General features: G+C 42.7%; 3 protein-coding genes and 4 pseudogenes across 4 annotated transcripts; 5 read left to right on the top strand and 2 right to left on the bottom strand.

Moving 5' to 3' along the window:
* Positions 1-8551: 8551 nt before the first annotated feature.
* On the top strand, positions 8552-12778 carry LOC138080388 (GTPase IMAP family member 4-like; annotated as a pseudogene).
* Positions 12779-35526: 22748 nt separating this feature from the next.
* On the bottom strand, positions 35527-40041 carry LOC138080130 (GTPase IMAP family member 6-like). Its single transcript, XM_068973081.1, is given in 3 exon segments — positions 35527-37004; positions 37006-37633; positions 39957-40041. Coding segments are annotated over 3 exon segments (879 nt in total). The 3' UTR covers positions 35527-36838.
* Positions 40042-40260: 219 nt separating this feature from the next.
* Positions 40261-51923, top strand: LOC138079770 (GTPase IMAP family member 7-like; annotated as a pseudogene).
* A 23798-nt stretch (positions 51924-75721) lies between these two features.
* On the bottom strand, positions 75722-91788 carry LOC138079769 (GTPase IMAP family member 8-like). The gene is given in 4 exon segments (XM_068972452.1): positions 75722-76590; positions 78714-78783; positions 90893-90999; positions 91002-91788. Coding segments are annotated over 4 exon segments (1833 nt in total).
* Positions 91789-105958: 14170 nt separating this feature from the next.
* LOC138079927 (GTPase IMAP family member 4-like) lies at positions 105959-112864 on the top strand. 2 transcript variants are annotated; one of them, XM_068972720.1, is made up of 4 exons: positions 105959-105993; positions 107480-107581; positions 108892-108945; positions 111549-112864. In XM_068972720.1, the coding sequence occupies exons 3-4, from the start codon at positions 108906-108908 to the stop codon at positions 112466-112468; spliced, it is 960 nt and encodes a 319-aa protein (XP_068828821.1). In that variant the 5' UTR covers positions 105959-105993; positions 107480-107581; positions 108892-108905; the 3' UTR covers positions 112469-112864. The 2 variants fall into 2 exon arrangements, with proteins under 2 accessions (XP_068828821.1, XP_068828819.1); XM_068972718.1 differs by lacking the exon at positions 105959-105993 and adding an exon at positions 106757-106855.
* Positions 112865-132730: 19866 nt separating this feature from the next.
* LOC138079656 (ASNSD1 upstream open reading frame protein-like) lies at positions 132731-132966 on the top strand (annotated as a pseudogene).
* A 74-nt stretch (positions 132967-133040) lies between these two features.
* On the top strand, positions 133041-134186 carry LOC138079768 (asparagine synthetase domain-containing protein 1-like; annotated as a pseudogene).
* Positions 134187-144179: the final 9993 nt, after the last annotated feature.

Genomic DNA, 144179 nt, shown 5'->3' with positions numbered 1-144179 from the left:
TCAGAGAAATGCTAGTAAACTGTACATTATTTTCTTCACTTTGCTTTTTTTTTTTTCTTAATGATATACTCTGGAGATGTCTCCATACTCGATATAGAGATATACATCATTCCTTTTTACAATTGGCTAGTACTTCACTGGGTGAATATACTTTAGTTAATTCCATCAGGTCCCTAATGATGGGCATATGATAAGTTTTCGGTGTTCTGAGGTTTCAAATAGTGGTGTAGTTAACAGCCTTCTGCATAATTTTCTTCTTTTTTTTTTTTGGTCAGTGTACCTTTGGGATAAATCCTAAAATTGTGATTGATAATCAAAGGGTAAATGCATATGCACTGTTGCAACTTCTTGCTAACGTCTTTGTTTCTTTTAGAATGTTTTTCTCTTCCCAATAGTATTGCAGCAGAGGACCTATTTTCCCTAAACCTTTTATTTTTAAATATTTATTTATCTATTTGCCTGCTTAGTTGCAGCATGTGGAAACTTTGTTGCCTCATGTGGGATCTGTACTTGGAACACACGGGCACTCTGGTTGTGGTAGGGTAAGTTCCTCCATGGCATGTGAGATCTTAGTTCCCCAACCAGGGGTAGAACCTGCATCCCCAGCATTGTAAGGTGGATTCTTAACCACTGGGCCATGAGGGAGTCCCTCCCCTACACTGTTTACCAATAGATTGTGTCATCAAACTTTCAAACCTGTACATTAGAAATGATATCATAGTATAACATTAATTAATTTTGTGGTTTTCTATGTTATGATATATTTTTTGCTATTATGAGTGAATGTTATTATCTTTTTCAATATTAAAGATATATTTACATTTTTTCTTGAACTTGTTCATTCATATCTCTTACCCCATTTTCTATTGAGTTATGGGTCTTTTGTTTCTCTACTTTCAGATATTGTTTGTTTTCTAAAATATTTTTATTGAAGTATAGTCACCACCCTTATGGCAGAAAGTGAAGAGGAACTAAAAAGCCTCTTGATGAAAGTGAAAGTGGAGAGTGAAAAAGTTGGCTTAAAGCTCAACATTCAGAAAACTAAGATCATGGCATCTGGTCCCATCACTTCATGAGAAATAGATGGGGAAACAGTGGAAACAGTGTCAGACTTTATTTTTTTTTGGGGGGGGGTTCCAAAATCACTGCAGATGGTGACTGCAGCCATGAAATTAAAAGACGCTTACTCCTTGGAAGAAAAGTTATGACCAACCTAGGTAGTATATTGAAAAGCAGAGATATTACTTTGCCAAAAATGGTCTGTCTAGTTAAGGCTATGGTTTTTCCAGTGTTCATGTATGCATGTGAGAGTTGGACTGTGAAGAAAGCTGAGCAACAAAGAACTGATGCTTTTGAACTGTGGTGTTAGAGAAGACTCTTGCGAGTCCCTTGGACTGCAAGGAGATCCAAACAGTCCATTCTGAAGGAGATTAGCCCTGGGATTTCTTTGGAAGGAATGATGCTAAAGCTGAAGCTCCAGTACTTTGGCCACCCCATGCAAAGAGTTGACTCATTGGAAAAGACTCTGATGCTGGGAGGGATAGGGGGCAGGAGGAGAAGGGGATGACAGAGAATGAGATGGCTGGATGGCATCACGGACTCGATGGACGTGAGTCTGAGTGAACTCCGGGAGTTGATGATGGACAGGGAGGCCTGGCATGCTGCATTCATGGGGTCACAAAGAGTCGGACAGGACTGAGTGACTGAACTGAACTGAACTGACAGTCTATTTACTATAATTGCACCAAAGTGATTCAGTTATATAGATAGACAGATCGATAGATATTCTGATCCTTTTCCATTATAGGTTATTATAATTTTTTAGTTATAGCCCCTTTTATTATACAGTAAATCCTTGTTGCTTATGTATTTTATATACAGTGGTTCAGTTCAGTTCACTCACTCAGTCATGTCCAACTCTTTGAGACGCCATGAATCGCAGCATGCCAGGCCTCCCTGTTCATCACCAACTCCCGGAGTTCATTCAAACACCTGTCCATTGAGACGGTGATGCCATCCAGCCATCTCTTTCTCTGTCATCCCCTTCTCCTCCTGCCCCCAATCCCTCCCAGCATCAGAGTCTTTTCCAATGAGTCAGCTCTTCGCATGAGATGGCCAAAGTACTGGAGTTTCAGCTTTAGCATCATTCCATCCAAGGAAAACCCAGGACTGGTCTCCTTTAGGATGGACTGTTTGGATCTCCTTGCAGTCCAAGGTACTCTCAAGAGTCTTCTCCAACACCACACTTCAAAAGCATCAATTCTTCAGCACTCAGCTTTCTTCACAGTCCAACTCTCACATCCATATATGACTACTGGAAAAACCATAGCCTTGACTAGACGGACCTTTGTTGGCAAAGTAATGTCTCTGCTTTTGAATATGCTATCAAGGTTGGTCATAACTTTCCTTCCAAGGAGTAAGCATCTTTTAATTTCATGACTGCAGTCACCATCTGCAGTGATTTGGGAGCCCCCAAAATAAAGTCTGACACTGTTTCCACTGTTTCCCCATCTATTTCTCATGAAGTGATGGGACCGGATGCCATGATCTTAAGTTTTCTGAATGCTGAGCTTTAAGCCAACTTTTTCACTCTCCTCTTTCAATTTCATCAAGAAGCTTTTTAGTTCCTCTTCCCTTTCTGCCATAAGGGTGGTGTCATCTGCATATCTGAGGTTATTGATATTTCTCCCAGCAATTTTGATTGCAGCTTGTGTTTCTTCCAGCCCAGTGTTTCTCATGATGTACTCTGCCTAGAAGTTAAATAAGCAGGGTGACAATATACAGCCTTGACGTACTCCTTTTCCTATTTGGAACCAGTCTGTTGTTCCACAACAGTTCTTACTGTTGCTTCCTGACCTGTATATAGGTTTCTCAAGAGGCAGCTCAGGTGGTCTGGTATACCCAACTCTTTCAGAATTTCCCACAGTTTATTGTGATCCACACAGTCAAAGTATGTATCCATAAATCTGATAGTCCTAATTTATCCCTTTTCTATGACTCTCCTATTTGGTAATAATGTTTGTTTTCTGTGTCAGTGAGTCTGTTCCTGTTTTGTAGATAAGGTCGTTTATTTTATTAGATTTCACATATAAACTGTACCATATAATATTTTTTTTCCTGTCTAACTTACTTCACCTAATATGAAAGCATCTCATTTTATCCATGTTGCTGCAAATGGCAATATTTCATTCTCTTTTATGGCTGAGTAATATCCCATTGTATATACAAACCACCATTCTTTACACATTCATCTGTAGATGGACAATTTGGTTGTTTCCATGTCTGGGCTATTGTAAATAGTGCTACTCTGAACATAAGGCTGCAAGTATCTTTTCAAATTAGAGTTTTATCTGGATAACATGCCCAGGAGTTGGATTGCTGAATCATATGGCAACTCTATTTCTAGTTTCTTGAGGGTCTTTCATACTGTTGTTCATGAAGGCTTTACCAATTTATGTTTCCACCAACAGTGGAGAAGGGTCCCCTTTTCTCCACACTCTCTCCAACATTGATTATTTGTAAACTTTTTGATAATGGCAATTCTGACAGCTGTGAGGTGATACATCAATGTAGTTTTAATTGCATTTCTTGAGTAGTTAGTGATGCTGAGCATCTTTTCATGTGCTTATCAACCATCTGTATAGATATTATTTGTATAAAAGGTAAATTGCCCCTCTTTTATATAAGCAGGAATAATTTTTCCCCTAGTTTGACATTTATGTTTTGTGTATGGTGGGCTTTACCCCCATAATATCTGTTTGGTTTTTATGTAATCAAATTTAGGAGTCTCTTTTCTTACTCTATTCCAAATATTATAAATATTTTACCTATAACTAGGTTACAAAGATTTACCCAAGTTTCTTCTATTATTTATATGGATTAACTCTTTATAGTTAAATTTCTAACCTACTTGGAATGTGGAAGGCATGAAGAAAATGGATGTAGTTTTATTTTTTCTATATGATTATCTCAATATTGCTTATTTAGTCCCTCTTTCTTCACATTGATGTGAGACACTACCTTAATGAATATAAATGTAGCATAATGTAAATGATTTGAATATAAATGAATATAGTGTGATCAATTTTGCCTATATGTGAATTTTCTGTTTTTGTTTCACTATCTCTCTATCCATGCACCAACATCATACTGCTCTAACTATAGAAACTTTTGTATTTTACTATCTGGTAAAGCTAATTTTGCCTCTTTTTTCTTTTTTCTTTTCTTTTTTGCTTCGTTGCAAGAGAAATTTATAATTATTGATAAACTGGATGTTATAAGGCATGAGACTCTTGGAACAAGTCCAGAGGGAACGGTTCATGTTCTTGAGAACAAGATATGATCCGTGGGTCAGAAAACCGACCCCAGACGGTTTCCCAACTGGCGTCTCAGAGTCACATGTTTTTCGTGTCTGGTGGAAAATCTATAGATAAGAATATTAGTCCTAGTTACTGATTTGTTATTGATTACTGTTTCCTAATTACTCCACGGTTAATGATCATCTTGTTCTTTGGCCCTGAAGGCCACATGAGTTACAGTTTAACTCCCCGCACATTCCTTCATTTATGGCTGAAAGTCTAATAAAGCTGGCTTGGGTTCAGTTTCGGCACCTTCACCTTGCAGCAGTCTTGGTCCCCTGATCCTCGCTTTTCTCTGAATGGGTAACAATGGGGCAAACTCCTTCTAAGCACAGTGACTACATGCAAGTGTTGAAAACTTAGTTACAAAGTTTGGGGGTTGAGATATCTCACACCTCTTTTAAAGAATTGTTTTCTGCCATTGAAAAATATTGCTAGTGGCTAGATCCAGATAAAGGGACTTTGAGGCATGAGGAATGGCAAGAAGTTACGTGTTGCCTGCGCCTTCCCTCCAAAGTGGCGAAGAGATTCCTATGCCTACGGCCAGTAGGGAATCTTATTAACACAGCTTTAGGACCCCTGCAATCCGAAACCTCGGATTCTGGGGGTTCTGGAGAACAAATTCAAGAACAGATGGAGGAAATGAATTTATATGAAAACAATAGGTGATGAGGAAGAGAAACAATCAATAAAAATGAAAAACAAGAGCCAAAAGGATGATGGAAGTCAAGAACAGATCTTTCTCACTCGACCAACTGCACCCTTGGTCGAGCCCCCTCCTTTCAATCCTGAAAGCCCTTGGGATGATGGAGTTGCTTTTAAACCACAGATACCTGTGCCTAATAAAACGACGCCTGTACAAAAGGGAGTTCTATGGTAGAGTTGCAGGGCATGAAGACCCTGTTTCTTCCTGTGACTGTAACTCAAATCCCACCAGATCCTCAATTCTCCCGAGGAGGAATGCACTATGATTATAATGCCATACCTTTTAAAACCATAGAGGGAGACGAAACATGCATGTACCCAATATGGAACTAACCCACCTTATAGCATGGGACTAGCTCAGGGACTTTCACAAGCTCAACGGTTAATTCCTTGTGATTGGGAAATGATAGCCAGAACCTGGTATCCACCTCAGAATTTTTACAGTTTAGGACCTGGTGGCAGGATGAGGCAAATCAACAAACTCACAGAAATGTGACAGCCAACCCGCCAGCTGATATAACACTTGATCAATTGACGGGTAGCGGGGCACATTTTGGCATTCAAGCTCAGTAACAATTTGATCATCAATTACTCACTCAAGTGAGAATGATATGTTTAAAAGCCTGGGAGAGAATAAATCCTCCCGGACAAGCCTCGATTTCATTTACCCAAATTAAACAATCAAATGGGGAAACTTATGTAGGTTTCTTTGCCTGGCTATGGCAAAATTTAAATAACACAGTTTCACGATCTGGGTTGAGAGGTTTGAGGATGCAAGTTCCTGCTTATGACAGTGCTACCTCACAGTGTAAAAAGGTGATTCGGCCTCTCAGAGCTCAGGGTGCTCCTCTAGAAGAATATCTTAAACTTTGCCAGGATAGTGGGTCAGAACCATATAAAATGCAACCTCTGGCTCAAGCATTGTCTAAAAGCTAGTAAAAAGACTTTTACCTTTCGGTGAGACGTCACCAATGTGGAAAACTAGGACACATTGAAATAGGCTGTAAAGGAAGAAGAAGGTAGTCAGCTGACAAATTATACTATTGGCTCTGATGCCGCTCCTATTTGTATTGGTCTTGGAAGTATACGTCTTAAAACAGGATATCAGAAATGGCCGTCAGTTGTCAAGGAATCAAATGAGGATAAGACTGCCCTCTATCTGTTAACTGGTCTTACGTTTTTAGAAAAAGAGGAACCTTCCAGCATGATGAAACCACCTGACCTTCCTGGTTGTGTTGCTGAATTTAGCCATGGTATTGAAAATTGGTTAAGATGGGAGTTATGTAAAGGATCAGAAGGTCACTTACTATTAAATGTTGCAGAAGGCCCCATTTTCAACTGGGGACCCCGAGGAACCCCTAAACTTATAGACTCTAAAGTGTGTTTCCCACAGGTATAGCATGACAAGGCAATTAGTACTTATGGTAGTCAACCCCTCGTATGGCATGGGGTGGGGGTAGCTCCTCTGTGCCTCGTTTAGATCATTATCCTGTTCATGATGACACACGGAAAATGCCCATGGCATTGAAAGAACCAATCGCTTGGAAGGGACGATATACTGACTATGTTTTAAGCGACCGAAAAGCTACCTTTAATTTTACAAAGAAACTCTACCCACACTATTCAGACTTGTGTAAGAATTCCTTTGGTTTTCATGATCGGAACAGCAAAATATGACCCCAATTTGGGATTAGCAACATGTATTCACTGTTCATTTTATACATAGGTAAATAATTCCATTCCTCTTGATGAAAGTTGGCAGAGTATTTACGTTCTTAAAACCAGAATGATTCCAGTTGAATGGGTTCCAGTTGATTCACAACAACCTTGGCAAGAAAGCCCTACATCATATGTTATTGAAGCAATACTGAAAAATCTTAAACGTGTTAAACGCTTTCGGGCGTTGTTCATTGCTGCCATCTTAGGCATGATCGCTATTGCCACTACAGCAGCTGTGGCCAGAATGGCTCTTCATAAATCTATACAAACAGTTCATTTTGTACAAGAATGGCATACAGATGCCGATGTCTTTGGACCACTCCAGAAAAAAACTGATGGAAAGGTGGCCTCCCAAGTGGCCGACCTTCAACAATCTGTTATTTTATGAGGAGATCCATTAGTCAGTTTACACAAACGGGTGAGACCAAGATGTGATTGGAACTGTACTTCCTTTTGTATAACGGCTTTCAGATATAAGGAGACACAATTCAATTGGGATAAAGTTAAATGACACCTATTGAACCCAGGTAATATTTCTGTAGATTTTCATGATCTACAACAAGATATACTGAAAGGTTTTAATAAACATCTTGATGTAATTTCTGGATCAGACTTTCTTGATACTGTTGCTGATCATCTTTCTTCTCTTAATCCCTTAAAACAGATCAAGACATTTGGGTACAGAATTGCTCTGGTTGTGGGAGTGCTATTAATTTTGCGTTTGTGCTTCTCTATAGTCTGGAGAAGAACGGTCAAGAGACAACGAAGCCAACAACAGCAACTAGCATTTCTCACCATTTCTCATCACGTGCAAAATCAGAAAGGGCACGATGTAGGAGCCAGGGAGAGTGAAAGAAAAGCAGGCCCTGAAAAGGGCCGCAAGAGAAATTTATAATTATTGATAAACTGGATGCTATAAGGCATGAGACTCTTGGAACAAGTCCAGAGGGAACGGTTCTTGTTCTTGAAAACAGGAGGGAGGTGGGCAGGTGTTCAAGTGGGAGTGAACATGGGGTACCTATGACTTATTCATGTTAATGTTTGATAGAAACCAATAGAATACTGTGAAGTAATTATCCTTGAAGTATAAATTTTATAAAAGCATCTGACTCTTGAGGAGAGGAATGATTGAATATGCAGTATCATTTGGGAGCCTACTACATTGCAATGAAATGATAGTGGTTTGGATTCACATGGAGATGGGGAGAAATGGATAATTTTTCATTTGGGAAACTAAAATCTATAGTATTTAGTAATGGACTGAGAACAAGTGAGGCAGAAGTGTTTTAGAGATGACCCCAAGATTCTCCATGAGCCATTTCATGATGTCGTTTACTGAAATGAGAAGCAGGCTGGGAATGGTTGTCAGGGTTTCATTTTGTCCAAATCAGTTTGAGATGCCCACAAAATAGCCAGTTGGAGAATTTGAGTGGGATAGAACAGGTTGGAACTCTGAGAATGGTCCAGGCTGCAGACTACATATAAATGGCATTCAAAGCAATAATTCACTGAATAGAGGCGGGAAGGGCACCCAGAACCAGTGCCAAGGAATCACTTGAAGCACTTACATCTGTGTAAAGAAAACTGACAGTCTGAAAATGAGACTGAGAGCAGAATTAAGAACTATTGAGAAAGAGAGGAGAGATCAGGTAGCAAGTTTATGAAGAAAGGGAAAGTGTTGTTTACAGGAGGACAATGTTTCCAGTTTATTCTGCATGTCCCCGTAATAACATAGTTCTGTCTCTTTATTCTCAGGAATCCAAACCACAATGGCTGCCCAGTACCACAGCAAACCCAGGACCAGCCACAGTGAGAGGCTGCTTGGGGAGGGCAGCCAGGCTTGGGGGGAGGCCTGGGACTCTCCTGCCCTGTCATCCAGCCAACCTGTACAAGAGCAAAACATCTTCAACCACATTTCTCAGTTTTCCTTCATTTGCTCTGCTCTCTCCTTCTCTCCAGCCTCTCTGCATCCTCCTTGTGATACAGTTTAACAGCTAGCAGGAGGAGAGTTCCAATATCCTGACTGCTCCCAGGCTTGATGAGGTTTCTTCTTTGCTACTTCCTAACATGTGGTTCAGAGAAGACAATGGCAACCCACTCCAGTACTCTTGCCTGGAAAATCCCATGGACGGAGGAGCCTGGTAGGCTGCAGCCCATGGGGTCGCGAAGAGTCAGACACGACTAAGCAACTTCACGTTCACTTCTCATTTTCATGCATTGGAGAAGGAAATGGCAACCCACTCCAGTGTTCTTGCCTGGAGAATCTCAGGGACGGTGAAGCCTGGTGGGCTGCCATCTATAGGGTCGCACAGAGTCAGCCACAACTGAAGCAACTTAGCAGCAGCAGCAGCAACAACATGTGGGCACACCGGATCAGGGGTTGTGGCCTCCCAGGTGGTTTCTCTGCCTGTCTTTTCAGCCCGAGAGGACTGGAAAGGAGGAACATGGGGGTGATCAATGCCTCATTCAGGCCCCTAATTTCCCTGCTCCCAGTGCCGTCACTCTAAGCAATACACTCAACAGATTGATCACTCCGTTTCCCATATAACCCTCCCTCTACCCCTTTATCCTAGGAATAGATTCTATCATTTGAGCTTTTGCTGGTTTAGCAAAACACCCCACAATTTAGGAACCTAAAACAGCAACCATTTAGGTGGCTCTTAATTTTGAGGGTCACTCACTTGGGCCGTGCTTGGGTCTGGACCAACCTGGCTAATCTCAGCCAGACTGACTCATGTGTGGGTGCTCGGCTGGTGGTTCAGGATGCAACACAATAATCTTGGATAGCCTCACAGACGTGTCTAGTGGTCAGCAAGCTCTGGGTCGACCAGGCAGACAGAGATAAGAGGGCCTTGTGTCCCTCAAGTAGGCTAGTCCAGGGCAGGTGTAGGGTTCCAAAAATCAGAAAGAGAAGGCAAAGCACAATGTGTCAGTCCTTTTGGATTCTCTGCTTAACCAAGTTTTCATGACCCTATGATCCAAAGCAAGTCACATGGCCCAGTCAGACTGAAGGGTTGGAGAAACAGACCCAGCATCTTGATGAGAGGAGCTGAGAATCCACCTTCCCAAGAGACACGAGTGCAGAGATGGACTCCTTCACGTCTATGGCTGCCATCTTCAGAGGTTGCCATCCATTCGTTATCAGCATTGGCCAATAGTTGCAGTGTTGGCACTGGCCTTGGTGCCTTTTTACTGCTGGGCCATGAATTTCCTACAGCCTGTCTCTAAAGCCAACCAATGCCCTGGGATCTCCTTAGGTTGGAGCTTCTATTGTGAGGCCAACTATTAAGAATACTCTGAATTCTTATGTATATTTTTTCTTAGATAAATCTTAGCCATCCCATATCCAGTATTTGTAGCACTGGGAAATTTATTTCTTTTATCCTGGGATTCTAGTTCTCAAATGAGGAAAACTCTGCCTCAGGGATTCAGGGATCAGCAAACACTTCACCAGAAAGTGTGTGGGAGATGGAGGATAACTACAGATTTTATGGAAATCATAGGAGGGGTTTCTGCAAGTTCGAGGTTCTGTTCGATTGACATTTTTTTAAAGATTAGCCCACCTCACAGAATAGACTGAAAGGGACAAAGTGGAAGTGGAGACACCTGTTAGGAGACTGTTGAGGCAGGGGTGGTGATGGAATCTGGACTGGAATGATGATCTTCAAAACAGAGACAGGTGAACAGATTTGGAACCAAGAGAATATGCTGATGGGTTGGGTCTGGAAAGTGGGGAAAGAGGGGAGTCAAGGGCGACTCCTAGCTTTCTAGTCTGAGGACCTGGGTGAATGGTGATGGCTCTGAAAATAACCTGGAGTTGGTAACAGTGTCTATGATGTTGTACGTGGGATAATGTAGGCATTGTTTCAAAGCAGAAATGGGTAGATATAACATAGGATTCCTCATGCAGGAATCAGACCCTTAAGCTCAAGGGTCACCCAGCAAGGTCTGCCTTCTCAGAAAACAGGCTTACACTTGTGATTGTCAATTGCCTTCCCTCTGGTCCTGGGTCTATGCTTGACAAATCCAGAGGACTTTGACTTTATAGACACATTACAGAGATATGCAGAGACTTGTGGACTACCAGCACAGAAAGAGCTGGTAGATGATTTGATGTTTAAATTCAGGTTTCAATTGCTGTGCTCTACTGCTCTAATATTAACTTTCAGCTTTCCTAGGAAGTTGAATATGCATAGTCAATTTTGTGTTACCTCCTATCTTATGAAGAACAGCTACTGGTAGCAACCTAGCGTCCTCTTCTGAATCACATTGTTTCCTCCTCTATGAGCTGTTTGCTTCCACAAGGTCAGAGTAAAAAGCTGAAAGGGATCCTGAAAAATATCTGTTGTTATTGTTGTTCAGTTGCTAAGTCATGCCCATGGAGTGCAGCTTGCCAGGTTCCTCTGTCCTCCACTCTCTCCTGGAGTTTGTGCAAATTCATGCCCATTGAAGAATTGATGCTTTTGACCTGTGGTGTTGGAGAAGACTCTTGAGAGTCCCTTGGACTGCAAGGAGATCCAACCAGTCCATTCTGAAGATCAGCCCTGGGATTTCTTTGGAAGGAATGATGCTAAACCTGAAACTCCAGTACTTTGGCCAACTCATGTGAAGAGTTGACTCATTGGAAAAGACTCATGCTGGGAGGGATTGGGGGCAGGAGGAGAAGGGGACGACAGAGGATGAGATGGCTGGATGGCATCACTGACTCAATGGATGTGAGTCTGAATGAACTCCAGGAGTTGGTGATGGACAGGGAAGCCTGACATGCTGCGATTCATGGCGTCACAAAGAGTCGGACATGACTGAGCAACTGAACTGAACTGAACTGATGTTGTGATTCTGTCTAGCCATTTTATCCTCTGCCACCCCCTTCTTTTGCCTTCAACCTTTCCCAGCATCAGAATCTTCTCCAGTGAGTCTGCTCTTTGCATCAAGGTGGCCAAAGTATTGGAGCTTCAGCCTCAGCATCAGTCCTTCCAATGAATACTCAGGGTTGAATACTTATTCAGTGGGTGGGAGCATTGCAGGGAAGACAGCTGAAGTTCATTCTAACACCGGGTCTTCTGTTTCCTGATGTTCCAGGGCTTGCAAACCCCGGAGATTCCCAGCTGAGACTTGTCTTAGTGGGTAAGACTGGGGCAGGAAAAAGCGCAACAGGAAACAGCTTCCTCAGAGAGAAAGTGTTTCTGTCTAGCTTTTCGGCTGTATCCATCACCAAGCACTGTAACAAAGGAAGCAGCACTTGGAAGGGGAGAGATGTTGTCATCGTGGACTCACCTGGCCTCTTTGACATGAAGGTCTCAGATGCTGAGACTCGCAAGGAGATTACCCGCTGCATGGTGCTGACCTCCCCGGGGCTTCACGCTCTGCTCCTGGTCATCCCACTCGTCCGTTACATGCCCAAAGACCAGAAAGCCACAGAGAAGATCCTGACAATGTTTGGAGAGAGAGCTAAGGAACACATGATTGCCTTATTCAAAGATGACTTAGCCGGCATGGATTTCCATGATTACTTAAAGCATGCTGCTACAACCATCCGAGAGCTGATTCGTGAGTTCAGAGATTGCTACTGTGTTGTCAACAACAAGGCCACAGGAGCTGAGCAGGAAAACCAGAGGGAGCAGCTGCTGGCCCTGGCCCAGGATGTGGTGAACAAGTGCAAGGGGAGATACTACACAAATAGCCAGTATCAGAAGACCGAGGAGGAGATTCAGGAACAAACCCAAGCGTTACAAGAAAATTACAGAGAAGAGCTCGAAAGAGCAAAAGCTCAAATAAAACAGGAGTTCAGAGAGGAAATCAGAAAGCTGAAGGATAAACTAGAATAGCAAGAGCAGAAGGCGGAAATGGAAAGGCGATTGGCAGAAATGGAGGCTCACCGGGTTTCAAGGCAGCAAACAGCCAGGGATGATGTTTTGAGTCAGAATAAGATACTTGAAATCATCTTCATCTTGTTAGAGTCTGCTTCCTTTGTCTTCTCTCTGTTTAAGGATTAAACGTCATGAGAATCTGTCTATATTCCCTGCATATTTTGGGGTGGTCCTGCCCCATGTAACTCAGAGCATTCTCCTTTTTCTCTGAGACTCTCAGGGCTAAGGAGAGTAAGTTCACTATTGATAATTGGTATATGTTTGATTGATTTAACAGGGAAGGGATAAATTCTCAACTTGTGAAACTCGAAAGCAGAAAGTATTAGGGAGCAGAAAGATGCTCCCTAATTTGTGAATTCTTTCTCAGAGACACCAAGACAGGGAATGCAGGAGACCAAAGAAGATGACCCCGAGCTTTCTCTCTTTATCCCTAGAAAAGATTTCCCCTCTAGATTCTTTCTAGATTGGTGGGTGATCTTCCCCTACAGGTTTTTCTCACTTATTTTGTCTGTAGATGGCTCTGATCATCTTACCCTTATAGTTTATTAGAAAGATCAATTCTTTCCATTAGTTAAGCTTACAGGAGATACTGATAGAAATCTTTCTAGATGAATGGAAATTTGTTCACTTATAATTTTACTGAAGGCCTCAAATTGTTTCTTATCAACTGACCATTACGAACAAAGAGTTCTGTGACAAATAGATCTTTCAGAACTCAACTACCTGAAATGCCAAAAGGCACAAAAGATATTCAACAGATAAGAGAATAATGCTTGGTGAATTCAGATGTATCTGTAGGAAATCTTTGACCAGTAACAACGTTTGCTGAATAACCAGTTCTCTCTCTCCTTTTCCTGTGAAACTAACAGCTGCCCCATGCAGATGAATTGTTTGTTTATTGTTATTTTAATAAAACTTTTCTGTTTTCTCATATTTGTGCAAATTGGAATCTGTTATCCCCCGCCCCCCCCCCGCCCCCCCAGCTTGGAAAGCACCACTACTCCTTCTAAGAACACAGGGATGAATTTCAGTTTTTTGAAAAAGTTCAAGATGATTTTGGCGTAGACTTGGTCCACCGTCTATACATCTCCCATCCCCTTTTTCCCCCGGAAGGTTTGAGCCACATTCTCAACCCCTCTGTCAGTCAAAGTCTACATTCTTTTTTGATTCATCATTATGTACTGGTAGAAATTATGTGTAACTGAGGTTTCTGAGACCTTTGTGGCTTTCCTGCTGCAAAAATTCTTTAAAATCTATGGATGAAAATAGAGACATCCCTGTCCATTTTCTCCTCTTTTAATGGGTCCTCTTCACCTAGTAATGTGTAGGCTTTCCCCAAGCACATTCCCATGTTCTTCCAACATGGTCTGGAGGTCACATGTGACCTATGCCAACTCTCCTTGCTTGGTCATCTTAAAATCATCTTCTCCAGGCCCTAACCCATTCTGTCCGAAAGAGGATATATGTTTTGCTCTGATTTTCCCCCAAAACACAGGACTGTACCTTTAACACAGCTGCTATCTATTTATAGCTGACTCACGTGGTTCAGATGGTAAAGCGTCTGCCTGCAATGCGGGAGACCCGGGTTTGATTCCTGGGTCAGGAAGATCCCCTGGAGAAGGAAATGACAATCCACTCCAGCACTCTTGCCTGAGAAATCCCATGGACGGAGAAGCCTGATAGGCTACAGTCCATGGGGTCGCAAAAAAGTGAAAGTGAATTCGTCCAGTCGTGTCCAACTCTTTGCGACCCCATGGACTGTAGCCTACCACACTCCTCTGTCTGTGGGATTTTCCAGGCAAGAGTACTGGAATGGGATGCCATTTCCTTCCCCAGAGGATCTTCTTGACCCAGGGATCGAACCCAGGACTCCCACATTGTAGGCAGACACTTTACCATCTGAGCCACCAGGGAAGTTAGCAAAGGCTCAAGAATATGAGAAGCACCTGGCAAAGAAGCACAGGACTCCAGCAGAGGTGATCACTCTGAGCAGACAGATTCGGTTTCACTCTGCAGAATGTGGGAGAACTTGGTCTCTATGGTTTTCATCATCAGCGTCTCAGTCAAAATTCTTAGGTATGAATTTAACATGCTATTGTATTACAATTTATTGTATTACAATAGATACAATACTGCATTATTAATAATATAATATTATAATGTAAATTATAATAATTGTAAATTAATTATATAATATTGTATTTATTGTGTTACAACTTGTGTTGCATTGTATTACAACACAAGCAAATATTCAACCAAAGAACCACATATACCCTTCAAAGAAAATTAAATTCATGCTTGAGATGAAAAAAGAAAAAGAAACAAGCTAGCTGCAGTGGTAATTTTCAGTATAAATACATTCAATTATTCTTATTCTTGCATCCTAGGTTAATGCTGTAGATGAGACAAAGAAAATCATTCTGCTATTTATTTCCCATCTCATTACTTTAATCATTTCATGAAAATAATCTAAACATGGGTACATGAATACTTGGTTTGTTATAAGAATGTGCAGTTTAAAAGTCCCTGAGACACATCCAAGAATGGATTGGCATGTATTCAATGTAATTATTCACCATACTTTGGCACTGGCTCTCTTTGGGACTGGAATGAAAACTGACCTTTCCCAATCCTGTGGCGATTGCTGAGTTTTCCAGATTTGCTGGCCCACTGAGTGCAGCACTTTAACACCATCATCTTTCAGGATTTTAAAGAGTTCAGCTGGAATTCCATCCCCTTCACTAGCTTTACTAATTACCAGGGACTTGGCTCCCTTCCCTGATACTTAAAGAATGTGACTTTTAAAAAAGATATGCATGATATATATATAGACATATATAATATATATATAATAATATTTACAGTTTTCCATGCTGGGTTTACAAAAAGCAGAGAAACCAGATATCAAATGGCCAACCTCCGTTGGATCATAGAGAAAGCAAGGGAATTCAAGAAAAACATCTAATTCTGCTTCATTGACTATGGTGAAGCCTTTGACTGTGTGGATCATAACAAACTGTGATCTTCAAGAGATGGGAATATCAGATGTCCTCACCTGTCTCCTGAGAAATCTGTTTGTGGGTCAAGAAGCAGCAGTTAGAACCTTGCATGGAATAATAGACTGGTTCAAAATTGGAAAAGGAGTACAACAAGGCTGTATATTGTCACCTTGTTTACTTAACTTATATGCAGAGTATATCATGAGAAATACCAGGCTGGATGAAGCTGGAATCAAGACTGCCAGGAAAATATCAATCACCTCAGGTACGCAGATGATGCCACCCTTTTGCCAGAAATCAAAGCAGAACTAAAGAGCCTCTTGATGAGGGTAAAAGAGGAGAGTGAAAAAGCTGGCTTAAAATTCAACATTCAAAAACAAAGGTCATGGCATGTGGTTCCATCACTTCATTGCAAGCAGAAAGGGAAAAAGTAGAAACAGTGACAGATTTTCTTTTCTTGGGCTCCAAAATTACTGTGGATGATCACTGCAGCCATGAAATTAGAAGATGCTTGCTCCATGGAAGGAAAGGTATGACAAATCTAGACAGTGTATTAAACAGCAAAGATATTGCTTTGCCAACAAAGGTCTGTATACTGAAAGCTATGGGTTTTCCAGTAATCATGTGTGGATGTGAGAGTTGGACTATAAAGAAGGCTGATCACTGAAGAATTAATGCTTTTGAGCTGTGGTGCTAGAGAAGACTCTTGAGAGACCCTTGGGCTACACAGAGATCACATCAATCAAACCTAAAGGAAAACAGCCTGAATATTCTTTGGAAGGACTGATGCTGAAGCTGAAGGCCAATAATTTGGTCACCTGTTGTGAAGATCTGACTCATTAGAAAAGACCCTGATGCTGGGAAAGTTTGAAGGCAGGAGGAGAAGGGAACAACAAAGAATGAGATGGTTGAATGGCATCACTCACTCAATGGACATGAGTTTGAGCAAGCTCTAGGAGAAGGTGAAGGACAGGGAAGCCTGGCATGCTGCAGTCCATGGGGTGGCAAAGAGTCGGACATGATTGAGTGACTGAACAACTAAATACACACACACACACACACACACACACACACACACACATACACATATGTGCTTAGTTGCTCAGTCATGTCTGACTCCTTGGGACCCTATAGCCCATCAGCTCCTCTGTCCATGAAGATTTTTCTGGCAAGAATACTAGAGTGGGTGGCCATGGCCCTCTCCAATATATACAAACACACATATATAAATGTAAATATAATAATATGTATATTATTAATGCTGCAAAAGAGTCTCTCTCTCAAGTGTCTGGTTTTTTGTTTTCTTTTGTTTCACCAATTTACTGATGCTCTGTAGTAAGTCATTTCCAGAATATAAAGAAGTCATTCAACCTGGTCAGCTCAGTTCAGTTGCTCAGTCATCTCCAACTATTTGCAATCTCATGGACTGCAGCATGTCAAGTTTCCCTGTTCATCACCAACCTCTGAAGTTTGCCCAAACTCATGTCCATAGAGTCTGTAATGCCATCCAACCATCTCATCCTCTGTCATCTTCTTCTTCATCTGCCTTCAACCTTTCCCAGCAACAGGGTCTTTTCCAATGAGTCAGTTCTTCGCTGACTCAGGTGGCCAAGGTATTCGAGTTTCAGCTTTAGCATCAGGTGTTCCAATGAATATTCAGGACTGATTTCCTTTAGGTTGGACTCGTTGGATCTCCTTGCAGTCCAAGAGACTCTCAAGAGACTTCTCCAACACCACAGTTCAAAAACATCAATTCTTCAGCACTCAGCTTTCTTTACAGTCCAACTCTCACATCCATACATGACTACTTGAAAAACCAAAGCTTTCACTAGATGGACATTTGTCGGCAAAGTAATGTCTCTGCTTTTTAATATGCCATCCAGGTTGGTCATAACTTTTCTTCCAAGGAGCAAGCATCTCTTAATTTCATGGCTACAGTCACCATCTGCAATGATTTTGGAGCCCCAAAATAAAGTCTGTCACTGTTTCCATTGTTTCCCCATCTATTTGCCTGAACTGATGGGACTGGATGTGATGATCTTAGTTTTCTGAATGGTAAGTTTAGGCCAACTTTTTCACTCTCCTCTTTCACTTTCATCAAGAGGCTCTTTAGTTCTTCACTTTGGGCCATAAATGTGGTGTCATCTGCATATCTGAAGTTATTGATATTTCTCCCATCAATCTTGATTCCAGCCTGTGCTTCATCCAGCCCAGAATTTCTCATGATGTACTCTGCATAGAAGTTAAATAAGCGCAGTGACAGTATACATCCTTGAGGTACTTCTTTTCCTATTTGGAACCAGTCTATTGTTCCATGTCCAGTTCTAGATTTCAAGAGGCAGGTTAGGTGGTCTGGCATTCCCATTTCTTGGAGAATTTTCCACAGTTTGTTCTGATCCACACAATCAAAGACTTTGGTGTAGTCAATAGGGTAGAAGTAGATGTTTTTCTGGAACCCTCTTGCTCTTTTGATGATCTGATGAATGTTGGCAATTTGATCTCTTGTTCCTCTGCCTTTTCTAAAGCTAGCTTGAACATCTGGAGGTTCACAGTTCGCATACTGTTGAAGCCTCACTTGGAGGATTTTGAGCATTACTTTACTAGCGTGTGAGATGAGTGCAATTGTCCAGTACTGTGAACATTCTTTGGCATCACCTCTCTTTGGGATTGGGATGAAAATTGACTTTTTCCATCCTGTGACCACTGCTGAGTTTTCCAAATTTGCTGACATATTGAGTGCAGCACTTTCAAAGCATCATCTTTTAGGATATGAAATAGCTCAACTGAAATCCCATCACCTCCAAAGCAAAAACACATAATTGTGGATGTGACTGGTGATGGAAGTAAAGTCCGATGCTGTAAAGAGCAATATTTCATAGGAACGTGGAATGTTAGATCCATGAATCAAGAAATATTAGAAGTGGTCAAACAGGAGATTGCAACAGAGAACATCGACATTTTAGGAATCACTGAACCAAAATGGCCTGGAATGGGTGAATTTAACTCAGATGACCATTATAACTACTAATGTGGACAAGAATCCCTAGAAGAAATGGAGTAGCCATCATAGCCAAAAAAAAAAAAAAAAAAGAGTCCAAAATGCAGTACTTGGATGCCATCTCAAAAATGACAGAATGATCTGTTTGTTTCCTTAACAAACCATTCAACATCACAGTAATCCAAGTCTATGCTCCGACCAGTAACACTGAAGAAGCTGAAGTTGAATGGTTCTATGAAGACCTCCAAGACCTTCTAGAATTAACACCCCAGAAAGATGTCATTTTCATTATAGGGGACTGGAATGCAAAAGTAGTAAGTCAAAAGATACTTGGAGTAACAGGCAAATTTGGCCTTAGAATACAAAATGAAGCAGGTAAAGGCTAACAGAGTTGTTCCAAGAGTACACACTGGTCATAGCAAACACCCTCTTCCAACAACACAAGAGAAGACTCTACACATGGACGTCATCAAATGGTCAATCCTGAAATCAGATTGATTATATTCTTTGCAGCCAAAGATGGAGAAACTTTATACAGTCAGCAAAAACAAGACTGGGAGCTGACTGTGGCTCAGATCATGAACTCCTTATTGGCAAATTCAGGCTTAAATTGAAGAAAGTAGGGAAAACCACTAGAGACCATTCAGGCAGGTAAATAAGTTCTTTAAGTCCCAGGATGCCAGTTAGTAGAACAAGAACTGTAGAACTGGAAGCTCTCTAGAGAAGATGTCCAACCCCCTCATTTTGCAGCTCAAGTGGCAGAGGCTTAAAGCAGTCATGACTTGCACAAGCACGGTTGGTTCTGCCCCTCTTACTTTAACCTCTGGCAAGTCCTTAACCACATCTGGATTTCTGATCCCTCCTCTGTAAAATGAACTTATGATCATCACAGCTAACAACTTCCAGCTGCTTGCTGTGTGCCCAACACTGTCCTGAATACTTTAAGTGCCTTTACTAATTCTCCCAACTTTCCAGAAATTATTTATGAGCATTTACCTTCTAATATATAGAGGGGAATATCAAAACATAGAAAGCTTAAATAACTTGCCCAAGATAAGACAATTAGGAAATTTTGCAAAGCTGATCTAGTAACCCAGGAAGAACTGCCTCCCAAATCTTCAAATTCCAATTCTTAAAGTTCTTCTAAGAAAACAGGTTGTGCTCTTGAGCATCACGGAGAAGAGGAGCCCATGTGACATATCCTGAGAGCAGTAGTGCCAATTGCCTCCCAGGGTAGAAGGCAGACAGATTAATACTATGCACTGTGATTAGTACAGTAGAAGAATGAAGCTTATTCCTTCTCTCAAGAGTTTTGGAAGTTTGTGCCTGTTCATCTATTTATTGACATTGATTGGTTGTTTGCACGGGCTGGTAGGTTTTATACCAGACACTGAGAATCTAGAGATAAGGAAAACAAACTCCCTTTTGAGACTGATGTCATTCTCTTAGCATAATGATTTGGGGAATCATTCAAGTTGTATGTGCCAAGAGCTTGTTCTCCTTTATTGCTGAGTAGTATTCCATCTTACGGATGTATCCCAGCTTCTCACTTCTCCTTCATTTATGATGTAGAAGGTGCTATGGTCCGGGTGTGGAATGGAAAAGAATTTCCAGACATGAGAAAGAATGAGAGGGAAATAGTTTATTAGAGTGGGAGACACTGTTAGAACAGCAGGCCAGCTCGAGGGAGAACTGATGTTAAACAGAGGTCCTTAGTTTGCTTTTATACCCAGAGTGCAAGGGGTGGAATAGGGGTCTTGTGGGTCATTTGCTGATTGGATGAGTCAGGTATACTGGGTGGGGGGGAAGAGTAAGGCAAATGTCTTCTCCCCATGGGGTAGGAGGGGAGACAGGTTTTGGGGACTGCTGTCCCAAAATCCATTAATAGTTACAACACAGGGGAGGGAAGGATGATAAGGGTCTGGTTTTTCTGTTCCTGCATTCCAAGACCCGCCTTGGTTTTATCTGCTCTGTTGTCCTTGGGTCACCACAGAAGGCTCAGTTTCTCTGTACACCAGTGCTGAGTCAAATCTTGGAGACAGAGTTTTGGGTAGAAAAGGAGCGTTTCATTGCTTTGCCAGGCAAAAGGGGACACAGCAGGCTCATGCCCTCAAAGCCCTCTATCCCCACTTGGGGAAGACAGTGAGAAGTTTTACTGTCCAAAGAGGGCATAATCAGCTCTTGGACAATCTTCTGATGGGTTGCAGGTGAGGTTAGCAGGAGTCAGCATCATCAACCTTCAGGTCCAATGGTCTAGGGTCTACACGCTGTGGGCAGCATACCATGGTTAATCGTTAACTTCTGCCACCAGGAGGGGTTTCAGTATCTGTAAACAAGCACAAAGGCTTATTGTGTGTATCGTTTGATGGGGAAGCAAGACCTAACCCCAATGCTCCTCTTGACTATTTCTCTGGTTTCCCAATTCCTTCCTTCCCTAATTAACAGCCGCTTGAATCTGCCCTTTGGAGCTCAAGGAAGGTCATGGAGGCTGAGTGAAGGCTGTTTCCTGTCATCAGAGAAAGAGGGGACACAAAGGCCTTGGGCCCAGGAGCCCCAGAGGGCCAGGCATGCCTCCATGTATTCTTATGCCCCTAATTGATTGCTTTTTGTTTGCTAAAACCTCCATTATAGTGTTGAATAGTAGTGGGTGGGAATGCTTGCTTTCTTCCTGGAAATATCTTCATTTGTGCACGCATGCATGTCCACTCAATTGAGACAGACTCTTTGAAACCCTATGGACTGCAGCCCACCAGGCTCCTCTGTCCATGGAATTTTCCAGGCAAGCACATTTTTGTGGGTTGTCATTTTCTACTCCAAAGGATCTTCCCGACCAAGGGATTGAACCCACCCTGAGTGTTTCCCAATTAGGCAAGTAAGATAGCAGCTGAACTACAGCAGGGTATTTCAAGTGTGTGTGTGTGTGTGTGTGTGTGTGTGTGGTGTGAGAGCCGGCCGACGCGCTCCGCGCGGCCGAGAGGAGCTACCCCATCTCCGAGGTCAGGGGGGGCCGGGAGGAGACACCCCGTGTCCGAGGTCAGGGGCGGTGACCCTGAGAAGTCACCACGAGCCTGACGCTAGGGGCGGCAGCTGGGAGGAGCCACCCACGCCCGAGCCAGGGCCAGCGGCCAGGAGGAGCAACCTGAAGAGCGGTGGCTGCACAGGTGCAGGAGGGCCTAGAGGAGCTATCCCATGTTGAAGGTCAGGAATGGTGGCGGTGGGGAGATACCCCTCATCCAAGGTAAGGAGCAGCAGCTGTGCTTTGCTGGAGCGGCCGTGAAGAGATACCCCACGCCCAAGGTAAGAGAAACCCAAATAAGATGGTAGATGTTGCAAGAGAGTATCAGAGGGCAGACACACGGAAACCATAATCACAGAAAACTAGTCAATCTAATCACACTAGGACCACAGCCTTGTCTAACTCAAGGAAACCAAACCATGCCTGCGGGGCAAACCAAGACCGGGTGGTCATGGTGGAGAGGTCTGACAGAACGTGGTCCACTGGAGAAAGGAATGGCAAGCCACTTCAGTATTCTTGCCTTGAGAACCCCATGAATAGTATGAAAAGGCAAAATGATAGAATACTGAAAGAGGAACTCCCCAGGTCAGTAGGTGCCCAATATGCTACTGGAGATCAGTGGAGAAATAACTCCAGAAAGAATGAAGGGATGGAGCCAAAGCAAAAACAACACCCAATTATGGATGTGACTGGTGATAGAAGCAAGATCCAATGCTGTAAAGAGCAATATTGCATAGGAACCTGGAATGTCAGGTCCATGAATCAAGCCAAACTGGAAGTGGTCAAACAAGAGATGGCAAGGGTGAACGTCGACATTCTAGGAATCAGCAAACTAACATGGACTGGAATGGGTGAATTTAACTCAGATGACCATTACCTCTACTACTGCGGGCAGGAATCCCTCAGAAGAAATGGAGTAGCCATCATGGTCAACAAAAGAGTCCGAGATGCAGTACTTGGATGCAATCTCAAAAATGACAGAATGATCTCTGTTCATCTCCAAGGCAAACGATTCAGTACCACAGTTATCCAAGTCTATGCCCCAACCAGTAACGCTGAAGAAGCTGAAGTTGAATGGTTTTATGAAGACCTACAAGACATTGTAGAACTAACACCCAAAAAAGATGTCCTTTTCATTATAGGGGACTGGAATGCTAAAGTAGGAAGTCAAGAAACACCTGGAGTAACGGGCAAATTTGGCCTTGGGATGTGGAATGAAGCAGAGCAAAGACTAATAGAGTTTTGCCAAGAAAATGCACTGGTCATAGCAAACACCCTCTTCCAACAACACAAGAGAAGACTCTACACATGGACATCACCAGATGGTCAACACCAAAACCAGATTATCTTCTATGCAGCCAAAGATGGAGAAGCTCTATACAGTCAACAAAAACAAGACCAGGAGCTGACTGTGGCTCAGATCATGAACTCCTTATTGCTAAATTCAGACTTAAATTGAAGAAAGTAGGGAAAACTGATAGACCATTCAGGTATGACCTAAATCAAATCCCTTATGATTTTACAGTGGAAGTGAGAAATAGATTTAAGTGCCTAGATCTGAAAGAGCGCCTGATGAACTATGGAATGAGGTTCGTGACATTGTACAGGAGACAGGAATCAAGACCATCCCCATGGAAAAGAAATGCAAAAAAGCAAAATGGCTGTCTGGGGAGGCCTTACAAATAGCTGTGAAAAGAAGAGAGGCGAAAAGCAAAGGAGAAAAAGAAAGATATAAACATCTGAATGCAGAGTTCCACAGAATAGCAAGAAGAGATAAGAAAGCCTTCTTCAGCGATCAATGAAAAGAAATAGAGGAAAAGAACAGAATGGGAAAGACTAGAGATCTCCTCAAGAAAATTAGAGATACCAAGGGAAATTTCATGCAAAGATGGGCTCGATAAAGGACAGCAATGGTATGGACCTGACAGAAGCAGAAGATATTAAGAAGAGGTGGCAAGAATACATGGAAGACCTGTACAAAAAAGATCTTCACGACCCAGATAATCATGATGATGTGATCACTCATCTAGAGCCAGACATCTTGGAATGTGAAGTCAAGTGGACCTTAGCAAGCATCACTACGAACAAAGCTAATGGAGGTGATGGAATTCCAGTGAGCGGTTTCAAATCCTGAAAGATGATGCTGTGAAAGTGCTGCACTCAATATGCCAGCCAATTTGGAAAACTCAGCAGTGGCCACAGGACTGGAAAAGGTCAGTTTTCATTCCAGTCCCAAAGAAAGGCAATGCCAAAGAATGCTCAAACTACTGCACAATTGCACTCATCTCACATGCTAGTAAAGTAATGCTCAAAATTCCCCAAGCCAGGCTTCAGCAATACGTGAACCGTGAACTCCCTGATGTTCAAGCTGGTTTTAGAAAAGGCAGAGGAACCAGAGGCCAAATTGCCAACATCCACTGGATCATGGAGAAAGCAAGAGAGTTCCAGAAAAATATCTATTTGTGCTTTATTGACTATGCCAAAGCCTTTGACTGTGTGGATCACAATAAACTGTGGAAAATTCTGAAAAGATGGGAATACCAGACCACCTAACCTGCCTCTTGAGAAATCTGTATGCCAGTCAGGAAGCAACAGTTAGAACTGGACATGGAACAACAGACTGGTTCCAAATAGGAAAAGGAGTATGTCAAGGCTGTTCACTATCACCCTGCTTATTTAACTTCTATGCAGAGTACATCATGTGAAATGTCAGGTTGGATGAAGCATAAGCTGGAATCAAGATTGCCAGGAGAAAAATCAATAACCTCAGATATGCAGATGACACCACCCTTATGGCAGAGAGTGAAGAGGAGCTGAAAAGCCTCTTGATGAAATTGAAAGAGGAGAGTGAAAAAGTTGGCTTAAAGCTCAACATTCAGAAAACGAAGATCATGGCATCCGGTCCCATCACTTCATGGGAAATAGATGGGGAAACAGTAGAAACAGTGTCAGAATTTATTTTTGGGGGGTCCAAAATCACTGCAGATGGTGACTGCAGCCTTGAAATTAAAAGACACTTACTCCTTGGAAGAAAAGTTTTGACCAACCTAGATAGTATATTCAAAAGCAGAGACATTACTTTGCAGACTAAGGTCCGTCTAGTCAAGGCTATGGTTTTTCCTGTGGTCATGTATGGATGTGAGAGTTGGACTGTGATGAAGGCTGAGCACCAAAGAATTTATGCTTTTGAACTGTGGTGTTGGAGAAGACTCTTGAGAGTCCCTTGGCCTGCAAGGAGATCCAACCAGTCCATTCTGAAGGAGATCAACACTGGGATTTCTTTGGGAGGAATGATGCTGAAGCTGAAACTCCAGTACCTTGGCCACCTCATGCGAAGAGTGGACTCATTGGAAAAGACTCTGATGCTGGGAGGGATTCAGGGCAGGAGAAGAAGGGTATGACCGAGGATGAGATGCCTGGATGGCATCACTGACTCGATGGACGTGAGTCTGAGTGAACTCCGGGAGATGGTGATGAACAGGGAGTCCTGGCCTGCTGCTATTCATGGGGTGGCAAAGAGTCGGACACGACTGAGCGACTGAATGAATGAATGTGGTGTGTAATCGTATTAAGCAAGTATACCCCAATCACTATTTTCTTGGGGGTTTTATCTTGAATGGCTATTAAATTTTATTAAGAACTTAAAAAATCATCCATCAAAATAGTTGAATGAATGACATTAACAGATTTCCCAATATTCAACCAACCTCTTTGTTTTCTATCCCTCTTGGTCATGAAGTATCACATTCTTAATGGTAGTGTTGGCACCTATTTGCGAGTACATAAAGTTTTGTCTTTTGTACTTGTTCAGTTCAGTTCAGTCACTCAGTCGTATCCGACTCTTTGCGACCCCATGAATTGCAGCACGCCAGGCCTCCCTGTCCATCACCAACTCCCAGAGTTTACTCACACTCACATCCATTGAGTCGGTGATACCATCCAGCCATCTCATCCTCTGTCGTCCCCTTCTCGTCCTGCCCTAATGAGTCAACTCTTCGCATGAGGTGGCCAAAGTACTGGAGTTTCAGCTTTAGCATCACTCCTTCCAATGAACACCCAGGACTGATCTCCTTTAGAATGGACTAGTTGGATCTCCTTGCAGTCCAACGGACTCTCAAGAGTCTTCTCCAATACCACAGTTCAAAACCATCAATTCTTCAGTGCTCAGCTTTCTTCACAGTCTAACTCTCACATCACTACATGACTACTGGAAAAACCATAGTCTTGACTAGACCGACCTTTGTTGGCAAAGTAATGTCTCTGCTTTTCAATATGCTATCTAGGTTGATCATAACTTTGCACTTGTACTTGCTTTTAATTTACCTTACTTCACTTTTTCCAGTTTTTTTTTTTTAGTGAAATTTATTTTCCTTCTTTTGAAAGTGAAAGTGAAAGTAGCTCACTCATATCCAACTGTTTCCAACCCCATGGACTGTATAGCCATGGAATTCTCCAGGCCAGAATACTGAAGTGAGTAGCCTTTCCCTTCTCCAGGGCATCTTCCCAACCCCGGGATTGAACCCAGGTCTCCCAACATTGCATGCAGATTCTTTACCAGCTGAGCCACTTTCTTTCACTTTTATTGAAAAAGATTTTGGCATAATGCATTTTACTCTGGTCACTACTTTCAATGAAGCCTACAGCTTCTGATATTTAATGTTTTCATTATTATGATCTTTAAGAAACTCTAAAGACTCAGTTTGTGTTTTTGTTTTCAACCAGAGTTGTTTAATACAATGCGCCATTTCAGTTTCCAGACGGAAGCACATTTTCCCAGAAGTAATTTCTGGTTTTATGTCATTATGATCAGAAAATAAAGAAGAACTAAAGAGCCTCTTGATGAAAAGTGAAAGAGGAAAGTAAAAAGGTTGGCTTAAAACTTAACCTCCTAAAAACTAAGACCATGGCAACCAGTCCCATCACTTCATGGCAAATAGGTGGGGAAACAGTGACAGACATTATTTTTAGGGGCTTCAAAATCACTGCAGATGGTGACTGCAGCCATGAAATTAAGAGACACTTGGTCCTTGGAAGAAAGGTTATGATCAACCTAGACAGTGTATTAAAAAGCAGAGACATTACTTTGCCAACAAAGGTCCGTCTAATCAAAGCTATGGTTTTTCCAGTAGTCATGTATGGATGTGAGATTTGGACTATAAAGAAAGCTGAGTGCCAAAGAATTGAGGCTTTTGAACTGTGGTGTTGGAGAAGACTCTTGAGAGTCTCTTCAATTACAAGGAGATCAAACCAGTCAGTCCTAAAGAAAATCAGTCCTGAATATTCATTGGAAGGACTGGTGCTGAAGCTGAAATGCCAATACTTTGGCCACTTGATGCAAAGAATTGACTCGTTTGAAAGACCCTGATGGTGGGAAAAATTGAAGGCAGGAGGAGAAGGGGATGACAGAGGATGAGATGGTTGGATGACATCATCAACTCGATGGACATGAGTTTGAGCAAACTTCAGGAGTTGGTGATGGACAGGGAAGCCTGGCATGCTACAGTCCATGGAGTCGCAAAGAGCTGGACACGACTGAGCAACTGAACTGAAATGAATTTTTGTTAAGCTTTGTATTGTTGATATAGGATTTGTGAGAAAAGATAATGATATGAGAAAATGTTGTTTATATTTAATTCCTCTTGAGGTAATAGTTACCTTTACAGACTTAAAGTTTTGAACAAGTGTACGGAAATGAGTCCTCTGAGACTATAAGTCAGTCACGCCCTACAGAACAATTTCGAATCCACTGGAAATGCCATCTGTGCCAAAATTAAACATGTACTACATTTAGGGAATAGAGAGAAAAGGTATATGTTTACATTGTCTAAAATTTCATAATCTTTCCTAGGTCTTATCCATTATTTCCAGAGAAAACTCAGAATTAAATGTCTGCTCTCATGTAAAAACCAGCCCAATCTGATGTGTTAAATAGCCCCATTAGGGACTTCCCTGGTGGTCCAGTTGATAAGACTTTGCCTTCCAATGCAGGTGGTGCTGGTTTGATCCCTAGCTGTGACCTAAAGATCCCACATGACTTGCAGCCAAAAAAATCAAAACATAAATGAAAAATGATACTGTAACAAATTCAGTAAAGACTTAGGGGGGAAAAAAAGAAAGAATCTCTTTAGATAGTGTTCAGTCTGCATGTAGGTGACTCAGACACTTTCTGCAACCATTGTATTTATTTCCTCCCATGGACTTTGGATGCCTTACAGGACACTGGTTTGTGGAGAAAGATGGCGTTCTCCAGGCTTCCCAGGTGGTGCCGGTGTTAAAGAATCTGCCTGTCAATGCAGGAGACACAGATTCGATCCCTGGGTTGGGAAGATCCCCTGAAGAAGGAAATGGAAACCCACTCTAGTATTCTTACCTGGAAAATTCCATGGACGGAGGGCTACAGTCCACAGAGTCACAAAGAGTCGGACACAACTGAGCACGCACACATGCCATACATATGAGGTCTCCAGCCTCAGCCTCTGTCTCCCCTACTTGCTGGGTGATGTCTCATGTCTGTCAAGCCGCTGAAGGCCGGCTATCCCCAACAAGAAAGTTGACAAGCTGGTGTAAAGGCACCAAGTGAGTTGATTTCTGATCCAGGAAGTGCCCTTTCAGGGGCTCCTCAACTGACTTGACCACAGCTTCGGATGGTCTACGTTCTCTGTGGCTGGTCAGGCAGTGGCTCTCATTCAGCCCTGGAATACCAGCTAGAGGGTGATATTTCACGTGGTTGCAGGAAATACAACTTCACCAAAGTAGCTTAACAAAGGTTTCAATTTTAATACAAGGAGTTTACGGCTGGTACTCCAGAGCTGATGCAACTATCCAAAGAACTTGATTTTTTTCTTCCACCAGTTCTGGTATCTTTTTTCCCCAGAGTAGCAAGATGGCCGCTTCAGCTTCTGCCTCATGTCAGAACTGCAGGCAGAAAGAACAGACACAAGAAGGAAGACAGGATGGCACTTCTATTGCAAAAGCAAAGCCAACCCACAGGGCTTCTTCTACCACCTCTTGATCATATGTTTACCTCGCCTACAAGAAACAATTCATACTGAGTACAATTCAGTATTTCACACGGTTCCATTGCTGTGGTAAGCAAAACTGTAGTTTTGTTAGTAAGGAGGAGGAGACAAATGCTAGTGAGCTGATGTCCAGCTGCACCTGCCATATGAGCTGGGGTGAATTTGCTGCACACTTCTCGCTCTAGAGAGACCTCATTTTCAACAGTATGGTGAATTCTTTAGACAATTCCCAACCAAACTTTTCTACAGTTCTAAACTCTTGCTCATTCTACACATGAACCAAGGAAAGGACAAGAAAATAGAACCTCAGTGCTCGAGTCTGGTTCCAAAAAAGAACAGAGTCTTGTCACACAAGTGTATGTTCCTTGATTCTTTGTCTTATCACAACAATGATTTGGAGTGACGGACATTAAAGCCCCCTTGGCATGTCACAGCTCTCAGGTCTTGGATAGACTGTGTTATAGCTCTCAGGTCTCCAATGGACCATGTTCTAGCTCTTAGACAAATCAGTGTTACAGCTCAGTGTTACAGCTCTATTTTATTTAGAAGATAGCAGGAAAATCCATCTTTGAGCAGTGAGGGCACATCGATCTAAAGACACAAGCAGAAGAGTGCCCCAACACGTGGGAGAGAGAGAGAGAGCTAGCTTTGGCTCCTCTATTTATATGTTTATCTCTCCCTGGGCCTGTCCTATGTAAATTGGGCCAGCCAGGAGTGTTGTTTGTTTTACCTGAGGTCCTCACTCCAGTCCTCTGACCTTCTTTTGTTCCATTTTCACAGGCTTTTCCCTTCCTTGTCTTGTAGCCACCGCCATTTTGGACTCCTTTTCCCTGTTCTACCTACCTAACAGTCTTATAAGATATTAAATATCCTACAGATAAACTTTGGAATAAACTACAAAGAACAAATACTAGAAAGTACTGGGGAGCCACCAAAGCAGATAGAAATGGAAAGTATTTCCATCCTTGAAACAAGGACCAGATAAAGTGACATCCATGTTTGAAAGGATTTTTTCCAGAGGGCACTCCCCAGACCAAAATGCAAGAAGTGACCAGAACTTCGCTATCTAATATACCTCTTGTTTCCTGAACCTGGAGAGAAAATTTTAGGACCATATGTGATTGCTTTATTCTTCTGCCTTCTTGTTTCCCTTCCCCTAGGAGAGGAAAGACTGTTCTCAACTCTAATTAGCTGGACTACTACTGTGTAAAATGTTATTGTCTAGTGACTAAATCTTTTTCTGAAAATTGGAGAAGTGATAGGATATGGACAATCCATTGGTTGACAAGGCTGTCATCTTTTGAAAAAAATCTATTAATATTTTTTAAAATATTGGAATCTGACTATTCAGATTTTCCCATATTTTGTGAAGCATTAGCTTGCATCAGAGTCACCTGGAAGACTTGTTAACATACAAAGTTACTGAGTGAGTAGACCTGAGAATTTGCACTCCTAACAGTTCCCTGGCATTGCCAATGTGGCTGGTCCTAGACAGTGATTTGACAGTGATTACACTGGAGCAAATATCCTGTGTTTGACAAAGAAAAGGATAGTGGCTTCAAATTTTTCAAGGCATTTCTTCTGCTCCAAGTATTACCAGCTAGATCCAGGGTGCCAAAGACCCTTCTCCTTCCAGGATTCTGAAGGAAAAGTATACACACAAACAATTGAATCTAATAAAGCAAACCATCATATTGTTAACAGTATGCTAGGACTCCCTAGTAAAGATGAAGTGGAGACATAACAGGGACCAGAAACCACAGTTAGGAGTCCTCCTTCTCCTGGAAATGGAAGAGAGCCCCGTCCAGTTCAGTTCTGTCACTCAGTCATGTCCAGCTCTTTGCAACCCCATGATCTTTGCAGCACACCAGGCATCCCTGTCCATCACCAATATCCAGAGTTTGCTCAAACTCATGTCCATTAGGTCCGTGATGCCATCCAACCATCTCATCTTCTGTCATCCCCTTCTCCTCCTGCCTTCAATCTTTCCCAGCTTCAGGCTCTTTTCCAATGAGTCAGTTCTTCACATCAGGTGGCCAAAATGTTGGAGTTTCAGCTTCAGGATCAGCCCTTCCAATGAACACCTAGGACTGATCTCCTTTAGGATGGACTGGTTGGATCTCCTTGCAGTCCAAGGGGCTCTCAAGAGTCTTCTCCAACACCATAGTTCAAAAGCATCAATTCTTTGGTGCTCAGCTTTCTTCATGGGCCAACTCTCACATCCATACATGACCACAGGAAAAACCATAGCTTTGACTAGATGGACCTTTGTTGGCAAAGTAATGTTTCTCCTTTTCAATATCCTATCTAGGTTGGTCATAACTTTTCTTCCAAGAAGTAAGCGTCTTTTAATTTCATGGCTGCAGTCACCATCTGCAGTAATTTTGGAGCCCCCAAAAATAAAGTCTGTCACTGTTTCCACTGTTTCCCCATCTATTTGCCTTGAAGTTATGGGACCAGATGCCATGATCTTAGTTTTCTGAGTGTTGAGCTTTAAGCCAACTTTTTCACTCTCCTCTTTCACTTTCATCAAGAGGCTCTTAAGTTCTTCACTTTCTGCCTTAAGGTTGGTGTCATCTGCATATCTGAGGTTATTGATATTTCCCCCAGCAATCTTGAAGCAACAGTTAGAACTGGACATAGAACTACAGACTGGTTCCAAATTGGGAAAGGAGTACGTCAAGGCTACCTATTTAACCTATATGCAGAGTACATCATGCGAAATGCTGGGAACTAAGCACAAGCTAAAAGAAGAGCTCATTGATGCAATCAGGCAAGAACTGAGCAAGTCAAATACTGCATAGAGAAGCAAACTAAGGAGAGATTGGACTTTCATCTGGGGAAAGAAGAAAAAAAAGAACCTACAAAGAACTACTCTTAACAACAACAAGACCCTTACATTTTGTGAGCTGTAAGAAGAAAATAGAGAGAGACATGCAGTTGGAAGGAGGGGAAAAGCAACATACTTTGAAACCCTTCAAACATTACTACTCTGGGGATAAACTATTTCCCTCCCAGTTTGCTGCTTTTTTCTGACTTTTAAAACAGGATGGAGGATAGCCTTATAGGAGTTCATGTATCAGTTATGCAGAAAATATTAAACCCATCAGGCAAGATCACCATACATTGAAAATATTTTCATGTCAAGAGAAAATCACACATTTCCACCCATTGCTAAAATAAGGAGGGGAAAGGCTTTAAAAAATAAAGACATACTCAAAGTGTTATGTCGATTGTATCTAAAGTCACAATTCTCATTAGGTCTAAAGAAAAAGAATTGCAATTTTTTAAACTTTAAGTCCATTAATCTTTGGTATTATTTTAAAAGTCTTTTCTCCTCTGGGCAATTATTTGGTAGAAGGTTTTTCACGTTTAGTATACATTAGAATTTTTAGTTTTTTCTTTAAACATTTACAAGAAAACTTTCCATAACCAAAGTAATAATATTGTCATCATCTCTCCAATTGAATTTTTTTTTAATCCAATAATCCAAGCTGTTTTATAGCTGGCCAAAGTTGCACGTCCTGAGTCTGTTAAAGGTGTCCAGAGTGTTTTTTGTTGTCCATTCAATTCTGGCTTCCATTACTAGTTTTGTCAAGTCTGTTTTTGATGGCTAAGAGGAAACATTTTATCAAACCCTGTATGTATTTACTGAAAAGATCTCTAACACCTTTTTTGTTTCTTTTTTCTTGGTTTCACTGCACTGCAGCCCACTGCAATTACCATTCATCCTGAATGTTGTAAAACATCTTCCAGGCTTTTTCTCTCTTTTGTTCCAGTTTTAGTACCTGCTTTGTCATCTCCATTCATTCTGCATCAATATCATGCCTTCATTTTGAAGCTTAAATTTTCTCCATGCTTACTTTTAACTAAAACCTAATCTGAATCCATTATAAGTAAAATAATCACCAGGATTGAAATTTAATAACTAACTAAATGTAGCTCTGTATCACTGTCATCCATGCTGTCTAGACAAAGTATTCATAAAAGTACCACAACACTCATTAGGAAGATTGTTCAAAGGGAATCAGTCTTCGGACAGCGACTAAATCAGTGATGATGTGCTTATGTTCTGACACTAGAAACAATAAATGTTCCCAAGGTTTACATTGCAATACAACAATAATATGTGATAAAACAGTTAGAGTGAAGTGTATTTCTACCCAAACAACAGAACTGTGTTTCATAGTAAAATATTTTACAGTGCTTCAGTGTTTAAATTTAAATTAAAAACAAATTATCATGAAATAAAAGTTCAGTTTTCCAGGTATAGCTATATTTAAAAATGCTCAATAACCACATATGGTTAGTGTCTACCATATTGCATAGTGCAACTTTGAGAATATACTCAAATATTTGGAAATTAAATACATTCTCCATGAGTGAAAAGAGATATCACAAAGAAAATGCAAAATATAAACTGAGTGATAGTGAAAAGAGAACACACAAAACATTAGGAGATGCAGATAAACATGTGTTGAGGGAAGCTTTATAACTTTCTACCTTCATGTTAGAAAAAAAGAATTTTTAGTAGTTTACCAGATATTCTCCATAGCATGTTGTAGAGACTCGGGATATTACTATGCTCTTCTTAAAGATCCTGGGTTTGCTCCAGCAGGCACTGAAATTACTGGCCCATGCCTTTGAACTTAACTTTGGAAGGCTTAATATCGTTCAGTTCAGCTCAGTTCAGTTCAGTTCAGTTCAGTTCAGCTCAGTTCAGTTGCTCAGTCTTTGTGACCCCATGAATCGCAGCACGCCAGGCCTCCCTGTCCATCACCAACTCCGGAGTCTACTGAAACTCACATCCATTAAGTTGGTGATGCCATCCAGCCATCTCATCCTCTGTCATCCCCTTCTCATCCTGCCCCCAATCCCTCCCAGCATCAGGGTCTTTTCCAATGAGTCAACTCCTCTCATGAGGTGGCCAAAGTATTGGAATTTCAGCTCTAGCATCACTCCTTCCACTGATCCCCTTTAGGATGGACTGGTTGGACCCCCTTGCAGTCCAAGGGAATCTCAAGAGTCTTCGTTAGCAAGGAGCTGTTCCAGTTTTGCTCTTTCAGGGCAGGCCCCTTAGTCCTGAGGTGATCTTTACTCCCACTAGTATTTCAGTGGAATACTTGTGGACTAGAATCTAAAATTCTGTCTTTGCTGTTAAGGGCAACTCTGAAATCTCTGACCAGCTTATTCATCCTTCTAAGTTATTTCCCCTGGACCCTTTAGAGATCACAATTCCTGGGTCATCCAAAGATTTGAAGGGAGTTTTTATGCAGAATTTCTCATGCTCCCACCCATGCCCTCTGTGGGCATCTCCATCAATATCTACCCTCTCTGGCTGCTCCCAAACTCCATCCTCTTACTCTCAGGTCCCTGTGAATTTCTGCTTGAGTGACATCCTTGGATCAGCAGGTTGGAGACGTGCTCTCAGGGGGAAGCACATACATGTGATGGCCACGTGGCCCCTGAGTGAAGTGTCAAGTTCCCCATAGCCTCTCCCTGTACTTGGTCACTCTCAGTGTCTTCCAACAGTTGTTTAAAAACTCTCATTATTTTGAATTTTCTACAGAATGTATGAAAGTTATTACAGGAGAATTCAGAGCTGGAACACTTCCCTGAGATTTTTAGCCACTGCTTTGACCCACCAAGGAGGAAGCAGCCCGTGGACTCAACTGGTCACTTTGGACTCTCCAGATCTCTCTCTGTCATGCTTTGTTCCAGCGTAGGGGTTTTTTTGAGAATAATGAATTCCAAAGGTCACTATTTTCACAGCTTTGGCCAAGACAAACCCCTCTCCTCCCCCTACCCATGACCTCATCCACAAAAGCTCTCTTTCTGGTACACAGACCATGGGATTTCCAGAATAAACTGACAATGCCTTCCCTGTTCTCTGATGCTCAAGAAGTGATGGTGTGAAGCAACAACTCCCCTTCCTTTTGAAATGTCATGGGAGGGATTTTCCTTGATTTTTAGAAATAAAGGAGAGAAAACCCCATATTCTGTAAAATTTTAAGCAATTCCTTTAGAATTTTTAATGAATGATGTGACTTGCCATTTGCCGTTTAGTGACTTGACGTTTGTGAGTGACAGTGCCTGTCATTTGGTCAATACTTGTATTTTCTAGGAAGAGATCAATTAAGCCAACAGGGTTAAAATGAAAGTACCTTAGTTAAGGATATTTATCTTCTTATCTTAAAGGAAATGTGAATGATTTTACCTGTTAATTCAGTGGCTATGAAGTAATGGGTCTATTCACTTAGAAACCAAATGAGCTTACTTCACTTATCCTTGAAGCATTTACAGAGTCTCCCAGTTATTTTTTTTAATGTTTCAGATTTTTTGATGAGACTTTAAATTTGTTTTCACATTGTGTAAATTTAAGGTGTGCTGAGTGTTACTTTGGTAGACTGGTGTATCATAGTACAGTTGCCATTTTAACAATGGTTAGCACATCACATACTTATACCACAATATTATTGTCTACATTCAGTATACTGTACTTTAGACCTCTATGGTTTTTCAGTGCTTGTGACAAGTCTGTGCCTAAAACACCATCAATCTTATCCCCTGTGCCCCCACTTCTTGGTAACCACTATTCTCTTCCTTTTTTAAACAGGTTTGACTTTTTCGATTCCACATATTACACAGTACTTGTCCTTCTCTGTCTGACTTATCTTGCTTCCAATTCTCCCAAATTCAATACATAAACATAAGACAACTACAACTGGAATACCAACAATGTTCTTTTTAGAAAATTCAACAAGTAATTTTAATTTTCACACAGACGAAGAAATGCCTGAAAATAACAAAGGAAATACAAAAAAGGTGACTGGGGAGGAAATCGGGGGTGGAGGGGAGAGTTCACATTACAATCAAAGCCACAGGAATCAAGTCAATACTTTATTCATATGGGAGTTGAGAAGATGGAAGACAAGAAAAGAGGCAAAAATTCTCACAGAAATCATAGGGAATGTGAAAATTTACCATATGATAACTGCTGTTTCAGTTCAGCAGGAGATAGATCACCTACTTAGTAAATGGTTTGGCACAAAGGCTACTTTAAGCATATTCCGATATGTCTCTGTTGTGACTTGAGACCCTTTTAGCTAAAGACCTGTCCCAGCTTTCTCAGGGGTCCTCTGGGTGAGGACGAGATGACACCCCGAGGTGCAGGACTCTCCGAGGCCCATAGGCTGCTCCCGAGGACATTCACATGGTCTCCTGCTTCTTTCTTTGCAGCTTCCCTTTCTTCCTTCCTCCCTCCATTCTACACCCCCAAACACCTGGCTGGGGAACCCGCCTACAGTCCCAGATGCCCCTTGCTTTCCCCCTTCTCTCAGGAGAAGGGAAGGGGTTGCAGGTCAGGCAGAGGCGGGGCTGGAAGTCTCTTCTACTCTCATGCAGAAGGGTGGGCATCATGGGGGTGGGCATCATGGGGTGCAGTGCCAGGTGTGTGACCTCCCTTGTCCAAGCCTCCCGGGGAAGAGCTCCTCCACTGTCCAAGTCCACTTGGACCTCCAGGGCGGGTCTGTGTCCTGCAGCCAGGTCTAGGCCCCATTTACTGAGTAGACCTGGCCCCAGGATACCCCTGCCCTGCTCTGCTCCTTCCCATGGGGCTCCTTTGCTGCGGGTCGTGGCCTCTTTCAAAAGTGAATCAAGAGCAGCTTCTTGACGCCCTCCCCTGTTTCTATTTGCCTTCTCCTCCCCAGCCCAGAGCCAGTCCTGCCCCACATGGCGCTGGGCCTTAAAAGCCATCATGTCTGCCCTCTTAATGGGCAAGGACACAACTCTCCGAAAGACGCAGAGTTGCCTGGTCGACATTCCATGCTGATCTGCTGCATCAAGTTTTAAGCCAAGACTCCAGTGGCTGGGATGTTGCCAGGGTTCCACAGCAGAAGGGAGCACAGGCCCTCCTCAGGAGGCTTGGCTTCTCTTAGAGTTCTGTTGAGAGGGACTGCCAGAGACAAGTGAGGATGGGCTGGGGGTGCAGAGCAGGAGGCCCTCTGTGTTCTGGAAGGTGTGATGACCGACCTGAGAACTCAGGAGCCCAGCCACCTCCTCTCACCTGACCAGAGGCTGCCCTGGACACAGCGGGGGCCAGGGACCCCTGGGATGGAGTGGGCAAGTGAGGGGCCTGGGAGCCGGACTCCAGGCCTAGGAAGACAGGCCGGAAGCCGCGGAGGCCTGCACCTCAGATGGGTGCGCTTGCTCAGGCTCCTTCAGGATATGGCGCAGGCCCCGCAGCCAGGCCTGGTCCCCGCGCCCTTCCTTGGCGCCCAGCCACTGGAGGCCTCAACTCTCATGGGGTGCTCGCACAGAGGTGAGGGGCAGCCGGGGGGCTGTAGGCGCAGCCGTCATTCTCCCACAGGACCAATTCGACGTGCCGCATGAGCTCCCTCAGCTGGGCCTCCTGCTCGGCTGTGTCCCCCTTGTTGTTAAAGCCACAGTGTCGCCTTGAGCAGACCACGTCCAGCTTGGCCAGCGCCTGGTTGTCGGTCTCCTGCAGGTACCTTTCCAAGGAGCCACCATCCAGGTCTTCGTTCCGCGTGAACACCAGGACGGTGTGGGCCAGGATGCCCTCCCCAAACACCTCCTGGAGGCACCCAGCCACCCGCTGGTCCTCTTCAGTGAAGCGGCCGAGCTGAGTCACCAGGAGCACCGCGTGCAGCCCTGGCCAGGAACGGGCGCCAGCCTCGCCAATGCCCTGAGCAGTACCCCACGGCGCCGCCCAGCGGGACAGGATGTCGGGGGTGTCGATGACCTGCAGCTCCCTCCCCGCCCACGCGCGGTGCCCCTGCTGGAAGGCCTGGGTCACCGGACGAGCACTGAGCTTGGACTCGAACACTCTCCTCCCGAGGATGCTGTTTCCCGTGGCGCTTTTCCCGCTCCCAGATTTTCCCACCAGGATGAGCCTCAGCGTCTGTGGGGTCCCTTCATCCCCCCGCAGCCCTGGAAGCATCAAGAGAAGGTGGGGGGGCCAAGGTTAGAGCCCCTCCCCCGCTTTAGCCTCCCCAGGGGCAGACGGTCCGGGTGTGGGCAGGACAAAGGAAGCCCAGCGTCTGCATGTGAGATATGCCCTAGGTTCACATGCTTTCCTTCCTTTTCTCCTTTTTTCACTTTTGGGGAAAACATAACATAAATAACATATAATGTACTGTTTGAACCCTCTTTATGTGTAGCCTTTGGTACATTCACATTGCTGGGCAGTCATCACTTGGGCATCTCAAGATCTTTCCATCTTTCTGAATGACACCCTGTCCCCAGTAAACACTCACTCTCCATCCTGCCTCCCCCAACACACGACGTCCACTGCTCTTTCTGTCTCCATGTGTTTGACTGTTCTAAGGACCTCACATTACTTGGATCAGCAATTTTTGCCCTACTGTGTCTGGCTTATTCACTTTGCATAATGTGTACAAGGTTCATCCATGTTGGAGCAAGTGTCAGAATTGCCTTCCTTTTTAAGGCTGAATAATATTCCACTGTAGGTGTAGGTGTATATATGAATGTAGGTGTATATGTGAATCCATATTCAGATATAAATGGAGTTGGGGGACTGTTTCCACTTTTTGCTATTGTGAATAATGCTACTATGCACCTCAGTGAACATATATTCACAATCTGTTTAAACTCTATGGGGTATATTCCCCAGAAGTGGAATTGTGGGATCATATGGTAGAATGCCACGTTTCATGCTTCTGTTTTGAAACTTCTTCTCGGGCCACCTATTCCCACCAAGTGGGATCATCCCCTCATGAACTGGGAGCCTGAGCTTCTCGAGCACCTCTGGTTGGAGACCCTTTCCAGGAAGAGGGTGAAGTTGGAAGCACAAGCCTCTGTGTCTGTCCTCTCCCTGCCATGATCAAACACACCACATTACCTTCAATTTTCCCAACAAGGAGTGTTGTGAGGGTGGGGACCTTTCAGCCAGACTCCCAGCTCCACAGCACAACTCACACTGGGGTCACAGTCCTAAGCTCCACCGTTGAAGTTTGGGCTGGACACCCTTACCCAGGAGAATATCAGAACCATCAGCTGCGAGTAGATGTTTCATGCCCATCTAATACTGAGGACCCCAAGTCCAGATTTTAGAAATGACTGTGGCTGGAAGGCATGAAGGGAGTTCCCTTCTCCTGGCCTTGCAGGTCCCAGGACCCACAGCACATAGAGAAGCATGAAACCCTAACTGATTCCCAGTCTGTTCCCAGCGAAGACATTGCTGTGTCTCAGTGCAGAGCCCTCAGCCTCTTAAGGCCAGGACTGGCACCATCTTCTTACAGCTCTGCCCAGCAGGGGTGTGTTTCTCCTGCCTTTCTGCCTTGGTGGGCTGACCCACCCACCAACTCCGACTGGAAGATATGGGCTCCCTCCAGCTTCTGCAGGTGACCTGAGTGAATGCCTGGGAGTTCCACAGAAGCAGGGAAGGGCAATGTCCATCTGTACTCAAATGCAAAGCTGGAGGAAGACAGTGGTTTCCCATCTGGGCAAGCCTGAAGACCCTGATGCCACATCTTTGGACTTAAAAGCCAAATACATTGAGAACAGAAGAGGAATTTTAAAGTAATACTGAACCCCAATTGCTGCAAAAAGGATAAATCAGGCGTGAACACTGGGATTGTGGCTTTCTTATCCAGCTTAATATTATGGGTTTCTCCCAGCGTTTCAGGCCACTGAAGTTAGTCTAATAAAAACATAGGTACATGGAACTCCATAATAAATTGCCAATCAATTCCTTTATCCAGAAAAGTAATGGATTTCCAGCTTTCCTAAATTCCTAAGTTCTGTCTCCCCAGGTTAGATGTCAAGTTGAACCCATGAAAGTGAAGCCCCTGACTCTGATGAAACAGCTTTTGGGGAGAGGGATCCCCTTGGGAAGACAGAGCCCAGACCTGTGGGCCCTTGATTGCATCCTATGTGTTCACTAGTGCTTTGCAGCCCCCATGGTCCTGAGAGTCTCACAGTGAGCCAGCGTGACACCCACCAGGGGCCTGGGGCAAGTAGTCTGTCACACCCACAAACACATCCTTCCTGACACTCAGTGAAGGGGCAGTGGCTGTGGTCTGTCACCCCCTTTGACCCACGGCACCATCAGGGGCCCTCCCCTCTGGCTGGGTGGGGTAAAGGAAGGCCCAACCCAAACGCCCAATGATGGCCACCCTGGTGGGCGAATCTCTGACAGCGGGGACTCCGGCTGCCCCCCCAGCACACCACCTGCCCTTCAGGCCCCAGCCCCACCTCTCTCAAGTTCATGTCTGCTAGAAAGTTGTTTTACCTCCTGACCCGTCTGGAGAAGGATCCTGGGATGCACCTTCTTCAGGTTCCTCCAGGAGAGGGATTTCGAATTCTTCTTCCTCCATCTAGCAAAAACTCATCATGTGTCTTACTGATGTTTCCTCCAAGCTTTCAGGGGCTCCTGACTTTTGCCTTTCTCTTGCCCATGGAAGCTGTTTGTATCGGTTTGTAAGCATGGGACGGGGTGAGGGGGCATCTGAGACACCCGCTACTTCCTTTAGGGACCCTGTTTCCCCCTTCCTTCCCCTGCACATGGTCTCCACTTGGGTGGGGTGGATTCTGTGATGGGGAGAAATGACCAGAGACGCATCCTGACAGACACTGTCCTGGGAGCAGTGGCCAGTGTGCTGGGTGGATGTGAGGAGGACATTGCTGGAGGGGCTGGTGAGGGGCTCATGGGGCCAGGACGATCTGTGGGGGAAGCCTGGCAGTGAGGGCCACAGAGGCTGAGTGCTGGGTGGTGAGGAGGGCGGCAGACAAGCACAGGCTTCCTCTCCCTGTGGGGTCCATTCCTGCCAGGAGCCTCGGGTCCTCGGCACTCAGCTCCAGGCCACCGACTCAGGTGGTCGTGCTGCCGGGGCCTCTGTGTCCCTGGAGATGTGGATGCTGAGTCCAAACTACACATTCCTGAGATCTTGTCCCCCTGGAAGTTTCCAGGACATTGCACAATATTTTCTAGAGCAATTCCCAGTCCTCTTTGCCAAGGAGGGCATTGTCGCCCACCAGGAACTCCTGTCATCCACTCTCAAGCCCAGAGAGCTGTCTGCCCAGCCCCCGGCCGCCTCACCCCAGACCCTGCCCGACGGGGCATCACCACACGTGGGCCACGTGCCAGTGTTTGTCTCCAACATGGAGCAGATCTGCCACCTTGTGAGCTTTCACAGGAGAAAAGTGAGACTCACAGAGTGTCCTGCCCAAGGTTAAGCGGGGAGTGCCAGGCAGAGCCCAAAGGCTACAAGGTCCCCCTGATTCCCCTGGCTCCTCCCATTGCTCCTGAAACAGGCACACACACAGACACTCTCACAAACACACACTCACAAACATACAAACAAAAGATACACACAAACACAACACATACACTACTTTCACACATACACGTAAAAAAGTACAAACATAGCACACACGTACAACACATGAACACTCATTTACTCACAAACATATGAACATACATACACAGCACACAAACACAAACATAAGACACAGAGACCACTCACACACACCTATTCACAACAACCCATACACAGAAATACAACACACACCATTGATGCATATGCTCACAAACATACAAACACACGTATAAACATACATATGACACAAACATAACACACATGGAAAACACACATATATTCATCTATACACAAATTGACACACACCATTCACATACACACAAACATAACACACACATATACATACACATGTACACACAAACACACTATGCACAGCACCCCTGCAACACGTTCTCAAGCACAATACACACACACACAGACTCACACACACTCACAAACATACAAACAAAAGATACACACAAACACAACACATACACTACTTACACACATACACATACAAAAGTACAAACATAGCACACACATACAAAAGTACAAACATAGCACACACATACAACACACATGAACACACATTTACTCACAAACATATGAACATACATACATGGCACACAAACACAAACATACGACACAGAGACCACTCACATACATATATTCACAACATAGACATACAAATATACACACACACAACATTCCACTCACACACAAAAACATACAAACAAACATATAAACATACATGCAACACATGCAAACATAACACACACGGAAAACACACATATACTCATTCATACACAAATAGACACACACAAAACACATATATCACACCAACATAACACACACACGTATACACACAAACACACTATGCACCACACCCCCACAACACACTCTCAAGCACAACACACACACACACAGACTCACACACAGGCAGGGTCACCACGGCCTTGGACTTACCGCCATGGTGTCTGTGGGGCAGGAGGAATGCCCATGTCTTGCGTCTCCTGGGGCCGTGTGCTCTCCTGAACTCTCTGTGTCTCCTTTGAGAGTTAACAAACTGCAGGCTGAATGGAGGAGATCAGAGACAGTGCCCCAGACGTACCCACACATAGAGGACATGGCGGATAGTTTTTCAGTATTACGTGATCCGGAAGCTCAGCTCCAGAACTGCCCTTGAGAGTTCAGCTGTCAGCTGTGAGAAGAGGGAAGAGGGAGTGGGCGGAGCCCTCCGGCCAGGCCCACCCCCGCCCCCCACGCAGAAAGCTCTGCCGCCTGTGCTTGTCTGTGGCCCTGGTGGCAACCCCCTGCAGTGTTCTCACCTGGAAAACCCCATGGACAGAGGAGCCTGGCAGGCTGCAGTCCATGCGGGCGCAGAGAGTGGGATACGACAGAGTGACTTCACTGGTAACGTCAACAGGGGAAACAGGAACACGAACGTTATTACTTTGATCCTGCATTAGGACAAGTGGAACTCAGAGGCTTAAACCAAAGCAGCAGATCTCTCGGAAAATGTTTAACACTGAATTCAGTGTTAAATATCTTACATCAAGTTTCCAGGAATGAAATGTAGTCTTCTTTTTCCTGAAGAGTTAGATTTTCGAGGGGGTTATTTTTCCCATTTCAGAGAAACTACTGGATTATGCTTCCTCAGTTTTATTTATTGATTTGTCAACTTCAGCAACATCGATCCTTTCTGAGATTTGTTGTTGTTCCTACTCACCTTTTAGTCGTCCTCTAACTGTTGAATCTTCTCGTGTTTGAGATTTTCATTTGTTGTGAAAGGCTTTCCTATTAATAAGACATTTACTTTTGAATTATATCTTTTCCTACCTCTTTGCTTCTAACTCATTTATGGGTCCTGAAATGATTACACTTTTTATCTTCACTTTGTTTCTCTGAGCCTGCATTTTCTTCTCATTCTTCCTTCTAACATCTTCTCTTGGGAATTTTGTTTTTGAGTTTGTATTCTTATTATAGTGTTTCATAGTCTAAAGCACATGAGGAAATATTCTTTACATTGGGTTACGTTCTCTTATGATTTGATTCCATTTTTATGTATCATATTCATTTATGTGTAGAGAAATAGTGCAGAAACATTTTTGTTTAACTTCTTCCTTTTTCATTTTTTAAGTGGTGTTTGCTCAGCTGATGCATTGGGTTTGTTTTTTTTTTTTAATTTGCTTTGATAACTTTCTGTTTTCTGCTGCTGCTACTGCTAAGTCACTTCAGTCGTGTCCGACTCTATGCGACCCCAGAGACGGCAGCCCACCAGGCTCCCCCGTCCCTGGGATTCTCCAGGCAAGAACACTGGAGTAGGTTGCCATTTCCTTCTCCAATGCATGGACGTGAAAAATGAAAGTGAAGTCGCTCAGTCATGTCAGACTCCCAGCAACCCTATGGACTGCAGCCTACCAGGCTCCTCCCTCCATGGGATTTGCCAGGCAAGAGTACTGGAGTGGGTTGCCATTGCCTTCTCCTTCTGTTTTCTAATAATATAATATTGTGATCTGTTCCCCCTCTCAGTCCAATGGTCCTATACTCATTGCTATAACTACCACATTACTCATAGTTTTAATTTTTTAACTTTATTTTATTATGATAAGAACACTTAAGATGAGATCTAACCATAAAACAGTCTGGAGGCATCTCAAAAAATGAAAAACAGAGGTACTAAATGATCCTGCAATTTTACTTCTGGGCATTGATTCAAAAAATTGAAATCAGAATCTTAAAGAAACACTAGCATTTCTACATTTATTAGAGCACTATTCCCAATATTCAAGAGGTGGAAACAGCCTGAATATCCATCAACAGATGAGTGGATTAAAAGAAAAGCATACAGTGGAATATTATTCAACCTTAAAAAAGAAAAATCATACCATATGAGACAATACAAGTAAAATATGAGAACAGTATACTAAATGAAACAAGGCAGTCATAGAAAGACAGATACTGTGTGATTCCATTTATATACAAAATAGTCAAAGTCATAGAATCAGTGAGTGGAATGGTGGTTGCTAGAGGCTGGAACATAGGTAATATACACTTACTCTTTCATTAGGTGGGGCTGAGCTTGTCTTCATAGTGTACTTTTTAGCCAGTGTATGTTGTGATAATATTACCTGGAAACCTGTTGTTTTCCTTCAGTACAGGTTAGTGACTCCAAGGCAGACCTTCAGAACTGGAAAGCCATTTGGACAGCATTCCATTAAACCTACTCTAATTCTCTTTATTCACTGAAAAGAGAACCACATACCAGAGAACTGGTGACTCTGCAAGGCTCAAAGAGGTTGACAAGAAAAGATGAGAACCTTGCCTACGGACTTCTCATCTAGATTCCCACACTTCACTAGAAGGTGGCTGCAAATATTTTAAGATGCATATCTAAAAAAGAAAGACTATATTCTAAAAAATATAACCACAATATCAAAGGTAGTATAAATTTTTAATTTTATCACATATCCTTTCATTAGATTTCATGGATTATCTCATAATTTATTTATAGTTTACTTTGTTTGCAGCAGGATGCAAAAAAAAAAAAAAAGTCCAGTAAAATGATCCAAGTTCATTTTATGCATTTCCTGCCTCAGATTTTAAATCAGTCATTTCTCCAAGAGACCCTGGATTATTTGCGCAGAAACTGATCCTGAAGACTATAATCTGGGCTGGTCTAATTAGCTCCTCCAAGGCATTCTTCTTTTCTGTTACACTATTTTTGATCTCGAACATTTATTTTTGATTCTTAGGATTTCATGTCTCTGCTTACATGGCCCATCTATTCTTACATTAGAGCCCTAAGACATTCATCTTAGTTGTTTTAAATTCCTGGTCTAATCATTCCAAGATCCCTGGGTAGACAAATAAATCTTGCCTGCCATTTCAATAAGTAATGAATGTTGCCCATTATCAAGTCATCAACATTTCAGCCCCAGACAGTGTACCCTGAGGGGAATTCAGATTGGAGAAAAACAGGATACTGGCCCTAAATAGCTAAGATGCATATCAAAGGAATGGTTTCAATGAGCCCAGACTCTTGCATCTTCCCATATGTAGAAAAGGACTATAATCATTAATTTGAGTGTCTGGCTTTTTGTGATTAGAAGCAATCTTTTGATGCTTGACCATACATTTTGTTTTCTTTTTTGTTTTCAATGAAGGTTCCTATATATCCTGTCTCCTCCACTACCTCTTTGGAACAGTTCCTCAGAGCCATTTGAGAGAGTGTCTCCCAAGCTATAGTCTTCAGTACTTCCTCAAATACAATATCATTCTCAACTTTTAGGTTGTGAATTTTTGTTCAGTTGACACCTGCCATGTCTAGTACTGATGCTTGGTCTGTCTTTCCAAATTATATTTTTTGCTCTTTAGTATGTCTGCTCGTTTTTCTCATCAGCTGGACACGATGACCTGGGTAAACAAAACTGCTGCTGTAAAGAAGCCTTTAGTACTGTGGTGCTGGGGTGAGGGAGGGGACATAGTCTATTGTCTATGAGCACATCACAGTTCTAGTGAGCCTTTGCCTCTGGACTGTGAGCCTCACAAGCGTTTTTCTCCCCCACCCCAGTTTCGAGCATTTGAGTGGACTGGAGGTGGCTATTTCCCTTTTCCTATATGAATGGCTTAGAACTGACTGTAGTAGTATATTTCTCTTTCTCTAAGTGAGTTAGGCTTTTATGATAAAACCCGAGCAGGTCAGGCTCTGGTTAACTGCTTTCCTCTGAGGGCAGGCCTTGTTGAGAAGAACAAGATGCTTTGCCCCATTTCAAAATGATTTCTTTTCCCCTCCCCTGCAGGGAGAAGGCAATGGCAACCCACTCCAGTACTCTCACCTGGAAAATCCCATGGAGGGAGGAGCCTGGTAGGCTGCAGTCCATGGGGTCGCTAAGAGTCAGACGTGACTGAGCGACTTCACTTTCACTTTCCACTTTCATGCATTGGAGAAGGAAATGGCAACCCACTCCAATGTTCTTGCCTGGAGAATTTCAGGGACAGGGGAGCCTGATGGGCTGCCGTCTGTGGGGTCGCATAGAGTCGGACACAACTGAAGCGACTTAGCAGCAGCAGCAGCAGCAGGAAGCACTAGGGGATTTTTTGGATATTTACTATCAAAACCTGGTGGGGCTCCCAGAAGTAAAACTCACAAAAGTGTGGGTCGTTCAACGACAGGATCCTCCTGGAATTTTAACTCCACACTGACCATCGAGCAAATGGTCAGTCCCAGTCTTGCTGCCCCAGCACTGGTGCCCACGCTGAGTCTCTGCTCTCCTGAGCCATGGCTCCCTGTATTTCCCTGTCTGTTCTCTTGTCTTGGGGACAGCACCTTGCCCTGTCTCCTCAAAGCAACCTCTGAAGTGTTCGAGAAAAGTTGATTTTTCAGTCCATTCAACTTTCACTTATTCTTAGGATGGAGTAGTGACTTCCAAGCTTCTGACATGTAACCAGAAACTTAAAGTCAGATTTATCAATTGGATTCCATATTGTATCTGTATTTTGGGCTCACTTTAGAAATGTTTTCCTCACTCTCGTGTTTTGAAAGAATTTGTTTGCTTTCTTCCAATAGCATATCGTTTTTAACAAATACTTGATGAATTTGGGATACTTCTTACATTGATATGAGGAATGAATCCAATTTTATACTTTTTCAAATGGTTATTCAATTATTTTAATACTTCTCATTACAATGTCCATCTTCTCTCCATTGATATGGAATGTTGCCTTTATTATATACTAAATTTCCCTATGCAAATGAGCATTTGTAGAGATTTTTCTGTTGTTTTTTTTTCCCCCCTACTGGCCTATTTGTGCACCAATTCTCTAAGAGGCTTTATGATGTTATTTACTATCCGGCCTCCCCTTTTTTCTTTTTCTAATTCTCATTCCTATAATCACTTTCTTTTCTATTTGCATTGATGGATATCGCAAATACCATTGGAAAGTGAGGTGGAATGATTATAGTTTTAGTGAGAAAGTATTTCTCCATTGAGTAAGTTGCTGGCTTTTGGGATGAGTAGAGAAATAGATAAGAAAGTATGTGTCAATTCATATTTTATGAAATGTTTTTACTATAAAAGGCTATCTTAATATCAGTGATTTTCCTCTTATTGAACCTGCGTCCCTCACTCTAGTGTTCCAGAGAAAATCCCATGCAGTTATGATGTAGCCCTTTTTAAAATGTCAGATTCTGAGGATGTCCCTGGTAGTCCACCCTACCAATGTACAGGCCCCAGATTCATTTTGGTGAGGGAACTATATCTCACATATCACAATTAAGAGTTCAATTGCAACAACTAAAGATCCTACAAGCTGCATTTAAAAAAGATGTCACAATGAAGATTGAAGATCCATGTGCTGGTGTGGCCAAATAGATAAATAAATATTTAAAATAATTTTTTAAATGTCAGATTCTGTTTTCATTAATACATGATTAGGATTTTGTATTGATATTCATACATGAGATTCAACTGTAGCTTTCTGTTTGATAAAATCTTTGTCAACTTTGTGGCTCAAAGTTACATTTACTTCTTAGAATTTTAAGGTTTACTTTATTTTCCTATATTCTGGAATAATTTAAGAAAAATTGGGATTCTCAGGAATCAAGTGCCCATGATTGCTAACGGTTTCATGGAATTCTCCTGTGAAACCATGTGAGAGCTGATGCTGTCTTGTGAGGAGCTTTTCCACTACTTTCTCTATTCTTCCTTCCAGGAATCCTGTTCTACTTCAGTGTTATGTCTCTGTTGTGTTTTTCACTTGCTAAGTTGTGTCCAACTCTTTGTGACCCTATGAACTGCAGCCTGCCAGGCTTCCTTGTCCTTCACTATCTCCCAGAGTTTGTTCAAACTCATGTCCACTGAGCTGGTGATGCCACCAACCATCTCATCCTCTGTCACCACCTTCTTGCCCTCAATCTTTCCCAGTATCAGGGTCTTTTCCAGTGAGTTGGCTCTTCACAAAGTACTAGTCCAAAGTACTAGAGCATCAGCTTCAGCATCAGTGGCCAAAGTATTGGAGCTTCAGCTTCAGTATTAGTCCTTCCAGTGAATATTCAGAGTTGATTTCCTTTAGGATTGACTGGTTAAATCTCCATGCTGGCCAAGGGACTCTCAAGTCTTCCCCATCACCACAGTTCAAAAGCATCAATTCTTCAGTGCTCAGCCTTATTTATGGTCCAACTCTCACATCCATACATGACTACTGGAAAAACCACAGCTTTGACTATATAGACTTTTGTCAGCAAGGTGATGTTTCTGCTTTTTAATATGCTGTCTAGGTGTGTCATAGCTTTTCTTTCAAGGAGCAAGTGTCTTTTAATTTTGTGGCTTCAGTCAATATCCACAGTGATTTTGGAGTCCACCAAAATAAAATCTGGCACTGTTTCCACTTTTTCCCCATCTATTTGCCATGAAGTGATGGGACCAGATGCCATGATCTTAGTTTTCTGAATGTTGAGCTTTAAGACAACTTTTTCACTCTCCTCTTTCACCCTCATCAAGAGGCTCTTTAGTTCATCTTCACTTTCTGCCATTAAAGTGGCATCATCTGCATACCTGAGGTTGTTGGTGTTTCTGTCAGAAATCTTGATTGCAGCTTGTGATTCCTTCAGCCCAGCATTTCACATGATGTACTCTATATTGAAGTTAAATAAGCAGAGTGGCAATATATAGCCTTGAGGTACTCCTTTCCCAGTTTTGAACCAGTCCATTTTTCCATGTCTGATTCTAATTGTTGCCTCTTGACCAGTTAGAACCAGAGACATGTAAGGTGGCCTTGTATTCCTATCTCTTTAAGAGTTTTCCAGTTTGTTGTGATCCACATTCAAAGGCTTTACCCTAGTCAAAGAAGCAACAGGAGATGTTTTTCTGGAATTCTCTTGATCCAGTGTTGTTGGCAGTTTGATCCCTGGTTTCTCTGCCTTTTCTAAATCCAGCTTGTACATCTGGAAGTTTTTGCTTCATGTACCTGTTGAAGCCTAGCTTGAAGGATTTTGAGCATTACCTTGCTAGCATGTGAAATGAGCACAATCGTACAGTAGTTTGAACATTCTTTGGTGTTGCCTTTCTTTGGGATTGGAATGAAAAATTTTCCACTCCTGTGGCCACTGCTGAGTTTCCCAAATTTGCCAGCATACTGAGTGCAGGACTTTAACAGCATCATCTTTTAGAATTTTAAATAGCTCAGCTGAAATCCCATCACCTCCACTAGCTTTGCTCATAATAATTCTTCCTAAGGGCCACTTGAGTTCACACTCCAGAATATCTGGCTCTAGGTGACTGACCCCATGTGATTATCTGGGTCATTAAGACCTTTTTTGTATAGTTCTTCTGTGTATTCTTGTCACCTTTTCTTAATCTCTTCTGCTTCTGTTAGATCCTTGCCATATCTTCCCTCTATTTTGCCCATCTTTGCATGAAATATTCCCTTGTGAGTAAAAGTTGTTCAGTCATATCCAACTCTTTGCAACCCCAGGACTGTAGTCCACTGTAACCCACTAGGCTCCTCTGCTCATAGAATTCTCCAGGCAAGAATATTGGAGTGGGTAGCCATTTCTTTTTCCAGGGAATCTTCCTGACCCAGGGATTAAATCTTGGTCTCCTGAATTGCAGTCAGGTTCTTTACTTTCTGAGCCACCAGGGAAGCCCAGTTATCTTAAAGAGATCTCTAATCTTTCCCATTCTATTGTTTTCCTCTAGTTCTTTGCACTGTTCACTTAAGAAGGCTTTCTTCTTTCTCCTTGCTATTCTCTGGAACTCTGCATTCAGTTGGGTATATGTTTTGTTTCTCCTTTGCCTTTTGGTGCTCTACTTTTCCTATTTATTTGTATGGCCTCCTCAGACAACCACTTTGCCTGCTTACATTTCTTTTTCCTTGGGATGGTTTCAGTTATCACCTCATATACACTGTTACAAACCTCTGTCCATAGTTCTTCAGGCACTCTGTGTACCGAATCTACTCCCTTGAATCTATTCTTCACCGCCTCTGTTTAATCATAAAGGGATTTAGTTTAGGTCAAACCTGAATGATCTAGTGGTTTTCCCTAATTTCTTCAATTTAAGCCTGACTTTTGCAATAAGGAGCTCATGACCACAGTGAGCTTCAGGTCTTATTTTTCCTGACTGTATAAAGCTTGTCCATCTTCAGCTGTAAAGGATATAATCAATCTGATTTCAGTATTGACCATCTGGTGAGGGTCAATATTGATAAGCTCTATTTACCCACAATAGATGTATGTAATTTAAAATTTCAACATTAGCAGATCTGTTTTCTCAGTCACTGCAGGATTATTGTCTCAACTATGTAGCCAGATGACCATCAGACCCACTTCAAACATTTTATGTTATGATAAATCATAAGGCACCCATTATTGCTTCTAAATATTAGAGTACTTTTACAATAAGAATATCAAATTTATCTCCCTTCATGCAACTTGAGAAATAAGACTAGGTTAGTTCTATGTGGCATGTGCAAATTTCAGGACAGTTTTCACATGTCTCACCATGTGGTTGTTTTCCTTCCATATTGAGAGTCTCCATGTGGGACTATTGTCTCTCCTCCATCCATGCTTTCTTTCTGTTTGAGTCTGGATTGTTAGTGCTTTTTAATGAGCACTCTTTCATGGCATAGGATGCTAACTACTGCCACCAGGATTCCTCAGATTCGATTTTTAAACCTGAACTTCTTCAAAAACAAAATGTATATATTATTTTGTTAAATGGAAAAAAAACTTACAGTAAAAAACATTTAAACATGCAAACGCTACTTTCATCACAGCAACACAGGAGAGGCATTTAGTGGGAATTAGAATAATAAATAGAAGATATCAAAGAACAAATCCTCTGTGAAAATACTTCACCTGGCTTAGAAGACTTGATTTATGTATTCAGTAGAGTAAGAAATCAGGGTTGGGAATGGTTTCAACTTAATCTGAACATTATTTTTCTTTCCTTTGTAAACTATAGCTGACTTGCCTACTCTCCACAGCCTCTGATGTGGACACCGCTGCTGTTCAGGATATCAGTCTGAGGATCATGCTGGTCGAGAAGACCACAAGTGGAAAAAGTGTGACTGAAAACACCATCCTCAGGGAAAAAGTATTTGACTCTAGGATTTCTGCTGAAGCTGTTACCAAAACTTGTCAGAAAGCATCCCGGAAATGGAAGGGATGGAAGGGGAGAGACCTTCTGGTTGTTGACACTCCAGGGCTCTTCGACACCCAGAAGACCCAAATGGCCACCTGCAAGGAAATCAGCCAATGTGTCCTCGCCTCCTGTCCTGGGCCTCACTCCATCGTCTTGGTCCTGAGGCTGGGCCGCTACACACAGGAAGAGCAGGAAACTGTGGTGTTGGTCAAGAATCTCTTTGGGAAAGCAGCCATGAAGTATATGATCATCTTATTCACTTGCAGAGATGAACTGGGGGACCAGAGCCTGAGCGACTTTTTGAAGGATGTAGATGTAAACCTATGAAGCCTCCTGCAGGAGTGTGGACACCGCTGTGCCATCAGTAACAGCAGAAACACAGAGCAGGCTGAGAAGGAAGCTCAGGTGCAGGAGCTGGTGGAGCTGATAGACAATATGGTGCAGAACAACCAAGGGACTTACTTTTCTGACCCCAGATACAAGGGTACATTGGAAAGCCTGAGAAAGCTGGAGGAAGTCTTGAATAAAAGATATGCTGATTAATTAGAAATAGAAATCCAAAAAGTGGAAAAGGAGTGTGCTCAAGTATGCAAGAAGATTATACAGGAAAAATAGGGGGAAATTAAATTACCAAAGATGAAATATGAAGAGAAACTAGGAAACATTAGGAAGGAGGCTCAAGACAATATATTTAGCTATGTATTTGATTAAATTATGAAGCTGCTTTCAAGAATATTTCCTTTGTTCAAGAAGTAACAATTTTTTTCAAAGTTTGCTATGGTTAGCAAAGCATCTCTCCAGCTCACTCCCTATTGCTCTCCATGCCTCCCTCCCCTCCAACAAATACCAACTGCAAAATTGCTTAGTTTGAGGTCTGGTTCATTGGACATGGTTCAAAGACTCAAATGAAAGGAATTACAAGGCTGAAATGCATTTTGCATTGAGCATTAACACTACCTGTGAAACACATTACACAGGCCCCTTGTGAATATTGTGTAAATATCAGCAAAGCTTCCAGTCTCCCCCCAGCAGCAGTGTTCTCTGGTTCCTGAGAGATGAGATGATAAATGTTTGTTGTTTTTAGCCACTAAGTTTTGGGTTATTTGTTACACAGCAGTAGATAACAAGTACAAGACATAATGTATGTTTATGCATATATACAAAATATTTATTTAAATATTGGCCACTCTGCTCGCCACTGGGGAAATGAATTTCAGATTCCAGGAATCAGGGGTGGGAGGAAACTTACTTTTTACTATAGACCCTTTGATTTATTTCAGTATATTTTTTTCCAACAAATGAACAAAAAGATAAATAATAACATTTGTAATAGCCTCAAATAAACAATAATTCCAAAGGCCCATTTCAAAAACAGTTGTCTTATTTGTCTCTGCTTTCCTTTTCTAGGTGTTGGCCTAAAGTTCTTCTGCCTATAAATTCAGATCGCTCTGTGCCAGAGTGTTCCATTTCCCCCTGCAGATCCACTGTCTTCCCTTTTTGGTCCTTTGGCCCTGCCAGGAACCACATCCTGGGGTGCAATGTTCTCTGACTCTCTCTCAGACACCACCAGTGGGGAGGCCAACAGAGGATCCATGGGAGCCAGAAAATGAGATGAGGACATTTGTCTCCTGGATCCCTCTCTGCCCAGTCCTATCTGACCAGCTGTCACCTCCAACCAAAGGTCCAGCCACAGGCATTGGGGGCTCTCAGGTCTGACCAGTAAAATACACCTGTGTAGGAGTCCTGTCCTGCCAAGCCTGTGGTGTGTCTGCAGCAAAACTCCTGACTGTTTACAGGGATCACAGCTTGACCTGAGAATTAATTTTAATTTTCAAAAATGCCCAACCTGGTTAGGGTCAATGGTAAAGCTGTAAGTTTAGTTCATTTTAGTTCAGTCACTCAGTCATGTCCGACTCTTTGCAACCCCATGAATTGCAGCATACCAGGCCTCCCAGTCCATCACCAACTCCCAGAGTTCACCCAAACTCATGTCCATCGCGTTGGTGATGCCATCCAGCCATCTCAAAGCTGTAAGAGGTAGCCATAAGATAAAAAGACTAATTCTCTTTTAGGATCCCTAACTCTAAAGTCAATGTTTCTGGAAAAGTTTCCAATGTGTTGTGAGAATTGGAAAGAGGGTTAGAACACAGGCTATAGCTCAAAGGGGACAAGTTTGAGGGATGGTAATAATTTGACAAAAACAAAAGAAAGCCTTGCTTTAAAAAAAATAATTGTTGCAAATGCATGCATAATCTCTAGTATGTTTCTCAACACATTGGTCTTGTTTACCATTAGTTTGTCTAGATTTCTAGAAAAATTTAAAAGAATTAGATATTTTAAAGATACAATTTGGGAAATATCAAGAAAGTATTTCTTCCCATGCAATTAATAATCCCATTGCTTTCTTTGCTACCTGAAATTCTATAGCTTGTTTATTTTCAGATTTATTTCCATAAAAATTTATGGCACAGAATTCTCTTTAAAAATGTTTAAATCTCCTTTGAATATATAGCTGTAATCATTTTTATGATGTTTACTATTTTTATTATGTTCACTGTCCTTTTTATTTCAATCAGTATTAGCAGAACTTTGTCAGTCGTTCCAAAGAATTAACTTTAGTTTTCAAATTTTGATATGCTTGTTTGTGCTGTCTCTTTTTTGTGTGTGTGCTGTCTTATATTTCATTAATTTCTGTTCCTTTCTTTATTGTATCCTTTCTTCTGAGCTCATTGGTTTTACTCTGCTCTTCTTTTTAATTGCATATTCATGTATACATATTGAAGATTATGAATTTTCATTTAAATACTGCTGTTGTTGTTGTTGAGTTGCCAACTCATGTCTGACTCTTTGAGTCCCCATGGACAGGAGCATGCCAGGCTTCCCTGTCCCTCACCATCACTCAGAGTTTGCCCAAGCTCACATCCATGGTGTCGGGGATGCCATCCAACCATCTCATCCTCTGTTGCCCTCTTCTGCTTCTGCCTCAGTCTTTCATAGCATCTGGGTCTTTTCCAATGAGTTGGCTGTTTACACCAGGTGGCCAAAGTATTGAGCTTCAGCTTCAGCATCAGTCCTTCCAATGAGTATTCAGAATTGATTTCCCTTAGGATTGAGTGACTTGAATTTCTTGTTTCCAAAGGACTCTCAAGAGTCTTCTCCAACACCACAGTTCAAAAGTATCAATTATTCGGCACTCTGCCTTCTTTATGGTCCAACTCTCACAGCTGTACATGACTACTGGAAAGACCACAGCCTTAACTATACAGATCCTTGTCAGCAAAGAGATATCTTTGCTTTTTAACACACTGTCTGTAGCTTAGTCCAAAAGTTTTATTTCATTGTTATTCAGTTCTCCATGTAGTTGTATTCACTAAGGGAATTACATATAAACTGCTCTGATTTCTAATAAAACATGCATTCCCTCTACTCCATTTTCACTTATATCTTTGAAATTTCAGTGAGAATGTATCAGTGAGCAGGAGATATAAAGGTAGTTTAAGGACATACACAGGGGATGAAGGGGGCAGGCAGAGAGTGGGGTGGGAGCCCTGGTTTATCCACACACGGCACTGACTTGAACTTCACACCTGTTCTAACTGGGTGGTCTTCCTTCAGCCTTCCCTGCAGGGCCAGGGCAGGGTGATGTGCAGAGAAGCAGAAAAGAGAGGGTGGGGTGGGATTCAAGTCTGAGATTCTCAGAACCCCCAGCAGGGTCCTACTCTCTGAAGAACTATCAACTGCCTTTTCACCTCGTCGGTCCCCATGACACAGGCCGGCTTCCTGCTGGCTCTTCTCCCCTAGCCCCTGACTTCTGTTTCATTCATTCTGGGTCCCACACAAATCGCTGGTTTATTTTACCCTCTATTTATGTCCTGTGGATGAGATTCTCCTCCCAACTAGGCTGAGATCTCCTCTTATAAATACTACTGCACAGAGCTGACCACGCTGAAGGTGCGCAGTGGATACTGGTGTGAAGAAATGCGATAAAATGGAACAAAATGGAAAGGCGAGGGAAGGGTGGGATGGACAGAGCCTGTCCAGTCCATGAGCAGAGGCGGGACTTTCCACCAACTCCTGCAGGGAGCCCCTTGCTCATGAGGACTCTGGTGCAGACACCATGCCCTCCATGTCCCTTATGAGATATAAACTTGCTGACAAAGAGTAGCCACGGGCAAAAAAAAATGTGAGAAATGTGGGTCTTGAGCATGGATCCTGTTCTTTGGGCTGCCCCCACTGCACCCACACCCCATCCCTCCCAACTTACAGTCTAACCAGGACCCCTTCCCTGACAAACATCCCCCTGACCCCCACTCCTCTGATTGCTTCAGGTCCCCAGGGCTTCTTGACCTGAGGTTTGAGTGATGCATTAAGGTCCCTTCTTGTCCTCCGTATCCAGGTTTTTCTGGCCAAAGCCTCAGGACCTCCTGACCAGGCTCCCTCTGTCTTCCAGAGCCAGATCATCTAGAAGGGCTACCTGAGGTGTGCCAAGAAGACACCAGCAATGGTTTCCACACCCTCTCTCTTTGGGAACCAAAACAGCAAAAGGGAGCTTGTGAGCTCTGGGTTTGAAGGGGTGAAGACTGGGAGATGAGGCCTTGCCCTCGGGAATAGAATCTCACACAGGAGGATGAGAAGATAAGTCAGATGTTCTAGAGAGTTCATCCACTGCTTTTCCTGGTCACAGATCAAGATACGGGTGTTCTCATCACAGAGTGATAGCAGGCAGTTTGCAATGCCCTATCCCGAAAGCTAGTGCCTCTGCTCGACTCTTTGGGACCCTCAGACTCATCAGTTCTGGAATCTGTTGGGACCCAAAACCAGAACTGAAGGAAACAGTATTCTCATAGGGTTGGGTATTTCAGACTCCCTGATGTAGTGAGGCAAGGAACTGAAGTCAAGAGTGTTAAAAAAAAAAGACATAGTGTGAACCTAAATATCCATCAACAGGTGAATGGATATATCTGTCAATTCCAGCCAAGAAGTATGATCTGTGACATATAGTGGGAGTCTCTTGAGCAACAGACATGGAATAAAGCTAAGTTGCATAATCTTGATTTGGTAAGTGGTGATTAAAGAAGCAAAATAGGGACAAGAGGGAACTTACCATCTATCCACATAAACTGCTTTTCTCTCACTTCCCCATTATTTTTCCTTACTCTGCCCACTCCTCTTCCCTTGTTCAGTAAAGATTTACTGAGCAATGCCCTGTCCATCAGAACAAGACTCAGTTTCCCCCAAAGTCAGTCTCTCCCATTAGGAAGCTTCCATAAGCTCTTATCTTCATCTTTCAGAGGGCAGACAAAATGAAAACCACAATCACAGAAAACTAATCAAACTGATAACATGGACCAAAGTCTTGTCTAACTCAATGAAACTATGAGCCATGCTGTGTAGGGCCACCCAAGACGGACAGGTCATGGTGGAGAGTTCTGACAAAACATGATCCACTTGAGAAGGGAATGGCAAACCACATAAGGATTCTTACTTTGACAACCACAGGAACAGTATGAAAAGGCAAAATATATGACACAGAAAGATAAAGTCCCCGGGTCAGTAGGTGCCCCATGTGCTACTGGAGAAGAGTGGGGAAATAACTACAGAAAGAATGAAGAGCCAAAGTGAAAACAACATCCAGTTTTGGATGTGACTGGTGGTGGAAGTAAAGTCCAATGCTGTAAAGAGCAATATTGCATAGGAACCTGGAATGTTAGGCCCATGAATCAGAGCAAATTGAAAGTGGTCAAACAGGAGACGACGAGAGTGAACATTGAAATTCTAGCAATCAGTGAACTAAAATGGACTGGAATGGGTGAACTTAACTCAGATAACCATTATATCTACTACTGTGGGGAAGAATCCCTTAGAAGAAATGGAGTAGCCCTCATAGTTAAAAAAAGAGTTCAAAATGCAATACTTGGGTGCAATCTCAAGAACGACAGAGTGATCTCTGTTCATTTCCAAGGCAAACCATTCAATATCACAGTTATCCAAGAAAAGCTATGACCAACCTGCTGTTGCTGCTATTTCGCTTCAGTCGTGTCCAACTCTGTGCTATCCCATAGACAGCAAGCCACCAGTCTACCCTGTCCCTAGGATTATCCAGGCAATAACATAGGAGTGGGTTGCGATTTCCTTCTCCAATACATGGAAGTGAAAAGTGAAAGTGAAGTCGCTCAGTCGTGTCTGACTCTTAATGACCACATGGATTGCAGCCTACCAGGCTCCTCCATCCATGGGTTTTTCCAGGCAAGAGTAGACAGCATATTAAAAAGCAGAGATATTACTTTGCCAACAAAAGTCCATCTAGTCAAAGTTATGGCTTTCCAGTAGTCATATATGGATGTGAGAGTTGGACTATAAAGAAAGCTGAGCAGAGAAGAATTGATGGTTTTGAACTGTTGTGTTGGAGAAGACTCTTGAGAGTCCCTTAGACTGCAGGGAGATCCAACCAGTCCATCCTAAAGGAAACAGTCCTGAATATTCATTGGATGGACTGATGCTAAAGATGAAACTCCAGTACTTTGGCCACCTGATGTGAAGAACTGACTCATTGGAAAAGACCCTGATGCTGGAAAAGGTTAAAGGAGGGAAGAAAAGGGGGTGACAGAGGATGAGATGGTTGGATGGTGTCATTGACTCAATGGACTTGAGTTTGAGCAAGCTCCAGAAGTTAGTAATGAATTGGGAACCCTGGGGTGCTGCAGTCCGTGGGGTCACAAAGAGTTGGACATGACTGAGCAACTGAACTGAACTGAATTGCCCAAACTTGTGTTACCCAGTATCAATCTGGGCCTCTCTTCCACTTTCTCTCCTATCTTTGTGGCACAATGTCTTAAAAAAAAAAAAAAACTGAAGTATAGTTGATTTACAGTGTTGTCCTAGTTTCAGATGCACAGCAGAGTGATTCAGTTGATTCTTTTCCATTATAGGTTATTACAAGATGCAGAATATAGTTGTGGTACATGTATACAAAGGAATACTATTCAATCATAAAAAAGAATGAAATACTGCCATTTTGAGCAACACGGATAGACCTAGTGATTATCATACTAAGTGAAGTAAGTCAGAGAGAGAAAGCCAAGTATTATATGATATTGCTTATATGTGGAATCTACACACCAAAAAAATACAAATGTGCTCATTTGCAAAGCAGAAGATTCACAGACGCAGAAACAAACATTGCTACCGAAAGGAAAGGGCGGGGGGAGGATAAATTGGAAATTTGGTGTAAACAGATACACACCAGTGTATGTAAGATAGATTACCATAATAAAATAGACTGTGTAGCACAAGAAACTACATTCTGCTTCTTGTAATAGCCTATAATGGAAAAGAATCAACTAACTCACTTTGCAGCACATCCACTTGAAACTAGATAACATTGTAAATCAGCTATACTTCAGGGTTGTTGTTTTTTTAAGACATTGTGCAAGAAAGTGAGGAGAGAAAGTGGAAGAGGGGCCCGACTGACACTGGGTAACCCAGGAATGGGCAGAATAAGAGAAAATATGGGGAAGGGAGAGAGAAACAGGAGTTTATGTGATAGATGGTAACTTCCCACTTATCCCCATTTTGCTTCTTTAATATCCACTTACCAAATCAGGATTATGCAGCTCAGTTTTATCCCATGTCTATTGCTCAAGATCCCCCACTATATGTCTCAGGTCATACTTTTCGGCTGGAATTGACAGATTTACATCAGTCTGCAAACTTTCTTCACAGCCCCAATTCCTTCCATTTGGCTCTCTTGTAAAACATCCAGTGATAGGCCTGGGGTCCTGAAAGTCCCCTTCCAGGCTCTGGCCCCACATTCATTCTCTAAGTTGTTCAAGTTATTCACTTTTCTGATTATTTTTACTTATTTAGATTTGGAGATAATAATCTCTTCTTCCCAGTGTGGCTAAGTGAGAAGAAGCTATAAGACACGCATTTGCTCCTGCTCCTGTTCATTTGCTAAGTCGTGCCCAACTCTTTGAGACCCATGGACTATAGCCCACCAGGCTGCTCTGTCCATAGGATTAGAATACTGGAGTGGGTTGCCTTTTCCTCCTCCAAGGGATCTTCTTGATCCAGGGATCAAACTTGCATCTCCTGCATTGGCAAGCAGATTCTTTACCACTGTGCCACCTGGGAAGACCAAAGCACAGTGCTTAGCCCAAAGAAAATACATTGCACTGGTGTCTGTTTCACCTAGTTCACTTGTGCTCTTTTTCCCACCTGTGCAAAGCTTCTACCTTCAAACCATCATTCATACCATTTCCTCCCACCTCTTTCAGTTCAGTTCACTCAGTCATGTCTGACTCTTTGTGACCCCATGGACCACAGCACGCCAGGCCTCCCTGTCCATCACCAACTCCCAGAGTTTACCCAAACTCATGTCGGTTCTTGTCTCCTCATCAATATATGAGGACACCTAAAGAGGTGAACCCAGATTGGTTTCTTCTTTTTTCCATTACATCATCCTCTAACACATTAGAGGGACATCAGAGACATCAGAATCTATTCATAGGTTATGTGAATGGCTACCTACTCTGATGGTCCCCAGAGTCATGGAAACTGCTACCATCAGCTACTTTGCAGACTTCCTGTATACTAGATCAGTGTTTCTCAATGTCCAGGCCTTGGATCAGGAGTATCAGCATGAACTGGAAACTCGTTAGAAATCCAAAGTTTTGAGCTCCATCCCAAACTTACCAGAAACTCTGGGAGTAGACTACAGCTATCTGTGTTTTCAGAAACCTTCCAAATGAGTCTGATGCAAGGTAAAAATCTGAGCACCACAGGGCTCAGGCATATTCTTTAGAAGGTCCTTCCACCTCGGATTAAATCAGCTACCTGGAAATCCTAAAGGAGACAGACAAAGTGCAAGTGAAATGTAAAAGGCTTTGGTTGAGAAAGTCAGCACTGGACCCTCTCATCTAGGATGAACTTCAAAGAAAGAAAATGTAGTAGTACTTTGGGCAATCAGGAAATGTCCTACTGTGCTATATAGGGAGAAAGCCAGAAACTGAAGGTGCCTCAAAGATAGACCTCCTACTTCTGTTCATAGTTGTGTCCAGGGCACAAGACAGCAACCCATCTTCAACAATGCAAATGATGACCCTGCCCTAGGACAGTTGTCCTCAAAATAAGTTCCTTGGGCCAGCAGCATTGTATCACCTGGGAACTCATTAGAATTCCCACTTTCCGGCTCCACCCAGGATAAAGGACAGGGCTTTCGAAAGCATTCTTCACACAACTCACAGAATTGGGGCTGCGACGCTACAGTCTCACGTCTGTTAGTGGGTAAGTTTCTATTGTTTTGCAAAACTACACTCAGGATGCAAACTTGACAAATTCCTGTCTTGATCTCCAGCTTCATTTCTACACAATCTGTGCTTCTGGTTTCTAGCCAGCCTTGCTTCCTTTAAATACCTGAGAGCTCCATGTAGTTACTTGCCTTGAAATATGCTGCTACTTCTTCCTGGAAACACCTCCAATCCCCGTGTCTCACTTATCAACTTCAGCTCAAACAATGTTACTTTTTCTCAGAAGTCTTTTGGGACTACCCTCTCCCATCAGTTTACCTTAGACTTTTTACATTATACACTCTGACAATTTCCTTAATAACATTTCCTATGCTGTAGTCTTTGCCTAATGCCAGGCTTGCCTAGGAAACGAAGAGGTGATGGGGAAAGGTGGTGATGGTAAAAATTTTATTTTCTTAAAAGATAGAACCAGAATTCCTCTGGAACGCAAGTAGCTATTCAAGAAAAACACCATGGTTGATGTGTTTGGAAGGAAAATGAGATCCCAAAACCAGATACAGCCAGAAACAGAGCAATCAAAAAGAAAAGAATGTCTTTGTTTTAGAATTGAATAAGATCATTCTTGAAGAAATGGAAAATTTTTCAATTTTTTATTATCAAATAGAATCCAGCAAAATCTTAGATGATAAAGATTTGCCCCAAGTATACCAAGAAGGTTGACTATCAGGAAATGTTGCTTAGTCACTAAGGCATATCCAACTCTTCTGCAACCCCATGGACCATAGCCCACCCAGCTCCTCCGTCCATGGGATTTCCCAGGCAAGAACACTGGAGTTGGTTGCCATTTCCTTCCCCAGGTCTTCCAGACCCAGGATCAAGCCAGTGCCTCCTGCATTGGCAGATGGATTCTTTACTGCTTAGCCACCCAGGAAGCCCATATATCAGGAAATATTTTCACATAATTTAAGGTATTATAAAGCTATGGAGCAACATAACCAATCATGGCCATATCTGTTGGAAGGTAATGTAGTACAAATTCAGCATCTAATAATTGGTTACCTTTTTACCAAAAATAAAAATTTACACCTCAGCATAAAAGCCTGCACTTTATTTAAGTGGAAGCATTTAGATTCTGTCACAAAAGTCAGAAACAAGGAGGGCTACCATATTGGGATTGTTGAACATTCTTCTAGATACTAGCCACAATGTATTAACAGTGAACACATATATAATTTTTTTTAAAGACATCCAAGAGGAGGAGGGAAAATGATCATTTTTGGCTGCATAAAGAACTTCTACAAATCAATATCAAACCAGTTAGAAACAGAATTTAAACGTGAGTAACAAATACAACACTTTAATCATATGGACTGGAGTGGGTTGTCATTTCCTCCTCTAGGGGATCCTTCCAACCCAGGGATCAAACCAGGGTCTCCCACATTGACAGGCAGATTCTTTACCATCTAAGCCACCAAGGAAGCCCCAACAAATATCTGCATGTTAAGTCACTTCAGTCATGTCTGACTACTTACAACCCTATGGACTGTAGCCCACCAGGCTCCTCTGTCCACAGAATTCTCCAGGCAAGAATACTAGAATGGGTTGCCATGCTTTCCTCCAGGGGATCTTCCCCACCTAGGGATCCAATCTGAGACTCTTATGTGTCCTGCATTGGCAGGTGGGTTCTTTACCACTAGAGCCACCTGGGAAACTCTAGATACCAATTAAAAAGACACAGTTCTTTAACATATGAAAAATAATTTGACTACATTCATATTGAGTAATGTGTATAAAAAAGACAGGAACACAATTTTTCATTGATCAGGTTGGCAAATAAAATCATTAACAAGCATATGGGGAAATTGACAAAATGCTGATATAATTAGTTTGGTTAAAATTTTTATTGTGGACAATCCAATAATGTCTATCAAAATTATAAATGCATCCACCAATCGTATAGCAATTCCATGTCTAAGAATCTAGCCAGGTGGTCCAATAATCTATTGCTAAATAACAAATCACTTCAAAACAGTGGCAAAAAGCAAGTTTTGCTCATGATCTTACATGTCTGCTTGTACATCAAGCAGAGCACAGAAGGTGTCACTTGCCTCTGCTCCTTGCAGACTGGGGCTTCACTTGGTGACTCAAATGGCTGCAAAGCTGGGGCACTGGCCTAGCGTCACACCTCTGTGCCTCCCTGGTGGTCAACTGTGTTCATTGGTTCCTCTCCCTGTTGCATCTGCTGGGGCTGAAATGTTCCAGATGGCCTCTTTGCTCCATCACCAAAGTGATAGTAATTTACTCCTGGTGGTTTTGATTCCCTAAGTCACCATAATAGCGTAAAGTCAAAGGAATTTAAAGGGATTATTGGTCAGCTTTGTCCACTGAACAAGGATGCAGATCAAAGAGCACTCACTGAGGCTACAGAGTGAGGGTGACATTATGTGGGAATGAACTGGTGAAGGGCTGGTTAGAAGAGACCACATTGAGGTATGCTGCTGCTGCTGCTGCTGCTGCTAAGTTGCTTCAGTCGTGTCCGACTCTGTGCGACCCCAGAGACGGCAGCCCACCAGGTTCCCCCGTCCCTGGGATTCTCCAGACAAGAACACTGGAGTGGGCTGCCATTTCCTTCTCCAATGCATGGAAGTGAAAAGGGAAAGTGAAGTCGCTCAGTCGTGTCCAGCTCTTAGCGACCCCATGGACTGCAGCCTACCAGGCTCCTCCATCCATGGGATTTTCCAGGCAAGAGTACCGGAGTGGGTTGCGAGGTATGCCCATGTCCAATTCCGAGGAGCTGACAGCTATCGCCACATCATGCTCTGGATGCTCCCAAAGGAGATGATTGTGAGCCATCATCTGAAACTGTAGACAAAGCAATGTGATGTAAGAAAACTCAAAGTGGAGTTCCTCTCTTCCCTCACTTGATGATATGCCCCCTCTTGTAATAATGTAACCTTGTTGGTAGCTGCATCTTAGTGGAATGCTTCTGTTGATGTCTTTTGTTTGATGGGAAATGTTTTTAAAACTTTTTAATTAAAATTTTTAATTATCTGGAGTAACAGGTAAATTTGGTCTTGGAGCACAAAATAAAGCAGGACAAAGACTAACAGAGTTTTGCCAAGAGAACACACTGGTCATAGCAAACACCCTCTTCCAACAACACAAGAGAAGACTCTACACATGTACATCACCAGATAATCAACACTGAAATCAGATTGATTATATTCCTTGCAGCAAAGACAGAGAAGCTCTATACAGTCAGCAAAAACAGAGCAGGAGCTGGCTCAGATCATGAACTCCTTATTGCCAAATTCAGACTTAAATTGAAAAAACTAAGGAGAACCACTAGACCATTCAGGTATGACCTGAATCAAATCCCTTATGAGGATACAGTGGAACTAGGAAATAGATTCAAGGGATTAGATCTGATAGAGTGCCTGAAGAACTATGGACAGAAGTTCCTGACTTTGTACAGGCTGCAGTGATCAAGACCATCCCCAAGAAAAAGAAATGAAAACAGGCAAAATGATCATGTGAGGAGGCCTTACAAATAGCTGAGAAAAGAAGAGAAGCTAACGGCAAAGGAGAAAAGGAAAGATATATCCATCTGAATGCAGAATTCCAAAGAATAGCAAGAAGAGATAAGAAAGGCTTCCTCAGTGATCAATGCATAGTAATAGAGGAAAATAATTGAATGGGAAAGACTATAGACATCTTTTGAAGAAAATTAAAGATACCAAAGGAACATTTCACACAAAGATGGGCACAATAAAGGACAGAAATGGTATGGACCTAACAGAAGCAGAAGATATTAAGACCAGGTAGCAAGAATACACAGAAGAAGATACAGAAAAGATCTTCATGACCCAGATAATCATGATGGTGTGATCACTCACCTAGAGCCAGGCACCCTGGAATGTGGAGTCAAGTGGGCCTTAGGAAGCATCACTACGAACAAAGCTAGTGGAGGTGATGGAATTCCAGTTGAGCTATTTCAAACCCTGAAAGATGATGCAGTGAAAGTGCTGCACTCAATATGCCAGCAAGTTTGGAAAACTCAGCAGTGGCCACAGGACTCCAAAAGGTCAGTTTTCATTCAAGTTCCAAAGAAAAGCAATGCCAAAGAGTGTTCAAACTACTGCACAATTGCACTCATCTCACATGCTAGCAAAGTTATGCTCAAAATTCTTCAAGCCAGGCTTCAGCAGTACATGAACCATGAACTTCTAGATGTTCAAGCTGGATTTAGAAAAGGCAGAGGAACCAGAGATCAAATTGCCAACATCCGCTGGATCATAGAAAAAGCAAGAGAGTTCCAGAAAAACACCTACTTCTGCACCACTGACTATGCCAAAGCTTTTGACTGTATTCATCACAACAAATTGTGGACAATTCCTCATGAGATGGGAATACCAGACCACCTGACTTGCCTCCTGAGAAATCTGTATGCAGGTCAAGAAGCAACAGTTAGAACTGAACCTGAAACAAGAGACTGGCTCCAAATCGGGAAAGGAGTACATCAAGGCTGTTCACTATCACCCTGCTTATTTAACTAATATGCAGAGTACATCATGTGAAATGTCAGGCTGGATGAAGCACAAGCTGGAATCAAGATTGCCAGGAGAAAAATCAATAACCTCAGATATGCAGATGACACCACCATAATGGCAGAAAGCAAACAAGAACTAGAGAGCCTCTTGATGAAAGTGAAAAAGGCAAGGGAAAAATCTGGCTTAAAACTCAACATTCATAAAACAAAGATTGTGGCATCTGGACCCCCATCACGTCATGGAAAGTAGATGGGGAAACAATGGAAACAGTGAGAGACTTTCTTTTCTTGGTCTCCAAAATCACTGCAGATGGTGACTGCAGCCATGAAATTAAAAGATGCTTGCTCCTTGGAAGAAAAGCTATGACCAACTTAGACAGCATATTAAAGAGCAGAGACATTATTTTGTCAACAAAGGTCAGTCTAGTCAAAGCTATGGTTTTTCCAGTGGTCATGTTCGGATGTGAGAGTTGGACTAGAAAGAGAGCTGAGTGCCAAAGAATTGATGCTTTGGAACTGTGGTGTTGGAGAAGACTCTTGAGAGTCCCTTGGACTGCAAGGAGATCAAACCAGTCCATCCTAAAGGAAAGCAGTCCTGAATGTCCATTGGAAGGACTGATGCTGAAGCTGAAACTCCAATACTTTGGCCACCTGATGTGAAGAACTGACTCATTGGAAAAGACCCTGATGCTGGGAAAGATTGAAGGAGGGAGGAAAAGGCGATGACAGAGGATGAGGTGGTTGGATGGTATCACCCACTCGACAATGGACATGAGTTCGAGCAAGCTCTGGGAGTTGGTGATGGACAGGGAAGACTGGCGTGCTGCATTCCATGGGGCCGCAAAGAGTTGGACATGACTGAGTGACTGAACAGAACTGAGCTGAATTAAAATTTTAGCTAGTAAGCTTTACAGTTATTCCATGAGACTGACCTTTCTTACAACTCTCAGCATTCTTCGTTTGTTCACTGAGTTTTGCTTTGTTTTGCTTTGCACCCATAATTTCAGTGAAACTATGGAATTCAGGCTTCCTTCTTTCCTTCCCTCCTTTACCAACTCACCCTACACGCTTTGACCCCCAATGAACAGCCCTCCATCCTCCACCAAACCTCTTTTCTTTTTCTTTTCTTCTATTTTAAAATTGAAGTACACTTGATTTACAACATTTTATTAGTTTCAGGTGTAGGACACAGTGATTCAAAATTTTTGCACATTATTCTACTAACATTATAAAGTCTTTTAAAATAAAATGTAAAAGTCTATTCTGATTTTGATTCTGATTTCTTCTTATACTCATTTTGGTACATTGTGTTTTTCAAGGAATTTCCCCACTAGACTTAAGTAGTTGGATTTATTTGCAGGAACAAAATAGTTTATCATCCCTTTGATATGATTAGGAACTATAGTAATAATTCCTCTTTGAATTCTGATATTGGCTATTTATTATTATTTCTTTTTGTTTGATCAACCTGGCTAGAGATTTAACTTCACAAATTTTACAAAAATCTAATTTTGATTTTCTACTTCATATTTTCTATGTTCTGTTTTATTGCACATTTTAAAAAATGCCTTTTGCACAGTAAAAGTTTTTAATTTCAAAAGACTTCAACTTATCGTTTCTTTCATAAATCATGCTCTTAGTTTTGTATCTAAAATACCATCACCAAATCCAAGGTCACCTAGATTTCCTCCAATATTATCTTCTAAGAGTTTTACAGTTGTACATCTTTATCTATGATCTATTTTGAATTGATTCATGTGAAAGGTATGAGGTCTGTGACTATGCTCTTTTCTCTTCTTTATTGCATGTGCATGTCAAGGATCATTTATTGAAAAGTCTATGCTTTTAGACAGATGCACAGATATAAAATATAAAGTAGTGGATACACGGGGAGAGATAGAAGGGGGAAAAAGGGGTATCTCTTACATATGGGATTAAAAGATACAAAATATTATGAAGCAAATAGATAAGCAACAAAGATATATCATACAGCACAGGGAATTACAGCCATTATTTTGTAATAACCTTAAAGGGAATATAATCTATAAAAAAATACTGATTCATTATGCTGTATACTCAAAACTAATATAATATTGTAAATCAAGTATACTTCAATTTAAAAGGCAAAAATGAATAAAAGTTTTGAAAAGGCTATGATTTTTCTATCAGATTATCTCTGGGTTTTTGCCAAAGATAAATTACATTTAAAATAACTACCATTAAGTTTGGATTTAGATATAGTTCTTTTTAATATTTATTTATTTGGCTGCACTGGGATCTATAATCGGGGCATGCTGGCATGCAAGATCTTTAGTTGTGGCATGCGAACTCTTAATTGTGGCATGTGGGATCTAGTTCTCTGACCAGAGACTGCGTCCAGGCCCCGCATTGAGAGCGGGATTTATGTCTACATTTACCCTCTTGCTTCTGCTCTCTGTTTGCCCCATATTTTCATTGTTACTCTTTTTTTCATTCTTGTGTGTTGATCTCTTCAAAAGTATTCCATTTTCTCTCCTCTTTTGGTGTTTTTTCCTCGTGGCTGCTCTAGAAACTGAAGTACTTATCCTTAATGTATTATTCTCTACCTTGAATTCATAGTGGACCACTTCAAAGAAGATATAAGAAACTTATGAACGTGTACTTCCATTTAGCCCCTACCCTTCCTTTGTCACCGTCATGTTTTGCTTCTTTGTGGGTCAGAAACTCACAACAGGTCATTGTTGTTTTTGCCTTAGTCAGTTCCATTTTTTTAAGAAACTAAGCAATGATCAAAATAGTAGTCTTCTCATGCTTCTCACGTCTTTAAAATTTCCAGAAACTTTTATTCTTTCCTGTTGACCCAGAGTTCTATCTGGTATCATTCTCTTTAATCCTGAAGAATTTCTTTAACATTTCTTATATCTCAAGTCCTACTGGGGGAGAGTAGGGAGGTGGGGGGGACAAATTCTCTCTGGTTTTCTATCTTAAAATGTCTTTCTTCAATCTTCATTTGTGATGGGTAGTTTTTCTGGGCCTATCTTTTATGTTTCTTCACCATCTAAAACTTACTCCAGTGCTTTCTGGCTCATGTGAGCTCTTATAAGAAAGTAGCCATTTTTCCTATATTGTCCCCCTGTGTGTAATGTAGCTTTCCCCCTCCTCTCATTGATTTTAAATTATTCTCTCCTGTCTCTATTTCTTTTTCTTAGTTCTCTGTAATTTGACTCCAAAGTGCCAGGATTTTGTTTTTCTTTCTATTTCCCACATAAAGTTCAGATTTTTGGATTTATGACTTGAAATTTTTCATCAAAATTTAAAAATTTTGGTCTTTATATCTTCAAATATTGTTTTTCCTCCCAGTTGAGTCTGTTCTTCTCCTTCTGGGGTTCTAATTACATTAGACGGCTTGATATTATCCCATTGATCACTAGTGCTGTGCTTGTCTATTTTTCATATTTTTCTTTTATGCTTTAGTCTCAATTTCTCATGATCTGTCTTCAAATTGACAGACTCTTTCTTCAATGTCAATATTCTATGAGGTCCATAGAGATTATAGTGCTAAAATTAATACTTTTTGAGTTTATACTTCTCTCATGAACTCTTAGCCTATTATATTTATTTTTCTATAAATCCTTTAGCACTTTTATAATAGCTAAAGTCCTAAGTTCCAATGAATGAGTCATCTGTAGTTCTGCTTCTACTGTTTAATCTTTTGATTATGAGCCATATTTTCCTGACTGTTCATATATCCTATAAATTTATATTACAGACAATAAAACTGAAGTCTATCAAGCACCGGCGGCTGTGACAGCGCACAAGCAAGGCCAAGTGGAGCAACCCCACGCCCGAGGTCAGGGGTGGTGGCCAGGAGGAGCTACCCAACGCCCGAGGTCATGGGCAGGAGGAGCTACTCCATGTCCAAGGTACGAAGCAGCGGCTGTGCTTTGCTGGAGCAGCCATGAAGAGATACCCCACATCCAAGGTAAGAGAAAACCAAGTAAGACGGTAGGCACTGAGAGAGGGCATCAGAGGGCAGACAGACTGAAACCAGATCACAGACAACTAGCCAATCTGATCACATGGACCACAGCCTTGTCTAACTCAATGAAACTAAGTCATGCTGTATGGGGCCACCCAAGATGGACGGGTCAGGGTGGAGAGGTCTGACAGAATGCAGTCCACTGGAGAAGGGAATGGCAAACCACTTCAGTATTCTTACCTTGAGAACCCCATCAACAGTATGAAAAGGCAATAAATAGGACACTGAAAGAGAAATTCCCCAGGCCGGTAGGTGCCCAATATGATACTGGTGATCAGTGGAGAAATACCTCCAGAAAGAATGAAGGGATGGAGCCAAAGCAAAAACAACACCCAGCTGTGAATGGGACTGGTGATAGAAGCAAGGTTCGATGCTGTAAAGAGCAATATTGCATAGGAACCTGGAATGTTAGGTCCATGAATCGAGGCAAATTGGAAGTGGTCAAACAGGAGATGACAAGAGTGAACATCAACATTCTAGGAATCAGTGAACTAAGATGGACTGGAATGGGTGAATTTAACTCAAATGACCGTTATATCTACTATTGTGGATAGGAATCTCTTAGAGAAATGGAGTAGCCATCATAGTCAACAAAAGAGTCTAAAATGCAGTACTTGGATGCAATCCCAAACATGACAGAATGATCTCCATTCGTTTCCAAGGCCAACCATTCAATATCATGGTAATCCAAGTCTATGACCCAACCAGAAACACTGAAGAAGCTGAAGTTGAACAGTTCTATGAAGACCTACAAGACCTTCCAGAACTAACACCCAAAAAGATGTCCTTTTCATTATAGGGGAATGGAAGGCAAAAGCAGGAGGTCAAGAAACACCTGGAGTAACAGGCAAGTTTGGCCTTAGAGTACAGAATGAAGCACGGCAAAGGCTAATAGAATTCTGCCAAGAGAATGCACTGGTCAGAGCAAACACCCTCTTCCAACACAAGAGAAGACTCTACACATGGACATCACCAGATGCTCGACACCAAAATCAGATTGATTATATTTTTTGCTGTCAAAGATGGAAAAGCTCTATACAATCAGCAAAAACAAGAAAGGGAGCTGACTGTGGCTCAGATCATGAACTCCTTATTGCCTAATTCAGACTGAAATTTCATCTCTAATTTTTCAGAGCCTCCAATTAACACTTGCAATGAGACATTAGAAGACTTGATACCTCATTTCTCTCATATCTCTTCAGCCCCTTTCAATAACCCGGATCCTACTTGATATCTCTATTCCTCTTAACAACCAAAACTTCCGAAAAGCACTAATCCACAACCAATCCAAACAAGCAATTCAATTCATTCTCTTGTTGATAAGCTTAGGAAGAGTGGTGGGGATTGGAACAGGGACTGCAGGGCTCATTACCTCTTTAAACTATCACAGCCTCTCTAAGGATCTTACTGAGAGCCTAGAAGTAGCTGTTGGCCTTATCACTCTCCAAGGCCAACTAGATTCCCTGACAGATGTGGTCCTTCCAACCAGAAGAGGATTAGACCATCTCACAGCAGAAAAAGGAAGCCTTTGTCTTTTCCTAGATGAAGCCTGCTGCTTCTACGCCAATAAATAGGGTGTTGCAAAACAGGCAGCAAGGAATCTGACAAATAGGGCCTCAAGAATACATTAACACCTTAGTAAATCATGAGAAAACTGCTTAAGCAATTGGGATTGGATGCCATGGGTCCTACCTGTACTGGGCCCCCTTCTCATATTAACCCTTATTCTGACTTTTGGCCCCTGTCTAATGTGTCTTTTCTCAAAGTTCCTGTGGGGCTGCCTATGAGCCTTTACCAGCCAGACTGTTCATGAGCTACTTCTAACTCGCTCCAATTATCACAAGCCTCGAGCCCACTCTGACTTCCCTTAAACCACATTCTAGCCTATTCTTATCTTACCCCATGACAACGCCCCAAACTCTTGCAGGAGGGGGACCCCTTCCAGGGCCGGAAACTGGGCTCTTGTCTAACACTCAGAAATGATTTTCCAAGGAGAGACGTGCTGACAAAGCAAGAGATTTTATTAGAAAGGGTAGCCGGGTGGAGAGCAACAGGGTAAGGGAACCCAGAACAGCTCTGCCACATGGCTTGCCGTCTCGGATTTTATGATGATGGGATTAGTTTCTGGGTTGTCTTTAGCCAATCCTTCTGACTCAGAGTCCTTCCTGGTGGTGCATGTCTTGTTCAGCCAAGATGGATGCCAGAGAGAAGGATTCTGGGAGGTGGTTGGAAATGTAGTGTCTCCTTTTGACCTTTCTGAACTCTTCTGGTTGGTGGAGGCTTATTAGTTCCATGTTCCTTACTAGGACCTCCTGTTGTAAAATAACTCATGCAAATGTTTACTATGGTGCCTGGCCAGGGTGTGTGGTTTCAATCAGTGTGCTTCCTGTGACAAAACCAGCACAAAGCAGATACAGAAGCCTGACCTTCAGCCCTTACCCTATATCAAAAAGGCTGCAATGTTAGGGTTCACAAGAGGCTCATGGCATATAGTTAAAAGATGGCTCATTGTGGTGCCCTGACAAACAAGAGATGAAGTCACAGTGGCCACATTGCCCTGGTGGGCATCCTATTTTCCCTGAAGGCAATATCCTGTTTCTCCCTGCTGGTGCCAGTTTCTCAAGACTATGTGACCACCTAACTGTGAGATCCCTTCAACTACATGACCAAAAGACCCCAGCTGCGGGCTAAAAATAAACTAAAGCCCCCTCCCTTCGAGGCATGATTACCCATCAAAAAGTATAAGATGGGTTGTCTGTAAAGGGAGGGCACTGGTTTTTCTCTAAAGCCAGTTTTCTTTTTCTTTCTTTCTTTCTTTCTTTCTTTCTTTCTTCCTATAATGAATCTTTTTCTGCCTGAATGCCTGGCTTACTTTCTTTTTCTCCATGGCCAACTTACCCAACACTTCAAAGCCGAGCAGAGTAATGGAATCAACCATAGCTCCTGAATCAACCAGCCCTGAAGCCCACCCCATCTCTGATTTCTGATTTAGTTAGTTAGTTAAGTCGCTCAGTCATGTCTGACTCTCTGCCACCCCATGAATCGCAGCACGCCAGGCCTCCTTGTCCATCACCAACTCCCGGAGTTCACTCAGACTCACGTCCATCAAGTCAGTGATGCCATCCAGCCATCTCGTCCTTGGTCGTCCCCTTCTTCTCCTGCTCCCAATCCCTCCCAGCATCAAAGTCTTTTCCAATAAGTCAACTCTTCGCATGAGGTGGCCAAAGTACTGGAGTTTCAGCTTTAGCATCATTCCTCCAAAGAAATCCCAGAGTTGATCTCCTTCAGAATGGACTGGTTGGATCTCCTTACAGTCTAAGGAACTCTCAAGAGGCTTCTCCAACACCACAGTTCAAAAGCATTAATTCTTTGGTGCTCAGCCTTCATCACAGTCCAATTCTCACATCCGTACATGACACTGGAAAAACCATAGCCTTGACTAGACGGACGTTAGTCAGCAAAGTAATGTCTCTGATTTTGAATATGCTATCTAGGTTGGCCATAACTTTTCTTCCAAGGATTATGCCAGCCAATATATTCCCTTATTACTTAAGCCATTGGAGTTTGGGGTATATTTTACCTGCATTTGAAAACATTTGAACTAATAAAGAGTTCTTCATATCTCTTTAAAATAAACCCTGAGATTTATCAGAACACCTGTGTTTTCATGCTTCCTGCCAAAAAAGTGAATCGAGAATAAATAAATGAATTTCTCTTTTATCAGGTGACAGGGAGGACCTCTGCCTATATCTAAAGCTCCCACTTCAAGAAATGGAAATTCACTGCATCCCAAGAATGTGAAAAACCCCTGGAATGAATTATTCTGAAAATGACAAAAGGAGGGGCAGAGGAAATGGGATGGCCCCCAGGTGATTTTTTTCTGTGCTTCCTTTCCCTTTTGAGGGAGAATCAGTGCTCATGTTTGAACACTTTCCAAGAGATCACGTTGGGGAACATCCATGTGTGAGTCAAGGTGGAGCGTGACCCTGTCTCCTCCTCTACTGCAAAATATTCCTGGGTTCACCCTCCAGCTTTACTCCCCTAGGAAGTCAGCAAAGGTGGAATGCCATCTGGCTCACTGAGAAACTCTGCTCCTGGGGCGAGAGATGCTTTCTCATTGTGGGGAGGCCTGGGAACTGACCATCTGCATCCCTGGAGGGAGGCCATCCTCTGGCAGCCCTGCTCCCAAATACTTTCTTTAGTGAGTTTCCCTGGTCCAGTGCCTTCCCTGGAGGGAGGGGGAGACCACCCATCACAGAGGTTCAAGGTCTACTCCACCAGATATGAAGTCTCCGCCTTCGTCTGCTCAGCCTAGTCTCCTCTGAGGGCCTTGAGCAGTGGAGGGAGCCAGGGCCCCCGGGAGGCCAAGACAGAAAGTTGGCTCCTTCCCAACCTTGATATTAGTGCCACTCCGTGTCAATTTACCCCCTGTGTCCCCATTCCTGTCCTGTCTTCTCCATCCCCACACCTCCCATTACAGCTCAGGCCCCAATGGATGGCTGAGATGGAATTCTTTTCTTCTGAATGTGATGCCATGTTCCCAGGCTCACACTTACTTGGTCCAACTGCCACATTCCTGCAGTGTGATCTTCCTGAAATTCCTAACCTGCTTAAAAACCTTGTGGAGAAAAGCCTTGAACCCGCCCAAGGCCCATCTCTCAGCCTGGTCCCTCAGCTGCTCCTCCAGTGATTCTCAATCTCCTGCCTGACCCAGCATTACCGGTTGGGGCACAGACTTAGATTACTGTGGGGCTGAATGGCTTGCCTGCTCACTCTGCCTGAAGTCAGTCCTGGAGGGAGGGGCCAGCAAGTGTCTAGAAGACTCAGCCCCACCCTGGCCAGGGCGCCTCTGCCCCCGAGCCCTCACTCTCCTTCTGGTTGACATCCCACCATGAACAAATTTTTCTCACACCCATTTTTACTTCATTTTGTTCATTGGCCGCACTGGGTTTTCATTGCTGCTCAGGCTTTCTCTAGTCATGACCAACAAGGGCTACTCTGGCTTCCCTGTGTGGATGCTCACTTCTGGCTCACCCTCATTTTTATATGCCTTCCTCCCTCTACTGCACAGGTGCCTTTGGCCTTACTTCTCTCAGATCCCTGGTGCCCAGCAGAGACCCCAACACTCAGCACTCAGCTATGTGTGGGTGGAGTGGGACAGGATGAAGTCAAGGAATGGAGAGGCCAACTTAGATCAGACAGTGTGGGAAGACCACATTGAGGAGGAGGTCCTTGGTCTGAGAACTCCGAGTTGCTTGGTGTTTCAAGGGTTTGAGGAGCTCACACATAATACCCCTTGCACAAGATTGGAATTGTTTATGGGATAGCAATGTCGAGATCAACCGCACCTTTATCACCAGCAGGGACTTGGACAGTGAGCTTGGGCATCACAGAGAGTTCATCACTTACCCACCCAGTCACAGGCTGTGCGACTGTGGGTCTCCCCGACAGGGTATGAAGGGACAGGCAGCTATTCCATAGAAGAAGTTGGGAAGGGGTCACCCAGCCCCTTCCTCATCTGATTTCCTCTTTCCACTGATTTGGTGACCACCACTCAGACATCACCCCAGTGTCTGCCCACTTCTCTTTTCTACCACTGAAATGTGCAATGCCACCCTTTCTCCAAATTTCTACAGGTATCACACACGATTTTGCTGACTTTGGGGTTCAAGATGTTCCACTACATCCCAGCTCAACCCATGATGGAAAATCTCCTCTAAGACGGGAGTAGGCAAACCACAGCCTGCAGAGCAAATCCAGGCTGAGGCCGGTTCTGTATAACCTGTGAGCTGAGGAGGGCTTTTACATTTTTTTTAAGGGTAAATAAATAAAAAGAAGCACAATGTTTCATCGCCACATAGGAAAAGTTCATGCAATTCAAATTTCTAAACTTGTAGGGAATGCAGCTTTGCAGGTCACTTCCTTCTTGCCCAGGGTGGCTTTCATGCTCAAGAGGATGGTTGAGTGTTGAAGGAGACCAGATGGCTGGCTAAGCCTGACTTCCTACACTTATCATCTGGCTCTCATCCAGCCCTGCTCTAAGGATTTCCGGTTCTTTAATTTCCCAGTGGCTGACTATCGGAGATCTTCCTCTCCACCCTGTCTCCAGGGCCTTCTTCCTTTCTCCCCCAGCCTCTTCACACCCCAGAGATGTCCCAGAACATCCTAGTCATTCTCTCCTGTGGAGTGTATAATTTTTTTTTTTTTTGTACAACCTACAAGGAAGTCAGAGTATGTTTCATATAAAATAAGCAATTTCAACTGTAAAAAGTAGGTCCCCGGTAAGATGCTCACTCACACAGCGTGTCAGTCCACTCATTTTCCTTTATGCAAACTCCTCGATATTTCTTGATGGTGTGCATTTAGTTTATTATTGGCCTTCACCATTTTTAACACAACAGAAAGGGGAATTTTTTCTCCTTTGCATTTTATTTACCTAAAAAGCAACTGAAGAAAAGGGATGGCGTGTCTGATGCAAGGAAGTGAAATTGAAAGTGAAATTGAAAGTGAAATTATGTAAAAAGCAAATAAAGTTCCTGATCAACATAGATAGGTATCAGTTTAGTTCAGTCGCTCAGTCGTGTCCCCATGAACCGCATGTGACCCCATGAACCGCAGCATGCCAGGCCTCCCTGTCCATCACCAACTCCCAGAGTCCACCCAAACCCATGTCCATTGAGTCAGTGATATACTGACTCTGAAAAAAATGGAAGCTGATGGCAGGTGATTCTGAAAGTGCTCAGCCTTGATGGATACTACACAAAATAATTACAATGGCAAGAAAAATCAAAAGGCATAGGACAAGAAGAACAAATATTTTGGTATGAGAAACGATCCAGGCTTTGAGTCGGAGGAGTGCCTTGAAGACACAGTTTCTCTCAGCCTCTTTCAAGTCTTGCTTTTGCTTTGCTACCTGCAGCCGTACCTTGTCCAGGTAGTGCCTCTGACCTTCCCCACAGGCACCACCCCCCATCTGCTGGAGCATCTGTGCATCAAAGAAGAGATCGTTGGTGAGGAAGGCGCCCTGGTGCTCCCGCTCCAGCTCCTCGATCACGGCCATCAGCTGGGCCAGCTGCTCTCTCTGCTCATCCCCAGAGGCCCGATTGTTGAAGGCGCAGTACCTCCGCCCGACCTCCCGGACCAGGCTCCTCAGCCTGAGGTTATCTGTGTTTGCCACGTACTCATCCAAGGATGCCCCCGCCAAGTCCTCCTTGTGGGTGAAGAGGATAACCATGTATCTCTCGGCTCCTGCCCCAAAGACCTCCTTCACCCTGGTCACGGCCACCGCATCCTGCTCAGTGAAGCGCCCCAGCTGGGTCACCAGCAGCAGCACATGGGGCCCTGGCACAGACAGCAGATAGCAGGACCCAATGTTCTGGTACACCTCTTGATCCTGGGCCCCGGCCTCAAAGATGGGGGGTGTGTCCACCACCAGGATGCTCCTCCCATTCCACCTGCCTGTTGCCCTCTGACACTTCCTGGTCACCGACTGGGCCCCCAGCTTGGACTCAAAGACGGGCTGGCAGAGGATGCTGTTCCCGGTCGCACTTCTCCCGCTGCCTGTTTTTCCTACCAGGATGATCCTCAACGAGGAGGAGGGTTCAAAGCCCTGATGTTCTGTAAAAGAAAAAAAAGAGAGAGAGAGAGAGGAAATTGTCTTGTTTTACCATACTAGTGATTCTTTTTTTTTTTTTTTAATTTTAAATTTTTATTTACTCTTGGAGCAGATAACAAGCTGGCTGAAAACTCAATATTCAGAAAACTAAGATCATGGCAGCAGTCCCAACATTTCATGGCAAATTGATGGGGAAACAATGGAAACAGTGAGAGAGTTTATTTTCTTGGGCTCCAAAAGCACTGCAGATGGTGACTTCAGACATGAAATTAAAAGATGTTTGCTCCTTGGAAGAAAAGTTATAACAAACCTAGACTGTGTATTAAAAAGCAGAGACATCACTATGCCAACAAAGATCTGTTTAGTCAAAACTATGGTTTTTCCAGTAGTCCTGTATAGATGTGAGAGTTGGACCATAAAGAAGTTTGAGCACCAAAGAATTGATGTTTTTGAACTATTCTCTCCAACTGTGTTGGAGAAGACTTTTGAGAGTCCTTTGGACTGCAAGGAAATCAAACCAGCCAATCCTAAAAGAAATCAACTCTGAATATTCACGGAGGGACTGATACTGAAGCTGAAACTCCAATACTTTGGCCACCCAAAACAAAGAAGAGCTGACTCAGTAGAAAAGACCCTGATGCTGGGAAAGACTGGAGGCAGGAGGAGAAGAGGACAACAAAGGATGAGATGGTTGGATGACATCATGGACTCAGTGGACGTGAGTCTGAGTAAAGTCTGGGAGATGGTGAAGGACAGGGAAGCCTGGTGTGCTGCAGCCCATGGGGCCTCAGAGGAGGACATGACTGAGCGACTGAGCAACAACAAGATGGTGAGCACTGTTGTTTCAGTTCCCGGTGTGCAGCAGAGTGAGTCAGTCATTCCTATGTGTGTATCTTTTCTTTTTCAAATTCTTTTCCTATTTAGATTATTTAGAATATTGAGCAGAGTTCTCTGTGCCATACAGTAGGTCTCTGTTGGTAAAGTTAGTGATTCATAAGATTTTTCTGTCACTGACTTTTCATGGTATCTCATGAAAGCTATGGACCTCTCTCTGCCAAACAGTGATATGAAAATCGTACAGATGTCTGCATACAACTTTGGGTGGCTCTTGACTGGTAGGAAGCCCACATTGGGAGCCCAAGCTTGGACCCATACCCAAGAGCCAGAATGGCTACACTATGAAGGATGCTCCAAGGACTTCTTCAGGACCAACAAAAATACAGGTTTTCAGAAAGAAAAGTGATCCTTTGCTTTTCCCATGACGTTACTTAGGCCAGTTTCATGCTAATCTCAGGTGAAATTACAAGGAGATGAGGATAAATCATAAACGAGAAAATATTATCATCTGCTTTTCACCCACCAGTTCCCAGGCACACAGACTGCTCATCACAGTCATCTGAACCCTGGGAGTAAAGGAAGTCTCAGATGTTAGAGTCTCAGTGACCTCCCACTGAGGACCAGCTGAATGTCCCTGGGTTTCTGCTCTTAGGGTAGGGATTTGAATATTGGGAAGGCTTGTGGTTAATGTCAGGGACAGAGTCTGACAGATGACCCTGGATGGGTGGCTGAAGAAGAGATGATAAGAATGTTAGAAATACATATTTTGGAAAGATCATTGCTGTGGCTGATAGAATTATAAGAAATTATAACAAAAGTGGTGTTGGCGAGGTCACTCTGTACCAAGAGCTAAGTCTTCTAGGGATGAAGAGAGTGAGAATGCAAGGATTTCTGGAGTTCTTATAAGCACAAATGAATTAAATTCATTCTAGGCTCCTAAAATCTGTTATTTTACTCCTTTTACTCCATGTTTGCTCCCTTCTCCTTCCTGGAGAAGGGAAAGGACTATACAGTCCATGGAATTCTCCAGGCCAGAAAAATGGAGTGGCTAGCTATTCCTTTCTCCAGGGGATCTTCCCAACCCAGGGATCGAACCAAGCTCTCCCTCATTGCAGGTGGATTCTTTACCAGCTGAACCACCAGGGAAGCCCAAAGAACACGATAGCTACCTTTTTCTTCTGCAGTTTAAAATAATTGGGTTTCTCTTCTGTCTTAATATTTGAGGTCAGGGAGTGGAGGAGGGAAGACAGTGATTTTCCCCTGGTGCCCAGAAAGTTTGAGAATTTGGAGGGTTTCTTACCTTCAGCCATGGTTCCGTATCTGCTCCTCTGAAGTCCTTCCATTCGCTTCTGGAATAAAAGGAAGAAAGGAATAAAAGCAAGTGTCCTTATAGGAGCTGGTAAGGCCTGAGAACACCTCCAATTTAGACATCCAAAATAATTATCCTTACATGAGTCATTTCCATTGCTAACTTTCTAACTTATACTTTGCTTTCAAATATCCATATATAACTTTAAGCAAGGCGGGTGATGCTAGGTTATGTTAACACAGTGAACTCTTGCTTTTTTCTCATTCTACAGGAAAGCAAGAAATGTTTGAATACACATCAGTTGATTATCTCCCTTCAAGCTGAAAAGGTGTGAAATATAGAAAGCCTTCCTCTAGGAATGAGAAGCCAGGCTTTTTATTATTTTATTATTATTATTATTAGAATCAGAGTAGGCAAACTTGCTAGACTAGAGAATAAAAGTTGCCTTACTGTAAATGAATAGTGCTTTGTTGAAGTACCAGGCATTTCCAGTCCCAGAAACTGTTTGTATCAGATGGATATTCCAGTGGCAAAGAGGAAAGTACAATGCACCTTCCAGTGGGAGTGTGGAATTGGGGTCCAGGGCTTCTTTGAGGATGGACATGAGAGGGAGAAGGGGAAGAGGCCTAAACATGGTCACCACCTCCTTCCCTCTGAGCAGCTGGAGGAAGAGAAACTGGTGCCCTGACTGAGAGACAGCAGAAACATTCGGGACAAATTCAGGATAAAGTCATTGCCTGCTCAGTTTTAAATCAAATGTCTTTAAATCAATAGCCACTTTTAAAAATCCCAGTCAATGTCACCAGAAATTGGCAAAACCATGGAGATAAAGGTTTCATTCAGCTGAGGCATGCTATTGTGTCATTCTTCTTGGTGCTAGAAAAGATAAGCGTCCATTAGAAAAGGCAAGCCTGCAATGTGCAACTATAATTAAGATGAACTCTGAGCCTGTATTTTACTTTGTCAATTTTAAAGATTATGCAGTCATGAAACAAACATTTTAAGGAGAGAAATACACAGAAGAAGGAAATGAATGCCCACTATTTGCAATGAACAAATCTCAGTATTTTGGCATTGTTATTGCTGCTATTCTGTTGGACTGAAAACATTAAAAGAACATTACACATATAGCTCCATTTCTTTATTTTTTGACTTCTCCACTTCCCAGTCTCATTCTCACTCTTCCTTTCAGAGGTAATCAGTATTCCGAGATGTTTATGTCCCTTTCTCAATTGTGTATTTACACTTGTACACACATCGGTCTATAGTTAAGATATAGTACTTTTTGGTATTTTAATCTTTTATGGAAGTGACATTATTTATGTAACATTTTATCCAATTCTTTCTTAACAAACATTTGGAGTTCCAAATACATCCTTGCTACTACCAAAAGTGCTGCAGAAGAGTCCTGCACACATCTTGTGCATATGACAATCTCTGGCATGGACAGCTTCCACCTGACTAGATGTTGCCAAGTCCCACTCCAGGACACTTCTGCTATCATGCTGGCAGCAGCCACATGTAAGCATCCCTTATATCTTCACTTACACTTAGTAATACTAGATTTTTAATTTTTTGGTTACCCTTTGGAGCATACATTAAAATGTCTTATGTCTTAATTGGTTTAAACTTGCATTTTATTGATTAACATTGAATTCATAATGGTTTTCATAACTGATTTGCTTATTTAGCTTGATTCTGGTATTCCTACCTTTTCTACATTTTTCTATTCACTCCGTCGGGTTGCATAGAAATGGTCCCCATTAGGGAAACCATCCCTTGTCACACTGTCAGAATATATTAAGATAACTTCTTTTCTTTCCTTTTTCTCCCACACCCCTTTCCCTTCCTTCACCCCCAGAAGAGCATTTTCCTCACCACCTTTTCCCACATGCTGTCCTTGCCTCTGATAAATTATACTCCAGCTTTTGCTAAAACTGCAAATTCTCTGACATCGTCTCTACCTCAGATGAGATTTTCTATATATTTGAATCAGCATATCAGTGTGGTAAAGATGATGAAGATAGTGGTGACAATGTTGATCATTACCATCATAATAATCCTCTGTGCATTTATTTTAAATTTTAAAGTTTCTTTCATGTTCATTCTTTTAATTGTTCTTCAAAATTCCCGATGATGTGACCAAGATAGGTATTAAAATTTCTATTAAAATATTGGGAAACTGAACCTTAACTGCTCTGCCCATGATCACACAACTGCCATGGGGCTAAGAGTGAAAAATGGCACATTTTGCCTGCATATTCTCCTAGATTCATCAGGGCAGAAAAGTGATTATAAAGTCAACCAGTCTCTTGGAACATCACATACTATGTTGCCATCCCTGGTCAAGACAAAACTGAAGCCAGCAGGCTGGAAGCTTGCCCTAAAACCAACAAAGAGAAGTGCATTGCGAAGTTTTGGGTGCATTTTTTGTTTTTTAATTCAAACATAAAATTGCAGGGGACAGAAGTTGCTCAGAATGGAAGGATTTCAGTTTTAAACAATCTGGTGTTTTTCTGTGGCTTGATAATCAGTGTGACCCAAATGGAGCTCTGTGGCTGCCACAATGCCATCAAATTTCCAGTTGGTGAGCAGAGGTGCATCACCGTTCTCCTGAACCATCTTCTGAGAGGGTCAGGCCGCCAGGGAGACACAGCCTGTGAAGAACGGATTTTTTGGGGTGGATATTAACAAATACCAAAGTGTCCAGAGACTAGTCAGAAAGGATATTGACGGCGATGCCAAAATGACAGGATATTAAAAGGACTGAATCAAGCCTAGGAAGAGATCCGGAAGCATTGTAAACCCTGAGCAATGTGTCAATCGCAGTGTAAACAAAAGTGGGGGAATGAAGAATGAAGGCGGATTTCTTCTCCACAAAGAAAATCCTAATTCTCCCCAAACGGGATCAGGAATCATGAGAGAGATGGTATGTGAGCAGAGATTATATAGGTATCTGACAGGAACAGCAGGAGGATCGAAGCAAATGAACATCGTGTACCTTCTGATCTTTAAATTGGACGAACCTGATGTTATCTTGACAATACATTATTCTATCAAACCATGGGAAAGCAGGCTTTCTCATGTATGCTGTTTTTGGAAAGGTAAAAATATTTTTCATTTTCCTCATTTATGAGTCTCTCCTTCCCGGTGTGCCCCTGTCCCTCTGTTTCCCAGCATCGCTGGTTTCACAGCTTAGCATCATAATTTCATAGCACGGCGCTCATAGGGGGTTGACAGCAGACCAAGGGGTGGTTCCTGTACACTCTGGGGTCTCTCTGCCATAGAATCGAGTTCTACATCATGTCGCAGGAAACGTGTGGTGTCTCTGGGGGAGAATGGGGTGGCTTTCAGAAGATCAAGGTCTTGGAACAATATCCACTTAGAGGTTTCATTGGGAACACGTGACTCAGTGAGGGTACTCATCCTGTGGAGCCCTAGGAATGGATTCCTGCACCCTGCCGTCTCTGGGAGGTGGTGCTGTTAGTGACTATTAGTGAAGCTCAATGAAACCCTGTGAAGCTTATGAAAATCAAAGGAGCTAAGAAGTAAGCCACAACACGGAAAAGATCGCAGCCCTGTGGAAAGCGATGGGCTGTGAACGCGGAGTGAGCGGTTCCCAAACCCGCTTCAGTCGCACTGGGAACCCGCTGTTGTCCATAACGCTCTCCATCGGCACCGGGTTTCATTGACGGGGAAGCCCAGAGGCATGGAACCCGTGTGAGGTCGCACCACAAGTCAGTAGCCCTGACTCAACTGCTGGCTCCAGACGCCCTCCCCAGCCCCAGCTCCCCTCCTGCTTTCTTCTCGCCGCCCACCCCCTCCCCCCGCCCCCAGCCACCGCCGCCTCCCCAGAACCCCGGGATCCCCGCCAGGGTCCCCTTACCAGGCACGGCGCTGCGGGCAGGATGCGGGCGGGTCAGCGGGAGCGCGCGGCCGAAGGTTGCAGGGCACGACTGTAGAGGAAGGTGGGGCTGACGGAGAGCGCCCCTTGTCCCCTCCGGGCGGAGAGAAACTGCTGCCGCCGAAACCGAGAGCACTGGGTTCTAGGCGTGCGCGCGCCAACCCCGGCCCCGAACCTCCACCCCTGTCGAAGCACCCCTCCTGCTTCCTGTCGAAGACCCCGAGCGCCTCGCCCCCCTCTCATTTCCTCTTTAAGACGTGAGAGAAGAAAAGAAGTGATGTTTGGATTGTGAGAGAGAAAAATATGGACCGCCCCCCCAACTCCCCGTCCCTCATCCCCTCGTTGCTAGAGCCCACTGGTTGCCTCCGTGGGAGTGTTGGGTTTTCGCGGAGAACTTCTTTACCTTCTCTGCAAAGCTGGAGCAAGGTGCAGAACAGGATGGAATGGAACCCTCTTCCTTTCCAGAAACTCCGCAGAACTGGGAGGCAGAGAGCCACTGTCCTTGTCTTTTGTTTTCTGGGGTTAGAGTCTAAGTCTGTTCTTAGAGAGAGAGTATGTATGTAATTTTTGAGGAGTGGTAGGCAGTTCTTTTTGACTATGTGGATCACAACAAACTCTGGAAAATTCTTCAAGAGATGAGAATACCAGACTATCTTATTTGTTTCCTGAAAACTGATGTTTTTGAACTGTGGTGCTGGTATGTGGGTCAAGAAGCAACAGTTAAAACTGGACATGAAACAACTGACTGGTTCAAAATCAGGAAAGGAGTACATCAAGGCTGTATATTGTCACCCTGCTTATTTAACTTATACGCAGAATGTGCTGTGCTTTGCTTAGTTGCTCTGTCCTGTCTGACTCTTTGCAACCCCATGGACTGAAGCCCACCAGGCCCTTCTGCCCATGGGGATTTCCAGGCAGGAATACTGGAGTGGGTTGTCATGCCCTCCTCCAGGGGATTGTCCCAACCCAGGGACTGAGCCCAGTTCTCCCTCATTGCAGGTGGATTCTTTACCATCTGAACCACCAGGGAAGCCCAAGAATACTGCCATGGGCAACCTATCCCTTCTCCAGGGGAACTTACTCAGCCAGGAATTGAACTCGTGTCTCCTGGGTTGCCACGGTAAAGAGTCTGCCTGCAATGTGGGAGACCCGAGTTTGATCCCTGGGTTGGAAAGATCCCCAGAAGAAAGGAATGGTAACCCACTCCAGGATTCTTGCCTGGAAAATCCCATGGATAGAGGAGCCTGGCAGACTACAGTCCACAGCATCGAAAAAAGTCGGACATGACTGAGCAACTTCACTTTCACTTTCTCCTGCATTGCTGGCAGATTCTTTACTAGCTGAGCTACCTGGGAAGTTCTATAAGCAGAATGCTGCTGCTGCTGCTAAGTCGCTTCAGTCGTGTCCGACTCTGTGCGACCCCAGAGACGGCAGCCCACCAGGCTCCCCCGTCCCTGGGATACTCCAGGCAAGAACACTGGAATGGTTTGCCATTTCCTTCTCCAATGCATGAATGTGAAAAGTGAAAGTGAAGTCGCTCAGTAGTATCTGACTCTAAGCGACCCCATGGACTGCAGTCTACCAGACTCCTCCATCCATGGGATTTTCCAGGCAAGAGTACTGGAGTAGGTTGCCATTGCCTTCTCCGATAAGCAGAATACATCATGTGAAATGCTGGGTTGGATGAATCACAAGCTGGAATCAAGATTGCCAAGAGGAATATCAACAGCCTTAGATATGCAGATGATACCACTCTAATGGCACAAAGCCAAGAGGAACTAAAGAGCCTCTTGATGAGGGTGAAAGAGGAGAGTCAAAAATCTGACCTAAAACTCAGCATTCAAAAAACTAAGATCATGGCATCTGGTCCCATCATTTCATGGCAAATACAATGGGAAAAAGTAGAAGCAGTGATAGATATTATTTTGGGGGGCTCAAATATCACTGCAGCCACAAAATTAAAGGATGCTTCCTCCTTGGAAGGAAAGCCATGACAAACCCAGACAGCATATTAAAAAGCAGAGACATCACTTTGTCGTTAAAGGTTGATATAGTCAAAGCCATGGTTTTTCCAGTAGTCATGTATGGATGTGAGAGTTGGACTGTAAAGAAGGCTGAGCACTAAAGAATTGATGCTTTTAAATTGTGGTGCTGCAGAAGACTCTTGAGAGTCCCTTGGACACCAAGGAGATCAAACCAGTTAATCCTAAAGGAAATCAACCCTGAATATTCGTTGGAAGGACTGATGCTAAAGCTGAAGCTCCTATACTTTGGCCATTTGATGTTAAGAGTTCAGTCATTGGAAAATACTCTGATACTGGGAGGGATTGGGGGCAGGAGGAGAAGGGGACAACAGAGGATGAGATGAGTGGATGGCATCACCAACTCAATGGGCATGAGTTTGAGCAAGCTCTGGGAGTTGGTGATGGACAGGGAGGCCTGCCATGCTGCAGTCCATGGGGTCACAAAGAATTGACACGACTGAGCAACTGAACTGAATTGAACTGAAACTTAATGGGGATAAAGAGTGGAAGGAAATACAAAATAAGAATTGGGCCAAGAATGAGGTTGAATATAAGATATTCCCACATAGGTCAGTTGGTAAAGAATCCACCCTCAATGCAGGAGACCCCTGGTTGGATTCCTGGGTTAAGAAGATACACTGGAGAAGGGATAGGCTACCCACTCGAGTGGGTACCGCATGGACTATACTGGGGCTTCTCTTGTGGCTCAGCTGGTAAAGAATCTGCCTGCAATGTGCAAGACCTGGGTTCGATCTGTTAGGTAGTTGGAATAGGAAAAAGGAGTCCAGAATGGTGGTGGCTAAGAGACCAGGAAGGGAAAAGCCTGAGAAAAAAAGAACAAAGGAAGGCCTGAGGACTGGAGTGAGAACCTCAGGTAGAACAAACAGCACTCCTGGCTAGCCCAGTTTACATAGCAGGCCCAGGGGAGGAAAAAAACAAAAAAGGGGAGCCAAAGGGCAGGGGGGGTGGGGGTGGGGGGGATTGTCTCTCCCTTCCTCTCTCTCTCTCTCTTGCTCTCTCGCTCGCGCTCTCTCCTCTTTATTGTTTTTTGGGTTGGCATGCCCTCATGAGGATGTATTTTCCTTTATTTTCTAAATAAAACTGAGCTGTAACACGGAGCTGTGACACTGATCTGTCCGAGAGCTGTAACACAGTCTCTCTCAGAGCTGAGACACGGTCTGTTAAAGGACTTTAACGTCTAGTGCTTCAAATGTTTGTTGTGATGAGACAGAACCGAGGAAATTACACACTCCCAACAGATCCCTGGGTCGGAAAGATCCCCTGGAGAAGGGAAAAGTTACCCAGTCTAGTATTTTGGCCTGGAGGATCTCATGGACTAGTCCATGGGATCACAAATCACAGGACACAACTGAGCGACTTTCACTTTCATAAGATATAAAAATACAACAAAACACTACATTATTTTGGAAGATAACTACTTTAAAAGAAAAAGTATAAGACAAATTTAGAAAAAAAAATCAAAATATTTGTTGCTGAAATAAGCAAGCACAAATCCATTTCATAAGAAAAGGTATATCACTATCAGATGAAGGCTCCAGGGCAGGAAAAAAAAGTCTTGGGTCATAGTCTAGCTCTGGCTTCCCTAAAGACTTACAAGAATTCCTCTTCTAGGGAATTCAGTCCACATTGTATTCTCTGAAGGAGTAGTGGCATCTGTCCAGCCAGGCTGATGAACACTGGTTATTGTGCATAATTGTTGAATATTGTACAACGCTGAATATGGTACAAGACTAGGTAAGAGGGTATGCATTGTTTGAAATCCCCTTGAAAACCTCATCATGGCCAAAAACAACTCTCAGAAGTAAGCCAAAGATGAACCTCTCTGTGTAAAATGACAGCTGATCCAGGCAATAGGGCATGAAAATAGGAAAGAAGCTTATCAACACAAGAACAAGGAATTTTTATGCGTGAAGAGATAAAAGGTGAGAAGAGATCCATGTAAATGATATGAATATACATTCACTTAGAGCATTTTTGAGAAGCTATAGTGTTTTGATCCTGTGTCTGGTTAAGGAAGCTCTTTTTATATGACACTAAGGAATGATAATTTCAGGTTCTGATTTGCTACTTTTTGCCTTTAGAAAATCACTTGATTCTCAGTAGATTACTTTCCTCTGCAAATAAACGGTTCTTAATGATAATTATCCTTCATACTTCATGAGGTAGTTTTCATCATAAAATATTAAGCATTAAATTTTTATAGTATTCTCTCTACAATTATGTTTTCTATTTTATGATCAATCCTGCATTATTTTGCTTTATTATCTATTTTGTATTCAGTTCAGTTCAGTCGCTCAGTCGTGTCCAACTCTTTGCCACCCCATGAATCGCAGCACACCAGGCCTCCCTGTTCATCACCATCTCCCGGAGTTCACTCAGACCCACGTCCATTGAGTCAGTGATGCCATCCAGCCATCTCATCCTCAGTCGTCCCCTTCTCCTCCTGCCCCCAGTCCCTCCCAGCATCAGAGTCTTTTCCAATGAGTCAACTCTTCGCATGAGGTGGCCAAAGTACTGGAGCTTCAGCTTTAGCATCATTCCTTCCAAAGAAATCCCAGGGTTGATCTCCTTCAGAATGGACTGGTTGAATCTCCTTGCAGTCCAAGGGACTCTCAAGAGTCTTCTCCAACACCACAGTTCAAAAACATCAATTCTTTGGCGCTCAGCCTTCTTCACAGTCCAACTCTCACATACATACATGACTACTGGAAAAACCATAGCCTTGACTAGACGGACCTTAGTCGGCAAAGTAATGTCTCTGCTTTTGAATATACTATCTAGGTTGGTCATAACTTTTCTTCCAAGGAGTAAGCGTCTTTTAATTTCATGGCTGCAGTCACCATCTGCAGTGATTTTGGAGCCCAAAAAAATAAAGTCTGACACTGTTTCTACTGTTTCCCCATCTATTTCCCATGAAATGGTGGGACCGGATGCCATGATCTTCGTTTTCTGAATGTTGAGCTTTAAGCCAACTTTTTCGCTCTCCTCTTTTACATGTGTATTATTAAATTATATATATATATATATTTAAACTTTTTTTGGCTGTGCTGTGTAGCATGTGAGATCTTAGTTCCCAGACCAGGGATTGAACCCATGCCCCCTGCAGTGGAAACAGGGAGTCTTAACCTCTGAGATGCCAGGGAAGTTCTTAAATTATTACACTTAAAAAACTAAAAATTGTGTCTTCCATTTACTTATGAGACTGTGCTGTGCTTAGTCATTCGGTCTTGTCTGACTCTGCAACTCCATGGACTGTAGCCTGCCAGGTTCCTCTGTCCATGAGGATTCTCCAGGCAAGAATATGGAGTGGGTTTCTGAGCCCTGCTCCAGGGGATCTTCCCAACCCAAGGGTCGAACCCAGGTCTCCTGCATTGCAGGCAGATTCTTTACTGTCTGAGCCACCAGTGATGTCCCACTTATTAGTCTCTATAGTTTTAAATCTAAGAATTAGAAACTAGCAATATTTTAAAGAATAAGTACAACTTTGATTGTACTTTGTAAATATATTTGATGACTAATCATACGGACCTTTTATTACTACTAGCACCCAACTCTGTGGAATAGAATAATGTGGAATGGTTATTATTAAAAATACTAAATGTGGAGCATTCATGAGTGTGAAATTTATATATTTATGAGTATGAAATTTATTTATGAGGATTATTATGATGATGTTTCCGCTATACTTTTCATTTCTGTGTCATATTCTTATGGAATTTAACCTACAAAGTGCTTTCTCTTGCATTAATTCATCATACATATTAAGATTAATTTTAATATATACATCTCAAGAAAACATGAAGCCCCTTGGCCACAAAGTCTCTGAGCAAATTCATAGGGACGGGTTTTGGTACACAAGCCCTGCTCACATCTCCTACTCTTTCTGTTGTACCCCACAATGGTCCCACTGATACTTCAAACAGGGCATTTTACCCACAATGTCAAGCCTTCTTCTGATCCTATATATTTCTAGATGCTACAGTTTGCATGAGAATTTGATAACACTAACACTCATATTTGGTGCTTCCCTGATAGCTTAGATGGTAAAGAATCTGCCTGCAATGCAGGATACTCGAGTTCAATCCCTGGGTCAGGAAGATCCCCTAGAGAAGGGACTACAACCCACTCCAGTATTCTCACCAGGAGAATTCCATGGACAGAGGAGGCTGGCAGGCTACAGTCCATCAGGTCGCTAAGAGTCGCACACAACTGAGCAACTAACACTCATATTTGTCTTAAAAAATCGTATTAACATTTACAAACAAGACAAATAATAAGTAATGATAGAAATTGGAGGGTATAGATGTACATTCGGATGTGAGAAAACGAAAAACTGAAAGAACAGCAGGTTAAATTCAGTCCTGTGGTAAGCAGTTTTGGCCCACAGTCCATGCTCGTTCACACGTGCCCCTGGATGGGAAAGCTGCAAACCTGTCGGTCCCCAGTACATCAGCCCTTTCCTGGGCGCCTCAGGTTGTAGACGGATTTTCTCTCTGGCTGAGAGTCCTGGCATGGGCCCAGCAGGCAGCTAAAGAAGGAATTGATAATAATTTTTTTTTCCAACTCAACTTCACTGAGTCTAAGTCACTGCCCTCAGGCCCCCCAACTGCAGGTAGCCTTAAAGCCAGAGTCCATCCCGAGTCCCCAGAACTTTACTCTGAGGTGGCATTGAAGCTCATGTGCATACGCTCCTGCTCCACGGAACTGGGACGGCCCTAGGGTGCCTGAGCACAACTTCACTTTCCCCCTGCCCTCCATTATCCCTCTGGCCTGCTCCAGGTCTCCCGCACATCAGCCTCCCCCTTAGCACACTTGAGCCTTGATAGTCTTGGGCTATCTGTGTCCTCCCACATCCACACCTCCTAACTAGGGCGTGGCTGACAGAAAGGCTTCCCTTTGAAATGCTGTTTCAGAAATAAGGAAATGATAACGAGATAACGATTGTTTACACAATGTAACGATGGGGTTCAAGGACTTAGGTGGGTTGAAATTGTGTTATTTTCAGTATAGTCACATTTAACTTCTTGGTTCTAAGTCATTGCACTGGTAAATAAACTGATGTATGTGTGTGTGCTCAGTCCTGTCCAACTCTTTGCAACCCCATGGACTGTAGCCCACCAGGCTCCTCTGTGCATGGCAACAATACTGGAGTGGGTTGCCATTCTCTGCTCCAGGGTATCTTCCTGACCCAGGGATCAATTACCCAGCTCGTGAATCTCCTGCATTGCTAGGTGGATTCTTTTTGTGGCTCAGGTGGTAAAGAATCTGCCTGCTATGCGGGAGATCTGGGTTTCGATCCCTAGGTTGGGAAGTTCCCCTGGAGAAGGGAAAGGCTGCCCACTCCAAAACTTCTGGCCTGGAGAATTCCATGGACTGTATAGTCCCTGGGGTTGGAAAGAGTTGGACAGGACTGAGCGATTTTCAGTGTCACCTGGAATTAAACATTAGCATGTTTGACTGTGACTTCTCTTTCCTTGATGATAATAAAAATCTGCAAGAACACTGAAGGGAGAAAACTACCTATAGGAACTAGAAAATACCAAGAAGAGTCTGTATAGGCTATGGTCTGAATGTTTGTGTCCGCCCCCTCCCCCCCTCAACATTCACAGGTTGAAAACCTAGTCTGGAGAGGAGGGTGTTAGGAGGTGGTGTCATTGGCAGGGTCTTAGGTCAGAAGGGTATATTCCTCATGATTGGAATTAGTCCCTTGTTCTAATTGAGTTTGAGATCACAGTCAGAAGTTGGCCTTCTGCAGTCTCAGAAAGGACTCTCCTCCAAACCCAACCATGACCTTGGACTTCCAGCCTCCAGAATTGTGAGGAATAAATGTCTTGTTTTTAAGCCACCCAGATTCTCTCTCTTTCTGTTTAAAATAGCAGTCCAAAGAGAGAAAGGCAGTGTCCAGACAAACAAATCAGCAAACAGACACACACAAGCTCAAAATAAAAAGAGTGGGTTTTCCCTTTGCTAGGAATCCATTTTCTACTGAAAACTGCCAGTCATTTTACCATTTCTCACAGATGACCAGTACATCAAGATAACACATTTTAAGGATGTTTTCAAGTGGTACAACTTTATTTTAAAACTATGTGCTGGAGTAAACATGACATTTCTGAAAACTGATTCCTTTGAAATCTCCCTTCAGATCCAAGCGTCCAGGTCCTTTCTTGCCAACTGACCTGCAAGACTGAAGGTCACACCGTCACCGCCTCGGGCAGGTGCCTGCAGAGAAGGCACAGCAGCAACAGAGGGCCCAGCAGGGCGGCCAGCCCCAGCTTACACAGGGTCCCCGGAGCCGCCTTGGGAAACCGGCCAGTGGCCAAAGCTCCCGCTACCTCAGCGCGCGGGCGGCTAGTCGCTCCGCCACCCTGCGCAGCCTCTCCTCGGGGCTCAGCCCGCCCAGGGTCTGCGCCAGGCGGTACGCGTCGTTGGTGTAGGGGGGGCCGCCATGGTCCCTCACCAGCTCCTCCACCAGCCTCATCAGCTCCCGGACCTGCGCCTCCCGCTCCCCGTCGGCCGCTCGGTTGTCGAAGCCGCAGCAGCGGCCCCCGCACTCAGCCACCAGCTCCCGGAGCGCGCGGTTGTCAGTGTCGCGCACGTACTGCTGCAGCGAGCCCCCCGCCAGGTCCTCCCTGCGGGTGAAGACCACGACGGCGCGCGCCGCGATGCCCGCCCCGAAGAGCGCCTTCACCCCTTGCCAGGCCCGCAGGTCCTGCGCGGTGAAGCGGCCGAGCTGGGTCACCAGGAGCACGGCATGGGGCCCCGGGGCCGACAGCAGGTAGCAGCGGCCTCTCTCCTCGAAGCCCGGGTCTGCCTGGGCGACCTCGGGGCTGAAGAGGTCGGGGGTGTCGAGGACTTCCACGTCCCACGAGGCCCAGCGGCAGCTCCCCGTGGCGCAGGCCCTGGTCACCGCCGTGGCCGCGAGCCTGGAGAGGAAGTGCTTCCGCTGGAGGATGCTGTTGCCCGTGGCGCTCTTCCCGGTCCCTGACCTCCCGGCCAGGAGGAGGCGCAGCCTGCGCTCCTGCAGGGCAGACCTGAACTCCTGGAAACCTGTGGGCACCGGTGGTCTGTAAGCTTCGGGATCTGAGAGCAACATGTCCCGGTCTCCGGGTCTCCTGGACGCCTTGCGAGCAAAGGAGAACAGAGCGCTTCCACGGTTGTGTTTGGGGCCAAACCATTACTGGATTCCCTTGTGGCTCAGCTGGTAAAGAATCTGCCTGCAGTGTGGGAGACATGGGTTCTATCCCTGGGTTGGAAAGATCCCCTGGAAAGGGGAAAGGCTGCCCACTCCAAAAATTCTGGCCTGGAGAATTCCATGGAGTGCATCGTCCATGGGGTCGCAGAGTCTGATATGACTGAGCGACTTTCACTTTAACTTTATTGAGTGACCTGGTGTGAGATTTGGGCACTCCAAGGGGGTCACTACCCGTCTATTTCTCCCGTCTTTGCCTTCACACGTGCACCGGTGCTCTAGCAGCTGCTGAACGTTTCTCTAGAAGATGCCCCTTTGTAAGACAGGCCATTCAGTTCAGTTCAGTCACTCAGTCGTGTCCGACTCTCTGCGATCCCATAAATCGCAGCACACCAGGCCTCCCAGTTCATCCCCAACTCCCAGAGTTCACTCAAACTCAGGTCCATCTAGTCGGTGATGCCATCTAGCCATCTCATCCTCTGTCGTCCCCTCTCCTCCTGCCCCCAATCCCTCCCAGAGTCAGAGTCTTCTCCAAAGAGTCAACTCTTCGCATGAGGTGGCCAAGTTTGGAGTTTCAGCTTTAGCGTCAGTCCTTCCAAAGAACACCCAAGACAGATCTCCTTTAGGATGGACTGGTTGGATCTCCTTGCAATCCAAGGGACTCTCAAGAGTCTTCTCCAACACCACAGTTCAAAACCATCAATTCTTCAGCACTTAGCTTTCTTCACAGTCCAACTCTCACATCCATATATGACTACTGGATAAACCATAGCCTTGACTAGACGAAACCATAGACTTGACTATTACTTTGTTGGCAAAGTAATATCTCTGCTTTTGAATACACTATCTAGGTTGGTCATAACTTTTCTTCCAAGGAGTAAGCGTCTTTTAATTTCATGGCTGCAATCACCATCTGCAGTGATTTTGGAGCCAAAAAAAAAATAAAGTCTGACACTGTTTCCACTGTTTCCCCATCTATTTCCCATGAAGTGATGGGACCAGATGCCATGATCTTCATTTTCTGAACACTGAACTTCAAACCAACTTTTTCACTCTCCTCTTTCACTTTCAACAAGAGGCTTTTTACTTCCTCTTCACTTTCTGCCATAAGGGGGGTGTCATCTGCATGTCTGAGGTTATTGATATTTCTCCCAACAATCTTGATTTCAGCTTGTGCTTCCTCCATCCCAGAATTTCTCATGATGTACTCTGCATAGAAGTAAAATAAGCAGGGTGACAATATACAGCCTTGACGAACTCCTTTTCCTATTTGGAACCTGTCTGTTGGTCGATGACCACTTCTAGCTGTTGCTTCCTGACCTGCATATAGGTTTCTCAGGAGGCAGGTCAGGTGGTCTGGTATTCCCACCTCTTTCAGAATTTTCCACAGTTTCTTGTGATCCACACAGTCAAAGGCTTTGGCATAGTCAGTAAAGCACAAATAGATGTTTTTCTGGAACTCTCTTGCTTTTTCGATGATTCAGCGGATGTTGGCAATTTGATCTCTGGTTCCTCTGCCTTTTCTAAAACCAGCTTAAATATCTGGAAGTTCATGGTTCACATATTGTTGAAGCCTGGCTAGGAGAATTTTAAGGACTACTTTACTATCGTGTGAGATAAGTTCAATTATGCAGTAGTTTGAGCATTCTTTGGCATTGCCTTTCTTTGGAATTAGAATGAAAACTGACCTTTTCCAGTCCTGTGGCCACTGCTGAGTTTTCCAAATTGGCTGGCATATTGAGTGCAGCATTTTCACACCATTATCATCCAGGATTTTAAATAGGTCACCTGGAATTCCATCACCTCCACTAGCTTTGTTCATAGTGATGCTTTCTAAGGCCCACTTGACTTCACATTCCAGGATCACTCTAGGTGAGTGATCACACCATCATGATTATCTTGGTCCTAAAGATTTTTTAGTACAGTTCTTCCATGTATTCTTGCACCTCTTCTTAATATCTTCTGCTTCTGTTAGGTCCATACCACTTCTGTCCTTTATTGAGCCTATCTTTGCAAGAAATGTTTCCTTGGTGTCTCTAATTTTCTTGAAGAGATCTTTAGTTTTTCCCATTCTGTTGTTTTCCTCTATTTCTTTGCATTGATCACTGAGGAAACCTTTCTTATCTCTCCTTGCTATTCTTTGGAACTCTGCATTCAGATGCCTATATCTTTCCTTTTCTCCTTTGCTTTTCACTTCTCTTCTTTTCACAGCTATTTGTAAGGACTCCTCAGACAGCCATTTTGCTTTTTTGCATTTCTTTTCCATAGGGATGATCTTGATCCCTGTCTCCTGTACAATGTCACAAACCTCAGTCTATAGTTCATCAGGCACTCTGTCTATCAGATCTAGGCCCTTAAATCTATTTCTCACTTCCACTGTATAATCATAAGGGATTTGATTTAGGTCATACCTGAATGGTCCAGCGGTTTTCCCTACTTTCTTCAATTTAAGTCTGAATTTGGCAATAAGGAGTTCATGATCTGAGCCACAGTCAGCTCCTGGTCTTATTTTTGCCGACTGTATAGAGCTTCTCCATCTTTGGCTGCAAAGAATATAATCAATCTGATTTTGGTGTTGACCATCTGATGATGTCCATGTGTAGAGTCTTCTCTTGTGTTGTTGGAAGAGGGTGTTTGCTAGGACCAGTGCGTTCTCTTGGCAAAACTCTATTAGCCTTTGCCCTGGTTCATTCTGCACTCCAAGGCCAAATTTGCCTGTTACTCCAGGTGTTTCTTGACTTCCTACTTTTGCATTCCAGTCCCCTATGATGAAAAGGACTTATTTTTTCAGTGTTAGTACCAAAAGGTCTTTTAGGTCTTCATAGAACCGACCAACTTCAGCTTCTTCAGCATTACTGGTTGGGGCATAGGCTTGGATTACTGTGTTATTGAATGGTTTGCCTTGGAAACAAACAGAGATCATTCTGTCGTCTTTGAGATTGCATCCAAGTACTGCATTTTAGACTCTTTTGTTGACCATAATGGCTACTCCATTTCTTCTAAGGGATTCCTGCCCACAGTAGTAGATATAATGGTCATCTGAGTTAAATTCACCCATTCCAGTCCATTTTAGTTCACTGATTCCCAGAATGTCAATGTTCACTCTTGCCATCTCCTGTTTGACCACTTCCAATTTACCTTGATTCATGGACCTGACAGTCCAGGTTCCTATGCAATAGTGCTCTTTACAGCATCAGACCTTCCTTCTATCACCAGTCACATCCACAACTGGGTTTTGGTTTTGCTTTGGCTCCATCCCTTCATTCTTTCTGGAGTTATTTCTCCACTGATCTCCAGTAGCATATTGGGCACCTACCAACCTGGGGAGTTCCTCTTTCAGTATCCTATCATTTTGCCTTTTCATACTGTTCATGGGGTTCTCAAGGCAAGAATACTGAGTGGTTTGCCATTCCCTTCTCCAGTGGACCACATTCAGTCAGACCTCTCCACCATGACCCACCCATCTTGGTGGCCCCACATGGCATGGCTTGGTTTCATTGAGTTAGACAAGGCTGTGGTCTGTGTGATTAGATTGACTAGTTTTCTGTGATTCTGGTTTCAGTGTGTCTGCCCTCTGATGCCCTCTCAGAACATGTACCATCTTAGTTGGGTTTCTCTTACCTTGGATGCCAGGTATCTCTTCACAGCTGCTCCAGTAAAGCACAGCCACTGCTCCTTACTTTGGACGAGGGGTATCTCTTCACCACCACCCCTCCTGACCTTGAAAGTGGAGTAGCGCCTCTTGACCCTCCTGCACCCACACAGCCACCACTCCATGGACGTGGAGTTGCTCCTCTTGGCCGCTACCCCTGACCTTGGGCATGGGGAAAATTCTGAAAGAGATGGAAATACCAGACCACCTGACCTGCCTCCTGAGAAACCTATATGCAGGGCAGGAAACAACAGCTAGAACTGGACATGGAACAACAGACTGGTTCTAAATAGGAAAAGGAGTTCGTCAAGGCTGTATATTGTCACCCTCCTTATTTAACTTATATGAAGAGTACATCATGAGAAATGCTGGGCTGGAAGAAGCACAAGCTGGAATCAAGATTGCTTGACTCCTGCTGTCTGCAAGGCCGTTCTGCCCCAGCTTCTGGTCCCTTCGGCCACCTTTTCTCTAAGTCCTTAAGAACTGCTCCCCAACCTCCTGGCCTCACTTCCTCCCACACTGCTGGCCCTCACCTGCCCCTGGCCCTGCCAGCAGGATCATCCTCCTGGCCGGGCTCCAGGGCCTCCTGCTCAGCCAGGGAGCAGATGCCAAGACACCACCTCCCCTGACATCAGAGATTATGCTGAGGGCCATTAGGCTCTCAGCATGGCTATTTTTAGAGACCCCATGTCCGTCACGGAGACACTTTCCTGTGTGGAAACAGCCCCCCCTCCATGCAAACCCCACCACCACCCCCTGCCACCCCCTGCACAGCTAGGGTTCCTTAATTAAAAGTGCACTGTTGGTTTAAAAACAAATAAAAAGATTGCTTGAGAAATATCTAGAGAAATATCAATAACCTCAGATATGCAGATGACACCACCCTTATGGCAGAAAGTGAAGAGGAACTAAAAAGCCTCGTGATGAAAGTAAAAGAGGAGAGTGATAAAGTTGGCTTAAAGCTCAACATTCACAAAACCAAGATCATGGCATCTGGTCCCATCACTTCATGGAAAATAGATGGGGAAACAGTGGAAACTGTCAGACTTTATTTTTGGGGGCTCCAAAATTAAAAGATGCTTACTCCTTGGAAGGAAAGTTATGACCAACCTAGATAGCATATTCACAAGCAGAGACATTACTTAACCAACAAAGGTCCGTCTAGCCAAGGCTATGGTTTTTCCTGTGGTCATGTATGGATGTGGGAGTTGGACTGTGAAGAAAGCTGAGCGCCGAAGAATTGATGTTTTTGAACTGTGGTGTTGGAGAAGACTCTTGAGAGTCCCTTGGACTGCAAGGAGATCCAACCAGTCCATTCTGAAGGAGTTCAGTCCTGAGTGTTCTTTGGAAGGAATGATGCTAAAGCTGAAACTCCAGTATTTTGACCACCTCATGGGAAGAGTTGACTCATTGGAAAAGACTCTGATGCTGGGAGGGATTGGGGGCAGGAGGAGAGGGGACGACAGAGGATGAGATGGCTGGATGGCATCACTGACTCGATGGACGTGAGTTTGAGTGAACTCCAGGAGTTGGGGATGGACAGGGAGGCATGGTGTGCTGCAATTCATGGGGTCGCAAAGAGCTGGACACAACTGAGTGACTAAATTTAACTGACTGAACATATTATTAGATTTGGTTTGCTTTTTAAAAATTTTACTATTCATAAGACTGAAAATAAAGAGCAAATATTGGCCACAAACAAAGAATGAAAGACAAATACAAACAGCACCTAACATTTCTGAATTTCTAGACTTAAGTTCTAAAAGGAGGTCAACACTCAGGACACTATGACATATAATCATGATGTCAATCACTTCAATAACAGATCTAGCTCATGAGAAACAGCTTTCTTTTAATAAAAGAAAGGCATTTTTCATGATGGGCAGAGCTCTCCCAAAAGAAAAGCAACACTTGCAATTTATGGAGCCAACAAGAAAGACATTTTAAAAGTGTCCCACTCTTTAATCAGCTATACTACAATGCAAAATATAAAAAAAAAATTTTTTTACATATCTCACTCTGACAGATGCTCTACTCATGAGTTTTACTTTTCATAAATACTTTTAACTTTTTAAAATGTTGTTCTTGTTCAGTTGCTAAAGGTGTCTGACCCTTTGCAACCCTATGGACTGCAGCATGCCAGGCTTCCCTGTCCATCACCAATTCCCAGAGCTTGCTCAAACTCATTTCCATCGAGTTTGTGATGGCATCCGACCATCTCATCCTCTCTCTTCCCCTTCTCCTCCTTATTTCAACCTTTCTCAACATTAGGGTCTTTCTCAATGAGTTAGCTCTTTGCATTAGGTGGCCAAAGTATCTGTACTTCAATCTCAGTATCAGTTCCCCTCATGACTATTCAGAATTGATTTCCTTTAGGATTGACTTGCTGGATCATTGAAAAACCAAGAGAGTTACAGAAAAACATCTATTTCTGCTTTTTTGACTATGCCAAAGCCTTTGACTGTGCGGATCACAATTAACTGTGGAAAATTCTTAAAGAGATGGCAATATCAGACCACCTGATCTGCATCCTGAGAAATCTGTAGGCAGGTCAGGAAGCAACAGTCAGAACTGAACATGCAACAACAGACTGGTTCCAAATAGGAAAAGGAGTACGTCAAGGCTGTATATTGTCACCCTGCTTATTTAACTTATATGCAGACTACATCATGAAAAACACTGGGCTGAAGGAAGCACAAGCTGGAATCAAGATTGCTGGGAGAAATATCAATAACCTCAGATATGCAGATGGCACCACCCTTATGGCAGAAAGTGAAGAAGAACTAAAGAGCCTCTTGATGAAGTGAAAGAGGAGAATGAAAAGGTTGGCTTAAAGCTCAACATTCAGAAAACTAAGATCATAGCATCTGGTCCCATCACTTCATGGGCAAATAGATGGGGAAACAGTGGAAACCATGACTGACTTTATTTTTCTGGGCTCCAAAATCACTGCAGATGGTGATTACAGCCAAGAAGCTAAAAGATGCTTACTCCTTGGAAGGAAAGTTATGACCAACCTAGACAGCATATTAAAAAGCAGAGACATTAATTACTTTGGAAAAAGGTCTGTCTAGTCAAGGCTATGGTTTTTCCAGTGGTCATGCATGGATGTGAGAATTGCACTATAAAGAAAGCTGAGCATGAAAGAATTGATGCTTTTGAAGAGTGGCGTTGGAGAAGACTCTTGAGAGTCCTTTGGACTGCAAGGAGATCCAACAAGTCCATCCTAAAGGAAATCAGTCGTAGAGGTTCACTAGAAGGACTGATGTTGAAGCTGAAACTCCAATACTTTGGCCACCTGATGTGAAGGGCTGATTCATTTGAAAAGACCCTGATTCTGGGAAAGATTGAGGGCAGGAGGAGAAGAGGACGAAAGAGGATGAGATGGTTGGATGGCATCACCAACCCAATGCACATGGGTTTGGTGGACTCTGGGATTTGCTGATGGATGGTGAGGCCTGGCATGCTGTGGTCTATGGAGCCGCAAAGAGTCAGACACGACTGAGTGACTGAACTGAACTGAACTGAACTGGGTGCTATAAGGCATGAGACTCTTGGAACAAGTCCAGAGAGAACGGTTCATAATCTTGAAAACAAGATATGATCCTGGGGTTGGAAAACCGACCCAAGACTGTTTCCCAACTGGCGTCTCAGAGTCGCATGTTTTACGTGTCTGGAAGAAAATCTAGATAAGAATATTAGTCTTAGTTACTGATCTGTTATTGATTATGGTTTCCTAATTGCTCCATGGTTAATGATCATTTTGTTCTTTGGCCCTGAAGGCCACATGAGTTACAGTTTAACTCCGTGCATATTCCTTCATTTATGGCTGAAAGTCTAATAAAACTGGCTTGGATTCAGTTTCGACACCTCCACCTTGGAGTGGTGTTGGTCCCCTGATCCTTGCTTTTCTCTGAATGGGTAACAGTGGAGCAAAATCCTTCTAAGCATAGTGACTATATGCAAGTGTTAAAAACTTTGTTAAAAGGTTTGGGGGTTGAGATATCTCACACCTCTTTTAAAGAATTGTTTTCTGCCATTGAAAAATATTGCTAGTGGCTAGATCCAGATAAAGGGACTTTGAGGCATGAGGAATGGCAAGAAGTTGCGTGTTGCCTGCGCCTTGCCTACCAAAGTGGCGAAAAGATTCCTATGCCTATGGCCAGTAGGGAATCTTAGCACAGCTTTAGGACCCCTGCAATCTGAAACCTCAGATTCAGGGGATTCTGGAGAACAATACAAGAACAAATGGAGGAAATGAATTTATATGAAAACATAGGTGATGAGGAAGAGAAACAACCAATAAAAATGGAAAACAAGAGCCAAAAAGATGATAGAAGTCAAGAACAGATCTTTCTCACTCAACCAACTGCTACTATGCTACCCTCCCCCCGCCCCGCCCCGCCTTCAATCCTGAAAGCTCTTGGGATGATGGATTTGCTTTTAAACCACAGATAATTGTGTGTTATAATAAAATGATGACTGTACAAAACGGAGTTCTATGGCACAGTTGCAGGGGGATGAAGACCCTGTTTCTTCCTGTGGCTGTAACTCAAATCCCACCAGATCCTCAATTCTCACAAGGAGGAATGCGCTATGATTATAATGCCATACCTTTTAAAACCATAGAGGAGATGAAACAGGTATGTACCCAATATGGAACCAATCCTCCTTATACCATGGGACTAATTCAGGGACTTTCACAAGCTGAACGGTTAATTCCTTATGATTGGGAAATGATAGCCAGAACTTGGTATCCACCTCAGAATTTTTACAATTTAGGACCTGTTGGCAAGATGAGGCAAATCAACAAGCTCACAGAAATGTGACAACCAACCCGCCAGTTGATACAACACTTGATCAATTGACGGGTAGTGGGGCACATTTAGGCATTCAAGCTCAGTTACAATTTGATCATCAATTACTCATTCAAGTGAGAATGATATGTTTAAAATCCTGGGAGAGAGTAAATCCACCCGGACAAGCCTCAATTTCATTTACCCAAATTAAACAATCAAATGGGGAACCTTATGTAGATTTTATTGCCAGCTTACATCAAAATTTACATAAAACAGTTTCACAACCTGGTTGGAGAGATTTGCTGATGCAAGTTCTTGCTTATGACAATGCTAACTCAGAATGCAAAAATGTAATTCAGCCTCTCAACGCACAAGGTGACCCTGTAGAAGAATATCTTAAAGTTTGCCAGGATATTGGGTCAGAACCATATAAAATGCAACTTCTAGCTCAAGCATTGTCTAAAACTAATAAAAAGACAGATATAAGATGTCACCAATGTGGAAAATCAGGACACATTAAAATAGACTGTAAAGGAAGAAGGTAGTCAATTGATATGTATACCATAGGCTCTGATTGCCACTCATATTTGTATTGGTCTTGGAAGTATATGTCTTAAAACAGGATATCAAAAATGGCTGTCAGTTCTCAAAGAATCAAATGAGGATAACACTTCCCTCTTTCTGGTAACTGCTCTTATGTTTTCAGAAAAAGAGGAAACTTCCAGCATGATGAATCCACCTGAGCTTCCTGGTTGTGTTGCAGAAGGTCACTTATTATTAAATGTTGCAGAAGGCTCCATTATCGATTGGCGACCCCAAGGAACTCCTAAACTTATAGAATCTAAAGTGTCTCACCCATGGGTAAATAATGATAAAGCAATTAGTACTTATGGTAGTCAACCCCTCATATGGCATGCAGTAGGATTAGCTCCCCCTGAGCCTCGTTTAGATCATTGTCCTATTTATGATGAAATATGGAAAATGCCCGTGGCATAAAAGAACTAATCACTTGGAAGGGACAATATACTGAATATATTTTAAATGACCCAAAAGCTACCTTTAATTTTACAAAAAGCTCTACCCACACTATTCAGACTTGTGTAAGAATTCCTGTTTGCATGATTGGACCAGCAAAATATGATCCCAATTTTGGATTAGTGTGTGGATCACAATAAACTGTGGAAAATTCTGAAAGAGATGGGAATACCAGACCACCTGACCTGCCTCTTGAGAAATCTGTATGCAGCTCAGGAAGCAACAGTTGGAACTGGACATGGAACAACAGACTGGTTCCAAATAAAAAAAGGAGTTCGTCAAGGCTGTATATTGTCACCCTGCTTATTTAACTTCTATGCAGAGTACATCATGAGAAATGCTGGACTGGAAGAAACACAAGCTGGAATCAAGATTGCCGGGAGAAATATCAATAACCTCAGATATGCAGATGGCACCACCCTTATGGCAGAAAGTGAAGAGGAACTAAAAAGCCTCTTGATGAAAGTGAAAGTAGAGAGTGAAAAAGTTGGCGTAAAGCTCAACATTCAGAAAACAAAGATCATGGCATCCATTCCCATCACTTCATGGCAAATAGATGGGAAAACAGTGGAAACAGTATCAGATTTTATTTGTGGGGGCTCCAGAATCACTGTGGATGGTGACTGCAGCCATGAAATTAAAAGATGCTTACTCCTTGGAAGAAAAGTTATGATCAAACTAGATAGTATATTGAAAAGCAGAGACATTGCTTTGCCAACTAAGGTCCGTCTAGTCAAGGCTATGGTTTTTCCTGTGGTCATGTATGGATGTGAGAGTTGGACTGTGAAGAAAGCTGAGCACCGAAGAATTGATGCTTTTGAACTGTGGTGTTGGAGAGACTCTTGAGAGTCCCTTGGACTGCAAGGAGATCCAACCAGTCCATTCTGAAGGAGATCAACCCTGGGATTTCTTTGGAAGGAATGATGCTAAAGCTGAAACTCCAGTACTTTGGCCACCTCATGCGAAGCGTTGACTCATTGGAAAAGACTCTGATGCTGGGAGGGATTTGGGGCAGGGGGAGAAGGGGACGACAGAGGATGAGATGGCTGGATGGCATCACTGACTCTATGGACGTGAGTCTGAGTGAACTTTGGGAGTTGTTGATGGACAGGGAGGCCTGGCGTGCTGCGATTCATGGGGTCGCAAAGAGTCGGACACGACTGAGCGACTGAACTGAACTGAATGGAACATGTATTAACTGTTCATTTTATACATGTGTAAATAATACCGTTTCTTTTGATGAAAGTTGGCAAAGTATTTACATTCTTAAAACCAGAACTGGCATATGGGTTCCAGTTGATTTACAACGACCTTGGCAGGAAAGCCCTACATTATATGTTATTGAAGTAATATTGAATAATCTTAAACGTGTTAAACGTGTTTTGGGGTTGCTCATTGCTGCCAGCTTAAGCATTATCGCTGTTACCACTATGGCAGCCATAGCCAGAATGGCTCTTCATAAATCTATACAAACAGTTCATTTTGTACAAAAATGGCATAAAGATGCCAATGTCCTTTGGACCACTCAAGAAAAAATTGATGGAAAGTCAGCCTCCCAAGTGGCCAACCTTTAACAATCTGTTATTTTATTAGCAGGTCAATTCATCAGTTTACAAAAACAGGTGAGATTAAGATGTGATTGGAACTATACTTCCTTTTGTGTAATGGCTTTCAAATATAATAAGACACAATTCAACTGGGATAAAGTTAAACAACACCTATTGAACCAAGGTAATATTTCTGTAGATATTCAAGATCTACAAGATATACTAAAAGCTTTTAATAAACATCTTGATGTAATTTCTGGATTAGATTTTCTTGATACTGTTGCTGATAATCTTTCTTCTCTTAATCCCTTAAAACAGATCAAGACATTTGGATACAGAATTGCTCTGGTTATGGGAGTGCTATTAATTACGTGTTTGTGTTTCTGTATAGTCTGGAGAAGAATGATCAAGAGACAGCGAAGCCAACAACAGCAACTAGCATTCCTCGCCATTTCTTGCCACGTGCAAAATCATAAAGGGGGAGATGCAGGAGACGGGAAGAACAAAAGCAAAGCAGGCCCTGTCAAGGGCCATAAGAGAAATTTATAATTATTCATAAACTGGATGCTATAAGGCATGACTCTTGGAACAATCCAGAGGGAATAGTTCATAATCTTGAAAACATGATATGATCCTGGGGTTGGAAAATCGACCCCAGACTGTTTCCCAACTGCTGTCTCAGAGTCACATCTTTTACGTGTCTGGTGGAAAATCTATAGATAAGAATATTAGTCTTTAGTTCAGTTCTGTCACTCAGTAGTGTCCCACTCCTTGCAACCCCATGAACCACACCATGCCAGGCCTCCCTGTACATCACGAACTCCCAGAGTCCACCGAAACCCATGTCCATTGAGTCGGTGATGCTATCCAATCAATTCATCCTCGGTCGTCCCTTTCTATTCCTGCCCTCAATCTTTCCCAGCAACAGGATATTTTCAAATGAGTCAGTTATTTCCATCAGGTGGCCAAAGTATTGGAGTTACAGCTTCAACATCAGTCGTACCAATGAACACCCAGGACTGATCTCCTTTAAGATGGACTGGTTGGGTCTCCTTGCAGTCCAAGGGACTCTCAAGAGTCTTCTCCAACACCACTCTTCAAAAGCATCAATTCTTCTGCACTCAGCTTTCTTTATAGACCAACTATCATATCCATACATGACCACTGGAAAAACCACAGCCTTGACTAAACAGACCTTCGTGGAAAAGTAATGTCTCTGCTTTTGAATATAACGTCTAGGTTGGTCATAACTTTCCTTCCAAGGAGTAAGCATCTTTAATTTCATGGCTGTAATCACCATCTGCAGTGATTTTGGAGCCCAGAAAAATAAAGTCAGCCACGGTTTCTACTGTTTCCCCATCTATTTGCCATGAAGTGATGGGACCAGATGCCATGATCTTCATTTTCTGAATGTTGAGCTTTAACCCAACTTTTTCACTCTTATCTTTCACTTCCATCAAGAGGCTGTTTAGTTCTTCACTTTCTGCCATAAGGGTGGTGTCATCTGCATGCCTGAGGTTATTGATATTTCTCCAAGCAATCTTGATTCCAGCTTGTGCTTCCTCCAGCCCAGCATATCTCATGATGTAGTCTGCATAGACGTTAAATAAGTAGGGTGACAATATACAGCCCTGAAATACTGCTTTTCCTATTTGAAACCAGTCTGTTGTTCCATGTCCAGTTCTGACTGTTGCTTCCTGAACTGCTTATAGGTTTCTCAAGGGGCACTTGAGAAACCTTCACTTTCACTTTTCACTTTCATGCATTGGAGAAGGAAATGGCAACCCACTCCAGTATTCTTGCCTGGAGAATCCCAGGGACGGGGGAGCCTGGTGGGCTGCCGTCTATGGGGTCGCACAGAGTCAAGCACGACTGAAGTGACTTAGCAGCAGCAGTCCCGGTTTCCAGCATGATGGGCCTTCCCCTGTGCTGGATTTTCTTCACCTTCCAGGTCAGGTGGTCTGGTATTCCCATCTCTTTCAGACTTTTCCACAGTTTATTGTGATCCTCACAGTCAAAGGCTTTGGCATAGTCAATAAAGCAGAAATCGATGTTTTTCTGGAACGCCTTTGCTTTTTTGATGATCCAGCAGATGTTGGCAGTTTGATCTCTTGTTCCTCTGCCTTTTCTAAAACCAGCTTGAACATCTGGAAGTTCACGGTTCACGTATTGCTGAAGCCTGGCTTGGAGAATTTTGAGTATTACTTTACTAGTTTGTGAGATGAGTGCAACTGTGCGGTAGTTTGAGCATTCTCTGGCATTGTGTTTCTTTGGGATTGAAATGAAAAGTGACCTTTTCCAGTCCTGTAGCTGTGGTCTTATTTACAGACTGGAGCCTGGTGCACCAGAGTCAACGAAAAGAAAGAGGGAAAAGGAGAGAGAGTGAGAGCAGTATCTCCAGGGTTATGTGGAAAACCAGTAAAGCCTATGCACAGGATTTGTACCACTCACGAAGGCACAGTGAGTCCTCTCAAGGAAGTCTTGAAAGCCCGCGTAAGAGAGTGAGCTTGGCAGATTTCCATGCTCCAAAGAGAATGAAGACAGAAAGAAGAACATGGGGGACCCAAGTCTCTAGTGGAGCAAGAGTATTTTATTAGCAGAAATGAAGGACTATATATCTTTAGTAAAGTGATTACTCAGCCATTACAAAGGATGCAATTCCATCAATTGCAACAAAATGGATAGTCTAATACATACAAGGTTTCTGACACTGAAAAGAGTCACTGAAGGGAGCTACTGAAAGGAATCCAAGTAGGTACCCTTTCCCATGATCTCAGTCCTGAGAACTGTGCAGCTCTACTCATTCCCAGAATAGAACCTGATAAGAAACAGAGAATCCTGGCACACAAAGGAAGAAAAGTGTAACATATGGGACTCCTTAAAGTTAAACTTCCCCTGACATACAGCCACTGCTGAGTTTTCCAAATTTGCTGGCATATTGAGTGCAGCACTTTAACAGCATCATTTTCCAGGATTTGAAATAGCTCAACTGGAATTCCATCACCTCCACTAGCTTTGTTCGTAGTGATGCTTCCTAAGACCAACTTGACTTCACATTCTGGATGTCTGGCTCTAGGTGAGTGATCACACCATCATGATTATCTGGGTGGTGAAGATCTTTTTTGTAGTTCTTCTGTGTATTCTTTCCACCTCTTCTTAATATCTCCTGATTCTGTTGGGTCCCTACCATTTCTGTTCTTTATTGAGGCCATCTTTGCATGAAATGTTCCCTTGGTATCTACAATTTTCTTGAAGAGATCTCTAGTCTTTCCCATTCTATTGTTTTCCTCTATTTCTTTACACTGATCACTGAGGAAGACTTTCTTATCTCTCCTTGCAATTCTTTGGAACTCTGCTTTCAAATGGGTATATCTTTCCTTTTCACCTTTGCTTTTTGCTTAGCTTCTTTTCATAGCTATTTGTAAGGCCTCCTCAGACAGCCATTTTGCTCTTTTGAATTTCTTTATCTTGGTGATGATCTTGATTCCTGTCTCCAGTTCAATGTCACGAACCTCCATCCATAGTTGTTATTGGTTACTGTTTCCTAATTACCCAGTGGTTAATGATCATTTTGTTCTTTGGCCCTGAAGGCCACATGAGTTACAGTTTAACTCCCCACATATTCTTTCATTCACGTCTGAAAGTATAATTAAGCTGGCTTGGATTCAGTTCGGCACCTTCACCTTGGAGCCGTGTTGGTCCTTTGATCCTTGCTTTTCTCTGAATTCTTGTGTCTCATTTCTCATTCTCTCGCCATATCACACTTTCCGAAACCCTGCTTGTTGAGCCGATCATGACAAGAAGCTTTTAGAAGACAGGAGGAGGAAGACACCAACCCATGTTACTGTCTACCATTCAGGAAAAGCAGGGGACCAACTGATGCTTGTTCCTTACAGTAGGAGGAGAATTCAGCCATCCAGTGTCAGTGTGTAGAGAAGGTCAGTCCTCTGGTTTTATATCTGAATTAGGATAAACAGAACTGCATTAAAGAATGCTGAACATAGAGTCCACAGACTGGACTGTAGACTTCAAGACATAATCCAAACCTTGTGTGCTACTTTTTCTGGTATCTTACTCCTTCTCCTAATGCTCACAACCAACATCAACTTTGCGAACAAAGCTTATTCTTTAGAATTCTGTGATTTCACTTCCCAGTTTATAAGAAGCTATTTCCTACTCTTATTCCTAATCGACTTTCAAAAGAAAGTGTTTCAATTTTTGTATTTGATGCATTCCTATCAGACGACTCTGTCTTTAACAAATAGCGTTTTCAGCCTGATCTAGTTAAAATCTGCTCTGCCAAGAATTCTTCAAATGGCTTTCTCTGTTGCCCAACCTTAGTACGTAGTGATGGAAGAAAGCATCTGAAATGTAATGCCATGTTTCAAGAGCAATGTGTTGTTACTAAGGAAAAGATAAATTTTTTCACAGCCAGAAGCAAACAAGACATAAAGCTTAGTCACAGAGGAGGCAAGAAACAGTGGGGGGTTTTAATCAATTCATTTATTGAACAAATATTTTTTGAGATCCATGCTTTGTCGGATACTGTGCTTTTTTCCTAGGGCATAAGGGCATATGCAAGACACAGAAGGTTCACCATCACAAAGCTAGCAGTCTACAAGGATAGAGTAAAAAAAAAAAAAATCAAACAACTTCCTATCTTGGTATGTATTCTATAGAAACTCTTGGGTATGGTTAGAACAAACTCCACACCAAACCTGTCTTCTTGGTTGGAGATGTGGGTGGAGAGACCCCTCTGGAGAAATAACAAAACACTGAGGCCTCAGGGCTGAACAGAAACCAGTTGGCCATTGGGTGGGGGTGGGAGTGCTCCAGAGAGGGGAAAGTGCTCCTCAAAGCTCTAGGAGCTGGGGGGAGCTTAGAGGATTCAGGAAACACTGAAGAGGCCAGTATGATGAAAACTTTTTGAAAGAGAGGGAGAAATTGATTGTACAAGGCCTTTGGGACAATTCCAAGGGCTTTCAACTATTTGAAAAATCAAAAACAAAGCAATTCATTAGAAGATCTAAACAAGAGGAAAAAAAACAAATATCAAAAAGGCATATGACTATGTACAGAGAGAGTAACATGGAAATATACATTACCATATGTAAAATAGGAAGCCAGTGGGACTTTGCTGTACAACTCAGGGACCTCAAACCGGGACTCAGTAACAACCTAGAGGGACGGGATGCAGAGGGAGGTGGGAGGGATGTTCAAGTTCGAGCGAGCATGGGTAAACCTATGACTGATTCATGGTGATGTTTGGTAGAAACGAACACAATACTGTAAAGCAATTATCCTTCAATTATAAATTTTGTAAAGGCATCTGACTATTGAGTAGAGGAGGGATTGAAGATACAGTATCAGCTGGGAGCCTAATACATTGCAATCAAATGATAGGATTGGATTCACATGGAGATGGGAAGAAATGGATAATTTTTCATTTGGGGAACAAAAATCTATAGGATTTGGTGATGGACTGTGAGTGAGGAAAGAAGTGTTTTAGAGATGACCCCAAGATTCTGCATGAGCCATTTCATGATGTCATTTACTGAAATGCGAACAAGGCTGGAGATGGAGGTCAGGGTTTCATTTTGTCCAAATTGGTTTGAGATGCCCACAAAATTGCCAAATGGAGAATTTGAATGGGATAGAAAAGGTTGGAACTGTGGGAAGGGTCCAGGCTGCAGACTACATATAAATGGCATTCAGAGCAATAATTCACTGAATAGAGGAGAAAAGGGCACCCAGAACCAGTGCCAAGAAAGCACTTAAAGCACTAACATCTGTGTAAAGAAGTTTGGCAGTCTGAAAATGAGACTGAAATCAGAATTAAGAAGTATTGAGAAAGAGAGGAGAGATCGAGTAGCAAGTTTATGAAGAAAGGGAAAGTGTTGTTTACAGGAGGTCGATGTTCCTGGTTTGTTCTGCATTTCCCTGACATAACACAGTTCTGCCTCTCTATTCCCAGGAATCCAAACCACAATGGCAGCCCAGTACCTCAGCACACCCAGGACCAGCCACGGTGAGAGGCTGCTTGAGGAGGGCAGCCAGGCTTCGAGGGAGGGCTGGGACCCTCCTGCCCTGTCATCCAGCCAACATGTACAAGAGCAAAACGTCTTCAACCACATTTCTCAGTTTCCCTTCATTTGCTCTGCTCTCTCATTCTCTCCACCCTCTCTGCATCCTCCTTGTGATGTAGCTTAACAGAGAGCAGGAGGAGAGTTCCAATACCCTGACTGCTCCCGGGCTTGATGAGGTTTCTTCTTTGCTACTTCCTATCATGTGGGCACACTAGATCAGGGGTTGTGGACTCCCAGGTGGTTTCTCTGCCCCTCTCTTCAGTCCGAGAGTACTGGGAAGGAGGAACATGGGGGTGATCAATGCCTCATTCAGGCCCCTAATTTCCCTGCTCCCAGGGGCCTCACTCTAACCAACAAAGTCAACAGACTGATCACTCCGTTTCTCATCTAACCCTCCCTCTACCTCTTTATCCTAGGAATAGATTCTATCATTTGAGCTTTTGCTGGTTTAGCAAATCATCCCGCAATTTAGGAACTTAAAACAGCAACAATTTATGTGGCTCTTAATTTTGAGGGTCACTCATTTGGGCCATGCCTGGGTCTGGACCAACCTGGCTAATCTCAGCCAGACTGACTCATGTGTGGGTGCTCGGCTGGTGGTTCAGGATGCAACACAATAATCTTGGATAGCCTCACAGACGTGTCTGGTGGTCAGCAAGCTCTGGGTCAACCAGGCAGACAGGGTAACAGGGCCTTGTGCCGCTCATCAAGTAGGCTAGTCCAGGGCAGGTGTAGGGTTCCAAAAATCAGAAAGAGAAAGCAAAGCACAATATGTCAGTCCTTTGGATTCTCTGCTTAACCATGTTTCCATGATCCTATGATCCAAAGCAAGTCACATGGCCCAGTCAGACTGAAGGGTTGGAGAAACAGACTCAGCATCCTGATGAGAGGAGCTGAGAATCCACCTTCCCAAGAGGCACAAGTGCAGAGATGGACTCCTTCGTGGCTATGGCTGCCATCTTCAGAGGTAGCCATCCATTCGTTATCAGCATTGGCCAATGGTTATGGTGTTGGCACTGGCCTTGGTGCCCTTTTACTGCTGGGCATGAATTTCCTACAGCCTGTCTCTAAAGCCAGCCAATTCCCTGGGATCTCCTTAGGTTGGAGCTTCTATTGTGAGGCCAACTATTAAGAATACTCTGAATTCTTATGTACATTTTTTCTTAGATAAATCTTATCCATCCCATATCCAGTGTTTACAGCATTGGGAAATTTACTTTTTTTATCCTGGGATTCTAGTTCTCAAATGGGGAAAACTCTGCCTTAGGGATTCAGGGATCAGCAAGCACTTCACCAGAAAGTGTGTGGGAGATAAATCTGTGTCCACAGATTTTATGGACATCATAGGAGGGGTTTCTGCAAGTTCCTGGTTCTGTTTGATTGATATTTTTTAAAGATTAGCCCACCTCACAGAATAGACTGAAAGGGACAAAGAAGAAGTGGAGACACCTGTTAGGAGACTGCTGAGGCAGAGGTGGTGATGGAATCTGGACTGGAATGATGATCTTCAAAACAGAGACAGGCGAACAGATCTGGGGCCAAGAGAATATGCTGATGGGTTGGATCTGGAAAGTGGGGAAAGAAGGGAGTCAAGGGTGACTCCTAGCTTTCTAGTCTGAGGACCTGGGTGAATGGTGATGGCTCTGAAATTAACCTGGAGTTGGTAACATTGTCTATGATGTTGTCTGTGGTATAATGTAGGCATTGTCTCAAAGCAGAAATGGGTAGATATAACATAGGATTCCTGATGCAGGAATCAGACGCTTAAGCTCAAGGGTCACCCAGCAAGGTCTGCCTTCTCAGAAAACAGGCTTACACTTGTGATTGTCAATTGCCCTCCCTCTGGTCCTGGGTCTATGCCTGACAAATCCAGAGGACTTTGACTTTATAGACACATTGTAGAGATATGCAGAGACTTACGGAATACCAGCACAGAAAGAGCTGGTAGATGATTTGGTGTTTAAATTCAGGTTTCAATTGCTGTGCTCTACTGCTCTGATATTAACTTTCAATTTTCCTAGGAAGTTGAATATGCATAGTCAATTTTGTGTTACCTCCTATCTTATGAAGAACAGCTACTGGTAGCAACTCAGAGTCCTCTTAATCACATTGTTTCCTCCTCTATGAGCTGTTTGCTTCCACAAGGTCAGAGTAAGAAGCTGAAAGGGATCCTGAAAAATATCTGTTGTTATTGTTGTTCAGTTGCTAAGTCATGCCCATGGAGTGCAGCTTGCCAGGATCCTCTGTCCTCCACTCTCTTCTGGAGTTTGCTCAAATTCATGTTCATTGATTTGGTGATGCTTTCTAGCCATTTTATCCTCTGCCACCCCCTTTTCCTTTTGCCTTTAACCTTTCCCAGCATCAGAATCTTTTCCAGTGAGTCTGCTCTTTGCATCAGGTGGCCAAAGTATTGGAGCTTCAGCTTCAGCATCAGTCCTTCCAATGAATATTCAGAGTTGAATATTTATTCAGTGGGCGAGAGCCTTGCAGGGGAGATGGTTGAAGTTCATTCTAACACTGAGACTTTTGTTTCCTGATGTTCCAGGGCTTGCAAACCCTGGAGATTCCCAGCTGAGACTTATCTTACTGGGTAAGACTGGGGCAGGAAAAAGCGCAACAGGCAACAGCATCCTCGGAGAGAAAGTGTTTCCATCTATCTTTTCTGCTGTATCCATCACCAAGCACTGTATAAAAGGAAGCAGCACCTGGAAGGGGAAAGAAGTTGTCGTCGTGGACACACCTGGCCTCTTTGACACGGAGGCCCCAGATGCTGAGACTCTCAAGGAGATTACCCGCTGCATGGTGCTGACCTCCCCAGGGCCTCACGCTCTGCTCCTGGTCATCCCACTGGGCCGTTACACACCTGAAGGCCAGAAAGCCACAGAGAAGATCCTGACGATGTTTGGAGAGAGAGCTAGGGAACACATGATTCTCTTATTCACCCGGAAAGATGACTTAGATGGCATGGATTTCCGTGATTACTTAAAGCAAGCTCCTAGAGCCATCCAAGAGCTGATTCGCAAGTTCAGAGGTCGCTACTGTGTTTTCAACAACAAGGCCACAGGAGCTGAGCAGGAGGACCAGAGGGAGCAGCTGCTGGCCCTGGTCCAGGATGTGGTGAACAAGTGCAAGGGGAGATACTACACGAATAGCCGGTATCAGAAGACCGAGGAGGAGATTCAGAAGCAAACCCAAGTGTTAGAAGAAAATTACAGAGAAGAGCTCGAGAGAGCAAAAGCTCAGATAAAACAGGAGTTCGAAGAGGAAATCAGAAAGCTGAAGGATGAACTAGAACAGCAAAAGCGGAAGGTGAAAATGGAAAGGCAATTGGCAGAAAGGGAAGCTTACTGGGATTCAAGGCAGCAAACAGCCAGAGATGATGTTTTGAGTCAGAATGAGATACTTGAACTCATCTTTAAGTTGTTAGAGGTTGCTTCCCATGTCTTCTCTCTGTTTAAGGATTAAACTTCATGAAAATCTGTCTATATTTCCTACATATTTTCGGGTGGTCCTTCCTCATGTAACTCAGAGCATTCTCCTTTTTCTCTGAGACTGTCAGGGCTAAAGAGAGTAAGTTCACTATTGATAATTGGTATATGTTTGATTGATTTAACAGGGAAGGGATAAATTCTCAACTTGTGAAACTCCAAAGCAGAAAGTATTAGGGAGCAGAAAGATGCTCCCTAATTTGTGAATTCTTTCTCAGAGACACCAAGACAGGGAATGCAGGAGACCAGAGAAGATGCCCCCGAGCTTTCTCTCTTTATCCCTAGAAAAGATTTCTCCTCTAGATTCTTTCTAGATTGGTGGGTGATCTTCCCCTACAGGTTTTTCTCACTTATTTTGTCTTTAGATGGCGCTGATCATCTCACCCTTATAGTTTATTAGAAAGATCAATTCTTTCCATTAGTTAAGCTTAAAGAAGTAGGTACTGATATAAATCTTTCTAGATGAATGGAAATTTGTTCACTTATAATTTTACTGAAGGCTTCAAAGTGTTCCTTATCAACTGACCATTATGAACAAAGAGTTCTCTGGCAAATAGATCTTTCAGAACTCAACTACCTGAAATGCCAAAAGGTTCAAAAGATATTCAACAGATAAGAGAATAATGCCTGGTGTATTCAGATGTATCTGTAGGAAAGCTTTGACCAATAACAACCAGTTTGCTGAATAATCAGTTCTCTTTCTCCTTTTCCTGTGAAACTAACAACTGCCCCATGCAGATATATTATTTGCTTATTGTTATTTTAATAAAACTTTTCTGTTCTCTCATATTTGTCCAAACTGGAATCTATTTTTCTTCTTGGAAAGCACCACTAGTCCTTCTAAGAACACAGGGATAAATATTGTAAAGTAAAAAAATAATAATAATAAAATTAAATTTTAAAAAAATTATATTTTTAAATAAAGAAGATTAAAATGTCAAAAAAAAAAAAAACACAGGGATGAATTTGAGTTTTTGTAAAAGTTCAAGATGATTTTGGTGTAGACTTGGTCCACCCTCCAGACATCTCCCCTCCCCTTTTTCCCCAGAAGGTTTGAGCAACATTTTCAACCCCTCTGTCAGTCAGTCTACATTCTCCTTGGATTCATCATTATGTACTGGTAGAAATTATGTGTAACCAAGGTTTCTGAGACCTTTGTGGCTTTCCTGCTGCAAAAATTCTTTTAAATCTATGGATAAAACAGAGACATCTCTGTCCCTTTTCTCCTCTTCCAATGGGTCCTCTTCACCTAGTAATGTGTAGGCTTCCCCCAAGCACATTTCCATGTTCTTCCAACATGATCTGGAGGTCACATGTGACCTATGCCAACTCTCCTTCCTTGGTCATCTTAAAATCATCTTCTTCATGCCCTAACCCATTCTGTCCAAAACAGGGACATGTGCCTTGCCCTGATTTCCCCAAACATATAGGACTGGACCTTTAATATAGCTGCTATCTATCTATAGCTGCCTCACTTTGCTGAACAGTAGAAACTAACATACTATTGGAAAGAAACTATTGCTGTTGTTGTTCAGTCCCTAAAGTGAAGTGAAGTCGCTCAGTCATGTCCGACTCTTTGTGACCCCATGGACTGTAGCCTACCACATTTCTCCGTCCATGGGATTTTCCAGGCAAGAGTACTGGAGTGGGTTGCCATTTCCTTCTCCAGAGGATCTTCTCAACCCAGGGATTGAACCCAGGTCTCCCACATTGTAGGCAGACGCTTTACCCATTGAGCCACCAGGGAAGTTAGCAAAGGCCCAAGGATATGAGAAGCACCTGGCAAAGAAGCACAGGACTCCTGCAGAGGCGGTCACTCTGAGAGGACAGATTCCATTTCACTCTGCAGAATGTGGGAGGACTTGGTCTCTATAGTTTTCATCATCAGCATTTCAGTCAAAATTCTTATGTGTGAATTTAATATGCTTTGTATTACAACTTTCCACAAGCAAATATTCAACCAAAGAAGCACATATACTCCTCAAAGAAAATTAAATTCAGGCTTAAGATGAAAAAAAAAAAAAAGCTAGCTGCAGTGGCAATTTTCAGTATAAATACATTCAATTATTCTTATTCTTGCATCCCAGGTTAATGCTGTAAATGAGACAAAGAAAATCATTCTGCTATTTATTTCCCATCTCATTACTTTAATCATTTCATCAAAATAATCTGAATATGGGCATATGAATACTTGTTTTGTTATAAGAATGTGCAGTTTTAAAGTCCCTGAGACACATCCAAGACTGGATTGACATGTATTCAATGTAATTATTCACGATACTTTGGCACTGGCTTTCTTTGGGACTGGAATGAAAACTGACCTTTCCCAATCCTGTGGCAATTGCTGAGTTTTCCACAGTGGCACACTGAGTGCAGCACTTTAACACCATCATCTTTCAGGATTTTAAAGAGTTCAGCTAGAATTCCATCACCTCCACTAGCTTTACTAATTACCAAGGACTTGGCTCCCTTCCCTGATACTTAAGGAATGTGACTTTTAAAAAACATATATATATAATAACTTTTACAATTTCCATGCTGGGGTTACAAAAAGCAGAGGAACCAGATATCGAATTGCCAACATCCGTTAGATCATAGAGAAAGCAAGGGAATTCAAGAAAAACATCTAATTCTGCTTCATTGACTATGGTGAAGCCTTTGACTGTGTGGATCACAACAAACTGTGATCCTCAAGAGATGAGAATATGAGACATCCTCACCTGTCTCCTGAGAAATCTGTTTATGGATCAAGAAGCAGCAGTTAGAACCTTGCATGGAAAAACAGACTGATTCAAAATTGGGAAACGAGTATGACAAGACTGTATATTGTCACCCTGTTTACTTAACTTATATGCAGAGAACATCACGAGAAATGCCAGGCTGGATGAAGCACAAGCTGGAATCAAGATGGCCAGGAGAAATATCAATCACCTCAGATACACAGATGATGCCACCCTTATGCCAGAAATCGAAGAGGAACTAAAGAGCCTCTTGATGAGGGTAAAAGAGGAGAGTGAAAAAGCTGGCTTAAAACTCAACATTCAAAAAACAAAGATCATGGTATCTGGTCCCAACACTTCATCACAATTAGAAAGGGAAAAAGTAGAAACAGTGACAGATTTTCTTTTCTTGGGCTCCAGAATTACTGTGGATGATGACTGCAGCCATGAAATTAGAAGATGCTTGCTCCATGGAAGGAAAGGTATGACAAATCTAGACAGTGTATTAAACAGCAAAGATATCACTTTGCCAGCAAAAGTCTGTATACTGAAAGCTATGGGTTTTTCAGTAGTCATGTATGGATGTGAGAGTTGGACTATAAACAGGGCTGATTGCTGAAGAACTGATGCTTTTGAGCTGTGGTGTTGGAGAAGACTCTTGAGAGACCCTTGGACTGCACAGAGATCACATCAGTCAAACCTAAAGGAAAACAGCCTGAATATTCTTTGGAAGGACTGATGCTGAAGCTGAAGGTCCAATAATTTGGTTACCTGTTGTGAAGAACTGACTCATTAGAAAAGACCCTGATGCTGGGAAAGATTGAAGGCAGGAGGAGAAAGGAACAACAAACGATGAGATGGTTGGATGGCATCATTAACTCAATGGACATGAGTTTGAGCAAGCTCCAGGAGATGGTGAAGGACAGGAAAGCCTGGCATGCTGCAGTCCATGGGTGGCAAAGAGTCGGACATGACCGAGCAACTGAACAACTATATATGTATACACACACACACACACACCTGTATGTGTGTTTAGTCACTCAGTCATGTCCGATTTCTCATTGGGACCCCATAGACCGTAGCCCATCAGGCTCTTCTGCCCATGAAGATTCTCCAGGCAAGAATACTGGAGTGGGTGGCCATGCCCCTCTCCAATATATACAAACACACATATATAAATATGTGTATGTATATATATATATATATGTATGTTATTAATGCTGCATAAGAGTCTCCCTCTCCGGTGTCTGACTTTTTTCTTTTCTTTTTTTTTTTTTTACCAATTTACTGATGCTGTGTAGTAAGTCATTTCCAGACTATAAACTAGGCATTCAGCCTGGTCATTTCAGTTCATTTGCTCAGTCGTCTCCAACTCTTTGCGATCCCATGTACTGCAGCCTGTCAGGCTTCCCTGTCCACCATCAACCTCTGACGTTTGCTCAAACTCATGTCCATCGCGTCGGTGATGCCATCCAACCATCTCATCCTCTGTCATCTCCTTCTCCTCCTGCCTTCAATCTTTCCCAGCAACAGGGTCTTTTCCAGTGAGTCAGTTCTTCACATCAGGTGGCCAGGTATTGGAGTTTCAGCTTCAGCATCAGCCCTTCCAATGAACACCTAGGACTGATCTCCTTTAGGATGGACTGGTTGGATCTCCTTGCAGTCCAAAGGACTCTCAAGGGTCTTCTCCAACACCTCAGTACAAAAGCATCAATTCTTCAGTGCTCAGCTTGCTTTACAATCCAACTCTCACATCCATACATGACCACTGGAAAAACCAAAGCTTTCACTAGATAGACCTTTGTCAGCAAAGTAATGTCTGCTTTTTAATATGCTGTCTAGGTTGGTTATCGCTTTTCTTTTTTTTAATTTTTTTTATTTTTTTACTTTACAATACTGTATTGGTTTTGCCATACATTAACATGAATCCGCCACTGGTGTACATAAGTTCCCATTCCTGAACCCCCCTCCCACCTCCCTCCCCATACCATCCCTCTGGGTTATCCCAGTGTTATAGCTTTTCTTCCAAGGAGGAAGCATCTTTTAATTTCATGGCTGCAGCCACCATCTGCAGTGATTTTGGAGCCCAAAAAATAAATTCCATCACTGTTCTCATTGTTTCGCCATCTGTTTGCTGTAAAGTGATGGGACTGGATGCCATGAGCTTTGTTTTTTGAATGTTGAGTTTTAAACAAGTTTTTTAACTCTCCTCTTTCACTTTCATCAAGAGGCTCTTTAGTTCCTCTTCACTTTCTGCCATAAGGGTGGTGTCATCTGCATATCTGAGGTTATTGATATTGCTCCCAGCAATCTTGAAGCAACAGTTAGAACTGGACATGGAACAACAGACTGGTTCCAAATTGGGAAAGGAGTACATCAAGGCTGCATCTTGTCACCCTACTTATTTAACTGATATGCAGGGTACATACATCATGCAAAATGTTAGGTGGCTAACATCATGTGAAATGCTGGGCGACTAAGCATAGCTAAAAGAGCTCATTGACACAATCAGGCAAAAACTGAGCAAGTCAAATACTGCATAGAGAAGCAAACAAAGGAGAGATAGGACTTTCATCTGGGGAAAGAAAAAAAAAAACCTACAAAGAACAACTCTTAACAACAACAAGACCCTTACATTTTGTGAGCTGTGAGAAGAAAATCACTTCAGATGGTGATTGCAGCCATGAAATTAAAAGATGCTTACTCCTTGGAAGGAAAGTTATGATCAACCTAGATAGCATATTGAAAAGCAGAGATATTACTTTGCCAACAAAGGTCCGTCTAGTCAAGGCTATGTTTTTTCCAGTGGTCGTGTATGGATGTGAGAATTGGACTGTGAAGAAAGTTGCAAGGAAATCCAACCAGTCCATCGTAAAGGAGATCATCCCTGGGATTTCTTTGGAAGGAACGATGCTAAAGCTGAAACTCCAATACTTTGGCTACCTGATGCAAAGAGTTGACTCATTGGAAAACACCCTGATGCTGGGAGGGACTGGGGGCAGGAGGAGAAGGGGACGACAGAGGATGAGATGGATGGATGGATGGACATGAGTTTGAGTGAACTCCGGGAGTTGGTGATGGACAGGGAGGCCTGGCGTGCTATGATTCATAGGGTCACAAAGAGTCGAACACGACTGAGCAACTGAACTGAAATGAAGAAAATGGAGACATGCAGTTGGAAGGAGGGAAAAACCAACATACTTTGTAAGCCTTCAAACATTACTTCTCTAAGGATAAGCTATTTCCCTCCCAGTTTGCTGCTTTTTTCTGACTTTTAAAACAGGATGGAGGGGAATCATATAGGAGTTCCTGTATCAGTTATGCAGAAAATACTAAACCCATCAGGCAAGATCACCATGCATTGAAAATATTTTCATGTCAAGAGAAAATCACACATTTCCATCCATGGCTAAAATAAAGAGGAGAAAAGCTTAAAAAAATAAAGGCATACTCACAGGGTTATATCGATAATGTCTAAAGTCACACTTCTCATGTAGCTCTAAAGAAAAAGAAATGCAATTTTTAAAACTTTAAATCCATTGCTCTTTGATATTATTTTAAAGGTCTCTCTGGACAGTTATTTGGTGGAAGGTCTTTCATGTTTTGTATACATTAGAATTTTTAGTTTTTTTCTTTTAAAATTTGCAAGAAAACTTTCCATAACCAGAATAATAATATTTTTCATCATCTCTCCGTTTGAAATTTTTCTTTCACCCAGTATTCCAAGCTGTTTTATAGCTGGCCCAAGTTCCAACTCCTGAGTCTGTTAAAACCAATCCAGAGTGTTTTTTGTTGGCCATTCAATTCTGGCTTCCATTACTAGTTTTGTCAAGTCTGTTTCTGATGGCCAAGAAGAACCCTTTTATCAAACCCTGTATGTATTTACTGAAAAGATCTCTAACACCTTTTTTGTTTCTTTTTTCTTGGTTTCACTGCACTGCAGCACACTGCAATTACCATTCATGGTGAATGCTGTAAAATATCTTCCAGGCTTTTTCTCTCTCCTGTTCCAGTTTTAGTACCTGCTTTGTCATCTCCATTCATTCTGCATCAACTTCATCTGGAAGCTTAAATTTTCTCCATGCTTACTTTTAACTAACACTTAATCTGAATCTAGTATAGGTAAAATAATCATCAGGATTTAAATTTATTAACAACTAAATGTAGCTCTGTATCACTGTTACCCATGCTGTCTACACAAAGTATTCATAAAAGTACCACAACACTCATTAGGAAGATTGTTCAAAGGGACAAATGTCTTCGGACATTGACTAAATCAGTGATGATGTCCTTATGTTCTGACACTAGAAACAATAAATGTTCCCAAGGTTTACATTGCAATACAACAATAATATGTGATACAACCGTTTGAGTGAAGTGTGTTTCTATAGTAAAATATTTTACAGTGCTTCAGTGTTTAAATTTAAATTAAAACAAATTATCATGAAATAAAAGTTCAGTTTCCCAGGTATAGCTATATTTCAAATGTTCAATAACCACATATTGCTAGTGTCTACCATGCTGGATACTGCAATTTCTAGAAAATCCTCAAATATTTTGAAATTAAATACATTCTCCTTAATAATCCATGAGTGATAAAAGATATCACAAAGAATATGCAAAATATCATAAACTGAGTGAGAGCGAAAAGAGAACACACAAAACATTATGAGATGCAGATAAACATGAATAGAGGGAAGTTTTATAACTTTCAATCTTTCTACCTTAGATAGCATATTAAAAAGCAGAGACATTGCTTTACCCACAAAGGTCCATCTAGCCAAGGCTATGATTTTTCCAGTGGTCATGTATGGATGTGAGAGTTGGACTGTGAAGAAAGCTGAGCACTGAAGAATTGATGCTTTTGAACTGTGGTTGTCGGAGAAGACTCTTGAGAGTCTCCTGGACTGGAAGGAGATCCAACCAGTCCATTCTAAAGGAGATCAGTCCTGGGTGTTCATTGGAAGGACTGATGCTAAAGCTGAAACTCCAATACTTTGGCCACCTCATGCAAAGAGTTGACTCATTGGAAAAGACCCTGATGTTGGGAAGGATTGGGGGCAGGAGGAGAAGGGAACGAGAGAGGATGAGATGCTGGATGGAATCACCAACTCGATGGACATGAATTTGAGTAAACTCAGGGAGTTGGTGATGGACAGGAGGCCTGGTGTGCTGCGATTCATAGGGTCACAAAGAGTCAGACACAACTGAGCGAATGAACTGAACTGAACTGAACCTTCATGTTAAAAATAAGAATTTTTAATAGTTTACAGGATATTCTCCATAGCATGTTGTAGAGACTTGGGATATTATTATGCTCTTCTGAAGAGTACTGGGTTTGCCCCAGCAGGCACTTAAATTACTGGTCAATGCCTTTGAACTTAACTTGGGAAGGCTTAATGTCAAAACCAAGGAGCTGTTCCAGTTTTGCTCTTTCAGGGCAAGTCCCTTAGTCCTGAGGTGATCTTTACTCCCACTAGTATTTCAGTGGACTACTTGGTGGACTAGAATCTAAAATTCTGTCTTTGCTGCTGAGGGCAACTGCTGAAATCTCTGACCAGCTTATTCATCCTTCTAAAATGTTTTAGAGACCACAATTCCTGGGTCGTCCAAAGATTTGAAGGGAGTTTTTATGCAGAATTGCTCATGCTCCCACCCATGCCCCTCTCTGGGAGTTTTCCATCAGTATCTGCCTTCTCTGGCTGCCAACTCCATCCTGTGAATTTCTGCTTGAGCAACATCCCTGGATCAGCAGGATGGAGACCTGCTCTCAGGGGAAACTGTGGGGGGCGCTCCGCAGAAAAAGAGAGGCAGTGGAACTTCCCTCAGCAAAGCCAAGGGGTCCAGAGGAGAGGTGAACCTGCTGTCCACCAACCCAGCCCCTCGGCAAGCGAGAAACAATCAGACGGCACAGGGATTCCGTCTAGCCAGTCCCGCTTTCTGCCACAAACTCTTGGTTTATATAGACAAGCAAGGGGGTTTTGCGAGAGACTTTCCATAGTTACAACAATCACGTTAAAGGTCAAATCGTCATGTGCCATAGTTACACCAATCACGTTAAAGGTCAAATCATAATATGCCATAGTTGCACCAATCACTTTAAAAGTCCAATCATAATATGCCATAGTTACACCAATCACGTTAAAGGTCAAATTGTCATGTGCCTTCATTATAACAAGAGTCTGTTGTAATCACGCACTGTCCACATACACAAAAATCAAGAGAGCCAATCAAAAATTATAACATAGACCACGCCCCTATCTCTTCCGCCAGGTGTCATCTTAGTTTTTGACCACAAAGCTAACCCATCTTTTTTAAGGTTTCCCATTTAGGGCCCCACAGGGAACCACATACATGTGATGGCCACGTGGCCCCTGAGTGAAGTGTCAAGTTCCCCATAGCCTCTCCCTGTACTTGGTCACTCTCAGTGTCTTCCAACAGTTGTTTAAAAACTCTCATTATTTTTTAATTTTCTTCAGAGTGTATGGAAGTTATTACAGGAGAATTCAGAGCTGGAAAACTTTCCTGAGATTTTTAGCCACTGCTTTGACCCACCAAAGAGCAAGCAGCCAGTGGACTCACTGGTCACTTTGGATTCTCCAGATCTCTCTCGTGCTTTGCTCCAGTGTAGGGATTTTTTTTTTTTTTTTGAGAATAATTAATTCCAAAGGTCACTATTTTCACAGCTTTGGCCAAGACAACTCCCTCTCTTTCCCCTACACATGACCTCATCCACAGAACCTCTTTCTTTCATGGGATTTTTGGAATAAACCAACAATGCCTTCCCTGTTCTCTGATGCTCAGGGAGTGATGGTGTGAAGCAACAATTCCCCTTCCTTCTGAAATGTCATGGGAGGGATTTTCCTTGAGTTTTAGTAATAAAGGAGAGAAAGCCCCATATTCCATAAAATTTTAAGCAATTCCTTTAGAATTTTTAATGAAAGATGTGTTTTGAGTGATTGCCATTTGCCATTTAGTGACGACGTTTTGTGAGTGACAGTGCCTGTCATTTGGTCAATACTTTTATTTTCTAGGATGAGATTAATTAAGCCAACAGGGTTAAAAAGAAAGTACCTAAGTGAAAGATATTTATGTTCTTATCTTAAAGGACATGTGAGTGAATTTAGCTATTAGTTTAGTGGCTATGAAGTAATGGGTCTATTCACTTAGAAACAAAATGACTTTATTTCACTTACCCTTGAAGAATTTACAGATTCTCCCAGAGGCTGCCCTGCAGACAGGAGGGGCCAGGGACCCCCTGGGATGGAGCAGGCAAGTGAGAGGCCTGGAGGTGCACTCCAGGCCAAGGGAGACAGGCAGGAAACCCCAGAGGCGTGCACTCAGAGTGGTCCCCCACAGTGCTACCCAGCAGGACAGGATGTCTGGGGCTTCATGACCTGCAGCTCCCTCCCCTCCCACGCACAGTGCCCCTGCTGGAAGGCCTGGGTCTCCGGGCAAGCGCTGAGCTTGGACTCTAACACTCTCCTCCCGAGGATACTGTTCCCCGTGGTGCTTTTCCCGCTCCCTGATTTTCCCACCAGGATGAGCTTCAGCATCTGCAGGGTCCCTTCATCACCCCCACAGCCCTGGAAGCATCAAGAGGAGGTAGGGGTCGGGGTTAGAGCCTGTCCCCCGCTTTAGCCTACCAGGGGGGCACACAGTTTGGGTGGGGGCAGGACAAAGGAAGACCAGCGTCTGCATCCGAGATATGCCCTAGGTTCACATGCTTTCCTTCCTTTTCTCTTTTCTGAATTTTTTGGGGGAAAATTAAGGTAGAAAATACATAACATAAAATGTACTCTTTGAACCGTATTTAGGTGTAGCCTTCCGTACATTCACACTTGGGCAGTCATCACTTGGGCATCTCAAGATCTTTCCATCTTCCTGAATGACACCCTGTCCCCAGTAAACACTCACTCTCCATCCTGCCTCCCCCAACACGTGACGTCCACTGCTCTTTCTCTCTCCATGTGTTTGTTCTAAGGACCTCACATTACTGGGATCAGGCAATTTTTGCCCTGCTGTGTCTGGCTTATTCACTTTGCATAATGTGTGCAAGTTTCATCCATGTTGGAGCAAGTGTCAGAATTGCCTTCCTTTTTAAGGCTGAATAATATTCCACTGTAGGTGTAGGTGTATATATGAATGTAGGTGTATATATGAATCCACATTCAGATATATATGGATTTGGGTGGTTGTTTCCACTTTTTGCTATTGTGAATAATGCTACTATGCACCTCAGTGTGCGTATATTCACCATCTGTTTCAACTCTATGGGGTATAGTCCCCAGAAGTAGAATTGTGGGATCATATAGTAGAATGCCACGTTTTATGCTTTTGTTTTGAAACTTCTTCTCAGGCCACCTAGTCCCACCAGGTGGGATCATCCCCTCATGAACTGGGAGCCTGAGCTTCCTCGAGCACCTCTGGTTGGAGACCCTTTCCAGGAAGAGGGTGAAGTTGGAAGCACAAGCCTCTGTGTCTGTCCTCTCCCTGCCATGATCAAACACACCACATTACCTTCACTTTTCCCAACAAGGAGTGTTGTAAGGGTGGGGACGTTTCAGCCAGACTCCCAGCTCCACAGCACAGCTCACACTGGGGTCACAGTCCTAAGTTCCACCAGTGAAGTTTGGGCTGGACACCCTCACCCAGAAGACTATCAGAACCATCAGCTGCGTGTAGGTGTCTCATGCCCATCTAATACTGAGGACCCCATGTCCAAATTTTAGAAATGACTGTGGCTGGAGGACATGAAGGGAATTCCCTTCTGGCCTTGCAGGTCCCAGGACCCACAGCACATAGAGAGGCACCAAACCCTAGCTGATTCCCAGTCTGTTCCCAGCAAAGACATTGCTGTGTCTCAGTGCAGAGCCCTCAGCCTCTTGAGGCCAGGATTGGCACCATCTTCTTCCAGCTCTGCCCAGCAGGGATATGTTTCTCCTGCCTTTCTGCCTTGGTGGGCTGACCCACCCACCAATTCCGACTAAAAGATATCGGCTCCCTCCAGCTTCTGCAGGTGGCTCCTGACTTTTGCCTTTCTCTTGCCCATGGAAGCTGTTTGTGTTGGTTTGTTGGCATGGGACTGGGTAGGGGGTGTCTGAGACACCCACTACCTCCTTTAGGGACCCTATTTTCCCCTTCTTTCCCCTTCACGTGGTCTCGACTTGGGGGCGGCGGTGATTCTGTGATGGGGAGAAATGACCAGAGACGCATCCTGACAGACACTGTCCTAGGAGCAGTGGCCAGGGTTCTGGGTGCACATGAGCAGAACGTTGCTGGAGGAGCTGGTGAGGGGTTCGTGGGGCCTGAACGATCTGTGGGGGGATCCTGGAAGTGAGGGCCACAGAGGCCGTAGGCTGGGCAGTGAGGAGAGCAACAGACATGCACAGGTTCCCTCTCCACATGAGGTCCAGTCCTGCCAGGAGCCCTGGGTCCTCGGCACTCAGTTCCAGGCCACTGACTTGGGTGGTCATGCTGCCGGAGCCTCCATGTCCCTGGAGATGTGGATGCTGAGTCCAAACTACACATTCCTGATATCTTCTCCCCCTGAAAGATTCCAGGACATTTCACGATGTTTTCTAGAGCAATTCCCAGTCCTCTTTGCCAAGGAAGGTATGTCACCCACCAGGAATCCCAGTCATCCACTCTCAAACCCAGAGAGCTATCTGCCCAGCCCCCGGCCGCCTCACCCTAGACCCTGCCCGACGGGGCATCACCACACGTGGGCCACGCGCCAGTGTTTGTCTCCAACGTGGAGCAGATCTGTTACCTTGTGAGGTTTCTCAGGAGAAACACACTCACAAACATACAAACAAAATATACACACAAACACAACACATACATTACTTACACACATACACGTACGAAAGTACAAACATAGCACACACATACAACACACATGAATACACATTTATTCACAGACATATGAGCATACATACACAGCACACAAACACAAACATAAGACGCAGAGACCACTCACACACATATATTCACAGCAACCCATACATAGAAACACAACACACACCATTCATGCATGTACTCACAAACATACAAACACACATATAAACGTACATATGATACAAACAAACATAACACACATATATTCATCTATACACAAATAGACACACACAACATTCACATACACACAAATATAACACACACACATATACATACACATATACACACAAACACAGTATGCACAGCACCCCTGCAACACATTCTCAAGCACAATACACACAGAAACAGACTCACACACACAGGCACAGTCACCACGGCCTTGGACTTACTGCCCCGCTGTCTGTGGGGCAGGAGGAATGCCCATGTCTTGTGTCTCCTGGGGCCATGTGCTCTCCTGAACTCTGTTTCTCCTTTGAGAGCTAACACACTGCAGGCTGAATGGAGGAGATCAATGACAGTGCCCCAGACATACACACACATAGAGGACATGGCAGATATTTTTTCTGTGATACGTGATCCGGAAGCTCAGCTCAAAACTACCCTTGAGAGTGCAGCCGTCAGCTATGAGAAGACCCCCAACACAGAAAGTTCTGTGGGCTGCACTTGTCTGCAGCCCTGGTGGTGACCCCCTCCAGTGTTCTCACCTGGAAAACCCCACTGACAGAAGAGCCTGGCAGGCTGCAATCCATGGGGTCGCAGAGACTGGGACACAACTGAATGACTTCGCTAATAACATCAACAGGGGAAACAGGAACACGAGTGTTGTTACTACTTTATCCTGCATTAGGACTAGTAGAATTCAGAGGCATAAACCAAAGCAGCAGATCTTTCAGAAAACGTGCTGCCAGCAGAGTGATTTTTTACTGATTTCCTCCCTTTTTGAGAATTCCCCTTCCTGCAGACGTCCTCTGTCTTCTCCATCATGATGCATACTCCCTGACTCTCTTCCTCCCCCAGCTGCTCCTTCAGCCGCTCCATTGGCTCCAGGGTCACCAGTTTGCTGACCCTAGATCTTGAGACTCGTCACCTCCATAATCCCATGAGTCACACCGGCCAATTCTTTACAATAAGTGTCTCTCTATACTTGGGTATATCCACACACATTCTGTGCCTGAACATTCCAAGATCTGTGTCACATCAGAGTCTGGGTCTAAGGTTTGCTTTCTGTGTTTTCTCCTGCCTTTAGCACATCCTGTAATGTTGTTGAAACTCGGACATGATAATATCAGATATGAGGAATTAAAGTGAATAGGCCTGCGGTGTGAGATTTTATGTTGACCTGGCTGGGAGCTGGGCTGTGTTTAACGTTTGCTGGAGCTTCATTCTCCTCTGGTGCCCTTGTTTGTCTCCCCAGTTGTCTGTGGGTTTCCCTAAAACCCCTCTTAAATAGAACTTGTATCTTGCTGTTCACTCCTCTTTATTCACTGTTTTCATCTTGTGTCTTGTGTTGTAGGGAGGAGTGAGGTGAGGAGGGAAGCATTACTTGGGGATTGAATCTCACTCTTTCAGTGGGTCTGTGTTCCTGGGCTGTGGTCATCACAATGTTTTTTGTTTGTTTGTTTGTTTCTTTTCCTCCTTTCCTCTTTTCCCCCTTTAAGTGTTACTGGCCATGTCTGGTCACTTCTGACCTTTTCCACCTTATTTTATCCTAAGATTTTCTTTTTTTTTTTTTTTTTTTTTTGATACTCTGGCCTTCAAGAACATCTTTGGGTACTTGAACGCTTCATTCCCACCTTTATTCTCTGGAACTGCTGCGAAGAGCTGGTACTAAAAGGTTTTTCAGGGAGTGTATTCTATTAATAAAAAGATTTCAATAAAGATTTTGGAGCTTTAGTGGTTGTTTGGAGGATTAAAATGTTCACTATTAACACTATTTTAAACTTTTTTCTAGAGGAAATATATACTGAAACCATAAAAGACAAAGAAACCACATGTATAAAAACATAAAGATGGATGTGAAACTATCATTATTTGTAGGTGCTTTGATTATATATCTGGGAGAAATCAAGATAGTAAACTAATAAACTATGCAAACAATAGAATTTAGTAAACTGATGGATGCCATTTTTTTTAATCATAAAAATTGTCTTACAAACAATAGCCAAGTACACATAACTTGTGATTTTTAAAACAACAGCAATAGAAAATAAAATCCCCTAGTCAGGAACAAGACAAGGGTGCCCACTCTCACCACTACTATTCAACATAGTTTTGGAAGTTTTGGCCACAGCAGTCAGAGCAGAAAAAGAAATAAAAGGAATCCAAATTGGACAAGAAGAAGTAAAACTCTCACTGTTTGCAGATGGCATGATCCTCTACATAGAAAACCCTAAAGACTCCACCAGAAAACTACTAGAGCAAATCAATGAATATAGTAAAGTTGCAGGATATAAAACCACCACACAGAAATCCCTTGCATTCCTATACACTAATAATGAGAAAATAGAGAAATTAAGGAAACAATTCCATTCGCCACTGCAACAAAAAAACAAAATACTTAGGAATATATCTACCTAAAGAAACTAAATACCTATATATAGAAAACTATAAAACACTGGTGAAAGAAATCAAAGAGGACACTAATAGATGGAGAAATATACCATGTTCATGGATCATGAGAATCAATATAGTGAAAACGAGTATACTACCCAAAGCAATCTATAGATTCAATGTAATCCCTATCAAGCTACCAATGGTATTTTTCACAGAGCTAGAACAAATAATTTCACCATTTGTATGGAAATACAAAAAACCTCGAATAGGCAAAGCAATCTTGAGAAAGAAGAATGGAACTGGAGGAATCAACCTGCCTGACTTCAGACTTGGAGATTCTGTTCATCTCCAAGGCAAACAATTCAATATCATAGTTATCCAAGTCTATGCCCCAACCAGTAATGCTGAAGAAGCTGAAGTTGAACGGTTTTATGAAGACCTACAGGACGATTTAGAACTAACACCTCAAAAAGATGTCCTTTTCATTATAGGGGACTGGAATGAAAAAGTAGGAAGTCAAGAAACACCTGGAGTAACAGGCAAATTTGGCCTTGGAATGTGGAATGAAGCAGGGCAAAGACTAATAGAGTTTTGCCAAGAAACCGCACTGGTCATAGCAAACACCCTCTTCTAACAACACAAGAGAAGACTCTACACACGGACATCACCAGATGGTCAACACCGAAATCAGATTGATTATATTCTCTGCAGCAAAAGATGGAGAAGCTCTATATAGTCAACAAAAACAAGACCAGGAGCTGACTGTGGCTCAGATCATGAACTCCTTATTACCAAATTCAGACTCAAATTGAAGAAAGTAGGGAAAACCGCTAGACCATTCAGGTATGACCTAAATCAAATCCCTTATGATTATACAGTGGAAGTGAGAAATAGATTTAAGGGCCTAGATCTGATACATAGAGTGCCTGATGAACTATAGACTGAGGTTTGTGACATTGTACAGGAGACAGGGATCAAGATCATCCCCATGGAAAAGAAATGCAAAAAGCAAAATGGCTGTCTGGGGAGGTCTTACAAATAGCTGAGAAAGGAGAGAGGCAAAAAGCAAAGGAGAAAAGGAAAGATATAAGCATCTGAATGCAGAGTTCCAGAGAATAGCAAGAAGAGATAAGAAAGCCTTCTTCAGAAATCAATGCAAAGAAATCAAGGAAAACAACAGAATGGGAAAGACTAGCGATCTCTTCAAGAAAATTAGAGATACCAAGGGAACATTTCATGCAAAGATGGGCTCGATAAAGGACAGAAATGGTATGGACCTAACAGAAGCAGAAGATATTAAGAAGACATGGCAAGAATACACAGAAGAACTGTACAAAACAGATCTTCACGATCCAGATAATCATGATGATGTGATCACTCATCTAGAGCCAGACATCTTGGAATGTGAAATCAAGTGGGCCTTAGAAAGCATCACTACGAAAGCTAGTGGAGGTGATGGAATTCCAGTTGAGCTACTTCAAATCCTAAAAGATGATGCTGTGAAAGTGCTGCACTCAATATGCCAGCCAATTTGGAAAACTCAGCAGTGGCCACAGGACTGGAAAAGGTCAGTTTTCATTTCAATCCCAAAGAAAGGCAATGCCAAAGAATGCTCAAACTACCACACAATTGCACTCATCTCACATGCTAGTAAAGTAATGCTCAAAATGCTCCAAGCCAGGCTTCAGCAATACATGAACCATGAACTCCTTTTCTAAAACTCCTTTTAGAAAAGGCATAGGAACCAGAGATCAAATTGCCAACATCCACTGGATCATGGAAAAAACAAGAGAGTTCCAGAAAAACATCTATTTCTGCTTTATTGACTATGCCAAAGCCTTGGACTGTGTGGATCACAATAAACTGCAGAAAATTCTTCAAGAGATGGGAATACCACACCACCTAACCTGCCTCTTGAGAAATCTGTATGCAGGTCAGGAAGCAACAGTTAGAACTGGACATGGAACAACAGACTGGTTCCAAATAGGAAAAGGTGTACGTCAAGGCTGTATATTGTCACCCTGCTTATTTTACTTCTATGCAGAGTACATCATGAGAAGCGCTGGACTGGAAGAAGCACAAGCTGGAATCAAGATTGCTGGGAGAAATATCAATAACCTGAGATATGCAGATGACACCACCCTTATGGCAGAAAGTGAAGAGGAGCTAAACAGCCTCTTGATGAAAGTGAAAGAAGAGAGTGAAAATGTTGGCTTAAAACTCAACATTCAGAAAACGAAGATCATGGCATCTGGTCCCATCACTTCATGGGAAATAGACAGGCAAACAGGGGAAACTCTGTCAGACTTTATTTTGGGGGCTCCAAAATCACTGCAGATGGTGACTGCAGCCTTCAAATTAAAAGACACTTACTCCTTGGAAGAAAAGTTATGACCAACCTAGATAGTATATTCAAAGGCAGAGACATTACTTTGCCAACTAAGGTCTGTCTAGTCAAGGCTATGGTTTTTCCTGTGGTCATGTATGTATGTGAGAGTTGGACTGTGAAGAAGGCTGAGTGCCAAAGAATTGATGCTTTTGAACTGTGGTGTTGGAGAAGACTCTTGAGAGTCCCCTGGACTGCAAGGAGATCCAACCAGTCCATTCTGAAGGAGACCAACCCTGGGATTTCTTTGGAGGGAATGATGCTAAAGCTGAAACTCCAGTACTTTGGCCACCTCATGCGAAGAGTTGACTCAGTGGAAAAGACTCTGATGCTGGGAGGGATTGGGGGCAGGAGGAGAAAGGGACGACCGAGGATGAGATGGCTGGATGGCATCACTGACTCAATGGACATGAGTCTGAGTGAACTCCAGGTGATGGTGATAGACAGGGAGGCCTGGCGTGCTGCGATTCATGGGGTCGCAAAGAGTCGGACACGACTGAGTGACTGAACTGAACTGACTTCAGGCTCTACTACAAAGCCACAGTCATCAGGACAGTATGATACTAGCACAAAGACAGAAATATAGATCAATGGAACAAAATAGAGAGCCCAGAGATAAATCCACACACTTATGGACACCTTAACTTTAACAAAGGAGGCAAGAATATATGATGGAGAAAAGGCAATCTCTTTAACAAGTGGTGCTGGTAAAACTGGTCAGCCACTTGTAAAAGAATGAAACTAGAACACTTTCTAACACCATACACAAAAATAAACTCAAAATGGATTAAAGATCTAAATGTAAGACCAGAAACTATAAAACTCCTAGGGGAGAACATAGGCAAACCACTCTCCGACATAAATCACACCAGGATCCTCTATGACCCACCTCCTAGAATATTGGAAATAAAAGTAAAAATAAACAAATGGAACCTAATTAAAATTAAAAGCTTCTGCACAACAAAGGAAACTCTAAACAAGGTGAAAAGACAGCCTTCAGAATTGGAGAAAATAATAGCAAATGAAGCAACTGACAAAGAACAAATCTCAAAACTATACAAGCAACTCCTGCAGCTCAATTCCAGAAAAATAAATGACCCAATCAAAAAATGGGCCAAAGAATTAAACAGACATTTCCCCAAGGAAGACATACGGATGGCTAACAAACACATGAAAAGATGCTCAACAATACTCATTATCACAGAAATGCAAATCAACACCACAAAATGGTACCTCATTGTGGTTTTGATTTGCATCAAAACCACAATGAGGTACCATTTCATGCCAGTCAGAATGGCTGCTATCCAAAAGTCTACAAGCAATAAATGCTGGAGAGGGTGTGGAGAAAAGGGAACCCTCTTACACTGGTGGTGGGAATGCAAACTAGTACAGCCACTATGGAGAACAGTGTGGAAATTCCTTTAAAAACTGGCAAGAGAACTGCCTTATGACCCAGCAATCCCACTGCTGGGCATACACACGGAGGAAAACCAGAATTGAAAGAGACACGTGTACCCCAATGTTCATTGCAGCACTGTTTGTAATAGCCAGGACATGGAAGCAACCTAGAAGTCCATCAGTAGATGAATGGATAAGAAAGCTGTGGTACATATACACAATGGAGTATTACTCAGCCATTAAAAGAATACATTTGAATATGTTCTAATGAGGTGGATGAAACTGGAGCCTATTATACAGAGTGAAGTAAGTCAGAAAGAAAAACACCAATATGGTATACTAACACATATATATGGAATTTAGAAAGATGGTAACGATAACCCTGGATGCAAGACAGCAAAAGAGACACAGATGTATAGAACAGTCTTTTGGACTCTGTGGGAGAGGGAGAGGGTGGGATGATTTGGGGAAATGGCATTGAAACATGTATAATATCATATATGAAACAAATCACCAGTCCAGGTTCAATGCATTTTACAGGATGCTTGGGGCTGGTGCACCGGGATGACCCAGAGGGATGGTATGGGGAGGGAGGTGGGAGGGGGGTTCAGGATGGGGACACGTCTACACCCATGGTGGATTCATGTTGATGTAAGGCAAAAAACCAATACAATATTGTAAAGTAATTAGACTTCAATTAAAATAAATAAATTTATACTAAAAAATACAAAATAAAATAAAAAGCCCAAGAATAATTTTTAAATTGTGTTAAAAGTATAATAGAGAAAACTCTGAGAAACTTCTGAGACTATGAAGCAAACAGAACTCTCCCATGTTTAGTGAAAATATACATTAATTAGAGAACTTTCAGGTGTTCAAATTGGATTTAGAAAAGGCAGAGGAACCAGAGATCAAATTGCCAACATCCGTTGGATCACACGAAAAGCAAGAGAATTCCAGAAAAACATCTACTTCTGCTTCATTGACCACACTAAAGCCTTTGACTGTTGTGTGGATCACAACAAACTGTGGAAAATTCTTAAAGAGATGGGAATACCAGACCACCTTACCTGCCACCTGAGAAATTAGTATGCTGGTCAAGAAGCAACAGTTAGAACCGGACATGAAAACTGGTTCCAAATTGGGAAAGGAGTATGTCAAGGCTGTATATTGTCACCTTGCTTATTTAATTATTTTCAGAGTACATCATGTGAAATGCCAGGCTAGATGTAGCACAAGCTTGAATCAAGAATGCTGGGAGAGTATTTGGTTCTCTGCAGAGATGCCCAGCTGGGGTGAGCAACCTGAGGACCTCGCTGGGCTGGTCCTTGCTGAAAGCTCAACCCTGCACAAGGAAGAGCTCAACAAAGATTAAAGAACAAAAAGTCGTTGTGGATGAACTTTCTAACCTGAAAAAGAACAGGAAAGTATATAGGCAGCAACAGAACAGCAACATATTCTTTCCTGCAGACCGAACAGAAATGCTTTCTGAAAGCAAAAATATATTCAATGAGCTAAGGAAAGAATATCAAGAAATAGAAAACTCAGAGAAGACCAAAATCAAGAAATAGCCAACTTGATTTTACATATCAATGTGTGGCATCTGTCGGGCAATAAGCTTTTCTGTTGAGCATTTTGCAAAGATTTGAAAGAGGATTTACTGTGTAATCTTAAACGACGGGGCCCAATAGAAGTAAACAGTTGTTAAGGCCCAGTGTTAACTACCAGTGTTTATTCTCTGGCCGTGTCCTTCACTTAAGAGATGGGTTGACTGCCCAGCCTATGGAAGATGAAAGAAGCAATGTACTCCTGTGAAATAGAGAAGTCTTTAGTGGGATCAAGGTCCAAGCCGAAGAGAATGATATGCAAATCATGCTTCATTATCTTTCATCTTTTAAGAATGAATCTGATATTTTGTTGCTCTTCTCAAAAGTCCAAGGTCCTTGTCCTTTTAAATATTATCAAGCATATAGCCATTCTTTATGGTTTGGTAGGGACTTTCTTGGTCGTCGTAGCTTGCTTTGGCATTTTAGGAACTTGGGCAAGAGTTTCTGCCTCTCTTCAGTTGGCACCCAAGCATCTGGAGTGGCCAGATCAGTGGCAGGAAGTTCCAGCATCTGGAATTTTCAGAATTGATCTCAAGTCTGTTTCCATTTCCAAATCTGTCGTTTTAAAGTTATATCCTTGGAAATACAATTCTGGGAGGGGGGATGATATTAGAGAATGTGTTAATATCCTGACTCAGATTTCAGCACACTTACCAACATTTGTCTTGGTGGCAGCAAATGAAGCCAAACTATATCTTTAAGAATCAGTTGTCCCTTTAAATATGGCATTGCCACAAGCTGTGTTTGAGACCCATTGCAGCAGCATTTCCAGGAGTCCACTGACAAGAGACCCTTCAGGTCTTTCTTACTGATGAACACATGAAAGAAGTAGTTCAGCAGTTCATTGGTGTTCTGAGTATCACAGTAAAGAGACGTGTCTTGTGTTTACCTAGGGATGAAAACCTGACACCAAGCAAAGTTTTGAAAACTAGTAATAGGAAAGCAAATGTTCCAATTCTCTTTTCTGGAGGGATTGATTCCATGGTCATCACAGCCCTTGTTGACCATCATATTTCTTTAGATGAACAAACTGATCTTCTTGAAGTACACCTGATTTACAACATTATATTAGTTTCAGGTGTAGGGCACAGTGATTCAAAATTTTTGCACATTATTCTACTAACATTATAATGTCTTTTTAAATCAAATGTAAAAGTCTATTCTGATTTTGTTTTTAATTTCTTCTTATACTCATTTTGGTACATTGTGTTTTTCAAGGAATTTTCCCACTAGACTTAAGTAGTTGAATTTATTTGCAGAAACAAAATAGTTTATCATCCTTTTGATATGATTAGGAACTATAGTAATAATTCCTCTGTGAACTCTGATATGGCAATTTAATATTATTTCTTTTTGTTTGATCTACCTGTTTAGAGATTTAACTTGACAAATTTTACAGAAATCTAATTTTGATTTTCTACTTCATATTTTCTGTGTTCTGTTTTATTGCACATTTTTTTAAATGTCTTTTGCACAGCAAAAGTTTTCAATTTCAAAAGAGTTCAACTTATCATTTGTTTCTTTCATAAATCATGCTTTCAGTTTTGTATCTAAAATGCCATCACCACATACAAAGTCACCTAGATTTCCTCCAATATTATCTTCTAATAAGAGTTTTACAGTTGTACATCTTTCAGTTCAGTTCAGTCGCTCAGTCCTGTCAGACTCTTTGTGACCCCATGAATCACAGCATCTCAGGCCTCCCTGTCTATCACCAACTCCCAGAGTTCCCACAAACTCATGTTCAATGAGTTGGTAATGCCATACAGCCATCTCATCCTCTGTGGTCCACTTCTCCTCTTACCCCCAATCCCTCCCAGCATCAAGGTCTTTTCCAATGAGTCAATTCTTCTCATGAGGTGGCCAAAGTATTGGAGTTTCAGGTTTAGCATCAGTTCTTCCAGTGAACACCCAGGACTGGTCTCCTTTAGGATGGATGGATTGGACCTCCTTTCAGTCCAAGGGACTCGCAAGAGTCTTCGCAAACACCACAGTTCAAAAGCATCAATTCTTCGGTGCTCAGCCTTCTTCACAGTCCAACTCTCACATCCATACATGACCACTGGAAAAACCATAGTCTTGACTAGACGGACCTTTGTTGGCAAAGTAATATCTCTTCTTTTTAATGAGCTATCTAGGTCAGTCATAACTTTCCTTCCAAGGAGTGAGTGTCTTTTAATTTCATGGCTGCAATCACCATCTGCAATGATTTTGGAGCCCCCAAAAATAAAGTCTGACACTGTTTCCACTGTTTCCCCATCTATTTGCCATGAAGTGATGGGACCAGATGCCATGATCTTCGTTCTCTGAATGTTGAGATTTAAGCCAACTTTTTCACTCTCTTCTTTCACTTTCATCAAGAGGCTGTTTAGCTCCTCTTCACTTTCTGCCATAAGGGTGGTGTCATCTGCATATCTGAGGTTATTGATATTTCTCCTGGCAATCTTGACTCCAACTTGTGTTTCTTCCAGCTCAGCGTTTCTCATGATGTCCTCTGCATAGAAGTTAAATAAGCAGGGTGACAATATACAGCCTTGACGAAACTCCTTTTCCTATTTGGAACCCGTCTGTTGTTCCATGTCCAGTTCTAACCGTAGCTTCCTGACCTGCATATAGCTTTCTCAAGAGGCAGGTCAGGTGGTCTGGTATTCCCATCTCTTTCAGAATTTTCCACAGTTGATTGTGATCCACACAGTCACAGACTTTGGCATAGTCAATAAAGCAGAAATAGATGTTTTACTGAAAATCTCTTCCTTTTTTGATGATCCAGCAGATGTTGGCAATTTGATCTCTGGCTCCACTGCCTTTTCTAAAACCAGCTTGAACTTCTGGAATTTCGTGGTTCACGTGTTGCTGAAGCCTGGCTTAAAGAATTTTGAGCATGACTTTACTAGCTTGTGAGATGAGTGCAACTGTGCAGTAGTTTGAGCATTCTTTGACATTGCCTTTCTTTGGGATTGGAATGAAAACTGAACTTTTCCAGTCCTGTGGCCGCTGCTGAGTTTTCCAAATTTGCAGGCATATTGAATGCAGCACTTTCACAGCATCATCTTTCAGGATTTGAAATAGCTCTGGAATTCCATCACCTCCACTAGCTTTGTTCATAGTGATGCTTCCTAAGGCCCATGTGACTTTACATTCCAGAATGTCTGGCTCTAGGGTAGTGATCACACCATCGTGATTATCTTGGTCATGAAGATCTTTTTTGTACAGTACTTCTGTGTATTCTTCCCACATCTTCTTAAAATCTTCTGCTTCTGTTAGGTCCAGACCATTTCTGTCCTTTATCGAGCCCATCTTGGCATGAAATATTCCCTTGGTATCTCGAATTTTCTTGAAGAGATCTCTAGTCTTTCCCATTCTTTTGTTTGCCTCTATTTCTTTGCACTGATTGCTGAGGAAGGCTTTCTTATCTCTCCTTGCTATTCTTTGGAACTTTGCATTCAAATGGGAATATCTTTCCTTTTCTCCTTTGCTTTTCACTTCTCGTCTTTTCACAGCTATTATCTATGATCTATTTTGAATTGATTCATGTGAAAGGTATGAGGTCTGTGACTATACTCTTTTTTCTTCTTTTTTGCATGTGCATGTCAAGCATCATTTATTGAAAAGTCTATGCTTTTAGACAGACTCACAGATATAAAATATAAAGTAGTGGATACATGGGGAGAGAGAAAAGGAGGAAATAGGAGTATCTCTTACATATAGGATTAAAAGATACAAAATATTATGAAGCAAATATATAAGTAACAAAGATATATTGTACAGCACAGGGAATTGCAGCCATTATTTTGTAATAACCTAAAATGGAATATAATCTATAAAAAATACTGATTCACTAAGCTGTACACTTGAAACTAATACAATATTGTAAATCAAGTATACTTCAATTTAAAAAGTAAAAATAAATAAAAGTTTTCAAAAGACTATGTTTTTTCTATTAGATTATCTTTGCTTTTTGTCAAAGATAAATTACATTTAAAATAACTATCATTATGGTTGGATTTAGATATAGTTTTTCTAAAAAATATTTTTTTATTTGGCTGCACTGGGATCTATAATTGTGGCATGCCAGGGTCTTTATTTGTGGCATGTGAACTCTTAATTGTGACATGTGGGATCGAGTTCCCTGTCCAGAGACTGCGTCCAGGCCCCTGCATTGAGAGCAGGATTTACGTCTACCTTTACTCTCTTGCTTCTGCTTTCTGTTTGCCCCATATTTTCATTGTTACTCTTTTTTTCATTCTTGTGTGTTGATCTCTTCAAAAGTATTCCATTTTCTCTCCTCTTTTGGTGTTTTTTTCTAGTGGCTGCTCTAGAAACTAAAATATTTATCCTTAATGTATTATTCTCTACCTTGAATTCATAGTAGACCACTTCAAAGAAGATATAAGAAACTTATGAAAGTGTACTTCATTTAGTCCCTACCCTTACTTTGTGATACTGTCATTTTTTGCTTTTTTGTGGGTCAGAAACTCACAACAGGTCATTATTGTTTTGCCTTAGTCAATTTCATTTTCTTGAGAAACTAAGCAATGATCAAAATAGTAGTCTTCTCATGTTTCCCAAATGTTTAAAATTTCCATAAACTTTTATTCTTTCCTGTTGACCCAAAGTTCTATCTGGTATCATTCTCTTTAATCTTGAAGAATTTCTTTAACATTTCTTATATCTCAAGTCCTATGGGTGGGGGGGGGGTGCAAATTCTCTCTGGTTTTCTATCTTAAAATGTCTTTCTTCAATCTTCATTTGTGATGGGTTGTTTTTCTGGGCCTATCTTTTATGTTTCTTCACCATCTAAAACTTACTCCAGTGCTTTCTGGCTCATGTGAGCTCTTATAAGAAAGTAGCCATTTTTCCTATATTGTCCCCCTGTGTGTAATGTAGCTTTCCCCCTCCTCTAGTTGATTTTAAATTATTCTCTCCTGTCTCTCTATTTCTTTTTCTTAGTTTTCTGTAATTTGACTCCAAAGTGCCAGGATTTTGTTTTTCTTTCTATTTCCCACATAAAGTTCAGATTTTTGGATTTATGACTTGAAATTTTTCATCAAAATTTAAAAATGTTGGTCTTTATATCTTCAAATATTGTTTTTCCTCCCAGTTGAGTCTCTTCTTCTCTTTCTGGGGTTCTAATTACTTTAGACAGCTTGATATTATCCCATTGATCACTATTGCTGTGCTTGTCTATTTTTCATATTTTCCTTTTATGCTTTAGTCTTAGTTTCTCATGATCTGCCTTCAAGTTCACAGATTCTTTCTTTAATGTCAATATTCTATGAGGTCCATTGAGATTATAGTGCTAGATTAATACTTTTGAGTTTCTATTTCTCTAATGAACTCTTAACCCATTATATTTATTTTTCTATAAATCCTTTAGCACTTTTATAATAGCTAAAGTCCTAAGTTCAATGAATGAGTCACCTGTAGTTCTGCTTCTAATGTTTAATCTTTTGATTATGAGCCATATTTTCCTGACTCTTCATATATCATATAAATTTATATTACAGACAATAAAACTGAAGTCTAACAAGCAAGGCCAGCTGCGATGGTACACAAGTGCAGCTGAGAGGAGCTACCTCACGTCTGAGGTAAGGGGTGGTGGCCAGGAGAAGCTACCCCACACCCAAGTTCATGAGTAGCGGCTGGGAGGAGCTACCCCACATCCGACATAAGGAGCAGCAACTGTGCTTTGCTGGAGCAACTGTGAAGAGATACCCCACATCCAAGGTAAGAGAAAACCAAGCAAGATGGTAGGCACTGAGAGAGGGCATCAGAGGGCAGACAGACTGAAAACACGATCACAGACAACTAGCCAATCTGATCACATGGACCACAGCCTTGTCTAAATCAATGAAACTAAGCTATGCCATGTGGGGCCACCCAAGATGTATGGGTCAAGGTGGAGAAGTCGGACAGAATGTGGTCCACTGGAGAAAGGAATGGCAAAAGACTTCAGTATTCTTGCCTTGAGAACCCCATGAACAGTATGAAAAAGACAAAATGATAGGACACTGGAACATGAACTCCCCAGGTCAGTTGGTTGATTTAGTCACTAAGTCCTGTCCGACACTTGTGGCCCCTTGGACTGTAGCCCACCAGGCTCCTCTGTCCATGAGATTTTCCAGGCAAGAATACTGGAGTGGATTGCCAATTCCTCCTTCAGGGGATCTTCCCGACCCAGGAATCGAACCCAGGTCTCTTGCACTGCAGGCAGATTCTTTACAGACTGAGCTATGAGGGAAACCTGGTGCCCAATATGCTACTGGAGATCAGTGGAGAAATAACTCCAGAAAGAATGAAGGGTTGGAGCCAAAGCAAAATAACACCCAGTTGTGGGTGGGACAGGTGACAGAAGCAATGTCTGATGCTGTAAAGAGCAATATTGGATAGGAACCTAGAATGCGAGGTTCATGAATCAAGGCAAACTGGAAGTGGTCAAACAGGAGATGACAAGAGTGAACATCAACATTCTAGGAATCAGCGAATTAGAATGGACTGCAATGGGTGAATTTAACTCAGATAACCATTATATCTAGTACTGTGGGCAGGAATCCCTTAGAAGAAATGGAATAACCATCATAGTCAACAAGAGAGTCCAAAATGCAGTACTTGGATGCAATCTCAAAAACGACAGAATGATCTCTGTTCGATTCCAAGGCAAATCATTCAATATCACAGTAATCCAAGTCTATGCCCAGACCAGTAACACTGGAGAAACTGAAGATGAACAGTTCTATGAAGGCCTACAAGATCTTCTAGAACTAACACCCAAAATAGATGTCCTTTTCATAATAGGGGACTGGAATGCAAAAGTAGGAAGTCAAGAAACACCTGGAGTAACAGGCAAATTTGGCCTTGGAATACATAATGAAACAAGGCAAAGGCTAATAGAGTTCTACTAAGACAACGCACTGGTCATAGCAAACACCCTCTTCCAACAACACAAAAGAAGACTCTACACATGGACATCACCAGATGGTCAACACCAAAATCAGATTGATTATATTCTTTGCAGCCAAGACGGAGAAGCTCTATACAGTCAGCAAAAATAAGACCGGGAGCTGACTGTGGCTCAGTTCAGTTCAGTTCAGTTGCTCAGTCATGTCTGATTCTTTGAGACCCCGCAAATTGCAGCACGTCAGGCCTCCCTGTTTATCACCAACTCCCGGAGTTCACTCAGACCCACGTCCATTGAGTCAGTGATGCCATCCAGCCATCTCATCCTCTGTCGTCCACTTCTCCTTCTGCCCCCAAACCCTCCCAGCATCAGAGTTTCTTCCAATGAGTCAACTCTTCACATGAGGTGGCCAAAGTGCTGGAGTTGCAGCTTTAGCATCATTCCTTCCAAAGAAATCCCAGGGCTGATCTCCTTCAGAATGGACTGGTTGGATCTCCTGGCAGTCCAAGGGACTCTCAAGAGTCTTTTCCAACAGCACAGTTCAAATGCATCAATTCTTCAGCACTCAGCCTTCTTCACAGTCCAACTCTCACATCCATACATGACTACTGGAAAAACCATAGCCTTGACTAGACAGACCTTTGTTGGCAAAGTAATGTCTCTGCTTTTGAGTATGCTATCTAGTTTTGTCATAACTTTTCTTCCAAGAAGTAAGCGTCTTTTAATTTCATGGCTGCAGTCACTATCTGCAGTGATTTTGGAGCCCCCAAAAATAAAGTCTGACACTGTTTCCACTGTTTTCCCATCTATTTCCCATAGAGTGATGGGACCGGATGCCATGATCTTCATTTTCTGAATGTTGAGCTTTAAGCCAACTTTTTCACTCTCCTCTTTCACTTTCATCAAGAGGCTTTTTAGTTCCTCTTCACTTTCTGCCATAAGGGTGGTGTCATCTGCATATCTGAGGTTATTGATACTTCTCCTGGCAATCTTGATTCCAGCTTGTGTTTCTTCCAGTACAAAGTTTCTCGTGATGTACTCTCCATGTAAGTTAAATAAGCAGGGTGACAATATACAGATCATGAACTCCTTATTGCCAAATTCAGACGGAAATTGAAGAAAGTGGAGGAAACCACTAGACCATTCAGGTATGACCTAAATCAAATTCTTTATGAGGATAGAGTGGAACTGAGAAATAGATTTAAGGGACTAGATCTCACAGACAGAGTGCCTGATGAACTATGGATGGAGGTTCATGACGTTGTACGGTAGACAGGGATCAAGAAAATCCCCAAGAAAAAGAAATGCAAAAATGCAAAATGGCTGTCTGAGGAGGCCTTACAAATAGTTGTGAAGAGAAGGGAAGCAAAAAACAAATGGGAAAAGGAAAGATATACCCATTTGAATGCAGACTTCCAAAGAATAGCAAGGATAGATAAGAAAGCCTTCCTCAGTGATCAATGCAAAGAAATAGAGGAAAACAAAAGAATGGGAAAGACTAGAGATCTCTTCAAGAAAATTAGAGATATCAAGGGAACATTTCATGCAAATATGAGCTCAATAAAGGACAGAAATGGTAAGGACGTAACAGAAGCAGGAGATATTAAGAACAGGTGGCAAAAATACACAGAAAAAAACTGTACAAAAACGGTCTTCACCACCCAGATAATCATGATGGTGTGATCATTCACCTAGAGCCAGACATTCTGGAATGTGGAGTCAAGTGGGCCTTGGAAAGCATCACTACGAACAAAGCTAGTGGAGGTGATGGAATTCCAGTTGAGCTGTTTCAAATCCTGAAAGATGATGCTGTGAAAGTGCTGCACTCAATATGCCAGCAAATTTGGAAAACTCAGCAGTGGCCACAGGACTGGAAAAGGTCAGTTTTCCTTCCAATCCCAAAGAAAGACAATGCCAAAGAATGGCCAGACTACCGCACAATTGCACTCATCTCACATGCCAGTAAAGTAATGCTCAAAATTCTCCAAGCCAGGCTTCAGCAATACATGAACCGTGAACTTCCTGATGTTCAAGCTGGTTTTAGAAAATGCAGTGGAACCAGAGATCAAATTGCCAACATCTGCTGGATCATTGAAAAAGGAAGAGAGTTCCAGTAAAACACCTATTTCTGCTTTCTGGACTATGCCAATGCCTCTGACTGTGTGGATCACAATAAACTGTGGAAAATTTTGAAAGAGATGGGAATACCATACCACCTGACCTGCCTCTTGAGAAACCTGTATGCAGGTCAGGAAGCAACAGTTAGAACTGGACATGGAACAACAGACTGGTTCCAAATAGGAAAAGGAGTTCGTCAAGGCTGTATATTGTCACCCTGCTTATTTAACTTATATGCAGAGTACATCATAAGAAGTGCTGGGCTGGAGGAAGCACAATCTGGAATCAAGATTGCTGGGAGAAATATCAATAACCTCAGATATGCAGATGACACCACCCTTATGGCAGAAAGTGAAGAAGAACTAAAGAGCCTCTTGATGAAAGTGAAAGAGGAGAGTGAAAAAGTTGGCTTAAAGCTCACCATTCATAAAACTAAGATCATGGCATCTGGTCCCATCACTTCATGGCAAATAAATGGGGAAACAGTGGAAACAGTGACTGACGTCATTCTTCTGGGCTCCAAAATCACTGCAGATGGTGATTGCAGCCATGAAATTAAAAGACGCTTACTTCTTTGAAGGACAGTTATGAACTACTTCGGCAGCATATTGAAAAGCACAGACATTACTTTGCCAATAAATGTCTGTCTAGTCAAGGCTATGGTTTTTCCAGTGGTCATGTAAGGATGTGAGAGTTGGACTAAAAGAAAGCTGAATTTCCCCTATAGTCAGGAACAAGACAAGGGTGTCCACTCTCACCACTACTATTCAACATAGTTCTGGAAGTTTTGGCCATAGCAATCAGAGCAGAAAAAGAAATAAAAGGAATCCACATTGAAAGAGAAAAAGTAAAACTCTGACTGTTTGCAGATGACATGATCCTCTACATAGGAAATCCTAAAGACTCCACCAGAAAATTACTAGAGCTAATCAATGAATATAGTAAAGTTGCAGGATATAAAATCAACGCAGAAATCCATTGCATCCCTATACAATAATAATGAGAAAATAGAAAAAGAAATTAAGGAAACAATTCCATTCACCATTGCAATGAAAAGAATAAAATACTTAGGAATATTCCTACCTAAAGAAACTGAACACCTATGTATCAAAAACTATAAAATACTGATGAAAGTAATCAAAGCAGACACTAATAGAAGGAGAAATATACCATGTTCATGGATTGGAAGAATTAATATAGTGAAAATGAGAATACTACCCAAAGCAATCTACAGATTCAATGCAATCCCTATCAAGCTACCAGCGGTATTTTTCACAGAACTTGAACAAATAATTTCAAGATTTGTATGGAAATACAAAAAACCTCAAATAGCCAAAGCAATCTTGAGAAAGAAGAATGGAACTGGAGGAATCAACCTGCCTGACTTCAGGCTCTACTACAAAGCCACAGTCATCAAGACAGTATGGTACTAGCACAAAGACAGAAATATAGATCAATGGAACAAAATAGAAAGCCCAGAAATAAACCCACACACCTATGGACACCTTATCTTCGACAAAGGAGGCAAGAATGTACAATGGAGTAAAGACAATCTCTTTAACAAGTGGTGCTGGGAAAACTGGTCAGCCACTTGTAAAAGAATGAAACTAGATCACTTTCTAACACCACACACAAAAATAAACTCAAAATGGATTAAAGATCTAAACATAAGACCAGAAACTATAAAACTCCTAGAGGAGAACATAGGCAAAACACTCTCCGACATACATCACAGCAGGATCCTCTATGATCCACCTCCCAGAATACTGGAAATAAAAGCAAAAATAAACAAATGGGATCTAATTAAAATTAAAAGCTTCTGCACAACAAAGGAAACTATAAGTTAGGTGAAAAGACACCCTTCCGAATGGGAGAAAACAATAGCAAATGAAGCAACTGACAAACAACTAATCTCAAAAATATACAGGCAACTTATGCAGCTCAACTCCAGAAAAATAAACGACCCAATCAAAATATGGGCCAACGAACTAAATAGGCATTTCTCCAAAGAAGACATACAGATGGCTAACAAACACACGGAAAGATGCTCAACATCACTCATTATCAGAGAAATGCAAATCAAGACCACAGTGAGGTACCATTTCACA

This window comes from Capricornis sumatraensis, chromosome 5, assembly GCF_032405125.1.
Source record: "Capricornis sumatraensis isolate serow.1 chromosome 5, serow.2, whole genome shotgun sequence".
Classification (NCBI taxonomy): Eukaryota; Metazoa; Chordata; class Mammalia; order Artiodactyla; family Bovidae; genus Capricornis; species Capricornis sumatraensis.
The sequence above is the reverse complement of the archived record's forward strand: the minus strand, read 5'-3'. Positions and strand labels throughout refer to the sequence as shown.

Coding starts and splice junctions, on each gene's coding strand:
- LOC138079927 (XM_068972720.1), top strand. CDS start 108,906: ATGGCAGCCCAGTACCTCAGCACACCCAGGACCAGCCACG. Junction 108,946..111,548: donor CACACCCAGGACCAGCCACG/GTGAGAGGCTGC, acceptor CTGATGTTCCAG/GGCTTGCAAACCCTGGAGAT.